The 121,896-nt window shown below is 45.4% G+C and overlaps 1 protein-coding gene, 1 long non-coding RNA gene and 1 other non-coding gene across 4 annotated transcripts; 2 read left to right on the top strand and 1 right to left on the bottom strand.

Moving 5' to 3' along the window:
* Positions 1 to 464: 464 nt before the first annotated feature.
* GRHL2 (grainyhead like transcription factor 2) lies at positions 465 to 65,627 on the bottom strand. The gene is made up of 16 exons (XM_066990628.1): positions 65,362 to 65,627; positions 53,407 to 53,596; positions 50,368 to 50,435; positions 48,456 to 48,840; positions 44,529 to 44,581; positions 41,465 to 41,618; positions 38,766 to 38,877; positions 33,297 to 33,391; positions 24,642 to 24,800; positions 18,980 to 19,067; positions 18,754 to 18,893; positions 16,389 to 16,420; positions 14,901 to 14,995; positions 10,241 to 10,326; positions 4,806 to 4,870; positions 465 to 4,035 (listed from the first exon to the last, which is right to left on the bottom strand). Exons 1-16 carry the CDS (start codon positions 65,379 to 65,381, stop codon positions 3,921 to 3,923), a joined length of 1,857 nt encoding a protein of 618 aa, XP_066846729.1. The 5' UTR covers positions 65,382 to 65,627; the 3' UTR covers positions 465 to 3,920.
* Positions 65,628 to 77,378: 11,751 nt separating this feature from the next.
* Positions 77,379 to 81,597, top strand: LOC106035245 (uncharacterized). 2 transcript variants are annotated; one of them, XR_001206652.3, is made up of 4 exons: positions 77,379 to 77,460; positions 77,948 to 78,083; positions 78,401 to 78,618; positions 79,085 to 81,597. It is a non-coding gene; the product is annotated as an uncharacterized lncRNA (long non-coding RNA). The 2 variants fall into 2 exon arrangements; XR_007165203.2 differs by lacking the exon at positions 77,379 to 77,460 and having other exon boundaries at positions 77,467 to 78,083.
* A 23,006-nt stretch (positions 81,598 to 104,603) lies between these two features.
* TRNAM-CAU (transfer RNA methionine (anticodon CAU)) lies at positions 104,604 to 104,675 on the top strand. The gene has a single exon. It is a non-coding gene; the product is annotated as a tRNA-Met (tRNA).
* The last annotated feature ends 17,221 nt before the right edge of the window (positions 104,676 to 121,896 follow it).

Here is a 121,896-nt window from a genome sequence, read left to right as displayed (position 1 = left end):
AAAAGAAAAGAAAAGAAAAGAAAAAAGAAAAAAGAAAAGAAAAAAAAAAGCTATTTTCTTTGTAGTTAGCATTTGGTAAAATCCTCCAAAATATCTTGATGAGGGTATCACCATACACCAACAAAGCTTCACTGAAAGGATGCACTTTATTTTGGATATATAAGCACCTGACTGTGTAGAAGGCAACTAAAGGTTGAGGTTTGGGTTTGCATAATAAACCATCAAATGGACAGTCATAGTGCCAAATCTGTGGCAGGAACAGAAATTAAACCTTAGAAGACTGCTCTGCCTTTTGCATCTCTCTGTCAGCGTCTTTCAAAACTAACACGTGCAGACATGGTGTGGCTCTCACTCTTCATATGGACAAAGAGCTGAGCAGCAAGCCACCCTTGAGGTTACACTAACTAAGGTTCAAGACTGCTGTCTTGAAGAAGGAAAGGAAATGAGAGTTTTGTTCCTTTGAAAAAAAAAAAAAACAACCATCGCAGAGCCACAAAGAGACAAAAGGAGGACACAGATACTTCTGTCCCCTGCTGAACAATAGCCAAATCTTACTTCCATTTAACTCATAATATTTAGAAGATACAGTGCTAATCAATCTTTTTCATGAAACAAAAGCAACACGTACATTTAAACAATATATATGTAAGAACTTTGTACTCCTCATGACCTTTGAATCAAGCAGGGCATAAAGCAGGCCCCTGCTTCAGAAGTTTGCATTACTAATACTGCCCTTCCCCATCGCCTCGACATCCTGACTTTGACCAACCAGCCCTCAGAGGTGGTGAACCCCAAGAGCTTGCAGCTTGCTGTGACCAGCACCCAGGGTTCAGTGCTCCTCCAGCAGCTGATGCTGTAGCTACAAGCGAGCGGGTGCCGGGTGACGTGCTCTTTGTAATGTCTTTGGTGCTCGTGATGCATCTAGTAGTTGTTTTAAAATACTCTATCAGGGTAAGTCTTACTCTTCTTCCTCAGCCCTGCTACCTTGAGTGAGACTGCAAGATGAAAATAAAGGCAGGAGGATCAGCTCTCTTGCTACTGACCAGCAATTTGTACACTTACAGATATATTTAGAAAAGCTTTCAGTTAATCTTGGAAACAACTTTCCTTCCCTGGACAGTGCCTGACCTAAAGCTCCTAAAATGGCATTGGAAAGGCAGCTCAGCTCCTTAAGCCCCAGTATTTCCTGGAGCGTTGCAGCTCTTGCTGATCCTTTACTGTTCCTCAGTGCAAGATGCTGCAGCAACCGGCGGGTCCTAGCTCAGCTTACAAAAGAAGAAAGATCCACCTCTGTGTAAGACAAGAATGAAATATTAACCTGAGTGCTGGTGCTGCCAGGACAGCCCTGCCCTGCTCTGTGAACCCCAAACTCTCGTAACGCAGCACACCACAACCCAGCCCAGTCCCAGGTGCCACAGGCATGCCTGTAAGTGAGACTTTTTGGATGGCAGCTTCGTTAGGGGCAGAGCCAGGGCTCAAATCCTACAGACATTTACTCCTCTGTTTAGCTTGCAGCTTCTGCTGGGACATCATGACCAGCTGAGAGATCCGAGTTAAACTCCTTAGGATCCCAACACCACCAGGTAACAGAGCAATACAAGAACCAACAGCACTGCTCACAAGCCCTGTGTGCCGGCCCCAGTTCACAATGCCACCTGCTAAAACTGTCCTAATTTTCTTTAGGAAGAAAATCTTATCTGGGCTAAGTCAGCAAAGAGTTTTTTATCTGAGCCTGAGGCAAGAAGAAACAAACCAAATCTCCCTAAAATCCCTTGTATTCCCAGGATGTCTGCTCTTAAGCAAGGTAGCGAGAGCATCTTTGCTGGAGTATGTATTCGTAAAAAGACAATGGAATTACTACACAGCTTGGCACAATGAGGAAGAAAATCACAAACCAAATGAACAGAGAAGGCGAGAGGAAGACTGAACAGGCTTTGCTTTGCAGACGTACCTGGATTCTGGTTATGCTAACTCTGACACTAACAGCCCGGAACTTCCACAGGTTCTGGTCCCACAGAACCTTTTACGGGTACCAGACATTTCCATTTGAAGAACGGATTTTAGTGGGATGCTATTGCTAATGAAGTTAAGAAACTGTGCTAGAGCTTGCAGGACAATTCATGCAAAAATGTGACCAAAAGAGACTGGTCAGCTATTCCAGCTCCTCTGCTTGGATGTAATAGCTCCACACAACTCAAACCACCACAGAATGAGCTCTGCTAAACTAGGCAGTGTTTCTTTACATCATTAACCAGCTAATGAAAAAGAAAAAAAACTGCGACTAAATGAAAAACAGATTTTAGAAGGAAAAAAGTAAGGAAACAAAGACTACATATAGGCAAGGCCCCACATTTCTGTCGGTCTCATGGGATCCTTGTACAGTGCATGGGGAATGAAATGCTTGCAATTGAAACCCCCAGGACTGTATGCTGTGTGAGGAGCTCTCTGAGACAGTCAAAGGAGCTGGAAAGGAGAGAGACAGGTGCCAGGTTTGGATGCGCTGGGGACATTCAGGCCTTGGATCCCTTTTCTGATATGATCAGCCTGCAGCCTTTCTCTCTCACACAATTCCTGAGGCAGAGGCGGAATTTGATGGCATGACCTTGTAGCTCAGCCTGGGCTCAGATCCAGCCTTTGTGAGAGAGATCTATCTCCACACCTCAGCTGTGGGCCACTCTCGGTCTCCACCGGCAAAATTGTTCCAGTTTCCATAAAAAGCCCAGGTTTCTACCTCATCCAGCTGTCCTAGGAATCAAAACAGAATTATTCAATGGAGATACAAGAGCAAGTTCCTTTAAGAAGATTTTGAAGTCCTGTTTCTTACAGTCTAGAGGAATGCTTTAAGGAGCAGGCTGTCGGGGAAAGCACCTTTCCCTCCACAGGTTTGAGATGGGCCCATTCTGAGAGCCCCCACTTCACCAGCAGAACAAGCAGAAGTCCCTTCTGTACCTCTAGGCACGCCAGGCAGCAGACACATGGGTACCTCTAGGATTTTGTGGCAGCTGGATGGGGCCCTCAGTTACCTACAACCTGGGCACCTAAATTGGGCCCCACCGTGACAGAGCACTCCAAACACTGCAGCGCCGTTTGCTCCAATATTTCAGTATAAAACTGGGTGGGCAGGGGTGGAGTGCTTGAATGCAGACACAGTCATCAACTTCTCAGCACACACTCCTTAACAGATCGCAGACATCTAATCTTCTAGGAAAGATTCTGTTAAACCCTAAACCCAATACATACAAAAACATAGTGGCAGTAAACGTGCCCACATACGGTAGTTAAAATATATTATTGCATATTATAAACATTATATACAAGGTTAAAATGGTTTCTTTACCATTTACTTACAAGTGACATTTGTAGCTGAATGCCTTACTTACAAGTCCTCATTGCTACGTGCTGAGAACTACCAGAGGTATTTGGCAAGACTATACACTAGAGAGAGATATGGATCAGTCTGAGCAAGTGAACTCTTGTCAGCCACTTTCCCCATCTTTAGCACTTAACCTTTTTTTTTTAGCAATGGTGGAGTGAACTCTGTTAAAGTGATTTATCCCAGTTTTCTGAAACTGGACCAGCATGGTTCCTTAACGCGTTTTAGAATGAGTTTATCCACATTAAAGCGTGGATTAAAATGCTGCATTTCACATTTGCAGTGGATCACCTGGTTACAAATCTGGGGGCTGGTAACTGCTTGTGCACTGGAGAATGGGGAACAATAAATAAGGGACCAGGTTAACGAGTGGCCTTGTGCTTGACAAACCCAAGTCTATATGCAGTGGGTGTGCAGAATGGACAATGTTTGCAAACCAGTCTTGTAACAGTTTCTCTGATCAATGTCTGTCAAGTTCCTGGGGAATCTTCTGCTTTCCAAGGAGAATGAAATGCTGTGGTTCCTTACAAAAGGGCTCTGCCTGAGGCTAGATCTCAGTCAGCGTGATCTTGAAGCCTTCAACCATGCTCTCCATGTGCAGGATGAACGTGTCCTCATTGGAGTAGTGCTCGATAATGTTGTCATCCATGTTTACCAGGATACTGGTGGCAAAGGCAAAAATCAGTACTTTTACATACCAGAAGAGCAAAAGGGAAAGCCATGCCCTCCACCCCATGCACGTGCTTCGCTAACCTCACAGTGATGCAGGAAGAGCCTCCAGAACATGCCAGTACAGGGACAAGAGTGAGAATCAGCTCTGAGACCCGCCCCACAGCCCCTTATAGCCTTTTGATTAGAGGCTGCCACTTGTGGAAGTAGTTACAAGGTAGATGTAAGAAAGTTAAAATGGAGAGATTCAGATTTATGATAAGGAGCAGCAGCCTAGCTATTCTAAAACCACAGCTGTGATGCTCATGACTAAATTTACTCATCTGAAACCCCTGCAGCAAGCGCAGCTCTCCCTTGTGCTTGCCTGCCTGTCAGACTGGGGCAGTGCCTCACTTCGTCCCAGTGCTGCAAAGAAACTGCACGCTGCATTCACAGCAAAGGTTGTGCCTTTCCCACACTACTCCCCACAATGTTATTAAGTGTATTGCCTACAAAACAGATCCAAGATGTATTCAACTACATTTTCCAAACATAAATTCTGCTCCTTCACGGTAAGCCTATGAATTCTGGTCAGACACAGGCTGGATGTTTCCTCCTCTGACACCCCTTGCTGTCTCCATAAACAGTAAGATTTTAGGGTTGTAGGCATGTATCCTAAAAGTGTTCATACTGTCCAGCATAATGATACCCCAAGCATGGCTGGGATCCCTGAATACTTCTAAAGAATCCTGCCATAGTTCCTAGTTAGTGTTAGTTTACTTACCCCTTTTTGCTCTTCTTATAAAGTTTTGCAATCTTTTCAACTGGCAGCCCGTATTTCTCAGAGATCTGAAATCAGAACAAAAGAAATATCATTACAGACTAATGAGGAATAGGATGTCATCACCTCTCTCTTTACATAAGGCATTAAAACACTATCTCTGCAAACTTCAACAGGATAGCTATACAGAAAGGTCTCTCACAACCACACTATAGCTTCATTTAAGGACGATTTGGGGAGGAATAATCCTAAAAATCTTGATTAAAAAAATACTACCTTTCCATCCAGAAACTTGGAGACTGTAATTTCCATAGGTGTGAGTCATCAAAACTGCTTCAGCATCTCCTACTGCTCCACTTGAGGAGTCAACACTCTTCCCAGGTTTGGATTCTACCCAGGAATTTCAATCTGATCAGCATCCTTTCTGCCTCTTCTTGTTCTGATTTTTTAGACTCATGAAAGCAAAGGATCCTTACCCCAGGTAGAAGACAGATGAGTACCAACACAACAGGACCCGATGGACTGACGGTTCAACAGAAAAACTGCACAATTCTATTTCTCAATGGCATTTCAATATCTGTTAAGCTAACAAGATCCTTCATCTGCTAAACTAACAGGACCCTTCATGGTACTTCTTTTGTCTGAAAAGTATCTTCAAGTTACCTTTTCCTATGAGAGGGCTACAGGCATGCTACACACAGGATTAGGAAGCTTCTGTATTCATGGGGAGATCAGCTTAGTCACCAGGGTAGTAAAATGAAGACAATACTTGGCTCACGTCTGAATATACAGATAACAAGACGAGATGCCTCAGACAAGCCTGTTAACAAGGTAAAGGACTTCTAAAATCAATCCCTTGACATCCACTCAAATGATAAAGCAGAAAATAGAGGAAAACTTTTGAAGGGAGAGCTTATCTGACAAACTACCAGCACCAACAAGCACTTCACTGGAATGCTTTGGTATTGACTTCTTTGGTATTTGGTATTGACTTATTTGGATGTCCGTTCTGCAACAAACCCGTGGTGTGCTCATGGAGCTCATGTCCCTTAGCCCTCAGTCTGAGACAAGTTTCTTTTCCAAATTATGACTCTTCTTTTAAGGAACGGGTCTCACCACTCATACTTTAGAAGAGGATTTTCTCAAGAGGCAAAATAATTATGGAAAAAAAGATTATTTCTTTTTGTCAGTGATTAATGTGCTGTGGTAATCTACTGCTAAACAAAGTAAACTTCCTGCTCTTCCCAAGTGAAATGAGGTTGCAGCTAAATAGCTGACTCTTATCTTCTGCATTAGAGAAGTGAAATACACAATTAAAAATCCTTAAAGACTGCCAAACATCAGTCACTGTAAAATCCTTTCTTTGTGTTTGTGCTCAAAGTGCTCAGACTTCTGTTGAGAAAAAGTCATATTTTAGAAAAGTAAATTAAAGCAGTCATGATGAAACAGAAAATGAAAAGCAAGTGATGGATAAAACTCAGCACCAAGGACAGATTCAAATAGCCACAGGTTGAACCTCAAACATGGCTTCCATCCAGAGAGCTAAGGAGCTCTGTGCACAGGGTGGAAGTGCATCCTCCAAGGAAGTTCCAATGACATACTCCAGAGTTCAAACAAGGCAGAACAAGGGTGACTGGACCCCAGGATTTGCCTTGTCATTGTGTAGGACACCCTAAATTATTCCAGCTATTCTTTAGCACAGATGGGACCAGCTGCCCCCCAGCCTTCACGAACAACTACCGCAGTCTATGCACCTAAATCCGAGGGTGGATCTATGGGAAGGATCCCCATTAGAAGAAACCACCTACCTCTGGCCAGAAGCACCGTGTAGGTACCCACACCTTGCCCCTCAGCCTGCACTTCTCTCCCAGATGCTACCACGTCCCCAAGTCTCCTTTCCTCCAGTGCCTCATCCTGTGCTGCCCACGAAGGGCAGCTGCCCGACCTGAGGCCAGTGACTCCTCTGGGGCAGGCAGGTGCTAGAGTATTCAGCAAATCTTTTCCGTCTTAGAGAGGTTTCGGCAGAAACTGCCATGTTTTCCTTTTCTTTCTTACCTTCTAGCTTTGCTTACCAAAGTCCGAGTAGAACGATATCAGGTATGCAAACTGGTACTGGATTTTTGTATCTGTGGCTTTGTTGTACACCTAATTTTAAGCTTTCATGTAAAGCAGTAATAAAAATGGCTCCTTCATGCTGTTGAAGAAAATCCTTTGTAACAGTATCAGGAAAACTGCAACCTGAAAGTGCTGAAAACATCACAACTACTGTGTGAACATGAGGAAATGCTGCAGCTCCTTCTCTGGGGTGTTACCTCTGAAGCCTAGTGATCCTGTAAAGATGAGTGCTGAAGACACTTTTCGCTGACTCTCCACAAATAAACAAGCACGGAGAAACAGTCCTGTGCCAAGGAGGTTTAACAGCAGCTAATATACAGCGTTCTGCACATTCCAGCATAAAACTTTCCTAAGATATTTGGGATACCTAACACTCACACACAGCAAATGTTGCTCAAAGTGGTTTGGGACTCTGGGACACCACTTCCTACACAAGCTATGGGAGGTAGAGCTGAGAAAGTCCTGCTTGTCACACTGCCTATAACAGGTGTGGGGTTTATATAACATGTAGGGATTAGTGAGGTTTGGGAAAGACTTCCAGCTGACTGAATAAGCACATTTCTCAGGAACCCCTAAGGATTCAACCAATTATACTAAATGGTGAGCTGTGGAAGCAAGGCTCCAAGTGGGGGTATTGGCGAGCCTCCTACTCACAGGCTCAGAAAACGAGTCTCCAGTGCAAATGTGCTAAGTCCTGCTGCAGAATCTGAGAAAGCAGACAGCTGGCATCTGCTAGGGCATCTCACTTAACACCCTCCTCTGAAACAGCTTTGATGCCAACTCAGGGGGAAAAACGCTGCTGGCCAGCCTCCATACAAAACAGGATTTCTCACCTGATCCCAAGCATGATATAATACAGTAATGAAAGATATCTTTATTTAAAGTATTTTCCTTTTGTCATATCCATTTTCCAGTTCCCTGAGTAAAGAATTCTCTTCTTCCCTTAGGATGCCTGAGCCCATGAGACAGCAGCCTTCAGAGTGGCACTGCACCCCCCGGCATGACAGGCCTGTCTGTAGCACAGCACATCTGATTGCACAAGCCACCAGAAACGCTTTCCCTGCTGGAGTCAGGAAGACAGAAAGGGCTGGTCGAAGCATGTATAAAAACACCTCTGCCAACTTACTTCTATGGAGTGGTCTGGTATATTGCCTACCTTGGTTTAAAGGACACATAGACATGTATAAACTTAATAAACTGTGGTCTAAGTAAGTTCTGTTGAACTCAAGTTTTTAGTTATAGAAAGACATCGGGAGATGCTTGAGTTTCCCAGATTAGATCACAGTTTCAATAAATATTTGATTCTGCACAGTGTAAGACTGTGGCACCTTCTGAGATGCACAGAGTTAACCTCACTTTAGGTAAGTCTGGGAGCAGGATTTGGAGCTGGTCAGTCACCACGTGTGATGTTTTGTGATGGGCAATTGTTTCACAGTTTTAACTTGATCGAGATGAACTACTGCAGGATGCAAATATCTTTTAAAAAAAAAAGCACACACATTTGCATCACTTTCTGAGCTCTAACAAACCTCTGCAACCTGGGCCTCCAGAGATATAGCAGAAGAAAGAAATCAGAGAAGGAATCTGATTGTTCTTATGGAAAGTGGGTATATGAGACAATAAAATAAACATAGTATCTGAGAAAACAGTGTCATTAACCATGGAAAACTAGGAGAAAGATATAGACCAGGAAAAGTGATAAACAAACAAACAAACAAACAAAAATTATGTTTAATATGCAAATAGAGAAGAAGGGTATGATTCAGGATCATTGGTGTTGCCTTTCAGAACTGGGGATCTATAAAATTCAGAGCCTTGGTTTCTAGGATCTTTGTACTGAGCTTAGAACTGAGCATTTAGGATGTGTGCAATTTCCAAATTATATTATTTGCTGTAAAGACTGTAGAGAGAGTATTTAAAAGTATGCAGTTTGACAGCTTTTTGGCATTCACTTATCCATTATATCCTACCAAAGAGAATTAAAATTTTCTGAATGTGTTCCTTTCAGTGATCTGGGACATTTTACAACAGATCAGATTTCTCTGATGCTGAAAACACGCCACTGAGTCAGCAGCTGTGCTGAGAGAGGTATGCAGAAACCTGTGCTGAAGGAGTTATGCAGAAAACTTCTGGACCAGCTTTATTTTTATGTTACGCAGTAGCTGGAGAACAGGCATGGAGAGGCACTGAACACTGAAAATAAAATATTAATGTTAGCTTGAAGGGTTATGGAAGGATTATAACTGACTTTTAACTTCACACAAAGCCAAGATAAAATTATGTTTATCATGAATCAGATTGCAGCCTCTTCAAGTGAAGCCTAGCTTTTATTGTACGTAAGTGTTCTGCCTAACAACTGGCCTGCAGTCACAGCTAACTTTACTTTCTGCTTCTGGCCAAATAGCTCTTTGCTGCATTCTAAGTGTTTGATACGTACAACAAGCCATTGATAACTTTATGAGAGCATGGCTACGTATACTTCTAGCACTCAGATGAGCTCTCTGGAGACACTTTGATCCTTTCCCATCTCCTCTCCTACATGTGGCCAAGGCTGGAAATCAGCTCAGTGTCCTACAGATCAGTCTCATGCTAGTGCCCTCCACCTAAGTAATGAGACACACGTTTGCTTCTTCACTCTTCACTCACTAAATTTCACATATCTACTAGCCATCAGCTCATATGAATAGGATTAAATGTGAAAATATCCGCTTACAGTTACAGATAATAGGTAACAAGTGAAAACTCAAGTCAAAGAAGCAGCAAAGAGGCAGGCCTGAGTAGGTCACTCTGGAGTGAGGGCTGGAGAAAGCATTTGAGACGGGAGGTATGAATGAGCTGCCTGCATTGCCTCGTGAACTGCCCCACGTATGCTGAGAAAGCAATTGCACAAAAGCCATATGAAATTCACATGGAAACACTGCATCCTTGGGCCTCGTCTTTAAAAGCTGCCTGTGAACACGTCAATGAGCATTGTAGGAAAAGATTCAACAGGCTCTGAACCATCGGTTCAGATAGAAGTGTTTCAGAAAGTGGGTCCTTTATCTCGCTGCTTCCTTGGCACGGGTTAATTACTGCCATTCCTCAAGGGTCAGGTCTCCAGTAAGTCAGCTCTGGAAGTCTATTTTATCTCAGCAACCTGCTGACAGCACTCAGTTCAGAACACGCCAACATTTCAGAGGTGTGCTCCAGAAAGCCCTTATGAAATACTTTAAATATATTTGAGAGTAACTTCGTCTCTGTATTATATATCTCAGCAATACGTTTCAAGTCTCAAGATTTTCTTACCAAAGAAGATAAATAATGTGAGAACATTGGATACTTACCGCTTCCATTAGCCCCTTTACTGTGGGTGATTTCAGCATCAAAGCATCAAACACCTCATCCGTCTCCTTCCTCACATACAAAAGCACTGAAACAGAAAAAAAGTCAAGCTTGGAGCAGGTCCAGTCAATCGAACAGATGAAACACCCCACGCTGAGTAGAAAAACAAATATTAATCCATGACAGATAAAACGGAGCGCTGAAGCTGGTTTTCACTTAAAAAAAAAATCTCATATCAGCAGTGATGGAAGACACACCATGGTTGCTTTGAAAGTACACAAAGAAAATCCAGTCAATTTAATTTAATGTGAGCAATCTATATCTTAAGGAATTTAAACCTCCATTTACTTAAATAAGAGAAGCTCCATGAAAAAAAAAATATATACATAGCTGGGGTTCTATACCTGGGTCTTGGCTTGCACCTCTCCAGACTTCATCCCAAAGACTGGGAAAGACATTCAGAAAAGGCAAAATTACATGGCAAGAGCAAAGCAGGCAGGTACAAAAAGGGTTACTTGTAGCTAAGCCTCTGAGACAAAAGGCAACAAAAAGGATAAGAAATGGTAATCTCTGACAGAGAGTTACTGATTACAGGGCAAAAGCAAAGCAGACTCACGCAAAGTGAATAAACATGCATACTGGAGAAGTGGTTTAGGTGTAATTTCACATTACTCAGGTAAAGTAGCAGGTTAAATAAGCTGCTGTGAAATTGATTTTTCCTGAATAAACTGCCTTTTCAACTAGCAGTACTGCATGTTAGGTACACGTGCACTGTTAGATACGTCTGTGTGACAAACTGCACTGGTAATCATTTGATGCCACGGTGGAAAAAGGTAATTTTGAAACTGATCGTCCTTAGAGTCCAAAGGAGATCTTCACTGGGTGATTTAATTTCACAGTAGGTGACTTGTGGATGGAATTTTTCATAAAGAAGCAATTGTTTGGAAGCTAATTCTCAGTTTAAGACTGTAACAGGCCCATTGCACTGAATTGTAGCTTCTTTGCCCATGTTTTCAAATGACTGAAAAAAGGTTTAAAACTTGGCTGGCCAGATCAGTCTCCTGTCTTGGTCTACAAAACCAGGCATCGGGGACAATGGTGGGGTTTTTGGGCCTTTAATTTAGAAGTACTGACCACAAAATTGGCTCTGCATGCCTGTGGTGACATCCTTTTCCCTACATTTTGGCAAATCTTTGGAAACTGCCTGGAAGCGTCCTTCTTAAGGTAACAACAGACTTAAAAGCTGAGATAACAGTCAGAATATAAAGGAACAAAAAACCCACAGCAGTAGTTAAAACTTGATTGGTTTTGATATGCTTCCTTGCATCAGCAAGCACTCACTCAAGGTGCTAATTTTACCTGTACTGACATTTTTATTGATTCAATAATTCTTTTCTTGCAGCTAGAAGGCTGTCCTGTAACTCCCAGCTTTCCAAACACTGGAGCCATCTGCCAGCCTTAATAATTACAAAAGTATCTGAAAGGAGGAGAAGTCCCTGGGTCTGAGGTTAAAGCTGCGGACGTTACACAATCCGAGTGCGGAGCTTTAAATCTCTCTGTTGTGTTTGGCATGTCAGGCAATGCTATGTTGAATGGAGGATCCATTACAAGGATAACGGGCAACTTGAATCACTGGTACACGCACAGAGAGCCAGGATTAGTAAGCATGTAAGGGTTGCTGTTTTTTTCTTTCCCCGTGACAGGTGTGAAAATCCCAGCTTTGATTCACTAGGGCGCTTCTCCAGAAATGCCTCCTGGTGACAGCGACGCCTTCAGAAGTCCCTGTCCCATCCCTGCCCTTGTGCTCTGTTATTCTGGCCTGGTGTGAATCCTCCTGCAGGCAAAGTATCTCGAAGAGCAGGTGCAAGTGAAAAAATAACCCTTGTTTTCTGAGTTCTTCAGACTAACCAGGTCCATGCTCCAGGTGCTAAGGCAGCCCACAGACCTTTGTGCTGGCACAAGAGCAGGGAGAAGGTGTGCAGCGAGGGCTCGACCTGGCTCAGCAGTGCTGCCACCGAACCTCAAGCCCAAGGAAAGCAGAGCTGGAAGCTGTGACCAAGCTTTCCTTTTCTACATTTGGACTTTTCACTGATGGCCCAGGCACAAATTCTTCAGCTAACAGAGCCACAGGGTGAACTCTGTGCTCCACGGGGATGGTTCACAAAACTCTAGTTCTTATAAATCCAAAATTCTTGAGAATTGTTTAACCTAACTCTCCGAAGAGATAAAAGCTAGAGCAAAACATTATTTTCTTCAGGCTGAGAACTACAGGACTGGAAATCTCCCTGATCTGTAACAGGGTTGCTGGATTTATAATTCATGGAAAACTCCCACTGAAGTCTGAGAGGTGAAGTGACTTGAAAACTGTTAGTGAGAACACAGAAAAAGGCCACGAGCCCAGCCGAGTGACTAGCCACGCAGCACAGCTGGTGCAGATTAACATACTTCACATTTCTGTGTTGGGCACTTGTGCCTCCCTTAGAGGCCAAGGAGATGAAAGACAAATTCAGAAAGATGCAGCTACCTGTGTGAGAATATGAACCTCGTTTGACTGGTGATTTGCAAACCCTTTCAGATCCCTACTCTTGTGAAGGGAGATTATTCTTCCCCCAGTACTTCTGTTTCCACTGGAGAGTATTACAATTAGCTCCAGCAGGCGGAGGTGAAACTACACGCTGTCACTTCAGCTCTTTGGCTGGGCTTGGACCCCTCACTGGGTGCTACTTACCTGCACTGCTCTGATAATGAGCCACCTTGGGACTACGTTGCCTTATATGCGTATTTCTTCATATAAGACCTGCTCTTTCTCAAATCTTACAGCCCCATCTATACCTGCTCTCAAGTTATTGATTCTGATGTACCAAATAAATCTGGGAGAAAAAAATCTAGTACAGCTAAGCCTGGGAAAAACAGCAGAAGATTTTAATACCCAGTGACTCCTGTGGCAAAGACAGGATTGTCAAGTGCGTAGGTTCAAATGGAGCTGTGCTCCATCAGCACAATCCCAGATGTAGGGTTCCTGATGGCAGGAAGTTCACCAGAGCAAAGGCGACGCTGGAAGAGGCTTGGCCTCCAGCCAACACAGCCCAAGTTGCGAGAAACACTGAGCAGGAAGAGAGCGTCCTCCAGCTTCTCCGACTCCGCGCCTCTCCTGGATTTAATTATTTAACATAGTTTTGTCACCAGTTGAAAAACATTTTTTTCTTTCAAATCTTCCCCTCGAAATGGTTGAAATTCCTGGATGATATTAAAACAACTAACCACAGTAAAGGACAGGAATAATCAAAGCAAATCAGTATCTCCCTGCAGGAAACTCTCCAGGCTTCCAGCTGGGAAACCCAGGTGAAACTGCAGCAAAAGACAGATCTTTATGTAGCTCTTGTGGCTGTCCACTTCTGCTTGATGGATTGATAATGTGAATTTGGTCAAGTCCTTGAGTCAAACAGATACTATCCTGTGGTCAGTGCTGACCTCAACATTACTAACTGAAGACTTAATTAAAGGCAGAATACGTTTACATTTATTCTACAGAGATACCAATCTCCATCCCGTAGTCTTGTATGCTTCCCCTGGTTCAAGCACACCATCCTCACCCACAGAGAAAATTCAGGTTTATGGAAAGTGTTCTTAACAAGCTCAAATGAGTCTGACATAGTGGCATAGATAAGAACAGCTGAGCTCACTTCTACACATTGTTGCCTTGTTGGCTCACAAACTAATGGGGGACCCTCAAAACGTGTGAGTTTGAGTTGCATGGCTTGGTCCAACCCCTGGTTTCTCCAATAAGCTTACAGGACAGAACTCAGGAGACTGAAGGAACGGCAAATATTCTGCAGAGTGCCCAACTGTGGCAGTGTGGTGCGTTATCACATATATAGCTCTGCATTGTGACTGTACACAAAGCGTATTTTGTGGACAAAACCACCATATGCTCATCCTTACCTTCATGCAAATTTGACAGCTCTGCCTAAACCACTGCTTGAATGTTACTCAAGTTAACCTGCACTGAACTGGAAAATAGGAGCTGGACTTCTGTTTCAGCGCATATGAAATGCGACTGTGGCAGTACTCTCTAAAGGCAGTAAAAAAACAATTAAAGGAAATAAACAATTCAGCTGGGTCAGCTGGAGGATGTCTCTCCATGAGTTAATTTTCTAATTGGGTAGGAAAGTTCTGAGGTTTTTTTCAGGCTAATCTCACTCTGCAGTGAGTACAAGCATGAGCTTGCCTATGTAATGTCTCTGTATTTGACCCAGTGCATCTTGCATATTTGTTTGTAATCCCAGCCAGAACAGAAAATAGGAGCAGAAGTTAAAAATAAACAACCACAGCCTCGCTACTAGAACATTTATGAACTATGCAGCTTGGCCAAGGACCAAGAAACTTTCTAGCTTTTTTGCATTTTATACACACTTGTGTCCTAACTCTTTCTTGAGACAGTACCCAGTTCTTCCTCATTTTTATTTTCTGCTTTTATTATTATTACTAGCATTTGCTAAAATGCCTCCTTATATACCGGCAGGTGTGATGGTATCTTCTCCCATCTGCCCCATATTTGCACCAGCATCAAACAACTGACTTGGTCTGAGCCAAACAAGTTCTTCTCTGCTTGAGGGCAGAAGTCTCAGAGCATTAGTAGTAACCAGCTACTAGAACTGTTACCTCTTTTCAGGCCTTCTTCTTTCATTTGTTTCAGAGGGGATGGACCAAACTCCTCCTCCACGGGCCGGAACATCCTCTTGACCAGGACACTGCTACTAGAAAACACACAACAGGGGCCACGTCACGGTAAAAAATGTGCTCCCAACAGAGAAAGGACAACAGCAGCAGTTATGACTCACTTTGTACTCTGGCAAAAACTCCGCTAGCCACTCAAGTAACGACCAGAAACTGCACAGATTTAGCTTTTGATGCTTATCTGAATTCTCCAAGCCTCTCAAGTTGCCTGGACTGACTGGCTGGGACAGGTGACAGGAAAATATACTCTGATGTTGCATACTACTTGGAAAACACCAAAGGCTCTTAACTGCTTAAATATTTAGGCAAGGGAAGTTGGGGGAAAGAAGCAACTAAGAAAGGAGGTGAAGCCGTATTTACACATTGGTTCACCTCCTCTTCTGGGTCAACGAGACAGCCTCAGAAAACACTGAACACGTTTCTAAAATCCAAGGTCACACAACCCAGAGAGTTTCAAAAGGACTAACATGTGGGGCCAGATCCAGCCCAAAGCTGAGAGGTTCTACACAACGGCCCTGAGTAACTGAGTGTCTCCTTCTAGTCTTGGAGGAGAGAGCTGAGGCCAACGTGGTTGGTGCAACTCCACCGTGAGCCTTATGAAGAACACCAGCTTCATAAAAGTAACAAAAAATGTCTCATGTTTTGAAGTCGATGTTAGCTGCCGGTGCTCAGCCACCGCCTACCACAGGCCACCTTTTGCAGGCGTACATGAGCTCAGTTTGTGGGTGGTCACTTGGGATTCAAACACCTTACAAAAGTATAGAGGTTGCACGTATCACAATTAATACTGGCTGAACTTCAGCCAACCACTCTAAAGCCCTTATTTCGTGACCTCTCTTAACTATTCTAGGGACTTTCTGCAATTCTCCAGTGCCTCCAAAGCCAGACAGTGGCTGCTCCCATTTCCAGCCTTCCCCTCTTCCCAAGATCTCCCATTCTCTCCCTATCTCCTAAGGTACTGGGGCATTTTCTCTGCATTTCCTGTATTTGTTACATGCACACGTGTGCTGTGAAACAGCCTCCAGGAACAGGGCAAATTTCAGTGCTTCGTTAAAGAATTCATTTTTTTTTAAGATGATTTGAAAACTCTTATATAAAATACACTTTATTATCAAGTATATTGTCCTGACCCTGTGTTGAACCTTATGGCTCTTCAAACCATTTTACTTGAAAATGAAATAAAAGAAAGAAGTATAAAAAGAAGCCAGTTCACATGAAGGAAAAGAAAGATACCATAAAATAAAACCTTCCTGCTACCAGTTCCACATATTATTCACCTACCATTAGTGATGGGAGAACATAAGGGAAAGGAGAGAGAGGGGACCAGTTTTATCTGATTTCAAGTCTTTATGCCTGTTTTCTATGAGATCGAACTGCTAACCACAAAAAATTGTGAAACAATGTATGTCTTACCCTTCTCTCTCATCATCTGTATTATAGTAAACCTAAAATGAAAGAAAAACAGAATTATTCCCAAAACTCAGACACCTGCTTAACAGAATAACTTCAAATGGGAGAAAAGACAAGTGGTTTGCAGTTTTTAATCTGTTAAAAATCCTTCTCCTTCTATAAAACACAAACATCTCTACTTCTAATTTTGATCTGGATAAAGTGCAGCTTGGAAAAACTGCTGTTGAGTATCATCTAGTGGAAATATATCAAAGTATTCTGACAGACATTGTCCTCTCCTCTGTTTTGTATCATTTTCCAATTATTTTACAATTCTCTAAATCAGATCACTCCTACCTAAATTATCCTTAATACAATTTAAGCCACAACACTCGCAGGAGTTTTGTAGGTATTTAATACTGCCTGAAAATCTAATTAAACAATGAGGACCAATATTAAACCACAGGCCTAATGGAAAAGCAATTGCTGATGGTACAGATGATATTTCTTGCACAGGCTGCAGGCAGGAGCAGAAGCCCAGATCATTGCTTTGTGTAAATCAGTTTAGCTCACATTCACTGGGACCAGACCTACAACAGCAGGAAATGTGGCTAACGGCAGCAGCAGAGGTATAAAATCACAGTCCATTGCCAATGGCTTTACACAACAGGCAGCCAAATTCCTTTACGAGATGCCTGCACTGCGGTTCCAGACCAACAAGTGCACCAAGACTTCAGCTGCTGAGTGTGCACGGGGTGAAGGCACGGCACTGGAGTCTGCTGGGGTAGAGGGAGGGACCCCAGACAGGTTCCCAGTGCTCACTCTGGCAAGATGCAGCACACATCCAGCTGGCACTGGGAGCTTTGACTTCTGAACTTTACAATTAATATAGCTCAGAGGTGTGTGTATAGTTGAATTCTACAGTATCTGAAATTGATTTTTAGTCCAGGAGCTGAAAGTGGCTACAAAACACCATCATAATAAACCATTCTTATATCAATTGATACACACCATAATTTAAAAAGTTCCGGATAGCAAAAATGCTGATACTGCAACTTGGGCAGCAGTAGAAGAGAGGGCTGAACACTGCCTAAGAACTAGAAAAACCGGGGTATCTTCAGTTAGTTTAGAAAATTATTTACAGGGTTACATGTACTGAGGAATGCTTCCACCTTCTCCTGTTTTGAGACAAATCCTCATTCTGATTTGAAAGCCATGAGGACAGAAGGTACCCAGCACTGATATGTGAGTGGGCGTCATTCCAATTTTGGAGAGTAAGTCAGTGACAGCTGTGATTGCAATGTCTGCACTCTTTGTGCTTTGCTCTACTACAATCCCCACGGCTTTAAAATAAATGACGATTCCAACTCAGTGTAATTTCATCTTCATTACTTTAATATTTTGCAGCAAGATGCATGTAAAATTTCATCATCTACAATTCGTCTTTATAAACACACGCAGAAAGGTCTCATTCCAGTCCCTGAGAGCCTAATAAATAACAGGCTCATATTCAAAAAATTGTCAGAGCTGACCCTATAGTTCAAGTTTGCAATTTACCACCATGCAATAAGTAGGTCTTTAAAAAGTCAGCTCAGCAGAGACTTCCTCATACTTATGGTGATAATGAGTCCATGACTTCAACACTAAGCCAATACTGAACATTAGCATGACAGATTTTTACTTCCTATACTATCTTGTAGAGCGCAAATATTTTCTTCTAAAGAATTACCAGGTCTCTAGGTAGTGCCTACAGAAAACGGGCAATGGTATTAGAGGTCTTTAAAAGACGTTTAGATGTAGCCCTTAGTGATATGGTTTAGTGTAGGACTTGTTAGTGTTAGGGCTGAGGTTGGACTAGATGATCTTGGAGGTCTCTTCCAACCTAGATGATTCTGTGATTCTGTGATTCTGTATTTGGTGAGCCTGCTCTTGACTTCTTTATACAAGGAGCTTGGTCTTTGTTTTCAGCCATCGCAGTGAGGGAGATCTCTTTTACCACAAGGTGGCACTTCACCTCATCAAGCCACATAGCACATTCAAAAAAAAAAACAACAACCACAGACTCAAGTCACAAAACAACCTATTTCAAAATTCCTGACTGCTTGTTCCACTCTTTCTTACTAGCAAAAGAATGACAAAACCACAACAAACACAAAATAGTCTGTTACGAATGAAGTATAAACTCCCCCTTTTTGCACCCAGAAATCAGAAAGGCATTTGTCTCTTGCAAGCTCTTTGCTAAGTGACTCACCAAGAACTGCATTTACCAAAAATGAGAGCTGAAACAAGCAGCCACCAGTAACAGTGCTTTGTTTTTGTAAAACCTGCCTCAGAGCACGTGCAGCTGGACAGCAGGTGGGCACCTGCTCGTCTCATTATCATTTCCTACCTGTCCAGTTCTTTGTAGGTTTCCAAAATGAACATCTGGTATGAAGAGAACTGGCTGGGAATCCAGGTCAGTCATTGTTTTGAAGAAGGTGATATCACTCTTCTTTTGCAGAGGGAGTGCACTCAGCTTCCCTTCGGCTGCTAGGAGGATCACAAAGCAATGTGGTTATGAGAGGGGACACATTAAGGGTGACTTAGTCCAAACCAGGGAGGGCCATCTTACTCACAGTTATTACACGAGGTTTGGGATGCCTGGCCTTTGCCTTTCTTCCTGTTCTGCTTCCTCTCTTCATCTCGGATTTTCCTTTCTGCTCCCTGATGTAAAAAAAAGACAACCACAGATATTAGCCTAAGAGGAATCACTGCAAGCATCATCGCCTGCAATGTAGCTGAAACTACAGCTACAGGCACATCAGAAATGCCAAAACAGAGACCGGTTATCCCATCACAGCTGAATTCCACCAGGTTGTTGGGGAATGTGCAAGGCCAGCCAGCTCCGTATCAAGCATCTGTCTCCCAAACTTGTGCTGGCACACCCAGCAGCCCCCAGGGCTTGTGCCAGTAAGAGGAATAAACCCGTGTGCGTCACTGCAGCTGGCTTGGAGATGGGTCTGGTGGCTTGGGCACCGTGTGGGTCTAGAGCTGGCCTGTCGCTGTCACACCCAGCACAAAGGGCATCCTGAACCCAGCACCTCAGTAAACGACGGAGGGCTCTGTCCAAATACTGTGCGTGTGTACTGACGTAAAGCACCTGCAGGATTGCTGTCATCTTAGATCACGTCTATGTTAAGCTCTTCCCTAAACTCTCAACCACCCACCTTGTTCAGGGGCAGGGTAGCTCCACTCCGGATAGCTTTGTAAAGGCCTTTGAGGTGTGCCAGTGGAAGAACTCTACTCCAACAGCTTGTTTGCAGTGCAAAGGCTCATACAGAAACATGCAGGCATTTCAAACAGGGAAAAAAGCCCTGGAGAAACTGGAAGGCAGTGCAGCACTACCCTATTAGGCCCTAGGAACTCCTGGGAAGTTGCAGGCTTCTGTTATGTAAATACACTCTCAATAAGTTTAGAAAATAAAAGTTGTTATTGACATAAAAAGCAGCAACACCTCCTTTGAAGTACTCCTAATTTACTTTATAAATATGAATACAGTCATCCTGTGAAGTGTATTAAAGATCCATATGCTCCCAGACAGTCAGCATGCAAAATTAGAGAACTTTTGCAAATTAAAATTAGAAGTTTCTGTAAAAGAAAGTGGAGGGAGGGGAAAGGGGGGAGCCAAAAATATTCACTCAGGAAGGAAAAATTCACACAAGAGCCAATGAACAAAGCTTGAAAAGAAGGCAAGAAAAGATTTGCTCATGGCTGTGATCTATCAATGGCTTTCCAGAGGCTGGAGGAGGTGGAGTAAGAAACATCTTTTAAAAAAATATGAGGATATCTACCAGAAACATTGCCTTCAGGTCCAGGCTCCAGCCAGTGCTCACGGACCTCAGCCACAAGTGTTTCATCAACTCCAAGAGATTCAGAGCTGTGCCCTTAACAATATTGTTTTTAAGGGTTCCTGTTCTTTAACAAAGGGAAAACCATGCCCTACTGCCCGTGTCCTGAGGAAGGCTGACCACAGCCCTACCTTTCGGTTTTGCAGCTCTGACTGCTCACAGGGGCAGTTGTGCACATGGTAGCAAGTGGGAGTTTCCTCTCAGAAGAGCAGAAGCTGAGGAGGCTTTAGGTTTTAACACACAATAAGGAATATATGCTTTGTAGATTTTCTTTGATTGTCTCTGTAACTACGACCCCAAGGAAGCTTGACAGCTTCGTCACTAGTCCCCTGGGACAGGGGCAGTGTGAGCGGGGCAGCTGTTCCCACCTGCCGGCACTCGGCTGTGCCACAGCCACTTCAGAAAGGCAGTGTCAGAAACACCAATAATTTGAAGCAGGTTGTAGATGAAGCCCATTAACACAAATGAAAGGTTCTCATTAAAAATGACGCAGTGCAGGGGCCACCCAAGCCTGCGTGACGTATCTCATTGCTGTAGGTATGGAGACAAGGGACCACACCAGGATTTTTGCATACCAGCATTTCTGCTGGACCATTTTCACAGCTGAGTCATATCTAATAAACCAGAGTTTGCATAACAGGACAGAAGAAATAATCCTCTTTTAGGGCACTATAAATTAGGCTCTGACCAGTCAAATAACAAAATGAGTTTTTCATTTTTCACCGATATCTGGACTCCGTATGAATTCAGATAGTACCTCCACTGCCAACCAATAGCAAAACCCCTCTTACGAATTTCATCTGATTCAAAAGATATTTTTTTCCTAGTCTTCAACTCATTTAAGACTATGTCTTGCACGATGTTAAGCGCTCTGGCTCCAGCCCAGTGAAGTCCTTCCCATCACAAGAACCACTCCCATCACCACTATGAAGCTCATGTGTGCACCTCCTTCTAGATTAAGGCCAAAGTGTTCCCCGTCGGGTAGGACAGGCCCACAGACTTCAGCTGTCTTCTCTCTATAGCTGAAGACTTACAGGTAATTAGAATTGCACTGTGCCCTTTAACAATCCATTTACTCTACCGCTATCCAAACTGGAGACAAGATGGCAGGCACTGCATGTACTCAGAACAACATGTACTTCGGAGTAAGGAAAACAGGATTGATTTATTTTATTTTGGAACAGTATTACGGTATTTGGCCAGACAAATGCTTCTGCTTCTTTTTAGCAAGGCTAATCACATAGAGAAAATCAGAATGTCTCTGAATTCCTGGTTCCTTCATACACGGTGGCTACAGCATCTTGCAATATATAAATATAAATAGGCCTGGTGGCAAGTTTCCCTGACAACCTACCTAAAGAATAAAAATTATATTCCCTTATCATAATGTAGCATAAGAGATCTGCACACGACAAAAAGATAGCGAGAGCAGAGAGAATTGGCACTGAGAAAACAAGATGTGCACTCTAACAGCTGCTTTGAAGACTGTCTACTGGAAAATAAACATGGGCAAAAGATTGGAGAATGAATGGGGAGCAAACAAATGATTACAACCTTCGCAGCCCTTATCTCCATACATTTATGTTACATAAAGCACACATTGGATCCGAGTCTGTGTTGCTCCCTAGTTTATATGTAACAGAATACTAAAATTCAGTAAGTGCCCAAGTAAATACTAAGATATTTGTAATATGTGCCACTTAGCTAAATGCAGCTTTATTTCTTCAGAGATACTCCTTCCACAACAAGCATGCTGTGTTTCAGCTGAAGGACATAATTTATCAGCAAATGTTTTTCTTAAAAACTAGACACGTTTACCTGTGATTTAACTAGGTTAATGTATAAACACATCTACTGGTCCTAAAGAGGCACCATGGCTGCAGACAGACCATTTATAAGAACACTATCAGGAACAGAAACATTTTCTCTTCCACGTTTCAAACTAAGATGCATTTCAGCACTTAGGTGGGAGGAATTTACTGTGTAGCTCCCCTAATCCAGATAATTGTAATAAATTAGGCAGTTTTCTCATCAGCTTCTCTTTATGGTTGTCAGATGGGGGCATAACGATGCAATTCATCCTTCTAAAATGTATAAAACGATTATATGTTTGCTGCTTTTTAAAATGGCCCCATAATACTTTTTTTTTTTTAATTAATCATGACAAAGAGTTGGGTAAAAATTGTCTTGGCTTCGTTGCCTTTAGCAAACAGGCAGTAAATCCTGCCATTGTCACTAGAGGGCGAGGAACAGTCTTGGAGGAGAAACAGAACCAGGGACCCACCATTACCAGCACCGCATCAACCAGTGCCAGGATTTATTTTGGTGTCTTGGAAAAGATGACCATGTCCAGGCCCACCACCTACCTCCTGCCGAGTGCAATGTGGGGATGATTTCTGCACGGTTCCTGTGCAGAAAGAAACACAACTGCCATGCTGAGCTGGCAATCAAGCTTTGATTCTCCAATCGTTTATTTACTTACAAAAGCACAGTGACTACCTGATGTCAGTACAGGTACACCAGCACCAAGTGAGGGCTGAATCAACTCTCCAAGTGCCAATGAGCACAAATTGTCAGTGAATTGACCTAGATACTTTTCACTCATTTTCATTCGTTTAATTCATCTTCAGCCCTGCATTAAGTTAAAAAGCTGTGTGTGTGTATGCATGTATACGTTTATATTATACAGATATATAACCCATTATCAATACCCTGGAGCCCTCCAGTTCCCGCTCTCAATATAGTTTTGATATGCATAACACTTTGACTACCCCTGTGATCTCTTCTTCTACTTTGAGACAGTTTTGATTAAAAGTCTTAACATCCATTTCCTGCTTCCTCGTCTGGATGTTTGAAGTACCAATTAAGCCAACAGATGCAATGAACATGTATTATTCAAAATCTCCACCAGTTGTGGCTACAGGTCACCCTTGATGAGTTTGTGTTCTGAATTTCCTTCCTTTTTTTTTTCTTTTAATAATTCAAATTTTTCTAATTGCTTTTCAAAAACAGGTAGATGAAAATGACTTGTTACTTTGATATTTATGGAGCTTTTAACATCCACCTGTAGCCTCAAATCTCTAAATATTTGACATTCAAAGTTACAATTAGAAGCATAACACTTTGACTGCAAGAAGACCTTGGTGCATACATTTACATTCATTACTTTCAAAGTTTTTGCTCCAGCAATACAACTGACTGATTAGCCCTCAAGATCTTGTTGTCAAGACAGCAACAAGGGAACTAACTGAAAAAGGGGAAGGAGCAACAGCACAGAGACCAGGAACAGCTGAACTCTTGCCCTTTCCATTAAAAAGTTAATGCTACGTCTTGCCTGGGGCATGGCCTTTTGCCTTTCTGTTCCCATCTGTAAGATGGGAAGACTAATTCAAATAAATTTCCAAGTCACTTAAATAGATGCAGGCTCCTGAATCCCTGAACCTTGACTAGAATCCAGGCACCAACCCTCCCTGGAAGATCTTTCCCAGCAGGGATAAAGTCCATTGGCTGCCAGGTGTTAAACACAAATGAAGCATGGTTATGCTACACATCTAAGAATCATCACAGAGATAACATTTCTGAGCAACTGTTTCTACCTGGTGATCTATACAGCTGACCATGACATTGTCAGCCTCATTTAAGCAGGATCTACGCTTTGATGATGAAAATTACAGCCCAATCTCATTGATTCCCACAAAGGAGTGAGGAAAACCATTGCAAATAATAAAATTATGCAGAAGAAGTGAGCAAAAATCAAAAGTTACTGAATCACAAAATGGGACTGGTTAACATATTTTTGCAGTTGCCTTTTAATAAGAAAGCCCCAGCAACAGGTTAAGTTTCACTGAAGCTCCAAATAACTGTAATCAAACAGAAAATAAACCATTAGCTGTATCATTGGGACTCATTTTTTTTTCTAGTGTATAGTAACAGACAGATTAGCAGACTTTTAAGGAAAGGTGCCTTTTGCCATCAGAGACCTCTCCACAAAGTTTGTGTGTTACCTATCCTGGCTGTTAGAGACAGAAGGGATAAAACCATCAGACTGGCACTCGCAGGAACCTATGGTCAGTACTTTCCAAGCAGAGATCTTTACCTTCGTGCACTCTGCGACTATTTTGATGTTCCTGTGCCGTGACCTACAACATGCTGTCTTTACACAGTCCAACTATATTGCTCACAAGCCAAGGAATAAAGGCCAAAGAGGCTGCAAAGCAGTAAAATAATTGGGTGATAACCTGCCAGATTCACAACAGAGCTGGATCAAATTCTACCATGAAACATATAAATTGTTTGGGAAAAAAAAGTAAGTAGGTCTAAATACAGCAATAATAATAAACGGTCAACCAAGGTGTCTCCTCTACCCAGGATAATCGTGCTTTCCACTTACCTTATCACAAAAAACCTTGATCTGGCAGTAGGCTCGGTGGATGGGTTTATTGCTGCGGTTGTTGTAGCTGTACGTATCTATCTGAATCATCAAAGGAAGCCCCTTTACTCCTTTTTGCGAGGAGAAGTCTGTGCTCAAGCAATTCACGGTGATGAAAATCTATGTGACAGAGAGATTACTTTAAAAATGTGGTGCAAACAACTATTAAACTTCTGGAAACTCATGACAACAAATGGGGAAATAAAAGCAGATATCTCCCCAAAATATTTTAATTCAGTTAGTTATCTCCATTCTGACAATTCACACATTTATTCTCCACTTCTCTCCTAAGTCCAGCAAAGATGCTTCCACCTTGGGAAGGAGGACAGACTTTTAAGATGTGTATCAATGCACTACCTTGGATCAGGAGATCGCATTTGAGGTGAATCACCTGATTATCCCAACTTACCATGCTGTGGTTCACACCAGAGAGCCAGAATGCATAAGCTGGATTCTTTCTGGAAGAGTCAGAGCAGATGTGTCCCAGGAGCACACCTCACATGCTCCAGCTGCTAACAGTTGCTCAGTCCGTGGGAACTGACTAAAGATAATCTCAGATAAAACCTCCAAAACGTGTCTCACGTGGATGTAAGGTCTTTAGCCCTGACTTGTTCCACCCTACAAACCTGCTCCGTATGTTTGTACTATTTGTTAATACAGACATGGCCAGATAACCTTGCGTTGTCCTTTCCAGCCATCTTTTGGTCTGGCTTGTTCTTCTGACATCCCATTACTCAAATTCAGTGTGGCCAAGCCAAAGTCCTTCCCCTTTTTTCACATATTCTCTTTGCACTGTCATCAGCAGCACTCCATCCTCCAACCGATCAACAGATATCCCTGACCTCACTCTAAGGGTCCTTCCCAGTCTCTCTTCATTTTCCAACGTGCATCTCACCCTGTCTGTCAAACAGGAAAGAAATTTCTCAAATATTTCTGAAGCTTCTGCCCACCTTTGCCATGCCCTCGGTTCCTGGCAACCCCTGCTCATCTTTTCTTCAGAAACCTGTCTCATGCTTTCCTTCTACACACACGAATGCCTGCAGAAAACCAGCAGTCACCTCCTGTTTTCTACCCACCATCCACACTATGGGGCGAGGACGTGTTCGTACAGCACCTGGCAGAAGGGTCTCCCACCACCAAGTCTATTTCGGTGCAAAGCAAGCTGTTACCATGATCTGAATTACCACTAGGATCTTTTCAGTCAGGACAGTGTGCATGGAACATGAGATAATGCTGTATTAAAAATGCAATTCTTTTTTGCAGCGAGGATACGTGCTTTACATAGGAATTTTTGCCAGTTGTGTATTAACCTGGTTCTACTTTTCACTTTTTCTTGGTTTAAAAAAAATGCACACAAAAATAAAACAAGCACTGGGAAGTAAGAAAAAGGACAGAGAAAACCGCCAGTGTGTATTTTCTGAGCCCTGCTGATGTGCAGCCTGCTCCGGCAGGATGAGCACAGTAAGGCTCAGCTCTGCGGGGGCTCCTGACCACCGCTGATGCACATCTCGCCCATGCACATCTCACAGGGCAGATCTGAGGCCATCAGGCCCCTGGGATCTGGGAAGATTCAGGAATGAAGAAAGCCCTCCCCCTCAATCCACAAACAGGGCTAAAACCCAATACAAATGAATAGAGCGCAAACACCCCTAAGAGAAAGGCGAGCTCAGAAGAAAGGTCTCTGGTGCAGCTAGTAGGGGGATACTTTACCCTAATGGCAGAAGTTACATTGCAGTCAGTTTTTTTTACGACGGAGCCAGAGCAGCTTATTTGCCTGACCGAGCTAATGGCACCTCCGCATTTCTGCTCCTGATTGTATCGCAGAGCTGCATTTACAAATGAAATGGTTGAACTTTAACTGCGGGGAGAGGAGGAAGGCGGGGAAGGGCCCTAGGTGAAACTCTGATTTTGAAACTGATAGTGTTATTTCTGTTTCAAATTACAACTTGGTCTCCTCCAGATCCAAAGGTAAGTGTGGATACGGGTGCACATGCCTTTGAAATATGATGGCCTGAATTTTCGTTTGCCTTAAGACTCCTTTACAGTGTCAGCGCAGTGCTTTAAAGTATGTGTGGCAGTGCTTTAAAGTATGTGTGAACACAGAGCAGTGGAATGAAGTCTGGCACAAAACAACCCGGTCTCGCTGTGCTTTAGCTCATCCTTCTGCATAGGGATTTTCCAGCTGTATGTTAAAACATGAGAGGGGATGTCTAGGCTCTGCATCGCCCCAGTGGTCTGTGCACCCACCACCCCTGCTGCACACTTGGACAAAAAGTTAAAAAAAAAGACTTTGTCCCACCTTCATCGACCACATCCTCTCTCTATCATCTCTTCCACTGCCTCCAGACACATGGAGCACAGTAGGAGCAACTGGGGAAGACAGACTTTATGGTTTCAAGAGTCCCCATACAGTAATAACAGATTACTCAGCATGAATAATAGATTGATGCTGTGAGATTCAATATCCTAGTCCTGACACCGTAATACATCAGGATCTCTCTGAGGAGCAATGACTGTACTTTCATGCGTATGAAGTGTACGATCCTTTCTGTCATATCATTTGTGCCTCACAGAGAGACAGATGGATTCAAATTAACACACATCATTTTTTTGGGAAGAATTTTCTCCCTCCGCTGTCTTCTACTAGCTCTCCTTCGAAGCACAACACTGACTGGATTTGGAGAAGGTGGGGGGGGGGGGGGCAGGGTGCAGAGGGAAGGGGAGGAGGGCTTAAGTTGTGTTACTTGAGTTGACTTTCAGGTTTTTTACCGAAGATTTGCACCGGGGACCCGGGGGGACCATTGTCTCTGCCCCTGCCCTGCCCAGAAGCAGCCACCATGCCAGCTGCCTGCCCAGCGCGGCCTACGCTGCCCTCCCCTCCCCAGCGCAGGCCCTCGGTGCCACAGGCAGCAAAGCAGCCTCACAGGCACCTGGGGAAACATAAATCCCACACGGCCTCGCTGGGAAGACACACGGGTTTAAGAGCCTTCTTCCTCTGGCCTCTTGCACGGCAGGGCTACGTGGCTAAAAAACATAGAGTTAAGTAAAACTGACAGTAGCAGAAGTAGAAATCACCGTGTTTTTTTTCCCCAGGGCCCCATCTACACTTGACTTAGAACTATTTTAATGGATGTGACTACGGCTGTACCTGAATTCATTTACACACTTTTTTTTTTTTTCCTGCACAAACTGGATTTTAGCAATGTTTTGCTATCAGGAACAAGTTCGGGTTGTCGTTATAGTGATGCCTTTTTTTACAATGTCAGCATATCTCAGATTAGAGCAATTAATGATAGAGCTCCACCCATCTAGTCTCTAGCTCGGGCATGCCATTGGCAATGAAAAACTCATTTGGAGAAACATTTGGTGCCTGAGAAAGTTTCAGCAGTGGCCTAAGATAACGACAACGTTTCTGGTTGTTACAGAGCATGTCTAAAAGAAGCACCCTCTCTTTCGGGGAAGGCGCTCCTCTACGGTGTAGCTGTTATTATGTGGATAGCTGGCTGTTTGTTAAACACTGCACCATAATCAGCGACCTACAAGACACAAGCACAGTAACCTGCCTAAAGAGAGAGCAAGGCTCCAAAATGCATTTCCCCTTTTACCATTTAATCCAGCCAACACGACTCCTGCTGTGGTCTCCCAGCTTATGCACTTTAAAGGTCTACAGTTATGAAACCTCTAATGTAAGCCTTTTATTACTATTTACATTTCTGGCTCCCATCAACTCAGAAAGAGCCATGGGCAGAAGGGAGGGAAGAGTGTGTTATAACGCAGAATCAGAAACTTAAGGCAATTTTTCTACTGAATGCTGGCAATACACAGAAACTGTGCCTGGGTGACTGGTCTTTCCAAAATCCTAATGCCCCTGTTTTAAAAGGGTTCATCCCTCCAGACTGTAACAACAAAGAGTTAAATGACTCGTCTCTTTAATAACTCACATCAGTCCCATCATTCCTCCCATGCACAGAAAGTGTGGTTTTATAGTTTCTCCTGCCAGCCGTTACCTTATAAATCCCATACAAAGGTAAGACCTTTGTTTTATTTCAATACAAATGTCTCTAGCAAATGTTTACACTACTCTTTTGAAGCTTCCTCAACCCACACCACACCCCGGCAACTACATAAAAATGCCATTTGCCTTGAATCCCAGATGCATACTTACTGAACCATTTGTATACACTGAAATTTCAACATTATTTGCTATCACAGCTTAACTCTTCTTTAATATATAGAGATGTTTGCATGTGTGCATATATATATATATAAAAGATACATATGCACGTATACACACAGATATGGCTTATTAAAGCAGCTGCCAAGTATAATACTACATAATTGCTGGCACTAATTCCCCAAAATAAAGTACTTTTCCTCCAACCTTTAAATTTTGAGAGTAGAGAAAATATTAATTTCCTCCCTAATGAAATGAAATTTGATGTAACTAAAGAAGGAAATGAATAATTAAGAACAAAATAAAGCTTATACTATTCAAAACTCATCCTACATATCCCTATCAATGTTAAAGAAATACGGATTATCACAATTAAAATCACTGCTAGAGACTGTGCTGTTTAATCAGCTTCATTTTACAACTGTGCCCACTGGAATCACAGCTCACTTTGGCCCACGATGTCTAAGAACCTAATCCTGCAAATCACTCACTCATTGAAAACACAGCTTATTACTGTATGCTCTATGCCAAAACTCATTAAATAACTGGAAAGGTTCCCAGGGGCTTCAGCATGCTTTGGATTAAAGATCTACATTTCAGTTAAATATAGTAGGACAATGATTGCACGCAAGTATACACAACAACTGCACGGCACACAACTACTGTACACACCAAAAAGCATGTGCCAGCACCCACATGAATAGCATATCTGCCAACATGCCTCTTTGCTGCATGTCCAAGTTGCATGGCTTTGCAGAAATCAGTAATTCCTTGCTATCACTGAAATTTATGTCTGCCCGCTTCGAGGTGACAGTTTTCTTCACCGAATGGTTCACTGAAGTCACAACTTAGAATTAAGGTCGAAAAGCGCTGCCCATAAAAATATACAAATAAGCCTTGTTTCCTTGTAACCTTGTTTCAAAGGTTACATCATCCTAGCCATTTTAAATTAGCAAAGTATTAATCATAGAGAAGGCATATCTCAAAGAGGTGGTATGATTTATTACAAAAATATCCTCATTTCACCAGGAGTTATTCTGCTTCTTAATTACCTTCCTTGCAAACTAAATTCTGCCAGCAACAAGACTGCAAGCAAGCAGAGGTATGTCTATCAAAAAAAAAAAAAAAAGAAGCTGAGCTCTCTGTTCAAAAGCCTCCACTAAAACTTTGTCAGGCAGCCAGATACTGCAGCAAAATCTTCAGTAGGGCAGCAGCAAGGCAACCAACTTCCATTTAGCATATCATAAAAAGACTTTTAAAAGATGGTTAAAAAGTCAGCCAGTTCTTGTTAATTGTTATTTGTTTCCTCACCTTCCTTTAAAGCATTCTTTTAAAAATACCAAACGTGGTATGCAGGTTCAACCAAAGGGAACCAACAAATCACCATGCCCATAAATGCTGCGTATTTATACATAGAAGTAAATACGGGAGTGAAATGAAGATGGACCATACAAAAGGTGTTCTGCACTTCCTACCACTGCTTCCTTATTGCTCAGTATTTTTGTTCAAGGAAGAGTTTGACGTGGCTGCAGACCCTTCCCTTCCCAGTACCCCAGATCTGAACCACAAGCCCCAGGGTAACCTCTAGGCCACGGCCCCAGCAGACAACCATGTCATCCTAGAAAAAGGTCTCTGCTCCCCCAAAAGGGCCCAAATCTGCTCTCCTGGAAGACAAAGGGAACTGTTGTCACCCACTTCTGGTACACCTGAGGAAACATTAATGGAGTGACTTGTGTGCTGTTTCCCCTAGTCCCCGAACAGCAATGGAGGTATTATTTCACAATTCAACAAGTGCCGTAAAAGATCTCTTTCCTTCCAGCTCCTTTCAGAAGACAAGGGCACAAGGAGCTGGAGGCAACACCCTAGTTCCCTCCGTGGTCCTGAGGCGACAGAGACACCTCTGTCTGTATGCTTTGAACGCTCATTTCTTTCACACAAGACCCAGCTGGGATGCTGCCTTACAAAACTTCAGCAGAATGACTGCTAACGGGCGGCTTCTGGGTGTCGCACTCGGGCTGTCGTACCCCATCCTGCAGGGCTCCCAGGAGGAAGGTATGGCTCAGCTCGAGTGTGGGAGGAGAAAAAATCTGGATTCGAATCAAGTGCCCTCCAGGTGGAGTACGCAAGTGAGAAATCCGATGCTGGAGATAAGTCTTCCTGGATGCAGGATTTAGTCTCCCGAGGGAGACGGGGATATTTGGTTAGGTGAGCTCTGTTTCTCCTGTTCGATTTTTAAAGATCGCTCCCCTGTGCGGTTCCAAGGCCTGGTCTGTTTTTTTTTTTTTTTTTTTTTTTTAATTTCTTCCCGGGCCAGTAGAGCGCTTCATCACATAACGTCTCAGAGGCCCTGGCAAGAACTGCTCTGTGCCGCTTTTGTCTGACTCAGAAGAGAAAGGTCTTTGTGCCTGTGAGGTTAGTTTTAATCTTGAAATTGTGGTGAAAAGGGAAAACAACACTGAGCAGAAACAATGGAGCCAGTTTAAAGATCGTCGCTCAAAATGCTTAAGAAAGGAGAGTCTGTAATTAGGGCTTGAAAATCTTCATCTCTCTCGGATGAGGTAATTGCTGGAGAAAAAGCTGCCTTCAGTGACGTGACTCGGAGTCCACAGCTTTCAAACACCGCAGGGGGATCCTATGGGAATCCCCACACTGCATGCAACTGGTTATTTTATTAAAGCCTCCAACAAGACCAAGCATGTGTGTACGTGTACACGGGGGGGGGGGGCAAAGTCTTCAGCGCAGGGTGACAAGCTTACCAGTACAACCTGATTTATGCTTGATAGCCCAATACCAAATAACGTTATGAATCCTCTTAACTTTTATCAATACATTTGCAGTCCACGGTCCTAAAAGATCAGATATCTGATAACAACCCCCCAAAATAAATAAAGATAAGCCAATACACATTTTAATCACTGCTTCCTGCAGAAATACAAGTGACTCTCTTAAATTTCACTCCTGACAATTTTTTTTTACTCCAGCAACAATAAGTCATTGTTTTAAAATCTTCCTGTGCTATATTTCTGGTGGTCGTAGTGAAAGCTGTTTCCTTAGTGTTTCAGCAGCCAAGGAGGGAGCGATGTGGATGGTGCAAGATTAGAATAAAATGGCTGACACTGTCCGCCTGGATATGACTTTCTTGCTCCTAGATCAACGTGCTGTGTGGTTAGACCTGGTGGCTGCAAATGCAAGTGGCATCCCACTGCCAGCCCGGCAATGGGATGGACGGTGGGAGGAAGATCACCAATGGGAGGAAGAGATGGCACTGCCATGCATGCCCTGGCCACGTTAGTGCTTCTGTAAAGGCCCTTGTGAAAGTCCATCATGTTGGAGATCCCAAATGAATTGCCACATCTGATAGCATAATGACCACGTGCACACAATGGTCATCTGTTGTGACTGCAGGGGACAACATACTGCTGTGTTTTGAAATGGAATCACATAGCAGGGGATATCCCATTTGAGATATCCTTAGCCTTCCTTGAATGTTGGGCATTTTGTATTCAACATGACAACAGTATCAGGAGTTTGTTCTGTTGGACGGTGTTGACTGTTATTTCCAAGTCCCTGAAAGTCCCGTGTTACCCCCACTCATTTTACACTGACTAATTTCCCTTGCTGTTTGCTTTCTGGAGGCAAACTTGTTCTTATAATTACCTGCAGCTTTTCATTTCTCCTGCACTAGGTCCACGCAGCTAAAACACTCTGCTACTCTTTTGATGCCTTTATCTATAAGGCACTTCTTAAGGTGCTCTGATGTCCTGGTTTATAGGTTCACTACAGCAGTCACAGCCCTGAATGTAAAACCCCAAGTCTGAGGGTATTTGACCATTTAAAAGTAAAATTTAAACAAAACAAAACAAAACAAGCAAACAAAAAACCACACACATCAGTTCTCAAAAATAGGCTTATTTCCCCTTGCAAGGACAGTCTGTGTAACACTATAAAAAAATGGCACAAACACAAGGAAAGACAGTCTACCTTACAGAATATTGATTACTGGAGATGTTAAAAGTGTAGAAAGGAAGATGCTAATTTAGAGAATTGGAAAATGTACCTTGTGTTTGACACTGACTTAGCAAGTAGGAAAAATAGCTTTTAATTTTTCTCAGGCTGTGAACATTTTAAATGGGCAATCACTGAGAAGCCACTAGTAAGAAACTATGCTCTGAGAGCCCCACAGGTTTTCCTCAGAACCAGACCTACGTTTATTTGACAGCAACACAGATGTGACCGTCATCCTGACACCTTTAACACACCATCTTGGATTTTCTGGATGGCCAGAATCCCTGGTGCCAGAGAAGGACCACAGATTTGAGGAGACAGAGCTCTCTCACCTCTTCCGACCCTTCTTATTATTTGGTTAATGGGAGAGAAGTGGAACAGTGACAGAGGATGGATGGTACTTATAAAGTGACACCATCTGCATGGCTTTTCCTCACCTTTGCCTCCTCATTGACATCCCAAGTAAAGGACACAGCATTGAACGCGATTTCTTCGATATTCCCAATGGTGTTAAAACTCTCCTTGTAATCAGCTGTAAGAAACAACAAACAAAGAATCTCATGAAAAAGTTTTGAACTTTCTCTTTCACATTTTGTAGTACAACTGCAGAATTGCCCTTTGCTTTTTCAGTTGGGCTTTCTAATGCATCAGAACTACCTATTGTATTGTAGATGCCAAGTTTTTAGTAAGCTTAATTGCAAAGAGTTAATACACTGCAACTTGAGTTCATGTCTAATACATTCCTACCTAATGTTCTTGCAAAATACTGCTTGCTTTCAAAAAAGGAATCACTGTGACTGTACTGGAAAAGAGCTCATTAGCTTGGCCAAGGAATGGCCAAAATTGGAAAATTAACTAAAAGCCATTTAAACGTTTAAAAAGAATGTTTAAAGCTTGACATAAATAAATGACATTACAGTAAAGCTAAAGAAGCTCTCTAACAGGCTAGCAGTTATCATTGGAGGAAATAATCAGCAGGATACATGTCTTGCCCAATGGTTTCAACTTTCCCAAGAACTACTGCACTGGGGTTGGACCTCTATTTTAAAAAATAAAAATAATTAAAACACAGAGATCCCTTCTCCAAAGTGTATACGATACTAAAATAGAAAACAAAAAATGTAAACAATTTTTAAATTGTCTGAATACAAAATCAGCACCCTCTTCTCATATACTTCTCACGTACAGTTGATGTGGTATTACCAAATAATTAAAAATACAGAAGGAATCGCAAGAGGGAGGAAGTCTGAATTTCAAAGATGATGAAAGCATTAAAACAACAACAACAACAAAAACATTAAGAGGAGAAAACCACGTAAGGAAGACAATTTGCGGCTCTTTATAATCGAAAAGCAAGGCAGGCCCACTTTTGCACTGCCTTTGCCAGCCAGATTAACACTCTTTGTTCTCTTTGATGACAGATTAAGAGAAAGACCCTGTTTATAAGGAGGTAATATCTGCTTGATTAAAGGAACTTCCATATTCTTCAAGAAAATGCGCCAGCTTTCTCTGGGCCCTACACATTTCTGTTGAGGGCTGCATTTGGACTCAGTGCCAAAGGACTGAAGATACATAATGCTGCAATCTCTATCATTTCAACTTTTGCCCAAATCTGTGCTTCAGAAACATTGTGATTCTTAGCTTTGCATTCAGTTATCGTAGCTTTGTATTCAGTTATAGAAAGAGTATGTTTTTGTATTCTAAAAATGAGAGAATCGAATGGTTTTGATATGCACTTCCTTTGCCCTTCTAAAAATAAACTATTGGTCTCTAAAAATAATTTATAGGCAATAACTGCTTTAAAAGCACGTATAACAAAAACACTCTTGCAAGAAGAATGATTTAGCATGAGAGATGTGCAGCTAGTACACTTTCTCTCATCTGAAGTGCAGGGATGGTGGCATTTCACTGAGCAAGTGAAGCCATGTTCCTGGGATACCTGAGTGACTTGGGCTACGTTAGGAATCCACCGTTCTGACCGCAGGCACGGTACAAGACATTTGGTGATGCAGCAGCTGAACACGGTGTTTGAGAGGGCTGGCGGGCTTTTCATTCCCACCATGAACTCAGATCCCCTCTCTAACTGAAGTCATTGGCTTCACTATCTAAATTCAGTGTGGGAATGCAAAGGAGAGGAATTAGAAGACACATAAGTAGTTTAATATGCATGTGCACACATCCACCCACCCCTTAAATTTATGATTCACCAGAAAGTGCCTCCTGTAACTGACTGCTGCATATGGGCGTGCTGTGTAGGTGCACTTTGGAAAGACATGAACAAGATGTCTTGTAAAGACACGTGTTTTCTTCTCATAAAAGGCTGTCAGAACCTAGCATCCCACCAACCCTTCCATTCCCTTCCCCCAAGACATGCCCCCGCTTCCTTAATTGCCGTACACAAATCTCCTGGTTTGTGTGTGTGACGTGCTGCTGGAAAGCAGGATTCCATTCCATTCCCTTCGATTTACACATTATTAAAGAGAGATCCTTTGTAGATTAAACAAGCATTTACCTCCAAGGATATTTGAAAGTTGTTAGTAGGACTATTATTTTTCCTCTTCTGCTGCTGTGAGATACCAGAAATAGAAAATTGGGGTTCTTTGGTATGCAAGAAAACAGCTCTACAGGAAATATTTCCTAGTTTGTTGGGTAAGTTCCACATTAAATAATGGCAAACTTCAACATTAGGTGCTAATCATTTTCTTGCATTACGTACCATTGTAGTAGGCTTTTTATTGGGCAGATAAATAATACAAACTTTCCTAGAAAATACATGAGTAAAACTTTGGAGCACAGATAACTCCAATCTAAAGCTTCCATACGCACTCTTTATGTTCATGTTTGAAGCTGCTCCAGTATCTGTCAATTTATGGTACTGATTCTGAAAAATCGATATTTGATGTAATCCAATATTGTATTCTTAATTCGATTTTATTTAAAAATAAAAAACTAGTGACCCAATATCACAGCACAACAGTGTGGAAAAGTCAGCAACATTTCTCATTTCTGCTGGTAAAAACAATCAAAGTGCCTCCTTCACAAAAATCTATAGCTGCAAAAAGCCGAAATTCAATAGAACATCTTTCCTTCTTGCTTAATAAGAATCAAGTCTCCATGCACAAAGGACTTACGTACATTTAAGTATATGTTTACCCTATTGGTATCAGTGCATCTTCAGATCCAGTACCAAATCTAACCCATTCAACCACCATTCCAACCAGAAAGTGCATCAGCCGGTACGCAAAACAAATTACAGCAGTGACCCCTGCACGTTCAGAGTGAGGGATTATGGCACTGTGTTTCCTCTGATCTCCAGAATATAGCTACAGAAGGCAGACAGACAGACCTGTGTCACCGAGGAAGCAACACAAGCAGTGGGGTTATTCCTATCTGAGGACTGAATAGCTGGCACTCCAGAACTACCACACCTCAAATTCATTTGATCCTTTGTCTGCTAAGAACCAAGTCATGTCCTAGAATAAAAGCGTATCCATAAAAAATTAAAAAGGATCCACAGATGTTAAACATATGCTACAAACATTAACTTAAAATAATACTAATATTGTAAAGTTTGTGGAACAGGTTGTACATGCTCATGGCTATTCACAAATAGTTTTAAGGGAGCCTAACACATACTTAACCTTCTATATACTCTTGCTAGTGGGGGTGAGATCCCAAAGAACTACCAGAAGATATTGCCAGACCACCCCCTGAAGATGGTACAGGTCTGATACACACCCCCGCACTTAGCAAGCCTCTCCCGCTGCCTGCTTAAATGGTTCCCCTGGGAGTATCCTGGCATTTGCTATCTCACCCATGGACACCCAATTCTCCCTGCTAACTGCAGGGGGTGTGGACATTCAGTCCTTCACAGGAGCTCTTCAAGCATCTTGGGCTGAATTCTTTACCTAAAGGGAAATAATGTTCATAGAATCACACAGTGATTTAGGTTGGGAGGGTCCCTGCTCAGGGCATAGCCAAATTCCAATGTGGATGAAGTTGCTCTGTTAGATCATCCTATGAGAAAACTGGAAGATTTTGCTAAACGCAGCTTGATGCTTATATGGGAAATGCAGTTGGAGCCATTCTGTCCTAATAAACCCAATATCCACAATCCAAATGAAAGGCAATGTGCTTCAAAAAAAAAAAAGTACTTGGTAAGAGCTAAGGCCATATTTCAGCTGTTCTCAAAACACTACCATTGAGCAACATCCAGGCCTTTCATCTAAAAATTCTGTGCTCTTACAACTCTTAAGTCTGACTGGGAGTGCTCTATCAGAAACTCTTACTACTCTGTACTGTGTTCATGTGTGCAGTCCAAATAAAGAATACAAGCCACAGTGCCTCAAAAGTGAGCACAGACTTGCTCCATCTCAAATTAATGGAAACAAAAAAGACAATCATGTTAACAAAGGTGAATACGCAGCTCGTGCACAGCATTTGTTTTGCAGAGCACTGCTTTACAGCACACGTTTTAAGCCGAGCTGTTGGGTAAGGGACTGACGTGTGCTGTACACCATGGGTGAGACTCTGATGCAAGGAGAGTCGGAGGGTGTTGGCACAGCAACAGAAGGAGCTCCACAGCACACACCTTTGGAGGCATGAGTACTGCAAGCTTGCAGGGACTAGAACAAAAACAGGCAGCCTTCAAAAACAGCTGTGACATGACATACTTGCTCTTTTAATGTGTCATGATAGGAGTCATTTGGGCTGGGTTTTACTGCCTTAACTACCCCGTAGAACAAACATAAATAAATAAATAAATAAATAAATAAATAAATAAACAGAAGTTGGGGAACAGACAGAACCATGATGGTAAAACAAGAGGTAGTGAGGAGATGCAGGAAGAGCTGACCCATGGCTTTGACCTAACACGCTGGATTTATGCCAACTTCAGTGCAGACTACAGCATTCAAAAGCCAAAAGGCACAGTATGAGTAGGGCCACTTTGGGATTGCTTCCCAGTGCTATCGTTCAGTCACCCCTAAATTCTTGCAGTGCTCTCCTTGGTGCTATCTCCGAGTCACCCTGATCCCACCACCACCACCCCCACCCCCCTCATCTACATTCAATGGTTTGGTTCCCTCAGGCGGTGAAAACAAGATAGACTGTCTGCTTTGGTCTAGCCGTCTCCTTTGACTGGGATCGGCTGCAGATGGCTGCTGTGTAAACTGCACGTGGGAGGGGAGAAGTGCTTGATGTCTAGACACTCCCACAGATTTCGACTGCAGGCTCCTTGGCAGCAGGTACGTGTTCTCTCCCTCTGCTCAAATCTCCCAAGCATGCGGATAGGGCAGTTGTGACTGAAATGGGCTTGTAAATACCTTAGATGGGATGACAGCAAACAGGTCTCTCAGGATAGCACACCAGAGCTCAGGGTTTCTCCCTTGCTTCTCTCCGAAACCGACAAGACTCAAAAAATGGGAGGTGAAGGAGTCCCGGGAGCTCATTTGCTGTCACCATCGTGATGGCATCTTAACTCTAAGGCTGGGCTTACACAATACTGGGGCTCTTGCAGGAACACAGCCCCAAAACACTCACATCTTCCTGGTCTGGAAGGCCTCTCTGACTAGCTAACGTAACTGTTACATGAGCTCTGACTGGGTCAAAGAACAGATCCACCTTTGAGAAGCAAAAGGAAACAGACAGTCCTGAGGAGGCACAGACATAGATTTCCCAGCAGCAGAAGAGGGAACGCTAACAAATACATGCGCACGTGGAAAATTTTCTCTGTGACTACTGAGGACCATTCCTTCTGCATGGTCTCCTTCCTGCTTCATAGACCGTATATGCAACGCATGCATGGAAGCCATGCAGACATTGCCAATGCATCCCACTGCATCCTTGTGCAAGGTACCAGAACTTTCCACTCTGCAATAGTCTCCAAAACATCTTCTCATACTCACCAATGTCAAGGACCCTCTGCTTTGCTGTGTGTTGCCGAGAGTGCCAGTATTTCCAGTATTTCAGCTGCTCATCTCTGTTTTTATCCTCACTAAAAACAACCATGACCACGCTCTAAGAAAATCAACAGCAGAAGGTGCATTAGTTAGTAGGTAATTAATAGGCAAAAACACAAAAGTTAAACTCTCCCATATGCCTCTAATGCTGATCCAATCACTGCCCTCCCACAGCACTTGGATTGTAAAAGATTGGTTTTTATTCCAACCCAATACTGCAATGCACTGGAAATTTCACGGGAGAAATGCAGTTTTAAAATAATAGTCATGTTGTTATGAAGCTCAGGCTTCGTAGGTAAAGGTAGGACATTTTCAAAGAGCAGTTCAGTTGTGCATGGGTTACTGGTGACAATGCTGTGGAGGAACAAGAACTTCAGAGGGAAGTCTCATTGGGCATCTTCGTGCTTTAGGGAGTTAAGAGGAGAAGCCAATTTGTGTGGGTAACATAAATAAAAATGTGTCCTGACAAAAAACGTAGTCGGTAAGTTGCTGCAACTGCCAAAAACTCACACATTTTTATTCCATAAAATATAAGTATTTGAGCACAATTAATGAGTGGTGGCAAAGTTTCTGCTTTTCTTTATCTTCTTCCATGAATATATAGCTTTAGCATGTAGTCCAAATACCCTTCTTAGGAACGGGGCTCTTGCATGCAGGCATTCAATGATAAATTCAGTACGAATATTTACTGAGTTTCACTGAGCTTTTCAGTTCAAGTTCTGGATTCCCCTCATTTAAACTGTGTGTTTCAAAGGAAACAGATTGAAATTTTATGCAAAACTTCACATGAGTAATGGAGGCTTTTTCACAGAAGTCCCCTGCTGTAGTCAAGCAAATAAAAAAAAAATACAAAACAATGAAAGAATGCTTGTGCTAGGTAACCTGCAAAGAAAAGAAATCATGGAGAATTAAAAAATTCACTTTTGAACATCTTTTTTGTTTCCATTCTTCCTTTAGCCCTGAGTCACCAAGCTCATAAAAAATACTAACAATCTCTTTCATAAGCAAGGAACTAGATCACAAGTGATTCAAGACCTATGTCCCTAAGCATAATCACCACTGTAACCCTTCACGTGCTCTGTGACCTTCTCTTTTGCCTACCAAATGGCATCATTGCATCTTCAATGTCCAACTACTGTGTGGGCAAAAGGTAGTACACGTCCTGGGGGAGCTGTGAGCTACGCACGTGCATACTGGCTGGCCAGCAGGTGTGTGCTAGCTGCTCAGCTCATACACTCAGCAGGACTGGCAGCTCAGATTGTAGCTTTTCCATCAAGGGCAGCATTCATTTGGGACTTTTTCCTCCAGGAAGTGTTTACATGGAACTTGTAGAGGTGTAATACCTTCAAAACCTCTTGCCCCTCTGTCAGGTCTGAATGAAATTGGCAGTAAATTCATCACTTGCTTGGGTGGGCGCCTGGCAAACACAACGCAATCGTGAAAAGTTGTGTGGGATTTCATGATTTTCTTTAAACCACACATCCACTAGAAGAAATGGTCTCATTTCTGCTTTAAAATTTCCATCTCTTCAGCTGCCACGGCTTCAAAACTCATGTGGCTATGCAGTGAATCAGACTTATGAGGACTGGTTTTCAGCCAGATCAGTGAGCTCCCGATTCCTTTTCAGCTGTACAAGTACTAGAGCTGGCACTACAAAGGGTGGTTGTCAGGTGCAGAGACTTTTCACCAGCAGGGAGGTCTTACATCAGCTTCAGCCAACAGTGAAACTCCGTCATCAACCTCATGTTCTTCGGAAACCAGGGCATAAATTAACCCCTGTTCAGGTTTACAAATCATTGCCTCTCTTTAGGAAGAGCATCTCTAAAGTTCACCTACGACAGAAGTGTATAGGCTGTCATCTGCTTCACTGCTGACATTGATTTTCATTGGTTTGTGCAACTAGATTCACAACGTTTTGAAGGTACTTCATTTATTTGGATGGAAACACTTTTGCAACCTCATACATATGCAGCCCTTTCAGCTTCAGGGTGAACTTGGCAGGGCAGCGACTCTGAGGCTCATTGTCCATTCCAAGGTTACGGGATTAGGATTTGCTTACTCCAAAACACTACCAGGGAAATCAGGAGGCCTGCTCGCCAGGCAGATGTTGCTGAGCACCCAGCTCCAGTTCTACTTTCAGAATCTAAGAAGCAAATCATCCATTTTGGTATACTAGGTGAATATCGAGTGAAATCTCACATTTACACAGTGTAACTGTTTTAAAATCAATGTCACAAAGGATGGTGTTCAGTTCTTCATATTTTATCTGAAATGCTCTGGAGAGCACCTGCTGAAGTGCACAAGATGGACTTACATAGATGTAGCAGTTTTCCTATTTTATTTTTTTTTAATCAGGGCAATGATAAGTTCACCAATATCGAGAGCAGTATCTGTGCAATTCTTATTCTGTCAAATCATAAACTAAGGCAGATACATATGTAATCGATTAACTTATAACTCATTGATTAACCCCAACATACTTGAAACCACCAGCAATATCATTCTCCCACCTTTATACCAGGCATAAGAGTAAGCTTTTTATGTCCTCTCCCACAAGAAAAAAAATAAAAATAAAAAAACAACCAACCACAACTACATTTATCTGAAGCGCTCCATTCCCATCTAGGAAAGAAGTTGGACTATACCCTGACTTTGCTGATCGGATGCCGGAAACATTTGTTGTCACCCGTCTCGCTCAGGGTAATGGCGTAGAACTGTCCTTTGTTTAAATAGGTCATGGGCCCCTCCCCTTGCTTTTGACGCAGGGATTTGGTAGCTTCTAGCGTATACTGAAAAGTGCTGTTGAAAAGACAGGGAAAGAAACACCAAGAAAATCCACATCACTTTCTCCTTTTCTCTTTGTTTCCATGCATTGCATGTTTCACACGGTACATACACATGGCATAAGGCACAGGAAGCAAATAATAAAATAAATAAAATTCCAGGAAAAGGACACACAGGTACTGAAAATGCAATTTTCTTTTTTCAAGTTCATCAGATCTGGCGATTGAGCATAACACTATCTGTACTGTGAGTCTCTTGGATCAAAGGCCACAGCTTTACTTTCTCTGAAAAGAACCACCAAAAGAACAAGGCTACATACCCCCCACAGTGAGCATCAAGTGCTAGGAAGGAACACAGCATAATTTATAGTATTACAAGGAAATCATCTACCTCCACAGACATTTAAACTTAGTAGTGCCACAGAAAAATGAACTCGGGAAGAACAGAACAAAACTTGCTGCAAAAGATGCACACGGAGCACAGAAAGTCCAGCTGCTACTCTCAGCACAGGGCAGAGAAGCAACACAAACAGGAGGGACGGGAAGTTCATTTCCTTGCAGACAACATGCAATCAAGGGTTTTACAAGTCTTCTCAAAATTATTCGGAAGAAAACAATTAGATTTAGTTGGGTTCTGCAATTACGCAACCTCCCTTGGAAAAGGATAAGAATTCGAGAAAAGGGGAGGGCTTGCCCTTGTGCTGGAAGTGAGGTTTTAGAAAAGACCCTCCTTCACAGGAGATCTTTTTGCTTTTAGGAGCTGGTCGCAAGCTGTGGAAAGTTTAAAGCCCGATTAACAAGTGAACTGTTAGCTGAACACAATTCCCACAGAGCCTCTTCCAGCCGCCTCCTCCAACGATGAGCTTGAATGATAATCCAATAAAAACCATGCCCGCAGCTCCTCACATTCTCTTAAATGGAAAATAATGTTAACCTTGCAGAATAAATCTTGTCTTCAAACTGCATTTGGCCACATCAGGAACGTGGCCAATTCTTTTTTAATGCAACAAGGCACTTGCAGGATGTCCCCACAAACTGAGGACATGGGAGAAGCATTTTCACACAGGTCCTAATTCAGCACAGTATTTAAACGGTGCTGGAGTTGAACCAAAAAGATGAATATGTTGGTCTAAAATAAGTGCAAACTTAACTTTCCAGTTCAAAAAAATACTTTGGATCATCATAACACTGCCATAGCAATATGGAAAAAAGGGAAAGATAAGACATTTTTAACTGTCCAGTGGGGGGGGGGAAAGCACTAAAATGCATGAATAATAATAATATTTTTTAAATATCCACTAGAAGAGAGGGTGGAACTGCCCTGGAAAATGCCTGGAAATTCCCTGGAAAATGGTGGAAAATGCCCTGGTCCACTCTTTCTGTCCAAAGGAAGAAGTTTCAGACAGTTTATCATTAACCTAAAATGAAGGCAATTTCTAAGAGCTTCTAAAAGCTTAATCTAATTTATAAATGGAAATGTTGTGTGCTTTTCAGAAAGACTTCACAGAACGTAAAGCCCAGACATGCACCCGGCCAGTTTTGCTGTCTCTGTGCGGTACCACTTGGGAAGTTTCTTCTTGTTCCCAGCTGGCAATTGGAGTACACACTGTAGCAGGAGGACTGCTATTACCCTTAAAACTTAGTTCAGTCACTCAGATGATTATAATGCTATTCTGAATCTCACCGTGGGTACTAAAGCCCCGTGTAGTTAAGGGATCTTATATCAGCTCTTCAATTACTTTCACATTCACCACTTGTTCTTTTTCAATCCAAACCTTTCATTTCTGTGCACTTACCACTTCCACACTACTCCCAGGAAAGACATATTTTGCTTTCCTTAGTGTAGATTTGGAGGTTACCTTCTAAAGTGGACCTGGGTCACAGCACAAAAGACTCAATGTCTGAGAACTGTTTAATAAGGCCAGTGCTTCAAAATCCAATTTTTTAAATATCCAGTGTAAGTGAGCGCTCTTTGTTAAAGACCTGCTTCATATGTACTGCCTGTATAACAACTCAGTTGTGAACTCAATGAAGTTAATGATTGTTTTAATATTGCTCAGAAAAAAAAGACCAGGCTGTAAGAAACCTCCACTACAGAAGCAGTCATATGCCTACTCCAGGAAAAAAAAATGCAGGCATGTTCCTGTTTCTACAATGAGAGTCATCTCCTGGATATAAACAACTATTCACAAGATTAAAACTAAGCATCAGCTTATAAATTTTACTGATAGCAATCTTCGGTAGTTAAATGACTATGCTTTGTTTGCCCATTCTGTGCATGCATTTTTCCGTGCTTAGCAGAGAGGATAGTGTTTCTTTCAAATTTCAGTTTTTAAATTATTTTCAAAAATCCTCAAAATCCTCATTTTTTTGCATGATTTGTAATGAATGTTTTACTTATATTGTTTTGTAGGTAAACATAAAGTATGACAAAAAGTAGTATAAAAAGACAGAGGGTTTCCCAGAAAGCCTACAAGGAGTATCTAGGAAAACCAGAAGGAAAAAAATAAAGACAGAAATTTCATAAGGTGAGTGGAGCCAGTTCAGCCATCCTGAACATCTGGGCTGTGCATCCTGCTGTCCTGAGAGATGGGAAAGATCTTCCATGACCCAGCTGTCAAAGCTCTGCCCTGTTACCTGGGGGGGCTTCTTTTAACAGTTTTAATCTCACATAACTCCAGGGGGTCAAGAGGAGTTACAACCCAAAGCAGTGCTGAAGAAACACAACAGATGAAGATACAAACCGATCAGATTTGAAAGCTAACACACAGAGGAGGATAAGGGGAGAGCGATGCTGGTCAGTGTCAAGTGAGGCCTGCAGGTGCCCTGGGGTGACAAGAGGGAGGGTGGGAAGCGGGCACAGGAGCCTCTCCTAGATCCATTCTTATGTGATGCCAGCCAAAACATTTCAAAGTTTATGCCATACCTTGTTTGTTCGTAAATATATTCCTCAGCCCCCACTGACACACTGCGATACTTCTGAAAAATAAAAACAATAATTATGTGTAGTTTGATGCAAACAAAATTAAAATACCAATAAGAGCAAAATTGTGTTTAGTTAAGGACGCTTCAGAAGAAACCATCAGCCATTTAAAACTGAAATCCCTAAAAACCGAGGAGGAGTGTCTATGGTCTATACACTGGAATTGATAGAGATAGTTCATTTATACCAAGCTTTTAGTTTTTCATAACCTAAGTGCTACAGAAACGTAGCTGAAAAACACCTCATGCCTTATTGTTCTCCCTGCCTGCACATTAACCTATTCTAAAGCAAGCCTGTGAATGCACACCCCACCTCAAAGACAAGCGGACTTTTAAAAGAAATCCCAGTTTTCCTACAGACTTCACAGTGGTTTGGTTTTGTTTTGCTTTTTTTTATTTAAAATTATGTGTGTGGACAGAGGTCCTTACAGCCTACAGTGAAATGTTGATAAAACTTACTATATGCCTACTTTGAATAGGTGTGGTGATGCTGGCTAAGGCTTTGATCAAGGGTCTGAAGCACCTCTTCTCTGAGGAGAGCTGGGACTGCTCAGCCTGGAGGAGAGGAGGCCCAGGGGATCTCATCACTGTCTGTAAATCCCTGAGGGGAGGGTGCAGGGAGGACGGAGCCAGGCTGTGTGCAGTGGTGCCCAGTGCCAGGACAGGAGGCCCTGGGCACAAACTGGCCCCCAGGAGGCTCCCCCTGAGCACCAGGAGCCCTTCTGTGCTGTGCGGGTGACGGAGCCCTGGCACAGGCTGCCCAGAGGCTGTGGGGTCTCCTCCTTGGAGCCCTTCAGAAGCCGCCTGGACGTGGTGCTGGGCACCCTGCTCTGGGTGTCCCTGCTTGGGCACGGGTGGCACCGGGTGGCTCCAGAGGGCCCTGCAGGCCTCGGGCACCCAGGGAGTCTATGAAAGTATTTCACTTTCAATATACCATTCTGTCTGAGTCAAATGCACACTTTACTATATGCACACTTTACTAGATGAAATAAGACCTAGAGTCACTCTTCACAAAGTGAAAACACACCTATCAAAGCTATCAAAAATTATATCAAGAGGTGAAATTCTCAAAAATGAAGTCATTTTGCAAGGATTTTTACTCTGCCTGCCTGAGCATACAAGCCCATTTGTACTCTATTACGTAAGCCTTGCATTTTCTTCTTTGCTTGTCTTTTGCCTGAAACACGTTTTTTAGTGATTCTCATTCACTAATGGCTCATTACATTTAATCTCCAGGGCTTCTTTTGTGATCACCACTCATCAATAAAAAGCTGTTTCATTTCCACAAGCATCAAGTCAGGTCATTTTTAAACAGTTTTTAATTTTACCTTATGAGCAACTGTGCCACAATAAATACCCAGTAAGACACTAGTGAGGTGCAAAGGTAATGTGTCCCAGTTAGGAGTATTTCCTGAAGATCAAAAGTCAAGGATTAATGCGCATCAGAACAGGTAAGCTAAGTACTGCAAGAGATCTATGGGGTCTCGTGGGAGGTATTCCTGTCCACGGCGGGGAGGTTGGAATTAGATTATCTTTACGGTCCCTTCCAACCCAAACCATTCTGTGATTCTATGGTTACAGTGAAGATGGTCCCATGTTAGCATGCAGGTCCCACTTTACATGATGGCCAGAGGCTACTGCTTTCAAAAACATTCCATTTACTTACCTATCCTTGAAAATTGTGTCCTATATTATAAAGGACTCATAAATTAATCACAGCATAATAAAAAAACAAAAGAGATTAGAAAGGTATGTTTACATTCCTAAAATTGTATCAAAAGAACACAACACAGATCGACTGAGGCATCCACTACCACAGGGATCTATAAAAACTCGGCGCTCCTTCAGTATAACAGAACTGAGTCACTCAATAAACATCTTAAAACTATTTCTAAATACTGCAGTATTTAGAAATTTATATTTATATTTAAATACTACAGTATTTAGAAATACTAAATTTCTAAATTTGCTGTAGCCAAACCCAGGGATTGTAACTAAATGAACAGGAAAACTAGTAAGAACTATATTCTTACTTTAAATAACAATTTGACATAAGTTTCTCTCTTGGTATGTCTGGACACTTTATGCTCTCCCCATGCCTGCTTCATACCACTGCCCCTTCCAACAGCACATGGCTGGAGAAGCCAACACACTATGGCTAGGCGAGAGCACATCCCAGGATTTAGGTGGTTGAGAACAAGTGAAGGGACAGGCTAAGTGTTTCTGCAGCGAGGTGGGAAAACTTCTTGCTCCCCTGGGTCATACACATGAGAACATTTTGGGCTGGGAGGCTGCTAACAGCAGTGCTCAGCTCACCTACATTTCAAGCAGCTACAGATGAGGACCTAGTTAAAGCTCAGTCTGCCTGTAACAGAGGTGAGGTGAAGACAGAGAGGAGAGAATGCCACCTGAAAATTCACTCAACACGCTTTTGCAATTAAGTTTGAACTGCCTTTTTCTCCACAGGCTGCAGAGAAAGCCTAGATGGCAAGTATCGTACTGCTTTAAAAGATAATCAACAATTTAAAAAACACTTGACAAAATATTACTGATACCACAACACAGAGTTTGGGATGCAAGGAAAGACAATAGATGTAAGTTCCCTTTTTACCCACCAGGTTACAAACTTTGCACTTTAGACAGCACTTTGAGCAGCACAGACTGTCTGTGCAGGTAACTTCCAGCAGCAGGTCCCCTAACGAACCAGCACGGTGGAACCGCTCAGCTGCAGCTCCCCAGGGAAAGCCATGTGTACATTATTAGCAGACTTCCATAGGAAGTCATTGATGAGTGTCAATGGTTAAACCACAACAATGAGTAACAATGAAAAATAGCTGAAATACTGTGATTTGATAATGCACAACTGTGTTTCTAATCCCAGGTTTGATTTTCCCGATTTTGCAATGGCAAGCTAGAATTCCCTCATTAATTAGTCATTTAGTTGACCTAGAAACATTTCTGTATCTTAAAATGGATTTCACCTTCGGACGTCTTGATCTATGACGCCTGCGTGGAGACAATTTGCTTTTCTAACATACGCATATAAAAACACACAACAAATTTCTCATACATTCAGTAAGAGCAACTTATCCTTAATGTGGCTTGTCTTGTGCTTTTGCTTGTTACTTGAACAATTTCACTGAGGAGGAGGAGAAGGAGAAAATCTGAGGAGAGCTTTACCACCTAATATGTCTAATTACCTGCAGAGGTACTGTCAGCCTTAAATAATATTTACTTTTCTACAGTTCTGATTTGTTTGCATTATTTTGCTGTAGGCAAAAGCAGCCAGAGGGTACTCCTTTCCCTGCCTGTTAACTTCTCCATTCCCCTCCAGTCAATTCATTCTACTAGTTTTGCTCACTTGCCTATGTTACAGAGCAGAGCCTGGTGCAACAGACAGCTTCTGAATAAATTAGGCTTATCTAGCAGCACAGACTGACACTGCTCATTTGCACTTTCAGGAGAACATCAAGAATTTCCCAGTTACAAATGGCTGCTGTTTCTTACTGCTATGAATAGGTCTGAGGGCAGATCTAGTTAATGGACAACAGATCTTTCAGAATGGCAACTACCCTCTACTTGCTTCAATATCCCTGAAGACAAAAGATCACTATCTGTTACTGTCCGAGTTTGCAATAAACAACTTTTAAAATGCTTTCTGAAACATTTCATGATGTTCCCCTCTAAGGAGAGAACAGACAGACAGGAACATGACGAGGAGATGAGTTTGTTGAAACTAGCATTACTGTTTTTCTAATGGCTCTCATGGACAGCTCAAATCTCCTTATCTTGTTTACAAGCTCAAAGCTCCTTATCTTGTTTACAGCTTTTTATTGAGTTCTTAGATGCTAATTTGAGATGAAAAACTTACTTCTGTTCCTCCGTCCTTGAAGGTGTCACTGTACGTACTGTCAGGAGTACTGCGCTGGTCATCTTTGAGATAATTTGTGTGGGGAGCAATGTTGGACACTTCGTATGGCTCAAAGATAACCCCTCGGTGCTCCTCATTTTCTCCTCTTGCATAGTGTGCTTGTGGGGTCATAAAAACAGGGGTGAACTCCTCTGCTTTTACCACAGTCACTCCAGTCCCTGTAATTGGCGTCGAGCTGCCAGACACATTTGTGTTGTATTCCCTTTTGGACGACTCCAGCGGATCTTGGTTCAAGGAAAGGTTAACGGGCACCGTCTTCAGGACTTGCACGCGGTTCTCTCCCCCGCTCAAATTGCTCTGAGCTTCCGTGGTATTGATACAATTTCTGTGAGACAAAACCAAAAAACGTTATGGACTGTCCTGATAAAGTAAATCTCCTTCTCAGACAGCTTAATGGTCTTAGATGGCAGGGAAGGAGATTTGTGCACTTTCAACCCCGATAAGCCATTGCCATAACAAGTAGTACATTAACAAATACTAGGCACACGACATTGCGAGGCAAGCAGAGAGGTCCCAAACTCTTTAACGGCTTGGGAAAGACAATTGGTAGGACTTGTTATGATAAAATTCTGCATATCTGGGGTTATTTTTGTCTCGGCTTATAATTTGGATGCAAAGTCAATCCACCGGTGCAACAACCTTTAGGCACAAAGTAAGCATAAAGAGTAACACAAGGTATGAATCACTAACAGTAAATAATTTGCATGTGAAATAGGAGGAACAGCAAAATTCGTGTGCTGACATATGCTCTTTCAGGCTGTTGACGGGCTGCTACTGCCCCTGTAACTCTGGTACCAATGCTCCTCTGAAAGAACAAGCTCAGGAATCCCATTGTATCAGGGTAGATCAGTAACAAGATCGTGGCTGCAAGGTAACCCCCAGCAGCATTCCCACGTCTCTACCTGCGGTTCCTGTTGAAAACAATCAGATTGTTCATAGTAGCTGCGCTGACATTAAATTGTTAACCTATAAACCTTTTAGTAGGTTTCTGCTTTGTCTTCAGCCCAGGTGATCTGTTCTGACATCAGGGTTCCTCTCGCTTGGCTTTCCACCGAAAGCCAGTTTTGTCGATCACACTCAACTTTGGAATTTCTTTGGAGTTAGCAGATGTAAAGCTGGCCCTCAAAACACTTTCATATTCTGTTCTGAAACAGCGACTTTCTACCTACTACCTATTTAAACTTTCACACAACACAGCTAGTAAACACCACAGAGGGCAGTCCTGAATTAGCTACATTGAAATAAACCTCAGGTAGCTTCTCTCAACTACAATTTTTCATGAAGATAGCTTCCTAAATGCAAAAACTTTGTTCTTTCTCCTTAACTACACGCTTTCTCTGGTGCGCGAGCCTTAATGAAGGCAGGAATCTGCTTCCTCTGACTCATCAAGTAACTTTTAGACTACTGAGGGGGGCTGAAATCTGAGATGAGTAACAAAAGCTTTCCAATGGAATAATTTTAACAGTTATTTGCATATGGGTAGACATAAAGTTATGTTAAATAAAACTATATAAATCAGGCTACTGAGTCCAAGTTACTCAGACTTTGCCCTAAAAAAAAGAAAGAAAAGCAGTCAATAGCAAACTATCAATATAATCTGATTTTACTAATCTCAGCAGCAGCAGCAGAACAAAACACAAACCCTGAAACTTTCTGCTACTTTGCAAGTTGCACTTTTAATAATCCTATTTTTTAATAAATTAAAAGGGAGCAAACTTTGCTTCCTCAAACACTCTTCATTCTTTTATCTTTTGGAAGAAAACCATAAACCCTCAGGCTATCATAGCTTCTTCAGTTCCCAACCGATCAACACTGTTAGTATCTGGGTGTATGATTTTGAATAATACTGTACCTTTTATCTTGGTCTTCTTGATTATCATTCACTTTGTTAACAGACAACAGCCTTTTATCTCTGGGAACCTGAGAACAACATCAGGCATGGGGTCAGGTAAATGCAACTGTCAGGTATTTGCAACTTCAGATTGCGCTACTGTAAACAGCTAGAAAAATGTAAACGTATCAGTTTTGTCTAATTCACAGATGCCAGGAGCTCTGTTTCTATGGGAGACTGATCATGAACAGGAAGATAATTTTCAAAGGGAAAAACGTAGAGATTGTGCTTTTTCTTAGTTCTTGGGCACACAAATCGGGAGCAAAGCTCTCTTCGACATGTCTTTATCTTTGGAATATCAAGCTAGGTCTGTGTTTGACAAAATCTAAGCTTATATTCCCAAACTCTCAGACACGCACACTTCTCACTGGATAACAAACGATGAAAATAAAGACATGATCCTTTGATGAGCACTGCATGGAGACCCTTTTAGCTCAGAGGAAGCAGGGTTTTCAATTAAACCCCAAGAGCCAGCTGCACAGTCCTCCCGCTACAGAGCAGTCAGGAGGATGCAGAACTCGTACCAGGGGAAGTCTGCGGATCCTTCTCTTCACTAGCATGGGGAGAGGTCAGGGCACCCTGGTGTGTCACCAGAGAACACTGACTTCTGCTTTGCTGAGTGCACTGGCAGCCACAAGATGTAAGAATGAAGTCAAATCTGACCCCAATAGACTCAAAATTGACACCAAAAGTGACTTACAGATTTGCCTTCCCACGTACTGGCTTCCTGACGCCAGCATAGAAATGAAATCACCAAGGGCAAAGCTGCTGCCGTGACTGTGTTTTTCTTTTCTTGCTGAACCAGTAATTTTGGATCTAACACTTCTACTCTGTTTTTTTACAAGAGAAGGTATACCCACTCCATCACAGCAGCTAACTCAGGATTAAAGAGCAAGAATAGACCTAAGAACAGGCTGAAGTCTTGCCTCTTATCTTTAAATACTTTAGAAAACGATCAGGAAAGCATACAAATTTAAAGAGAAAAACAATACTACAGTTCACTACAGTAGCCAAGGTTAACATCAGCTCTATCTGCAAGACAGCAGCAGAGTCCAAGAGTGCTAGCCAGAGCCTTTCCTGCTCTTAGGGACATCCTCTCTCCTTGTTAAGTGTCCTGCTGGTTAACTAAGCTCTTTCATGTATTTTAGAAGTGGGTTCCAAGCCACAGCTCACACACGTTGAATCCCATGTTAAGATCACATATTTATCCTTGAACGAAGGTCTGTGTTTAGGTAAATATCAGTACAAGAAAAAGGAGAAGGAAAAAAAAAAAAAAGGAGTTATATTCAACTAATTCCTATCAACTGGAAAAAGCCCTTCAAAAAATTACCAGGCACATCAGAACAAATGAGCCAGATGATAAATAAGGACAATTGTGTTGGGCAAAGTGTTGTGCACTGGAAGTCCTCCTCTGTACTTCCAGAGTACAGCACAGAGCTAAAGTTAGGTTTTAACTTTCTCTTCGAGAGCATCAACAAGAATAATCCTTTTCTCCCACTAAGACAGAAGTAATTACTGAATGCTGGAAATGGCTTTGAGATTAACACAGTTTATTCCATCTGAACCCTTGAGTCCTTGCAACTGTCTGGAATGAGGAACAGATATGTTTATTGGAACACAGTTATGGGAAGGGAATGGGCTGTTCTCTGTTTTTATAAAAAAAAAATCCAGCAGATTAATGAACTGCTAGATACCAGGGTATTGCTAAGACAGAAGCCAACACTCCAGATGGTCATACACATCCCGAATTTTATGAAATTAACTTCAGACTCTGGCATTGTGGTAACTGCGAAGCAGAGAACAGGATCTCTCCTCGTTCTCATTGCGGAAAGTCCCTCTCTACTGACAGCAACACACAAAAGAATGGGACATCTCTTGAAATATTATCAGTAGAGAAGTAAAACAATATTTAATCATAAGGTTGGTGTATGGCATCTTGCCTACAAACCCTTTTTCCTGAACACTCATTTAGTGATTGTAGCAGAGACTAGGAAGAGAAGCCCATTCTCTAAAAGCATTTATACTAATAAATGCCAGCAGCAGAGGTTTTTCATTTTTAACTTCCATTTCCACCTCCTTATGAATTAAGAGGGGAGCTGGCATTGTTCTACCGGCTTTCAAAGATCATCTTTCCAATTCAAGCTGAGGTGGCTTCAGGAGCACTGAGGTAGTTTAAGTAAAATGAACAATTTCATATTTTAGTGTTTGGTAGGCAACACAGATTCTGTTTCCAGAGTACAAAGAGGTGAGCCTAGGTTTCAGGGTGAAATTTCTGTGCCCTGTAGGGCTCTCCTCCGATTTCAGCAGAAGCCGTTTCAACTATGAAATATATGAAAAAGAAATGCGGTATCAAAATGGTAGGTAAAGCCCTGGGCATAAAACTAGATACAAACTGAAACTGCATGTCAGTGCCTCCCCTGTAAATTGAATTAGATCTGTGTCCAGCTCCATTTCTGTCCTCCACCTTTTGATTATACTGCAAACTTCCAGTGCAAGGGCTAGACCTCACTGTGAGTCTGTACACAGCCTACTGCAATCTTTGTACAAATAAAAATAACATGGGAAATTGTCAGATGAGAGATACTGCAGCCAAAGACAAACTAAAACATGTGGAATGAAGCAAAATGTAGACAAACCTACAGATGGACAAGGTCTCCCCTTTTCCACTTATTAAGGAACATTGCAAGTAGAGGAGCACAAATAAAAAGGGGGCTTATTCATCCAAGGTTCTCCCTAGGTAAGAGGAAGAATGCCATGCTGAAAAAGAAATAATGCTTGCACATTGATATGAGAATTTTGATTTTGTTCTTTTGTTTTCCTTCCAGAACTAAATACATCAAAACAGACGCAGATAGGCTTCCTAAAACAGAAAGGATGCTTGATGCAAGTACCAGAGAGAAAACAAGACATAGTCACTCCTGTCTTTGAAAAATGGCTCTTTGGATGCCTGATTGGGCCCCTGCCAGTGCAGCAGGGTGGAATAATGATGCAGTTACCTACTTTATAATAGTCATACAACAGGCCAAGAGCAGCAGCACTGTCCTCATCACCATTTATGCTCATCATAGCCTTGGTAGCTGCTGTTAGGGGATTCTCCAAATACGACTTCCAGGCTTCATCCTCGCTGGTGTACGCTCGTCTGGTGTTGAATGAAGTGTCATTTGGCACTAAGGCCACAAGTCGCTTGTTACTGCATAGACAGGAAGAATAAAATTGTGATCCAGCAGGGATTATTTTATTTGTAATTCACAAGGCATGTTAAAGAACATCACATAGCTATATGAAAGTCATATGATTACATCAAGCATCTCTGTAATAAAGTTTGTGACATATTTATCAGTATTAGACATCTTCAGAACTTAACCAAAAAATTGTGTGTAGATCTTATAATTCAAATGTATTTTTACTAATACAGTTAGATCTATTAAAATATTTTTAAAATATTTGTAAAAAAAAATGAAGCAACAATACAAGAACAACTTTGCACCAACATTTTTGCCAGATGTACACTTGATTGGGGAAAAATACATTTATCTAAGGTCAGTTACAATAAGAAGACATGAATGGAAAAAAAAATGCAATGCTAGTCTAGTGTTCACCTAAACTGAGTCTAGTTCTGTATTTAGTAACTGGGTACATCCTATAATTGACCTATTCTCTGCTTTTGGAATGCAATTTGTCAGCAACTTCAGACAGGCTGTGAATAGCAAAGATATGAGCAATGGGTCCAGCGCATGGAGCACAAGAAGTTAACATATTTGGGCTCAGTTCCCACTTTATCACTGACCACATGTAGTTAGAGCCATGGCAAATATACACAAGACCATTAGTAGGTGGGATTTGCAGTGGAGCGGTTTCCTCCAGCCCAGAAGTGGTACAAACTGACCAGTGCCAGTGGATATCACGAGAGGTTACTTGCCACAGACGTGGCTGAAATTTCCAGTATAATGGAAACATAGATCAAGATAGTAGTACCTGCTTTTGTAAAATGTTTAATAATCGCAAGGATAAAAGAGCTAGGGAAAGAAAAAAAAAAACAAAGTAGCATTCCTATTACACAAGATAGCAGGAAAACAGAGTAGGCAGGGAAACAGTTGGAGAGAGGTGTTGTGCTTACTGCACGTTGCAAGAACACTGGCAAGATTTACGGCTCAGGTTACAAGGATCCTGGTGAAACTTTTAACACGTTACGCCGTACAAATCCCAAAGCTGCAAAGACTACAGAGTGACTGAACACGCTGCCTTCACTGGGGAGACTAGCCACACTATTCGTCGTGACTTTTGCAAGACATTTCGTGCTATCTTCCACGTAGAAACTGTCTGTTTTTCAGTCTCCTCTTTATGCTCTTCCGTCCTACAGGGCCAGCACGACAAACTTGGGCTGTTGCAAGGAATTGTCATCCTAAAACCACACAGCCGAGGTGCCTGCTCGGTAAGGGCCCAGCTGAATCCACGGCCTGGACTGTGCATGTCCTCTCGGCCAGGGGATGGGAATGTCTGTAGGATTGAGCCCGCAGCATACGGACTTCACACTGAAGCCAAATGCTTTCTCTGGCCTTTGAGGAAGAGGAGGGGGTGGTTGAGATTATCATCTCTTTGGTACAAGAGCACTGTTTACAGGTTTCTTTATTTAATGAAAAACAAAATCATCTACGTGGAACATGGAGTACAAGTTTTGTGAACTCTGTGGGGGAAGAGAGCATTTCGTAGCTTCACAAAACACACCCAACAATTTCAGTTCAGGTTATGTCTTCCTTTCATCTAAAATACTTGGATTTTCGGAAGTTTCCCTTCTTTCCTGAGGGCCTTTCTTTCTGCCTGGCCTTTGCTGCCTCTTCCAAAGATTTTTGCCACCTCTTCCAAGGATTTCTGCCCTCTTTGTATTCACATTTGTGTTGTTGCAGGTTTGTTAGAACAAACAAAAGCTGAAGCACAAATTAGGAACCCGGGGAAAGACAGAGAGAACTGCTAGGCCTGCTCTCCTTTTCAATACTTTATTGTTAGCGACTCAAATCAGATTTGCAGCGGCCCCATTGTTTGTGCCAGGGGTGGCTGAGGGCCTGTTCCCGTCCTGGAGTAGCCAATCCTCTCTGGCTCGGAGCTCATTTTCCATGCAAGGATTCTCCTTTCCTCAACAAAGCTCCCCTTCAGCTACACCGCCGGCATTTCAGGGCGGGCAGCAGCCCGGTGTGGCGCACAAAACTCCTCGCCTTCCTGCAGCAATCTTAGCTTACTGTCGAGAGCTGTCCTTTGTTAGGCCGCGCTCTCACATCCATGTGAGAGTCATAACTGAGTTATGAGGGCTACAGGCAGACAGCGAGATGCCCTTTAAAAACACCTCTCACTAGACGTGCTGTGCTCGTCTGCAGAAATGCTGGAGAGGAGGAGCCCGCCCGGCCTACCCTAACGGGGAAGGCAGTCCTAAAGTGATAAAAAGGTAGTGCTGGCCCTCAGAGGTGTCGTGTGTGATCGTGCTGGGAAGAGTTAAGGTAAAGGAGAAACGCTTCCAGCACAACCAGGCCGCAAGTGAACAGTGGGGATGGCTGGGAAGCCACAGGTGCATGGACCCAGAGCCCCCCCAACATCTCCTCAGAGCGTGTTTGCACTAAAACCCCAGTTTTCATGTTTAAAAATTAAATTATCTCCTCTAGCCAGAGACGGTCTGCAGCATAATCAACCGCCACACTCGTTGTGTTTACTCTGCAAACAGCCCGAAACAATAGCACTAAGAAAAATAAAAAACTTCCTCTTCCCCCCCCCCCCCCCCCCCCGCCCTGTAATCAGCTCTGTGGGAGGTTAATGGTCAGGCCTAATTATCATGATTTAACATAGTCAATCATTTCAAAGATTATACCCAAAGCAGTCAGCCAAAACAACTGTGCTGGCTTTAAGAAAACTCCTCTATTAATTAAGGTCGTTTGGGTGGGACAGAGGGTGTCCCTTGGGAACTGAGGCCGCTGTGGGCACACGCGTCCCCTCTCCTTGTCCTGAACCTCAACGTCAGGGAAATGTGACAGGGGGGCAGTGGCTCCAGAAAGATCAAGCCCACCCTAAGCAAAGGAGACAAATGTTTCACATTTTTTAATATCTCCTTCAATGGGGATAGCAAGGCCAGCAATAGCAGCAGATACCCCATCTAGACCCAGGTGCATCTTCTAAAAGAGCCCAAAGCTTCAGCACAAGCCAGGTGGTGGAGAACAGGCCCAACCCTGACTGTGCCCGCTGCTGATGGGGCTAGCCCACTGCTCATCCTCATCTTCCTCCTCCTCCTTGCCGCATTTGGGACGTGCACTAACCTTCAAAGCCAGGAGAGGCATGCCTACACACGCCGAGATCACGCCACTGCTGTACGGTGTAGATACAGCTTAACAAGTGGGGATACTCGACAGGGAAAAGCTGCAGGTTTCCTTTCAAGCTATCCGATGAGCTCCTAATGAATGCCAAATATTTTTCTCTTGTTTTACGTTAAACAGTAGTAGGTGGTTATGTGTCTTAGTTTATAGGTGTGTTTATAGGTGTGTAAGGATGAAGGCATCTTCTGAGGCATGGTCTAGCTTAGGGGCTAGATTCCCTGACACCTGAATGTTTATATCAAGACCAGACTTCACATGGCCTTTATTTTACAAAATCTTTTTTCCCCGAACTATTTAGTAGAGATTTTCTTGTTTGTACCAGCCTTGCACAATTTGTGTGCTTTGCTCCTAAGAGGAGTATCTACGATTTCCAGATTGATACCGGTGATTTCTGCGTCTGGTAAACTGATGCTGTTGAATTTAAGAAAAAGTATTACTGAATTTTATAAAACCAGATACTACAAAGGTAGTGTATAAATAGAGATGTCCACAACTGTACTCACTGTTTCATTTTAGTTCCTGTAGTAAAGCATCACAGGTTGGACAGGCAGGTTGGACAGGACTCAACCATCTTAATGTCAATAAGTGAAGTGAATGGAAAGGGCTGGCCTTTCGAGTCCTTCAGATCTGAGATAATGAACTTTCACCAGCCAGCACTTCGGGCTACAAAATCCTACTGTGGACAAATTCTCATGCAACTTGATGCAATTTGTGAACTAACTTGCACAGAACCATAAATGTCCATTAAGGCATTCAAGAAAAGTGACGAAAGAAGGAAGCTTTGGGATCAGAGTTTGCTTTTCATTGAGAAAAGATTTCCTGCCTTTGAGTCTCTCTGTCCATTGAGGTGTTCATGAGATTTCCACTGGATTTGAGAAGTTCATGCAGCCTCTTAAATTTGTGACTGAATTCAAAGTATGCAGATGCAGCTGTGCTGCACCGGGTACAACCCGCTGATTCAACATGAACCATAAAATACCCTGAAACACCCAAAAATAGAAACCCCATTGATCCTGGCTGGAATAAGAACAGGTTTGATGTATCCCTCTCTCCATTCCCACTACTAACTGCTGGTGCAAGAAGAGCCGGGGGTGTGGAGACAAAAATACCTTTAACTCGAGTGCATGGATGGACCCAGACACAATATGCCTGGAGGAACTGCGCAAGCAGTCACCCTGCTCTCCTCTACCATATGCTCAGCATTGCATGCTGTTCCAGCTGGTGTTTGTGGGGAACAAAGTCTATTCCTGTATGCCCCCAACTTTTGCCTTGCCCAGGAAGTTCACCCCAGAAACACAAAGCAGACTTGCCAAGCTGGGCACCCAGCCCAGCCATTTCCGGGGGTCTGACTGCTTGTTAAGACATTGCATTTGTTCTTTTAACAAATTTTAAAGGAAAAATAATAATAAAGCAAGAATTGAAGTGCTCCATTGCATGTCCTTACAGGCTTCTTCATCCCCTGGGTAAGACATGAGGGCATCCCCCCTCCCTGTGCAGGCGAGGTGCTGGACAGGAGCTCACCAGGTATAACGTGCAGGGCAGTGAGGGAGTGGGAGGAAGCCCAGTTTGCAGGTTTTGGCCCAGGCCTGAGCCTGCCTGGTTCTTACACCTGTGAGACCAGAGCAGCAGGCACACATGTGCAGCACCTCTTCAAACGGTTGTGAGACCAGAGCAGAAACACGAGGCTATGGTCCACACAACTGTTAAAAAGCACACACATTTTAGCGCCAATCAAGTAACTGGAAAAGGCAAGACAGACTCACGTCGTGCTGGCTCCCAGCCCAGCACGTCAAGGCCATGGGATATTTATCACAAACTCACTTTTTGTTGGCTGATAAGAAAGCGCACGGGGCAACTGTCTCCAATCCAGAAACCCTGGGAGAAATGCTAGTTCTACGAGACACTAGCCAAAGGGATTCTGCTTGCATCCTGGGTTTCCAATCCCTTCAATGTCCAGCTCAGAGCCCTGGCTGCAGGATGCTGTGACCCAGGGTGCTACAGGAGGAAAAGCTGCCTGCTTAGCTTTCCTCCCGTGCAAAGAAGTGGACAACTTCAACAGCGCCTGTGTTTCGTTGGCTATGACAAAAGGGACAGGAACACGCTCCAGCCACAGCCGAGTGCTGGAAAAGGCTCCCACTTCAGTTGTGACACAGCTAAGGAGGGCAGAGTGTGATCAGTCCCTGGTAGGTGTTTCAATAGCTCTAAAGCCCTTTGTAAGTTTAGTTTACACTTGCACAACTCTCCGGGCAGCTATGAGGCTGCTATAAAGCAGATTTACAACAGATGTTCATACAATCTGTCTTACAACTGATGTACATGCATATGAATCCACGGGCATAGATTTTGGATTTAAGTACCATTTAAAAATCAGCTAAAGGACAGATCCCATAGAAGCTGGATAAGTTAAACTTCAGATCACAGACCATAAATTTCTCTTTGTGCTCGTTTTATAAAGAAGTGTAAATCCTAGCCCTAATTCTCCTAGTGCTGGAAAGTGAGATCCAATGGTTAGCCACAATTTACTACCCTCAGCGTACTGCTCTTCCTAGACATGAAGTTAAAAAAAAAAAAAAATACACCGTTGTCTCACTGCAAGTTTTATTTAGTTTTTTTAAAAAAAGTTTTGACTCCTCAGGATTTATTGCCAAAGTTATAATTAAAAAGTCAGCAACAATTTTTGTTTCAATTAAGACAGTTGTGTTCTGTTAAAACTCCAAAGGAACGTGAATGCTTAACGAACAGGAAAATTATGGCCCATGCATCTTGGTATTTTTATCTTTCACAGCCGACAATCACATCTTCCCCAGAAGCATGAACAGGTCTCCAAAATGCACTTAGCCCAATCCGGTGGGCATATAAATACACAAATGACTTGGGAGTGAAGGAAAAATCAAAGCATTTAGACCACCAGGAAAGCAGAAGACATGATGTCCTCTGGCCCAGCCAGCTGCCCATACCAAGGAAAAAATTCCCATTAAAGAAGCCGAGTAATTTTGCCTACTAATGAATGCAGGTTTGGGACTCTCGCAATTTTGGGGCAATTACGCTTTTTGAGTGCAAGACAAATCCAAACAAGATCAAACACGTTAAATGATTAAAAGAAATTATTCTACCTTTACAAAACACTCCGAGAGGAAGTAAAATACATTGAGAGCACAAACGGAATGGCAAAACAGACTACTTCAACAATTACATGTGTACTAGAAGTTTTATTTGTTTTTACTCAGACCCAAAATAACTTAACCATGTAATAGTGATTAACAAGATTAAAATAAATTGGTGATTCATTAACATTGACAAAAATATTATTAAGCATGTCAAAGTGGAGGTACAAAAAAAGAGCTCTGCAACAAAGACTAGTAAGTGCCTACTGAGGACTCTCACAAGCAGGCAATTACTCATCTCCAGACAGACTTTATACCTGTGATTTCAGAGACTGTTTTGTTTGACTCTTACTTAAATATTATTTCTACCAGACAATCATTTTTATTACTGCACTAAGCCTGTTGCCTTTTTTTTTTTTTTTAAAGCCAAGCAGAGAACACAAAAAAAAAAAAGGCAGGTTTCAGCATATTGGTAGAAGAAACAGTGATATCTCAAAAAACGAAGACTCTCTGGAGCTCACGACCTTACAGCTAACGGAGTTGCTCCAACCTAGCAGTTACTGAGCAGCTTCAGATCAGGCCATGCTCTGGTTTGCTCAAAACTGTACTTTCCAGCACGCACAGCACCCAAAGTTGTTTTAGCTGCCTTGAAGCGGCAGCAGTAGGCTTTAAAATTAAAAACAGGTCATGACAAAGCTTCCTCGGCCTGCCGCAGGTTAACCTGCCCGCTGACCCCGCAGCCCTGGCTCATTCATTACTCCCGTGCGGGTTAATGGGAATGGAATCGGTGCTGCACTAATAGCAGATTGCTGGGTTTTCAGAATACAAAATGTTTTACACGGGCAGAAGGAAAGCATGTATTCCAGGACTGAGCAATCCTGGGAGTCCAGATTACCCACAATATCAAAGACAAAAAAAAAAAGCATAAAATCAAAAGCATACTTTACAGATCAACTGAAATGTAGAAATATGAAAAATGCCATTATCTCAAACTATTAGGAAAATTAACAAATCCATGGATATGCATAATCTTCAAGGTTGAAGACGTTTTTAACTTACAGGTATGTTGCAATATTTGACTTCTTCACAGTTCATATGCACTTAATGTGGTTTCATTGGTTACTATTTCATAAGCAACAGCTCTCTTCTTTACAAAGTTAGTGCTATTAAAGAACAGGACAGTATCCCCATATACTAGGGCATCTGAACTAATTAGTCCTTTTCTTTCAATTAGCTACTACTGTCCCAATCACTGATTAGAAAGCTAATGAAGATTCATCCCATGATGAATTCCTAATCAGCATTTAAAAATGCTACTTTGTGTGCATGTGTGAAATTACAAAAAAAAAAAAAAGGCAACTTAATGGGCTGCTCCATAATCAAAGAAGAAAGTACTTATGGTAACTATCATGGTCTGCACTGGATTAATACTTGTGAAACTTTTTGACAAAAAAAAAATGTCAGTCAGTATAATAATATCGTTTCCCCTTCATGTGTCCCTGCAAAACAAGCGTGATGTCTTTACTGTTCCTTCACAAGGAGGAGGTTACGTGATCACTGCAAGCAGGTAAGTGACCTGGGAAAAAACCCTCCCTCCTGCTCTGCTTTGATCTTCGGTCTGGCCTCACCACTAGAGACACACCGGTGTTACAGCAAGACGTAACCATTTCATACCCTTACTCCACTCAGTTAAGCTTGCTGTTGCAAGTTCTGTGAGGTTCTGCAAGTTGACTTTCCACTTTCCTTGTACAGAGATGGACATTTTCTGGGGAATATGGACATTTTTTCTGGAGAAAGTTTGACATCTGAAAAGTGCAAGCACTGAACACCTCTAATTCCCGTTGCTCCATTCATTCCTGGATGTGTAACACTGGAAAACTCATCTCAATGGACTGTCTATCCAGACCCTCAGCAGTGGAAAAATAAATAAATAAATAGCAGAGCAGTCTGCAACCTAATTGCCATTCCCCATCAGTTGGTGGGAACAGGTTTGGCCCTCAAAGAAAGAATTAAGTATAATTCACAGAATCACACTGTAAACCATAAATGCCCTTTTGCTGTTACTGTACTGGACGCTTAAGCTAAATCTTATGAAGGCAGCAACTACACGTACACATTCAGGAAGAAATGCGAAACCAGGGCCAAATTACCCCGTGAAGAGTCCAAGATGGACTTCAGCCACAAGCAAGCTGGATGGGAACATGCCTCCGCTGACACACAGGAGCAGGTCTGAACCCATTCCCACATCCAGGCTTGCTCTCCCCTCAGTTATTTACCCACACGGACATGCTGGGTGCCCTCCTTAATGTGGTCAGCCTGAGCATGCCCCGGCCCCGTCTGCCCGGTGTCCTCAGCCGCTCTCGTGCGTACAGAGGTGGCTGGAGCCTGCCCGGCCGAGCCGGAGCTCCCCGTCACGCTGCTGGCCGGCCAGAGCCACGGGGATCAGCTCGGGCCTGCCACCGGGCCCATTCCTCGCACAACTTCAGCCCCAGCCCGTGTGGGACTCGTGACTTACACAACAGCGGGAGTGTGGGGACAGTTGTGTCACGTCCCAGGAGGCAGGCCGCGGTGGTGGTACAGTTGCTGCTCCTCCTTCATGGGGCTGGTGGCAACCTCTACCGCCTCGTTAAGACTCACAAGTATTGAGGTCACCAATTAGCTTTACTAGCCACGAATCTGGAGTTGTGCGGTGATAAATTATTTCTATAGACTACAGTAAGAGCAGCTTTCCGGCCTACGTCTTTGGATGGCGTGATGAACCCAGACTGAGGAAAAATGGATGCCAAAAATAACCTCCAAGGGGAGGCCAGGCTACGCTCAGCCCCACACTCCTCTTACCCAGTTCTCCAAACAGCTCTATTGACACAACCGAGGGGGTGGAAGGGAGGCAGGAACAAGTGGCCACGGCCTGCTGAGGTCGGTACTACCTCTGAAAAATGCATGTGAAATCATGTCTTATCTCTTCTGGCTGATAGGAGCTCGGGGAAGAAAGCAGGCAAGACCCAACTTAAGCATAAAAACTAAAGGCAAAGACAGGGAGATATGCACAGTGTCTTAGGGATAATCTCCCCTTCCAAGCTCCTCACTTAGCATAAGAATCAAAGGACTTGATCTTTAGCATTTTCACCTCACCGGCCACCTTCCTCGCTTAAAGGTGATGGTGCAGGTAGCACCCAAAGCAGCCCCTCCGTGCTTCCAACACCCCCCCTGCTGCTTACTTGTCTGCATCAGCACTTTGCTAGCACAAGTCCCTCAAAAACATGTCCAATGACACTGACAAATTAACTGACCTCGAAAATAATGAGCTTCCCTACCCAGTCCTGCCTGTAGGGAAGGTTTGTTTTTAAGTAAAAGGAAGACCACGTGGGGGAGAATAATTTTGTACTCCTCAGATTAGGTTTTCATTGGATATAATTAGAGCCTTAAAAAAAAAAAAAGCCTTCCCATGCAACCCCCTCGTCTAATTTCTCATTCCATCTTTTCTGAAAACAAATGTATTTGTCTTCTCACATTACACTTGTGTATACAGAGCCCAGGGGATTTACTCTTGACTTCCTTTTCAAACTCTTACCTACCCCCTCTGGATTTTCTAAACACCTCCGACCAGAAGTGGATCACAGGCGTACCTGCAGCAGGGGAATTACTACTACTTGAGGGCACTACGTGCTCTGCAGTGCTCTCTTCTCCCTCGGTGGTAACACCAGCAGCACCACACAGAGCAGGGACAAAGGGCATCAATTCCCCGGTCTCTGCAGCTTACCCCTATGCCAAACGGTGAAAGGAAGGATGGTCCCGTGGCTTAGAAGCATCCAAAACCCAGAGGAGAAGAACTTTTGCCCAAGTTCTTATAGTCTTACGTAGACGATAGGTTTCCAGCTGCGCTATTTTTCTACTTCAAAGCTGGCCGCGGTACAAAGTTGCTCGCTTCCCCCCCAAATTCCCCTCTTGCTCCCAGTAACTGTGCTTGGTGTGCCGTGGCCCTTATGAGCCATGGGGCAGGCACGCCTGGCCGGGGAGCACCTCACGGGCCCCTTTCTCCTTCTGGCATAGCTTTTGGATGCGCTTATTGAGGGCTGCTTGCCCCTCGGGTCTTTCAGAGTTAACCTGGCTCCCCTCCCAGCTCAGTGACCGCTCTTTCGGCTGCTCCTCCCCGCCTCGCCAGCATCCCTCGGGGCTCTCTCCTCATTCCCTTCCTCGCACTTAAATCACGGGCCGATGGCGCTTATCGGGCCTCCTGAGGCACTGGTGCCCATTCCCACAGAGATGGGAACAAAGCGAGGGCTGGGAGCTCAGCTCCTGCCACAATCGCCTTAATTTCACGGACGGCACTTATCGGGCCTCCCGTGGCACTGGTTCCTGTTCCCATTGCCACGAAGATGGGAACAAAGTGAGGGTTGGGAGCTCAACTCCTACCACAATCACTTTTATTTCACATTAGTAGCTACCACTGTCGGATGAGGTTTGGGAAGGCCAGGAGTCATATTTATTTTTTTAAATCTTTCTCCTCCAAAAGATTCTCCTCCCTTCGTGGAGAATCTTCACGGAGTGCCCCTACCAGGACACTCGACCCTGGCGTTTTCTCTTGCCAGATAACCTCCTTCTTGACAGGCGGGTTGTCACCAAGCCTCTCTGTCCTTCTCCCAGGTCACCATCCCAGGCGGCAGGGCAGGCTCCTCCTCTCCACCTCCTTCTCCACAAAGGCCCTTGGGGAGCACACGGGAGCCGGCTCCCGGCCCGGCGGAGGGGGGAGGCCGCCTCCCCGGCTCGGGGGGCTGCACGGAGCGGCCATCCCCGCCGTCCCCCCGCAGCCTGCCCTCCCGCAGCCCGCCCTCCATCTTCCTCGCCCCGCTGCCGCCCCGCAGCCCGGGCACCCAAAATGGCCCTGGCGGCCCCGCCGGGCGGGCTGCGGCCGCATTCCTGCGCCTGCTGCCAGGCCGCCTCCCTGGGCGCTGCCTTCCCCCCGCCACCCCAACGGGGCGTGAAAAAAAAAAAAAAAAATATATATATATATATAGGGGGAAAAAAAAGTGAATTTGGGGATTTTCCGCACCGAGCGCTGCACGAACCCGAGGGCGGCCGGGGGAAGGAGGCGGCTGCCCGTAGCTCCGTGTCGCCGTGTGCCGGGCTCGGCGCTTTTTGGTAGCCCCGACGGGAGGAAGGAGAAGAAGAGGAGGAAGAGGAGGAGGAGGAGGACGACGAGGAGGAGGAGGAGGAAGGTCGCGGCGAAGCAGGGCCGCGGGGCCTTCCCCACGCCGTCGGGGCGGCCCGGGGGGGCGCTCGCAGCTCGAGGCGGGCGGTGGGGAAGCCCAAAAAGTGGAAAAAAAAAAATACAAGAAGTAAAGGAATAAAGCCCGAAGGGCCGCCCCGGGGGGGGGGGGGGGGGGGGGGGGGGGCAGCCGGCCGCGGCTCGCTGCCGGCCCGTGCCTGCGGCGGGGCAGGAGGGCACGGGGCGGCCGCGGCGAGCGGCGGGGCGCAGCGTGCCTGCTGCCATCACTTACTTGTCCGTCTCTTGTGACATGTTTGATCCAATGAACTCGCTCCCCTTTTCCTCGGTCTCCCCGGTGGAACTGGACTTTCAGGTCTGTGCAGGTAAAGGCGTGTGCGGCGTGTGAACGCACCGGGACGGCAGAACCAGAGCTACTGGTAATTCTGCTTTTTTTTTTTTTTTCTTTTCAGGTTGCTTTGCTCCCCCCCCCTTTAGCCTGGCCCGGCTCGGCCCGGCTGGGCTGGGCTGGCAGCCGAGGCAGGACCGGAGGAGCGCGCCCCCCCCCCCCCTCCCCTCCCCTCCACCTCCGCCCCCCCCCCCCGCCCGCCGCCGCCGCCTCCCCCGCGCAGGTGGCGAGCGGCCGGGCCGGGCGCGCGCAGGTAACTTGGCCGAGCGGCGCCGGGCTGCGGGGCTAAAGGCGCGGGGCCGGGGGGGCGAGCCGCGAGCTGATTGGGCGGGGCGGCCGGGCAGGTGCGCTGCCATTGGCGGAGGCGCGCACAGGTAAAGGTGCCGCCGCGCGCCAGGTAGCGCGCCTCGCGCCGCCGGGCAGCCGCTGAGGGGAGAGGGAGGGAAGATGGCGGCGCTGAGGCGGCGGGCGGGAGGGAGGGAGGGAGGGAGGGGGAGGGAGGCCGTCGGGGGGCGAGGCGGCCGTCGAGGCTCCCTCACGAGGCAGCCGCCCCCGCCCCGCCGCCTCACGCGGCGCTGGGGCTCGCAGCGCCTCCCCGCCGTCGGGGGACGGCTCGGTGTTGGGTTTTTGTTTATTTGGTTTTCTTTTTTTTTTTTTTTTAGACGTGGAGCTTAGGTTGGGGCCGGCTGGGTTGGATGTTGGGGGGCGTGGGAGTGCGGAGGGCGCGTTGTGGAGGGGAGCGGTGCTGTGAGGATCGGAGAGCTGGGGGCGCGGGACTTGAGGGGTCTGCTTTGTCAGCCTGCAGAGAAGAGGAAAGTCAGCCTGGAGAGAAGAGGAAAGCCAGAACGAGGTGTTCCGCACAGCGGAGAAGTGGTTGGAGAGGACCTAGCCATCAAACTGACAGTCACCCACCCTCCTGTGCACCTTGCCTGGAGGGCTCGGTGCTGCCCTAGGACCAGGGTGTGCAGGCAGCAGCTTTCACCCGCTGGGGAAAGGAGAGGATGAGGGCCTCGAACCCAAGGGGTCACTTAGAGAAGAGGGAGTAGAAAGGTAGGAGAGAGACTTCCATCTGCTCTCACCTGCTCTCAGTCTCCATTCCTCCACTGGAGGAAGGTCAGGACCCTACTCATTCTTCCTGCTACCGCACTTAACCCCATTTGTTCCTTGAGACACCTTCGTATCCTAGGCATACCAACTTTATCTCTGCTGTGTATAGAGAAAGTAGACCAATATATTCACAACAAAGTTAACTTGCTGAATGATGCAAAGCCATGCGATTTATATTGTCCTAAGAGGAATATTTTCTACCTTTGATTTCACCTGATGGGAATGTACTAGGAGGGATATTCACAGCAGTGAGTATCTGTATAACCAAATCTGTAGTTCTGCATGTGTGTCTCTAACCATGCAGTATTGCATTCTAGGGCCCTGATCTTCTGTCACCTACTGCTGCAGCTGAAATCAAGCTTGACTCTCTGAAGTCTTTGATGTTACAGGATCACAATCAGGCACAAATAACTGTTACTGTATCTCCGGCCTTATCTGTATTCACAGTAAATAACCAAATTAAGCCAGTTCAGAAGAGATCAGTTTAAGTCAGCTTAAGCGTAGCTCCGTGAAGGTTTCCATCGTATTTTTAACTAAACAGAATTAGAAAAATACTTCAGCTAGATTAATGACACTTTGATTGAGCACAAGATATTAGTTAGCCTTTCTCTTCCTCCGTTCATCAGTCACCGGAAAGAAACATTATCATGCAATCTGTGGATCCAATCAAAAGTTGCTAATGTGGCCTGAATTTTGAATAGCAAATACTGGTTTTAAACTTTTCGGTCTGTAGGCCGTTATTCATAACAATGCTTGCATAAATTGCTTTGTATAACACATTTTGGGGAAGCCGTGAGGCTTCATAAAACAAAGAAGAGAAACAGAGTAATTTATTCATTACGAATAAAGCAGTTGTTCTGAATACAGAATTACTACGTAGTCTTAAAACAAGTTGAGCCTCTCAGGCACATCATTGTGAGATACTGAGAGTTGCCCTAGAGAAGCAGGGGGAATGCTGTAACAGTTTAAGTTAATGAAACCTCCCTGCTAAATGCAGAAATGATAACATTTCTTTCACAAATATTTGTTATGCTGAAAGAAGCCTGAAAAGGTTACCTATTTGAGCACTGTCAATAGGATTAACCCCAACTCAGGTATCCGCTTTCTCTTTTTTAATGTTTTAACTATGAGAAGCATTTGGAAGTGGATTATTTTTATTATTTTTTTCCTGTATGAAATGTATAGCAAAAATGGGGGGAAGATCAGTGATGAGCACTTTTGAAAATACCAACCTCCCCAGGTAGAAATGCTGCTGATGTGTGATTTTACAGGAAAGAAAACGGCATTTGATGCTATCTGCCGTCTTGGACCAAACCCAGACTGTAACTCAAACTGAAATAGAGTTTGTTGTTCTAGTACTGGGTCAACTACAAAACCGTCTTTAGCAGCCCTCCCTCAGGAGAATTTCTCGCAGAACGAGGTAGTCGGGAGGCTGAGCTCTGCTGCTCACCACCTGCAGAAGTGTTCCAAGGTCAAAGGTAGGGACAGAGTGGAAAATGCAGCAAGCAACGCTTGGCTGAGGCTGTTGGAGATGACAACTGTTATTTAGTTGGGACTTGCTTAGATGGAAAAATGGACCCTGAAAATTATTTTAACCAGGTTGCAGGCATTGGGCTCATCATTTTCTGGGCGAGCCTTGTGCTTCAGGCTGCAGACTGGAATCAAATTGTGAGCGCCGGAGTCCACCTCTAGCCGAGCAGGTCAAACAAGTCCTGCCTAATCCAGCCCGGTGCTCATTCTTCACGAGTTACAAGATTATTATAAACTAATCTGTTAGTCACTGAAAAATCATCTAATGTTATTTCTGGCCAGACCAGTCTTGCTTCCCATAGAATAAAGGCTGCGTAGAGCAAAAATAAAGCGGTCGTGCAATGCATTATTGAACATATAGGGGATCCATCTTTGGAGTGTACAGGAACAACCTAAAATAGTAGATTGCTGGTTTTCATACTGTTTGCTTCTTTGCATAGCAACTGCTAGGTTTTTTGTGGCGTTGTTCTAAGGATTCAGTGTAGAATCCAACTGTCTGCAGCTTTACCTCATGTTTACATTATTTGCTCCGTAGCATCAACGTTGTTTGGACTTGCCAGCACCGGGCAAAGGAAATGGAGTGTACAAATAAGGCTTAACTAGGCTTACTAATTGCACGAAGCAACTGAAATATCTTTCAGAAAACTATTAAAAGTCTCTGCGATAGAAGACGTTAGGGAGGTATTTATGTCAAAACAGTGCTGTAAAGTAGTTTGGTGAGAGTTGAGATGTTTGAAAACAAGGGGTTTCAGTAGCCAACGATTACCATATATTTTTATTTATATATTTCTGTGTCGCTGATGGCTGTTGATACAAAATGCACTCTGGCACAGTAAGTTCAAAGACAACCACCTACCTACGAATTCTGTGATACGTTTACTGTTAGTCCTTCCCATAGCCTTTCCTTTGTAGTCGTCTTCTGTGTGAAACTATATTTATTGGGATTTGCACAGACCTTGATCTTCAGCTGACTTCAATAAAGCCATCACATACATCAAAATAAATGGATTTTAGCCCTCCTGGACCCCAAATGGATTGCTGCTATGCTCTAATAATGAATTATGTTACGCTATTAACTTTTAAGAAAGCACTACCAAGTAACCAAGATCCTAATAACAGTTCGCTTTTAATGTTTCACAATAAAACTATGAAAGTGCTATCAGGATACTGTGATCAGTGGCGAGTACGTGCTGCCAGGAAACTGCCAGTTGTGCTCCCCGCACAGGTCAGCTGGGATCCCTGGAGCAACCTGGAGTTTCCAGATGCCTCCCTCCACATGGCGCGTGGCAGCAGCGCTTCAGCAGCACAGAGGACCGTGGAATATCAAGCATTTCCTGGCCACAAGGCAGGGCGTGGAGCTTTTTTTTTTTTTTGTGGCATTTTCTATTTGAAATGCCGATTTGCATTTCTTTCAGAGCCCTCAAAGCAACGTGGAAACCTGTAAGAAAAAAGGGTGGGGGTTATTTATTTTTGGTTTGCTCATTATGAGTGTAGAGTTCGTGATTCTGAAAGATGTCAGAGTTGTAACGTTAATATCCATTATATCTGCAGCTCCGATCTTAGGTGATGTGGTTTCAACTTAAAAGAGGAAAAATCACTTTTAGTGATGCAAATAGCTCAGAGCCTGGCAATCCTTTTGGGATTGAGACACTGAGACAGCTAAGAAGGCAGCTAAGTCTGACACTAGATTGGAATATTAGGCTCATACTTGATTAATAGATGTTAAAGTACCAATCCATTTCATAAAGATTACTCACAGTTTTGGAACCGATTCAGTAGAATTTAATACACACGGATAACTTTTCTGCAGATGCTTTGATCTCTCTGATAGTATTTTTTTAGTGATTCACCCAAGCATTTTGAAACAAGGGGAAAATACAGTTAGGTCACCTAATGACTGTAATTTTGCTTTTAGTGAAAAAGTGTAGTGTGAAAAAGAATAAGAAAGCATCTGTGAAAGACAACTTAATGTACTGTGGGATCTGGGACTCTGGAAATACCTTAATTAAACTGAAATCAAAGTTGTGTGATGTCATTACGGGCCAGAGCTGGAGAACCTAAATAACCTGATCTCTCTGTTAAGAGTGCATCTCTCCGAGGGTTTGTCCAGCATCCCCTGTTAAGCAGCAACACCTTTGCAGCATCATAGAACAAATCTGCAAATCCATGGGCACATTTTGAGTAATCCTTAAATTCAGCTATTTTGGAGTAGAGGTGAGATAATGCTAGTTCACTTAGGTTGTGAATAGAATTTCAGAAGAAATTTGTTTTAATACCTATATATCATTTTGTTTAATTACTGGGACACTCATTTGTTGCGTTTTTTGTTGTTTTTTTTGTTTGTTTGTTTTTAGTCCTCAGTAGTAGTAGTTTCTAAACCAACATATTTTTTTTTCCCCAAATTAAAGTTGTAGGGTCTGCAGTGGGCGGTGGACTGGGACTGGAGGGCTCTCACTGGGGACCGGGAATGGAAGAGAATGCCTTGGCCACTGAGGCTCCCGCTCTCAGCTCTCATCAGTCAGTTCTTGAATCATTATGATTTACCGAGCATCACTCGAAAGGAATCCGAAATAGGTTTTCACATGTTGATCACTTCCCTGGGAGCTTCATATGTCTCTGCATCAGCTGAGAGTTTTAAAAAAATGCAGAAGCTCCACAGGTCTGACAGCGCACCGAAAGAAGCAGCATTCTAAAAGCGATGAAGTCTCTTTTTGCTCTGACACCATGTCTTAAAATAGGTGCAAGTGTTCCAGCAGGCACACGGTGAAGGATGGCATATAAACAACTGATTGTTTGCTTTTCCCACACTCGAGTAAACTCAGTCCGGAGAATCCACCGAAACACTTTTCAGTCGGAGCAGTAGGAGCTGGGCAACAAAGCTTCGGATTCACGCAGAATCGATGCGTTTTCTTCCTCCAAATAAGTCAATGCTGTAATCAAATATCCCGGCACTTAAGGAATCACAGCAAATGGAAAAAAGCTGCTTTCAGGGCTTGCTGAGGAGGAGGAGGGGCTGATAGCCCCCAGGCAGTTGCTCAGTTATCCTTGTGGCTGCCCTCAGGAGCAGGCAAATGTTATTCTACTTGAAGGGCAGAGGATAAAGGGAATTGTCTGGTGGCACAAAAGGAACCAGTGTCGGAGCCAAGAGATCTCTGCTGTGCCTTGTTCTGTGGAAAGGTCACGAGACCGTGTGTCTCTGCACTTCTGTTTAAGCTTTGTCAGCCCCGTCTTAGTGCCTTTACAGGCAGGTGTAGCGGTGTCTCTTTCTAGTATTTGTTGTTGTTCCCTTTTGAAATGGAGGAGTACTTCAGAAGAAAGCATTCCAACCGACCTTGTTCATAAATATAAAGGCCGTATATAACATCACTCCATCAGCCTTTTGGGGCAATGTAGAATCAGAGCTTGCTGACATAACCCTTGGCCTTTCCTTTTGCCTGGGCTTGGCTCTTCAGTGCTCAGGAGCTTCAGGACCGCTTAGTCCGGGGCTTGGGGAAGACCCCGTTTCTAGCTCCCCTGCAACCGCGGACTCGGCCCGTCCTATCGGGCTCACCATCTCAGCGATACCGTGTTTATACAATGCACATGCCCTGCGTGCGCCTACAAGCCTGCTTTATCTCGGCTCAGTCTCTGCTGTGAAAGTAGATTTTTGCTGTTCCCCTGCCGCTGGGAGGACGTCGCTGAGAGCCCGGGACACGCGGTGACAGCCCTGCCTCGTCCTGCCACAGCCAGGCCCAGGAATCAGGCTCGCAGGGCGTCTCCGTGGCTGCTGGCTCCAAGTTCCTTTGCACCTCGTTTTCCTTCTGCAGTATCACTGTTACCCATGTGCATTATTGCACTGCCCAATCCAGTATTGATTTTTTCGGTTTTTTTTTTGTTTTTTTTTTTTTTTTAGCGCAGATCGGAGTTACGAGGTAGTCCCAGCTCCTCCAGCCGTGTCCCGTGGCTGTGGTGCGTGCTGCTTTATACCCTTACCTTTGTTTCTCTGAGCCCCTTGTTTGAGAGAAGGATCAGACAAAACATCCGTGTTTTCTCAATTCATTCAGGATGCAGAAACTTCTTGCCATGCCGTGCCCTAGGCACTGTGTGTAACCAGGAGTTGCGCTGCACATTTTGCTTCCTTTATTCCAGCACAATAAACTGATTTACAACACCTGTGGTTTTTCTTTGCATTTTCCTTTCTTTTCCCTTTTCCCAAGTCGGTGGAAATCTTAGCTCCTTCCTAAGCAAAGTGAAAGTATTCGGCAGTGAAGAAGTTTTATGTGGCTTCAGCCACAGGGATGCTGAGTATTTGCTTGCCTCTATTTGACTAGAAAACAGAGTGCCTGGCGATGGCTGTTTGTTTACACGGAGTGTTTGGGTGTGAGGGGGAAAGCAGGCACATTTACATTTACATTTCTTTACTGCGTTTTTTCTCCAGCTCCCACACATGAGCAATAGCCCTGCAGGGTAGGGTGGGGGTGAGATATGTGTGTTGCTCTTTATTTCACTGTAAACTTCGCTCTGAGTGCTAGGACTTCTCGGGGGAAGATAAACCCTCTTTTACCATCCGTAGGGGTATAAATCACTCCTAATTAACACCATGGTTAAGCTGCCTGGGGTGGGAGGCGAAGAAATCCTATAGCTTGGCTGTGCTCATTCCAGAGTGAACGAGGTGCAGGAGGACACAAAAGCTCAGGAAACTGTACAAGAGGGAAGCCAAACTGACACCCTGCAGTCCCCTAGCCCCGAGCAGAGACTGTTTTGCTACCATGAAGTTGCTCAAGCTCTCACCGCCCAGGTACCCACTGCCAGAGTCAGTTCCTGACCTGTGGAGGTTTCAGAGGAGGTGCGCAAGGCAGACACGCGGAGGTAGGTGCAGCACCTCTCCGTTTTATACGTGAGGTTTTTGAGCAACTGACTTGCCAAAGGTTATGTGGGGAATCTCCGCAGAGCCAGGAATTTATTACCCCTTGCCCAGATCTCCAGCTGCTGCCAGAAGCAGACAAGTAGTTTGCTGAATGCTTCAGCCCGACTCCTGGAAAGTACTCCTGCATTCCCACTGAAACCAGTGAGTTCCCCAGTAGAGCATACATTTATTTTTAAACTCTACAGGCAGGGGTTGCATGTTTTGACAAACTGGCACCAGATCATTGAGTGCCTTATAGATTCTTAGCCCCTGAAACACCGTCATGACTAACTGCTCTTTAAAGCTGCCACCGCACCGCAGCCGTCCGTGGGCTCCGAGGCAGTGCCCGAGTGCAAGATGCCTTTCTTGGTCTAGCCTTGCGCTATTTTAGCTTAAATCACCTGCAGAGATGACAGTAGAGTTTAAGGGGGGAGAACAATTCCGAATGAATTGTGCTCACAAAATAGACAAGCCACGTTTGTAATGTAGGATTTTAGACCCAGGTGCCTTCGTCTTGTCTTATCAGAGCCGATTGGTTTAGCTCCTGTGCAGCGTAGGTTGTAGTTAAACATTGCACTGATAACTCTAAGCTGGCATCGGTATTTACGCAGGACAACTGATGATGCAGCGTCGTAGCTGGCTTCAAGGACAGCTCTCGCCTTGGAACTCCTCGAGTGGAGTCCATCCTCACCAGCGTTTTATAACTCGTGATAAAATCTTTCTCAGTATTATTTGTCTCCTGTATGAAGTGCAGGTGGTGAGCACTGAGCTTGGCACCACAACACGGTGGAGCAGGAAGTAATCCCCTAGCGGGGATTTCCCTGATAGCCCCAAGGTCACTGCAATGAGCAGGCAGCAACTTGGGGAAAAGCAGCCTTTTTCAGGACGTCCCATCACCCTGGCTCTCCTGGGACCTTGTCTGTGAGAGGTGAGGTGTGAGAATGGCTTGATAACAGCATACTTCAACCCTTCATCTTGCAGTGAAGTTGAACAAAGCACATTTTTGTGAGGGTCCTGACAGATAAAAGCATTTGAGTCACCGTGGGTTGGCTTTGCCCACTGGAAGAATACGTGGCTGCCCAGAAGAGTTTTCCCTCCTTACTCCAGGTCATGCATTTCTGCCCTCTTGTGTCACAGCAGCAGCCTTGCTCTTTCCTCTTCCAGAAAACTGTTTTGTTTCTGGTTTTAGTAGAACTAGTTTTCAGGCAGGTGAGCAGGCTGGTTTGACCCCATTAAACTCCATTGCCAAACTGTGGGAGTGCTGGACACAACACGAGGAAGGGGATGGGGGTTGTAGGGCAGGCCCACCTCTTTTGGCAGTAAGTCAGTTTTAGTTTTGAGTTAAAGCAATTGAGAAAGTGCACGAGAAGCAGTCTTTTCTGTTTGAGATGAATAAAAGCCTTCCAGGTGTAAGCAAGGGGAATTAATTAGAGCATTTGCCCGGCCCAGTTCTTTTCCCGGAGTCTCACACGTGGCTGGCTCACGTGATAATCTCTTGGCTTCACAGAGACGGCATCACCAGCAGCTCTGCAGCGTGTTTCATGAGCCTCTCAGCGTCCTTCAGCAGCTGGAGTAGTGGTGGATGTCTGCAAGTGCAAGACAACCTCACAGCATCAGCATCACGGTAGTCACAGTGAACCTCCTGAATTCATGGAAGTCTGTTGAGAGTGCAGCTATCCAATGAAGAAGGTGTTTTCTAAGCCACAGGTGAAATGGCCAACTTTCCTTCGAGAGGTGTGCATATGGAAGGTGTTGTGTCTGGTTTTCAGACAGTACTATGAAAAATGTCAGTCATTCTAAGTTGTCCTTTGCACTGCATCACCCTTCTTTGCTTTGGAAGCGATTTCACAGCTGGCTAGCGCTCAGATTCTGTTAGCTGTAGACAGCAGATGCCTGGGGTTAAATTAGATGCTTTGGCCCTCCAAACGCAGCCTGGCAAGCTGTGGGGCAGGGAGGGGGGATTTCCCCTCTGTGCTGCTCCTGCTGGGTTCCAGAGCTTCCAGGGAGAGGGGAAGGGAGACGAAGGATATCTGAAAATCTTCAGTGTAAACAAGGCCAATTATACAGACATCAATTACCCCAGTGTAAACAACCAATCGCACTATAATGGAGAGAGCCTTTTGAGCCTGGGGAGAGAGCTTTGAAGTGCCTCTGCTCAGAGATTTCCCGTTAATGCAGGGAATTGCACCAGCAGCAGCCCTTGGCTGCGCTGAGTGCAGGTTGGTGGGCTGGGAGGTGGTGGATGTCCTCCATGCGACAAAACAGCAGTTAAAATTCCAGCAGCAATGGGCAGTAGCCGGTGGCAACCTGGCCGTGTGCTTGCCCCCATCACCCAACGCATATGGATGGTGGCGGTGTGAAGGGAAGGGATTTTGGGGTACATAAATGCGTACTCATTGCCTTTGTGTCCAGGAACTGCTTGGCCTGCACTTCACTGACTGGTCATACACCCAGTAGGTCTGTAGCCTCCTCTGACTTTAGGTCTCTCTAAGCGCCTAGTGTGATTTTCTCCCTCAAAACATACTGCTTGTTCAGGCCTGACTGTGTGGCAGACGGAGTCCTCTAAGCATCTCTTTATTTTTGGTGAGCTGTGGATCAGGCCCCCCAGGCCTGCAGATGAATCCTGCAGCCTGTGTAACGCCAAGGGCTGCAGCAGGCTCCCTGGCCCTGGTCTCCAGTTCTAGGAGAGGAGTCGAACACAAGGATTTCTTTGCAGGCTCTTCTCCCCATGCCACATGCCTGCTCCTCCCTTAAAATTCCCCTAAGATTTGCTGTGTACAGCCCCCGTCCAGCCTGAGATCGAGGTGCAGGCCTTGCCCCCCTATCCATGCAGTCTCCTCCTGCTAGACATCACATACCAGGACAGGAGTTTCTCATGTTTCCCCTACATGTGCCGAAGTGAATTCCAGTTTTGTAGCAGTGCCTGCCTGATTCTTGCATTTTCCGTGGAAGAATACCAGTAAAGTCATACCCAGGTTAACATTAAATGCGTCTGACTCTCAGCTGGGAAGAGGATTATGGCAATTTAGGCTAATAGCTGCCAAATAATAGACAGGCAGATACTCTTAAATTGGTTTAATTTATGTTGGCTGGCCCTGACAATTGGAAGAGAAGATAAATATACACAAAGCTCGGGGTGTTATGATGCTAATTGAAAAGTCACCAAAGGAAGCCTTCATGGTGTGTGGGAACCTTGGTGCACGGGATTAGTGGCTAATTAGCGGCTAGGAGCTTGCGTGCATGCCTCCCAGCTGTCTCACACCGAGCACCTTGGCCCATGCAGTCGATTCTTGCCCTTGATACAAGCATTAAAGCCAGGGCTGTGGGCAGCAGGCAGCGTGGAGATGGAAAGATACAAATCGTGTCAGCACCGTAGCAGGCTCTCCTAACACACACAGAAGCATTTGCTGCGTCCTGAGCCACAGCAAACATACAGGCATTTGAGACCTGAGCTCGTTTTTTTTTTTTTTTTGTTTTTTCTCTTTTTAACAAGTGCACAAACCCTGTTATCTTACTTTCTGCCTCTTTCATGTCAGGTTTGCAGCAGATGACAGAACACGCTCCAGAGGCCCTAAGCCTCAAACCCTGCTCCAGACTCCAAAGTGAATGCACACAGGCAGCGGCAGCCCCTTCTTTGCATTGTGTTGTAGAACCACGACATTTAAAAAATATTTCATCTGTCTGTCAGTGCCTCAGTATTTCTTTCTCAAGCTTTTCGCTGGTATAAGAATCAGAGATTTTTTAATTAATACCCTCGTGTTATATGAATCCAAGAGCTTGGCATCTGGAAAACAGAGAGACATACAAAATGGTAGGAACTGGTGTCATTGATGCATCACTGACACCACTGAACTAATCAGGGCTTGTTTAATTAGGAGCACATCTATTTTGCCCAATTGTTTTCCATTCATATGTGGGAATCCCTCATATATTTTTTCATTTTAGAAGGCTGTTTTGTAACTCTGAAGAGTTACATGTTTTCTTCGTGTCCCCATGTTTAGTTTTTCAAACCTGAAACAAGTGCAAACACAGCTTTAAACTGTTACACACCCTCTCAATTAAATTAACCAATATTAAACCTCACAAAGGCATCAAGTAGCAATACCAGCAAGTTTCCATTGCGATCATTAGAGAAGCTCCAAAGCTTTCTTTCCATGTTACCAGCTCTCTGAGTAATGCAGTTTTGCGCAAGCTGGAGCCAGAAGTGGGATAAAATAAGGAGCCTGTGCTCATGGGCAGTGTCCTGTGGTGGGTGAGCTGGTGGTTGTGGAGTCAGCTTTTTGGGCAATCAGCAGGTGGGCATTTGTCATCTGGTTTCCTCAACCCTCCAGACAACCAACCCTCTTCTCCAGCTGCTGAGAAAAAGCTGAATCACCCATGATATCCCCAGTAAGAGCTGATTACAAAGAGGACGTCCTTCTTATAGCAGCTATGTTGTTGTAAAAGTGATGATACGGGAAGAGGTAAGGTTTGCAGGCAGAGCTAGTAGCTTATTTGATCGCTTACGTGGTTGGGAAAAGTTAACAGACTTTCAGGTGTAGTTCTTCAACAGGCCTGAAAGAGAAACCTCGAACTTTGAGCTATTCTGGCCCCCCCTCAAAAATCCTGTCGGGAGAATATACACCACAGCCCCAGACAGCCAGCTCTGCCGGGGATAAAACCAGCTGCCAGGGCGGCTCCAGGAACCCAGGTGCTACAGGAATCTTAACAGCCTATGTGGAGCAACAGATTCCTGAAACCTTCAGTAAATGTTTGTCAAAATGGGAATGAGAGAGACATGGAAAATCAACATTTTCTGGCCACATTATTTCCAACTGGTTTTAAGAGGGTATTAGTAATACAGCTTTTCACACAATCGCTTTTAAACAGGCGTGCTTCGTATCAGCCATCTTTTAAAATACCTTCCCTTTTAAGCAAAGTACCCATGGGTACCATTAGTGATGGTTTCAGGTGCTACTGGACAGCAGTACTGAGACACCGAGTGGAAGCTGGTCGGTGCGGTGACTGATGCAGAGTGGGAAGTCGGTGACAGCACTGCGGGCTGAAAGATGCTCCAGGCTGGAGCCTGGCAAGGAGCTAGGAGCATGTGAGTCCTCTGTTTAATCTCACTGAGTCAAAAAGACAGGGGAATCCCAAATCAATCAGCTGAACAGAGCTCGCAAAGGGGCCTCCATTTGTTTGAGCAGCATTTGGGGGAAGTCTTAAGAGGATTCTCCCCCAGGGCAGGGACTTCTCTTTTGTGTTTGTCCCTCCTATAAAGAAACTTAGTGAACTCTTCCACCACCTGCCACTCACGGTCCTCAACAGGCAGGTCTGGAAAGGCCTGGCAACCTCCTGGAGACCATTGCTTCTTTCATCGCCTTGCAGGACATCCTATCTCTTACACTGTTTTCTTTACAACAGAGAGAAGAAAAAGAAGGAAGGAACTGCAGAGAAGAAAGTGCAGAAGAGTTTCTAATTCCTGTAGGAATCTGTGCCTGACACATTGGGTCTGCAGGAGCCCAAAGCTCTGCTCAGCCCCATGAAACCTGGTTGCTTAAGTGCCAGGATCCCTTCTGAGTGAATCCCTCACCATTTAGAGAAGGTGCTGGACTGAGTTGTGCAAGTACATCTGTTCTCAGGTCAGTCAAAAAAAAAAAAAATATATATATATATGTAATATATGTATAAGTTTAAAGCATTAGCCTGTTCCAAAAAAAAATATGCGAAACCTCAGTCTGAAGCTTCTGTTGAACTGAAAAATAGATATTTAAATGCTTTTTCAAATAAGGTTTTTTTGATATAGCTTTATAAATGGGAGTTATAAATAAAGCCCAATTAATTTTCCAGTGGTCTAACAACTGCTTTCACTGGGTCACTTCCAAAATAAAATTCACCTGTAGTCTGAGGTGACACCTGGGACATCCACAGAAGTCTGGTTTAACTGGGGTAAAGCCGAGGTGAGAGGCGGGTCAAAATCAGGCTCACCATGGAAGCTATCCACAGCCCTTGTGGAGAGAGATTACCATCGTGCTGGGGAGATCACGTTTCTGTTATGACCAAAAACAACTGGTTTGTGCCATTCACTCTCCCCTCTTTGTTTATTAGGGTGTCTCTGACAGCTGGGGGACTCGTCGTGACACAGGGTGAGCCGTGGTGAGACTGAATCGTGGTACTGAAGGAGAAGTGTCATCAGGTCGTGCCACGCGCCGTGAGGATGTGTGGGGACCATGGCTCAGGGCACAGAGAGCTTACAGCCCAACCTTGTAGGATGGAGGGTCACAGAAAAGTTGGGACTTAATTTTTAATGTGATTTATAGCTGTATTTTTGGGGCGGAATTCACTTTTTATGTTTGCATTTTGATGTAGAAGCATACAAAATATTTCAGATGTTACCGTAAGAGCAAGCAGCCTTTCTGTGAGTGCTTCTGCAGGGGAAAGTCTGTTCTGTGAAATTAGCCAGGGGGACAGAGCTTTGTGGTGGTGGAGCAGCTTGGTCTGAGCCTTTTTTCCCCAGGGAAAACTGATGAAGTTAAATCCTGCCATCTTTACAGGCTCTCTGGGCGACAGCAACAGGCTGCTGCCTCTGCCTGTGTGCAGAGAGCCTCCCGCTACGCAAGCTGATCCTGCCACGCTCGGCGGAGCAAGTCTGAACTGCGCGAAATGAGCAGGAAATGCCAGTTTCCAGCCCTCCCACATGGCCCCGGGCTACTTTGCACGCTAACTTTTCCAGCCTCCGGAGTTTTTACAGATTAATCCCTCACCGTCCCCACACCGATTTTGGATCGGCGCAGCGCTGCTGCAGTGTTGGGAAGCTCGTGTGATTTTGGAGACGTTTGCTGTACCGTGTTTATTGGTCTGCCTGCTCCTCTCTCCCCTTTTTGGTAATCCTCCGCTCTCCTGCAGGTATCAACACGTACAGGAAAGCTTCGTCACAACAAATAATAGCCAAACACGCCACTTTTTTTTTTTTCCATCCGTCGAAAATACCATCGTGCTTTCAGATCAGTCCCGGCGAAAACCGTCGGTGGGGCTGCAAAGAGGTGAAAGGTTTGCGAGTGTAGGATTTTGTGGAAATATATACTTGTTTGGACTTGGCCCAAGAGCTTCGTTTACCCGCTTGACAGGTAACAATTAGCGAGCAATAGCTCTGCTGGCTGGAATGCAGCTGCAAGGGCCAGCAGGCGCTGGGTTACCGGGTGGGCAGGTGTGGGTGCAGCGCCCAGATAGGTATGTGCATGCACAGCATTCCTGGGAATCAGCTTTCCCCTAAAGATGCAGCGATGACTGCAGGGCACAAAAGGGCTGGGCTTAGCCCGGGCTCAAAGACGGTGAGCTGTTTGCAAGGTAAAGGAGTAAAGTAAACAGCGGGAGAGAAGACAAGCTGAGGAAAAGGCTGAGAAGCAGCTGCTCCCCCCCTCCCCCCTTTTATTTTTCCATCGAGAGGAGAGTTTTGATTCTTTCTCAAAAAATGAGAATGTCATGGGAGATAAAAAAGGAGGGAAAAGATGAGATAGGGTAGAGTTGATTTGAGGAAAAGTGCATGCCTGTCTAAAAGTTACACGACCAGGTGGCCAGCATGGCTCAGGTGCTGCCGAAGGATTGGTCTGCAGGGGTTTTGTGCACTGCTCCCCAGCACTGGCACAATGGCTTATAGCAGACCTGAGAAGTTCACTTGGCATGGTATAAATGTGAAATGGGGAAACCATACATCAGTTGGCTTAGAAACATTTAAACAACTTGTGTGCTCAGCCCTCAGCTCTGCCCTTAGCATGAATCCAGGCGCTGATGAGTTTATCGAATAAAAGCACTTTGTGAAAAACAGCCCCGTCCCCACCTCCTGCCAGCACCCTGCATCAGCCCCTCCGATAGTCCAGTCCCCAGAGGGAACCCGTGGGATAACTTATGTGGACTGTCAGGGAATTTGCAGGTGTTTTTAAAATGTTTGATATTTCTTCCTCACGGCAAGTAACCTTCTGTTTTAGGAACAAAATCAGTTGCTGATTCTTTTCATATTTTGTTTTCATATTTTTGTTCCCCTTTGTGAACAGGCTTTTTTGCATTTGTGCATTTTCACTTGCATGTTTCATGCTTGACAAGCAAGCTATTGTGTGGCTGGAGAAGCCACATCCTCTTTCCTGCTCTCTGTAGTTTCACCTGTAGACTTAGAATAGTGCGTCCCATCTTCTTAACCACAAGAGACAGATAAGTACTGCTAGTTATGTACACATATGTCATTATAAATCTCTATTTATTCATAAATCTCTATTTGTTCATATCACACTGTAATTCACTGTAACCTTATTTCACTAAAATGACAAAGTATTTTTTTTTTATTTTTAATAAAAATAATGTATTTTTTATTTATAAGTGTCTTCCCTGGCTGAAAGGACTTGATTCTTGGTCTACTGATTGATGTCATTCGAGGAAGAAGAAGTCCAAGCACAATTAGAGGCAATTTTCCTTGATCTTAAAGGACTCAGCATTACTTTGAGCCATAAAACACTATTTGTACACTGTTATTTACTCTGATCTTCATTAAGAGGGACTCTCTTTGCTCAACAGTGTATGGGCTAATATGTGGTCATTAAGCCTGATGACTAGCTGACCCTATAGCAAGGTCTGTACTGCTCCTCACAAGCTCCAAGCAGGCTACAAGCAGCCACCATAGGAGCATGGAGACATCTGTGCTCTGTGGACCAACGCTGCTGTCCTATGGCCAGTTCCCTCGCCCTTGCCACCACCCCGGTGGTGGGGCTGGATGGAGAAGCTGCAGGGACCTGCCAGTGGGCAGAGCTGGTGGCATCCCCGCTCTGCTCCCAGCCCCTGAAATCCCCTCCCTGGGCAGAGATGGGAAGGGGGCAATGTCAAAAGAGGAGTATGGAGTAAAGACCATCCAACCACGTACGCACATAGCAATAACGTAAGTGAAGAGTTTGAACTCCACCGTTTGAACTCCTGTACACTTTTGACCTCCACGATGTTATGTTTTTTTGTTTGTTTGTTTTTAAAATAGAACAGAAGTTGGGAGGGACCTACCAAAGACCATCAAGTCCAACTGCCTGACCACTTCAGGCCTAACCAAAAGTTAAAGCATGTTATTAAGGGCACCATCCAAACGCCTCTTGAACACTGGCAGGCACGGGGCATCAACCACTTCCCTAGGAGGTCTGTCCCAGTGTTTGACCACCCCCACGGTAAAGAAACTTCTCCTAATGTCCAGTCTCAACCTCCCCTGCTCTCTCGTCACTTCCCAGGGAGCAGAGGCCGGCACCTCGCTCTGTGCTTCCCCTCCTCAGGAGGCTGCAGAGAGCTGTGAGGTCGCCTCTCGGCCTCCTCATCTCCAGACCAGACAGCCCAGTGTCTGTTTCAACCTCGTAAGGTTTCCCATCACCTCCCCATCAGATAGGAGGACAGGACCTGCATGCAGTGTTGGAGCCCCGGGGCTCTCCAGACCAGTTACACCAGCGGTGTAACAGTGCTCTCTGCTTCTTACATTCCTGGCATTGCTTTTGCCCGGCCGCACGCAGGAGCAACACTTTCATCATGGTCTTCATGGTGGTGATCACGCTGCCTCGTCATGGCAGAAGAGGAGTGAAAAGCTCTACCAGCAGCAGCCTTCTGAGAGAGTTTTCCTTCACCCTCCACTTCTGTAAACGCTTTCTGTGAGCATGAGGGATTTAATCTTTCCATTCGGTTGCTGCTGCTTTCTGCTATATCAGCACAGCCGCCAGAGCCGTTGTAAACATTTCGAGTGGCGTCAATGAAAGGTGACTCAGGAACAAACGTGATATGAGGAATTTGGAAAGGCTGGAAGACTAGCCAGTGTACCAAACGCTTTTCTAAATGGACACTGAAGGGATGAAGCTATGGAAGGGATGGTTTGGGAGACACCTTCCCACTGCAGCTGTGCAGTCACAGTGAGTAAATGTGCCTTTGGGAGTGCACAGTGTTTTGAAAGGGCATCGTGCCACCAGTGAACGAAGCTTACAGTGACTGACCACTGCTAATTAAAAAGCAGGATGACTCCACCTGCTATTCGGGTTCTGCACAGAAGGCTGGCACCACTTTGGGGTGAATATGGGGACTCCGGAGTAGATGACGAGGGCTCTTTTGTTCACTGGTAACTACCAATAAAGAATCCACCAAATAAAGCGAATCATAAATGGCATTTTAAATAGTCCCTCACCCCAGGAAAGCAAATTCTAGAAGAGCAGTGTGGAAAAAGGACCGACCCAAAGGAATTCACCGCCACAGGTCATTCGCCAGCAGCACCACGCTACGTCAGGAGGAACAGAAAACACATGACCCGGCTCCGTGAAGTGTTTGTGGAGCTTTTGTCACCATAGTACCGAGTCACCAAACACAGAGAGGTCCCTCCCATGGCTCGTAACCCAACACGCAGTGGCTGTCGCTGGTTTCTGCGGTCCTTCTCAGTCTGCCCGGCGTGTGACAGCTGAACGGGGCAATGCCGGGCACGTACGGGCCTCTCCCTCCCCACAGCACGCTGCCAACAGTTCAGTGCTCCCAGCAGCTCTTTAGGAGCTTTCCTGGGCGGCTGAGTAGAGCAGGTGGCTTCACACAACCATAGGTCTGACTGCCACAGGTGTCACCCCCTGCTACCCGGGTAAGGACACACAAAACTCTCCACGCCGTACACCTAGGGTTGAGCTGTCCTTCTCCAGACTTCACCTGTTTAGAAGCTTTCTGAAATATTTATTGGTCTGAGGCTTACGGATTAAGAAATTTTTAGCCAGAATGTTTCTGCTGCATGTGACAGTAAGAATAGATAAAAAATGCAATACTTTGTCCAATTCTGTCCTCATACTTACAGAGACCATGAATGCTATTTCAGATGGTAGAACTAGACATTTTGGGTGGGACAACAAGAAGCTGGAGAAGTAGAATAACTGCTGTACCGCTGCAAAAAGGCTTCTCCGGCCAGAGGAGGTGCACTGAGAGGAGAGGCTGCAAGGAGCGATTCCTCGAGGAGGTAACCAGCAGGAAGAAAACAGAACAATTAAAACCGAAGGGCAGTGTTAGCACAAGGACAATAGGGTGCAAACTGGCTTTAACATATTCTGGGTGGTAAAGAAAGGATGGCATCCTAGCAGGGGAGAAGCAAGTTACAGGGAGAGGTCCCCAGGAGGAGCAGGGCAAGGAGCGTGTTGGGGGCCCGGGGGTGCAGCTCGGTGGGGAGTCCCCTGCGGGGTTCGTGAGCCCTTCCAGACCACTTGCTGGGGCAACTTCTGTGTTGGCATCTCCTAACTTTGGAGTTATCAAGACTTCAGGGCACTTGGGGAGTACCGTACGGGGTCTTCTGCAGCATTTATTGTTCTATTTCATTGAATAGGGTGACGCTCACATAGGCTTAATTGTGTTCTTGCAGTTGTAGTAGAAAAAGAGAAACAAACAAACAAACAAAAAAAGCTATCTATATTTAACAAAACACCAGTGATTCAGTCCTGACATACAGAACTTGGCTCACCCAAGACTGGTTGGGACAAAGCAAACAGTGCATTGTTTGACTGCAGCCCAGCTATTGATGGCAAGGCTTTGTGGAAAATAAACCACAGCTCTGTGGATTCCTTCCCTGCCAGGGATAACAAAGGTTATGAAGGATGAGAAGCATCCCCTGGATAGTCACCGAAGCACAGTCTCTCCTTCAGGCTGGGGAAAGATCAACATGAGGGAGTAATGCCTTCCTGAGCAATGTGTTGTGATGGAGGAACTGAGATTGTAAAGGATTTGTTACTTCAAGTGACATGCATAATTTATTAAATCTTTTCAATTCTGAGGAATAAAGAGCAAACACGAGTCCCCACACCCATGCAAACACACAGATAGGTTCTTGTGCAACTCCACCCCCTGTGGCTGCTTTTTGCCAACTTCCGCGATGACTTAATTTAAACAAAATCCCAGGACAGACGCACTCAGGAACACTTCGGTGTAACCTCAGCCCGAGCTTCCTTTTAAAGCGGCAGGTCCCTGGGTCTTTTGAAGGCATGTGTGCTCGTTAGCATCACACCTCGTCAAACAGAAGCCAATGAGACCCATCTCATTTTGAAACGTGCCTAAATCTTGATAACAGCTGTGCTACTTGGGACTGCTGTTGGTGCTACCTTGCAAGAGTAAAGCGAAGGTTTTGGGAATTAGCACTGTCCCCAGTACTCTTTTTGGCAAACAGCGCTGGATGGGAGCTACGAGGAAAAAAACCTTCCTCCCATCAGGAGACTTTGTTGTTCTCATAAAACAATGGGCTAAGTCATTTTCCTCCTATTACTTCAGCTTCTGACTTTATAAAGAGAGGACAATTACAACCATTTGCTACATAAAAAGACGTACAGGGAAGTTTAATACAGAACTGTCTTTGAGAGCAAACACCAGATGCTACAGACTTTCAGAAGTACAGATTTGTTAATGAAAAGGCTCCCTTCATCCTTGTCACAAAGGAAAAAATAAATCGTGTATGTATTTTTTAGACAATCTCACCACTCCACTCTTGGAATATCATACTGAAATACAACCTAAGACTATGCTTCAAATATTAAGCTAAAAGACTCAAATATATTAATGTAAAAGATGCAAAGGTGGAGCTGACCCAGGAACTAGGGATATGGGCTTGGTCTATTCCTAGGCTACTGAAGCTGTGATTGCTGAAGAAACAGCACAGTTCAGCGCAACTCAGCTTGAGCTGGCAGCCGGAGAGCTACGTGACCCTGTCCAGAAGTCTGTTTGTCCCTGTCCCAGCCCATCCTTAGAGCTGGGAGAGGAGCAATAGGGCAGCGTGGTGTGAAGGAAGGCTCTCGGGACATTAAGGTGGATTGTAGTGAGCCACTAGCAGCATAGCGGTGTCCCTGTCAGGAAGGAGGGGTGAACTTCTTGCTGCTTTGCTATTGGAGCCAGCAGGAAAAAAGAAATCACTAAGTGCTTCGGGTAATATTCAGTGCTTCTGTCAACACCACCCAAATTACCAGAGTACTTACCAGAGAGACAAACCTTGGGAAATCACGTCAAATGTGTAGCAACCAGTGATCTCATGGTTTTTCTTATTTGAGCAGCGCAGGATGAAAGCCTCCTACAAAGCCTGAGCAGACACCTGACGTGTCCCAGCCTGTTTCCTTCAATGGCTAAACGAAGTCGTGGCAGACATTGAAACAAAATCTCGCTCTCTGTGTGCAATTGCATCTGAAACTACAGCAGGGCATGGCCGGCTCTATGGGCAGCCTGCACAAGCAGAGGCGATATTTGAGGTCGCCTGCAGCTCTTTGGGGAGAAGTTTAATCTGGTCTCGGAGTATCTCATTGCAATCACTTGAAGGAGGACACTTGCCCAGGACCTCTGGTATTTGAGGATGAGTGGTTTTGCACAGGTTAGCTTTCTCAGGAGATGGCAAATACTTTGAGGAGGAAAATCTGTGGTTCTTTACAGAACCTTGTTCTCGAAATCCTCCCGAGCCTCCTCTGTCACACACCAACTCCAATGCCTACAGCCAGACGGGCTGCAGAGGACAGTTATGTGAGGAGGAGCACTGGGAAGCACACCAGGAGCATCCGCTGTCACCAGGCACCCACTCAACACGCGGTACAGGACCATCAGGTTTGCTTTCCACTCCGAAGCCGACGGTAACATGATGCTGGTTAACATCTCCGTAGTCCACTCCTCCCCTTCCTCTGGTGCTGCTGTGTAAATCAAGCCTCAGGACCTATAAACTAATGAACATGCTAACCTATCTCAACTGCATCTGTCCCTAATATCCCATTAAAAGTCTCGTGGTCTTCATAAATGCACTCTGCGAAAGGCAGAATGAAGCAGAGTCAAACGGAAATTTACCTTTCCCCTTTCCGATAAATGTCCCGCTGAGAGATAAAATAAGCTACAAAGGACACTTCCAAAATATTTTATCTTTCCCTGCCCCCCTCCCCCCCCCAATCACAGGCTGGATTTTTTTTTAAGGAATGTTTTTATTTCAGTATGAAAAAAAAATCCCATTAGGTTTTAATTCACATTCTCATGATTCAAACATCCTTAGTAAAATGTTGACTCTTTTCAGACAGGTTTTGTAAATAATTTGGAACTAAATCTTTCCAACCTGTCTTTCCTTTCCCCCAGGAGCCCAGCCTGAACACCAGGGCACCCCGGAGGAAAGGACTTCTGTGTAGCAAGTTGCAATTTTATGATGGTGTAAAACAACAACAAAAAAGCCCTAAACAATTAATGTTATACCTGACACTTATTTACGAGTGCACAGAAGCAATCTGAAAGCTGTAAAATCTGTCAGCAGCCTCGTTTAATCTCTCGCTGTGAAAGACATTGGTACTTGTCACTTTTATTACCGGCAGCGCAGCGACTGCGTACTTTAGAGCTTGTTAAGTCAGTTGGGTCGGATCCACAGGCGGTGTAAATCAAACTCCTGTCCTTGCTCCAACATATCTGTGGTCAGGGATTGCTCTGCGGAGCCATTGCACAACCGGTGCCGCCCCAGGGGGCTCTTACATCAGGTGCAGCCTCCGTGAGCTGCAGAAAGGCCGGGATCCGGCCCCACGGCCCTTTCAGCTGGCCTTTTGGCTCTGCTTGCGGCTGGGCCCCAGCCCCACCTCGCTCTCCTGGAGCCTCTGCTGAAGCCCCTTGGTCCAGCCCCATCCCCTCACAGCCCCGGTGCCACGTTCAGGAGCGTGGAAATGGCAGCTCTGAACAGATTCATTTTTGGGGGAACGTCAGGGTGAGACCAAGGGCTGGGACGCTTTTCTCCCCACTGGGGAGGGGAGGAGGAGCCGGTTTTTGGCAGCGGGCTGCGTTAGCACAACACTTCGGGATGAGTAAATAGCTCAAGGTAAAAGGGTGGTGAAGATCTGAGCAGAGTTGCTGTCAACCGAGAAAAAGCACTCGTCGCAGACTTCTCCCACAGCCGTGGAGGGAGCCTGCATCCCAGCTCCGTCCAGCTCCCGGCCCCGTGACGTGGGACTGACGAGGACGCCGGGCTCGAGCCTTATCTCCCACAGAGCAATAAAAGCCGCCTGGTGAGACGTTATGAAAAGCACCTCTCGGCTCTTTCCCAGGTTTTAGTCTCTCTGCCCGTATCATCCTCGCCCTGGAAGGGCTTTCTGCCGCTGGGGTCGCACCGCTCGGAGCTGCCTCTCAGCAGGTCCCAGCCTGGGCTGAGCTTGCTGGTGGTGCCGCAGGGAGAGCTTGGAGTTGAGGTGGGTCTCACCCACCCACACACCAACGGGGAACACCCGGGGCCTTAAATCTGCTGCCAGGTGATGCTGGGGTACCCTAGGAGATGCCCTGCACTACTGCCCGCACTGGCCATCACCCTTGAGATGCCCGTCCCTGGCTTGGCAGCAGCTACATTTACCCTTTGGCCTGGGCTGTGCCCATGGGCCCCCACTGTAAGCACGTTTCACAGAGTGGTTGAGGCTGGAAGGGACCTCTGCAGGTCACCTGGTCCCAAATGGTGTCCTCCGTATATCCATCGCAGTTCTCCTGTGCGATGTGCCTCCCGCCGAGCTTCTTGCTTCATCTGTCTCCGCAAATCTGCAAATCCCCGGTGAGGGAACCTCGGCTTGCAGCAGGCCGAGCAGGCTTGTTTTCAGCTTTCTCTTGAACAGCAACGCCACAGGTGGCAGCTCCTGCTGTGGCGGTGCCATCTCATCACGAAGTCGGAGCAGTATCTGACTCTGCATCTTCCCTCACGGCTTTTATCGTTCGGGTCTCACTTTCCCAGCAGCTGAGGGATGAGTGGCACCAGCAGCTACATGCCTGAGCTTCGGGTCGTCGTTCTGCGGCCGGTTATCAGCCGTGAGGCATCAAATAGCTGTGCCTGATTAATGCAGACGCTGTACACAAGGCCTCCTCTTCAGCTGCAGTGCTCTTCAGCCGTGCTGAACGTGTGAATTCGTGAGTGATGCTTGTGTGAATAATCACCAAGATCAGCTAGATCTTTTTTCCAGCTGGCTCGCCCACATCTGCCTCTGCCTTCGCTCCAGGAGCCTCTGTTCCCCCTGTTCCCAACCTGAGCTCCACCACTTGGCTTCCCTGTACTTTAAGTGCGTATTTCAAGCCACTGCCTTCTCCAGTGCTCCTGTACGAGGCTTGTGAGAAATGCCACTGGCATTTACCTCACAGTTTTCAGTCCTGAAGTTACTTTCACGTGTCCTTTTTTTTACATACTTTTCCTCCCTTTCACACACTCCTACCTGGTCCTGATGGCCCAGAGCACACTGACTTTCCGTGTTGGATTTGCTTGGAAATACACCAACGTAGTGCTGGCCTTGGCCATCTGGAGGCTCCTTCCCCAGCCTCTTCCACGTCCTCTGTGCCCGAGGTTCAGACAAGGCGCCGGTTGTTAGCGGTGTGCAGGGAGGGCTGGCCTCTGTTTGCACAGCTCCTTTTGGCAAGGGGACAGGGAGCTTACAGCCGCTGCCAGATAGCGCAGGCCTCCAACAATAAAAGCGCGCTGCTTTTGTCACCTCTGGACTCTGCACCGAAGAAGATGGCTTTGGCTGCAGCACACGACGTGGTGGCTACCAAACTGCTGCGGGATCCATCCAGGCCCCGGGCCGGAGCTGCAGCCCGTGGAGAGGAGCCCACGCAGGAGCAGGGGGTCTGGGGGGAGCTGCCGCCCGTGGGGGACCCGTGCTGGAGCAGTTTGCTCCTGGGGGATGGACCCCGTGGGACGGAGCCGTGTGGGAGCAGTTCTTGAAGAGCTGCTGCCTGTGGGCAGCCCCCGCAGGCTCAGATCGGGAAGGACGGCATCCGTGGGAGGGACCCCACGGGGAGCAGGGGCAGAGAGCAGTGGAGACAAAGCATTGGGGACTGACCACAGCCCCCATTCCCCGTTCCCCTGCACCCGTTGAGAGGGAGGAGGTGGAAGAGGGTGGATGGGGGGAAGGTGGTTTTGGTTTGCTTTTAGTTCTCACTGCTCTAGTCTCTTACTAGTAGGCAATAAATTTCACGAATCTCCCTATGCTGAGTCTGTTTTGCCCATGACAGTAATTGCTGCGTGATCTCCCTGTCCTTATCTCAATCCATGACCTTTTATTTTTCCACCATTTTCTCCCTCTGTCCTTTTGAGGACAGAGAGCAAGAGAGCGACATGATGGAGCAGAGATACCCACGGGTGTGAAATCACAACGTCCTGGTGTGCAGAGTGTGAGGCCTCCGTGGGTGCCTGCAATGCCACAGGTGATGGAGCAGCCTCTGGTGGGTGCTGCAGGCGGGCATTGCTGCTCCCCTCTCCCCACAGCCCTGGCTTCTCAGCCTCTTTCTCTCTGCACCACAGGCTCTGCGCCACAGGCCGTGCTTTCCTAGGAAGCAGCCCCGCAGCATGGAGTGTGTCAGAGCTTCTCAGGAAATCCTTCTGCATTGCTCCATGCCCCTGTGATTGCTCAGGCCCCCTCCCTCCGCTGCTCACAGGCGTTTTCGCTTCTGCCCCATCCCGCTTGCCAATTTCCTCCCCTGTTATGCAGAGTGGGATCTCACGTGCTGCAGCACGGCTCCCGCTCCCTCTCACCCCTCAGGAGATCTCTGCCGTTCCTCAGCTCCCCTGCAAGCAGCAGCGGACCCGCAGGAGCCACAGCTTCCCACACCTCTGCCCCACCGCTCCCTGCTGGGCATCTCCCCCCCTGCCTGCTCTGCTATTGCCACGGCCGTGGCAGCCCCACTCTCGCTCCTGTTTGCCTCCATAGCACGCGGTCTTCTTGTTTCCCCCCCTGATATCTTGCACCAAAGGACTTCAGTTTGGTACAAGACCCTGGGGCAGCGACTCCTGCTCAGGCCCTCTCACACCCCCCGCTCTCACCCACATCTGCTGATAATTTCTCCCAGGCTTCCACTGTTTTAAGCTGAAACTGGGAGTCTGCCTCAAATATTAATTCTAGGCATTGCCAACGCTGATGGAGAGGTTCAGCCACATCCAAGAGGAGGCGAGGGATGGGTGCTGAAGTGCCTGTGAGGACCTTGAGGACCTCTCACGTGGCTGCTGCAGGTGGCACCAGACATGTCCCTTTCCTGGGAAAATCCACCAAAACACAGCCAGTTTACAAACCTTCTAAAAGCATCCCCCATCTGCACAGCAAACCTGATCTCCTATGGGGTTTGTGGTGTTGAGGACTGATTTAGCTTCCAGGAACAAATAAGTGCCAGCTGGAGGCTTTTTTTTTATTTTGTGGCAGGGACATTTGAAAACCACTGCCCCACGTATGTCCCTCTGGTGAGTGATAAATTGCAAGCTCCTGTGGCCACTTTTCCCATAGTTTGGGAATTTATTGCATCTCTTTCCTCTCTCTGCTCCCTTATTTTTGTGAAATGAACAGGGAATTAATTATAAGTGTGGCACCTGAAGGAGGCAGCCAGTGGCCTCCAGGCACACACACATCCTCATACATGTGTGCACACTTGTGCATGACTGCAGAAGCCTTTTCTCTTTTAGAAAACAAGACTTCTGAGGAGCGGCTGAGGAACCTAACCTCTGGTTGTTTAGTCTGGAGGAGACGAGGCTGAAGGTAGACCTCATCGCTTTCTACAACCACCTGAAAGGAGGATGCAGCAAAGTATCAGAATCTTTTCTGTGGCAAGTGATAAGATGCAAGGAAACAGTCTCAAGTTGCATGGGGGAGGTTGATTGGATATTAGTAAGAATTTCTTCACAGAGAGGGTGGTCAAGGATTGGAACGGGCTGCCCAGGAAAGTGGTGGAGTCCCCATTGCTGGTGATAGTTAAGAGACTAAAGGGGACCTACAAAAAAGCTGGGGAGGGGCTGTTTGCCAGGCAGTATAGTGATAGGGCAAGGGGGAATGGCTTTAAACTAAAAAAAAAAAAAAAAAAAAAAAAAGGTAGATTGAAATTAGGTATAAGGAAGAAATGCCATTGGACACAGCACTAAGGGACATGGGTTAGTGATGGGACTTGGTAGGTCAGGTTGATGGTTTGACTTGATGACCTCGAAGGTCTTCCCCAACCTAGATGATTCTATGATTCTTAGAAATCTGGATTCACAGCAGGGATAGCCTCTGGTTTTGGCCAGCATCAGACGTTTGTCTGAGGAGCCAAACCCTGAGATGCTTGGACAGGGTGGCAGGACATCACCCAAGGAAAACAGAGATGGTTTTAACATCTACCTTAAAATAAATAAATAAAATAAAATAAAATAAAATATTATTCTTCAAAGACTACAAAGTACATACTCAGAAGTAAGGCCATGGGGAAGAGATCTGGCTCATTGTGGCAGGCTGTGGTGGCAGAGGCATCTTCGCCGGGCCCCATCTCAGACCAAGTTCAGAGCAGGGCCTAAGTAGGGAGTTACAAATCAAGCACGGGGCTGCAGAAAGGGAACAGGGGAGTTATCCGATGGCCGTGTGCAGGCATCCTCTGCTCTTCCACTGGCTGCAGCTAGGGGATATGGAGTCATCACTGAAAAGGGACCCTTCGTGCCTGTGAGAGAAGCAGGGGAAGCTCACCTCCACTGCCACCTAAATTTGGGCAGCAGGTGAGACACTAATGAGGGAAATCCTTTTTCCTCCCATGCTGATAGTCTCATGCATAGCAGAAAAGGTCCTGCTGCCTGCAGAGGCTGTGCTTCCCAACGAGCCTTCACCCAGCCCTGGTGCAAAGAAGACAGCTTTCATCTCTTTCAGAACAGCAATGCCGCGGAGGCCAGCCAAAGCAGCCTCTGCAGCACGAAGCTGCTGCTCAGCAGCAGTCGGATTCAGATGTATTTTGATCATTGAGCTCCTGCAGGACCCGTTACAAAGAATAATCATGGTTTGGCACCCAAGGGAGTGCACAGTTGGGGGCACAAGCTGCAGTTTGCTGGTACAAGAGGAGATGGCTTTGTCCTCAGCTGTTGCCTGCTGCCTGTTCGGGGTTCATGGCTATGCCCTGTAGGGCCTGCTCCAGAATTCCAGGTTTCTTAGCCCAGAAAAACAAAACGTCTGGCAAAAGCAAGGAGAAAAGCAAAGGCTGGCAAAGCGTTTTCAAGGATGTCTTGGTTACTTCAGTCTCACAAGTGCTATGCAGAAGAACCTCAGTGGGCTTTGTGCATGTCTAACCACACCAACGTGCTGCTCTCACTGAGCCTCTGCGGCTGCCAGGGCTGGAGCAGGTGCCTGTGTCAACTGCTTTCCTGCTTAAAACAACAATAATTTTGGTCCAGAGGGGGAAAGGACCAGTCACTGTCAGCAGCTGATAGGTCTCCAAGACCTGGAACCGAGATACGCCAGGAAATGATCATGCAAATCTCATTAAAATGTGTCCATCCTCTTTCTGCGTGAGTTAAAAAGCCCCGGTGCTCCCTGCCAGAGCAACAAGTGTCAAAGCTGACTGCGCTGGGCTAAACCAGGAGCAGATCTCAACACAGCCCGTTGAGAAACAGGGCCAAACACTTCGGGATTTTCTCTCGGCCAACCTCTAATTGCAGGGTCTAGCAATCGTCAGCAGCTGAGAGCTGAGGTGTGGATTAAGCAACAGCTTAAGCAAGTGAGCATTGCAAAACAAAACAAAAACAAAAAACCCAACAGCAACAGAATCACAAAGGGGCGTTATTTTTCTGAAGAACGAATCCAAGCTTCTTACTGCGCAACAGGGCCAGGCGCTTGGAGAGGTGGCCTTGCAGGTGCTCGCTCTCCGCAGAGGGCGTTGCTCGGACGTAGCAAGACGCACAAGGCTTTCAGTCTGAGCCAAGATCACTTCTGGAGCCTGGCCTCTGCGTCTGGTTTGTGTTTAGCTGTTGCTGCCTTCATTCAAGGGTGCAAGCACAGGGAACTTGGGCAAGCAGCGCCCGCTAATGCGCTTCACCTTCAGAAGGCAGCGGAGCAATAACGTGCTTGAGTCACAGCTGAACACACTCGATGGGGCAGACGCTGATGCACTTCACTAAATTTAGATCAGCCTGGATCATCTGAAAAAGAAAGCAGAAAAAAAAAAAAAAAAAGGAAGGAGGACAGAGAAGGCATTTTCTTTCATCAAGATGTTAAAGAGTAATCAGAGAGAAATGATAAGGGCAAAGAAAATATTAACACTTTGCATCTCTGGCTGCAAGAGAACAGATATTTCCTTAACCAATAATCTGATTACTGAGAGCAGATGATGAAGAATTAAGAAACCAGGAGATAAGATCAGGAATAGTTAATATATAGCTTGGGATCCATAAAAGCAGTAAAACCGAAAGACCACATGCAGGCATGCTGAAGGAAATGGGCAAAGAAATTAGAGACGCTTTAGCAAACCTTTTCAGAAGTTCAAGAGAAATCTCTTAGGATGGAAAACATAACAAAAAGCAATTGCTGAGGGAAAGCAGCCTGAGGGCAAGTCAAGGCTATGTCTAGTCAGCTTGAAATCCTTTGCTGGAAAGTCTAAAAGCTCTCTAAAAGATCAGTTTGGAGAAATGCATAGAAGAGCACGGCCTTCCCAGGCACCCTCCCTAATTTGCTTGAATTCACAGAGACTGCTGCTGGCAGAGCACAACAAAGCAGTGGCACACGGCAGGAATTTCTCAAACAATGCCTGCCTTGAAAATAATTTTTAAAAAGAGAAACTGGAAGAGGTATGTGACTAAAAACCAAATGACCTACACAGGAAGAGGAAAAACACACTGAGATGTATTTGTCATGATTGTCCTTGCTGTTTCAATCACAGAACCACAGAATGGTTTGGGTTGGAAGGGACCTTAAAGCCCACCCAGTCCCACCCCCCTGCCATGGGCAGGGACACCTCCCACCACACCAGGCTGCCCAAACCTCCAGCCCCGAGGCTTCTCCAGTCCCTGGACAAGTTACATGGCAAATCCAAGTGTCATCACGGGGGTTCTGTAAAGCAGTTTTAAGTTACGTTAAACATTATAACAATGCATATGATATTACAAAGACGCACATCCAGCCCTTTGTCATATGCAAAAGCATTACACTGGCTCTGCTTGTTGGATTTAGCTAAATGTGGAAACAAACTTGCATGGTCTTTGCCTGGATGACAGGAGGGTTGGCACAACGGGGATGGCAAGAGTCGTGCAGCTGCAGTATCATTAAAGAAAATGAAGCAATAAGTTTGCATTGTTTGAATTAAGTAGATGTGATTTATTAACTAATGAAAATAAATTCAGAAGATTCTGGTCACATAAATATATACAAATAAAGATAAAGGTAACCTAGAAATCAAAGCCTGAGATACAAATTTTAAAAAACATTTTAATTTGGTAAAATATTTAGCTAGGTGATATTGGTTCAGCATTTTGGTCTCAGCTCCCCCACCAGGATCAGTACGCAAGAAATGACATAAAGTTGATATATCTTTAATTTCTACTGTTTTATTTCCTATGCTCTGTGTAATGGTTATTCTATTTAGCTTTAGCTCCCTTAAAATAAAGTGCTGCAACTCATATTCTTGGTATTGCTATAATGCTTTGTAACTTCTGCCTGTGCTAGCATTTCAAAAGTAGCTAACCAGAGGGGAAAAAACTTCATGTAAATGTTGTAATTCCATCCATTTCATTAGACACCAGCATCTTATGAAACAGAGAGCACAATGACCTCATTTACATGTCCTGCTAATGATGCTGTTGCACTGCAATGTCCAGAGAGCTGCTGTGCTTGCGGCTGGCCAGGCAGCTCTGCAGTTTGCTCGTGCAGGCTCCTGCTTTAAATATTAACTCTGACATGAAAGCTTTTGCTGGGACAGGTGAGAAAAGAAGACCATGAAGAGGAGGTATCAGCAGGTCCCACAAAATCACAGAGTCCTGGAGTGGCTGAGGCCGGCAGGGCCCTCTGGAGCCACCCGGTGCCACCCGTGCCCAAGCAGGGACACCCAGAGCAGGGTGCCCAGCACCACGTCCAGGCGGCTTCTGAAGGGCTCCAAGGAGGAGACCCCACAGCCTCTGGGCAGCCTGTGCCAGGGCTCCGTCACCTGCACAGCACAGAAGGGCTCCGAAGAGTGCCGAGAACACCATCAGCCTTCTTAGCAGCCAGGGCACATCGCTGGCTCATGTTCAACGTGGTGCTCACCAGGACCCCCAGGTCCTTTTCTGCAGAGCTGTTTCCCAGCCGGGTGGCAGCCTGGACATGAGCCCAGTAAATCTGTGGGCACCTCACCGTTGTAGGAACACCAGGAGGAGCTGCAGTGGGAGACAGGACCCAAAGCTGCCATCTCAGGAGCCTCAGGGTGGCTGAGGAGTCTTCAAGGGATTTCACACTCCTGCTGCAACAGAGAGTGTTCAGAGTTCAGCACCGCATAAAATAATGTAATGGCCTAGCAGCAGCATGTCACACAAGGCTTGGAGCAGTCCAAGCTTTGTAATTGTAGCACAGAGATACTGGGACATGGGGCAGGAAATGAGGGAACCCATAAAATGCTCCACCTCAAACCCTGAAGTCAGAGGTGAAAAACTGCAGAGAGCCTCAGTCACATAAGTGCAATGTTTACGAAGCTGGGTTGAACGATTTCCAGTATGAGGAACTGCTGTGAGTTTTGCATGCAAGTAAGTTGGTGAGTAAAGGGAATCTTGATGATGCCCATACTTACGCCTACATCTACATCATCTATCATGTACTGACTATGCAGGAAGAAGGATTGACTTCTCAAAAGAAGCCAAAAAAAATAAAAAAGCAAACATCTAAATTATTCAAGGACACCATTGGAAAAGCCCTTTACAGTTTTGTTACTTGCACAGCACACACTAGGACAAAACACAGCAAGCAAGCACTTCAGCATTGGCATCCTCTTATATTCCTCTTATATTCCTCTCTGCATGTACAGAAGCTGGGGACAGACTTGCAACCATCTCTTGCCATAGGGACCATGGAAACACCGAGGCTGTGGCTCTGGAGGCCTTATGGGACAGAATAAGAGAGTGAGCATTGCTGAGGCTGGTGGGCACCTCTGGGGACCATCCAGTCCCACCCCTGCTCAAGCAGGCTCAGCCAGAGCAGACTGCTGAGGACTGTGTCCAGCCAGGGCTTGAATATCTCCAAGGCTGGAGACTGCACAAACTGTCTGGGCACACTGTGCTTGTGTTGAACCACCCATGCAGTAAAAAATGATTTTTCTCATTTGCAAACAAAATTTCCTTTATTTCAGTCTGTGCTCATTGTGTCTCATTTTTGTGCCACTCTAGCAGGAAACACAGAGCAAATATTTTGTAGAACATTTTGCCCATTTTGTTTGGCGTCTGTCATGAGCAGAGTACCAAGAGAAGACTTTATATCTAAGGCGCACCTATGAAGAGACTGAAAATGCAGTGGGTCTTGCCGTCTTTCAGTCCTGCTGGTCTGAATCCAAAGCAAGTCCAGCATCTCTGGGCAGGCGCTGCAGAGGAGCAGGTTTCTGAAATGCAGCTGGTTCCTGGCATAAGCCAGCTTTCCCTGTAGGGCCATGCCACAAGTGGCCAGCACCGCTGCCAAGAGGCTCTGCAAAGCAGGATGCGTAGGGCAAGGGTTACTTTAGGTGCCAGCATCAGGCAGGAATGCTTCCCATGAAGAGGGAAGTGGTATGCCAACGTTTGTACTGCTGTTGTCAGAAACCACAGGAGCATTTTGTCGGTCCCAGCAGTGCATGGACTGGATTGTCACAAAAAAAGTTCTTAAATCCTACTCATGGACTTGATGTCTGTGCAACAATCTCAGGTAAGCAGGTGATTTCCTTAGGTATAAACCCTAGGCAGATAAAGTGATTGCGGGAAAAGGATGTCTCATGCCAGTCTGGCTTATTTGTCCTCCAGTGTGTAAAAGGTTTGTAGCAGATAAGCAGAACTTCATACTGCTAATTACATCTGCAAGCTTTGCATTATTTTATCTGTATCACAGCATACAGCCAAGTGGGAGAACTTTGCTGTATAAATCCAGAATTACCTTCTATACACTGTGCAACTGAGAAAGCAGCTTCTTTGCGTGGCTTTTTGCTTCCCTGCAGCCAGGTTTCTTACCTAAACCTGAGGCATCCTGCAGAGAGAAGCCAGGTAGAGGATATCAACATCGAGCCAACAGACGACAATGAAGAGGTGGTCTGTCAACTGCATTTGCGTGTGTCCAGTTTTTTCACGACTGGAAATCTCCTACATCTGGCAAAATATCAGAAGCCTCACAGGATGCGTGTAGTTCCAGCCTGGCCTGTCTCTGTTAGAAGAACGTGTTGAAATAATGTCTAGAGGTCTGGCTGGGGGGCATTCTGAGGAGGTACGTGTTACATCCTTATTGCTTTCTAGGTAAAAAGGGAGTGATCAAAGGCCTGGATTGGAACAGGCTCTTTTATAGAGAAATACAGATGCCAATCCCAATTTTGAAGTTTGCCGAAGGGGATCTGGAAAGAGATTTCTGAAAGGAGCAAGTCAACGTTTTATGGACATCATCCACCTTCAAGACTGCTGAATCCTCCCTCCCACCTCTTAATCCAGAAGCAAGATGGCAAAGACAGGAAAAGATATTTATTCAGAAACGATGCAGAGACGTGGGGGTGCAGCACCTCCAGCATCACTCTCGTGACTGGGGCTACAACAACACCTCGGGGGAAAGGCCACGCTCTGTGCCCACCTCAGCCCTCCTCCTTGGGCTACGGAAAACCACCAGTGATGGTGAGAGCCCTGCTCCATGCCAGAGCATCAGCACTTGCCCCACATCCCTGCTTGCCAGCCTCTCAGGGAGGCTCAGCATGGTCCCCAGGGCCGTGGGGAGGCCCAGCTGCCAACGCAGGTCTCTGTGTGTGCTCCTCCCATAGTTCTGTTTTGCTGAAAGCACTCCTTAGTCTTCAATTTCAACTGTAAAGTAAGGGGTTCACAGCCTCAGGGTTTCTCTCCCGTGCTCTGAGCTTCTCCTCTCCTCCTCTCCCCTTTCCCTCCCCATCATGCCTCCCAGCCCCATTCCCCCAGGGTGCAGCCTTTCCCCAAAACCCCTACATTCAAGCCCTGCAAATGGTGCTGGCATCCCTGCATTTCTCCCCAAGCTGTCTCCAGTGCCCAGGCACCTAGGAAGGAGCCCTTTCTGCTAGATCCTCATCCAGCTGGGGCTTTACAGAGCAAAACTACAAACAGCAACTCTCAGACAGACCGTGGAGCCTGTAACTGCAGAAACAGTACAAGATATACGTGTTAATTTGTGGTTAAGGCCTATTTATCTGGAACGGCACTGGAGGGTGGCTTGGCCTTTCCTGTAGCGTAGCAGTTAGAACTGCCAGAAGTAAAAGGCATTAAAAGTTAATAAAAAAGTCTGAAACACACTCATTAAAATACTTGGAAAACTTCACAGTTTGGCTTCATACCACAGAGAGAGTATGCAACAACTTGACTGGGCTTGCCTGCCTCCCTAGCAGACTGTCTTGACTTAATACTTAAAAAAAAAATTACCTGGCGCCCAGTGCAGTGCTAAAAAGCCCCTGCCATGTCAGATGCTGTTGTAATTTGCCCTGGAAATGCATCTGAAGCAAAGGAATGTGTGAGCACAAGTCCAGAGCCCGAACAAGGGGAAATACTGATTGTTATACAGATCGGTGGATAAAGATGGTATTTTATTCACTTTAACTCCCAGCCCCAAGTTCCAGGGGCTGACAGCTCTCCCACCCCGCTCCTGCTCGCCACGGACTGGTGTTGTGGCTGCTCTCCCAGAGCAGCTCTTTGGGCACCACGGCATCGAGCGGCCTCTCTGGAGCCATTTCAAGGAAAATCCAGCCCTGTGTTTGACCTCATTCCTCTATTTACTCACCACACTAATTAGGCCAGGCGGAGGGAAGGCCAACAAGACAGGTAGGATGGACTATTTGCATAGCTGCGAGCGGTTTCTATCTGATGGAGTGGAGTGGATTGAACCCTGGGTGGATCGTGGGTCAAGAGGTTGTTTGAGTTTCACATTCGTGGACGCGCTCTCCACAGCCGGCGTGCTTGTTACACCGCCCCGCAGCGCTCGGTGTCGGCTGCAGGGTCACGAACTGAGGCCCGAACACCGAGCTGTCGGGGCAGCTCTGAAGATCGGGGGTCAGGATTGCCGTGGTTATGCACCCGCGCGGTGGCACCCCAAGGACAGGCCCTACGGTCGCGCAGTGAAGGCCGCCCACTGTCCGTCCACGCAGTACGGGCTGCCGGAAAGCGTGAGCTTCGGTGGTGCCAGAGCCTCTGATTTGTCAACAGCTGAAGCCCTCTTGGATCCTTTGTTTAGTTCTAGGGTGAAAATTAAGAGAGATATGAAGTGCCAGGTTAGGATTCTTGCCTAATCCCTGCTCCTCCTACCCCACCCCGCTTACCCGGGACACAGAGCCTTTGGCTAATATTCCACTATTGCTATCACATTTGGGATCATCCTGCAGAAAATCACATTTCTCCTGCTTCATTCAATACACAGTGATTACCTGAGGACCAGGACATAGCAAATCATGAATTTTGCACTTACTACAGCTTCTGTTAGTGCAAGGTTGCCTTTGGCTTGGGGGCCTGTTTCCTCCTGTGATATCACTGAGATAAAGTCAGAGCCTCTCATTGCTCCTCCCCTTCTCTCATTGCTTATTCCTCCAGCAGTCCTGCAGCAGAACTAGCACATCTCCTCAGATTAAGGCAGATCCCAAACTCCAAGTATGTCTATTCATTTTCAACATACATGTTTCTTACTTGCTCTAAATCCAGGTAAATCTCATCACTGAATCAAGTTACATTACTCTATCTGTGGCAGGCCCTCCTAAACTGAGACCTATTTTTAATTTCACAAATCTCTCTCAAAACTTATTTGCTGTTTTTGAAACAACACAGATGACAGAGCTTTCAGCTGAAGACAAAAGGTGAATGATCCTAGATTTGGATCATCTGTAGTTTATAGCCAGAACAGTGTGTGCTAAGCAGTTCTCTGAAATATGTAAAACTGAAATACTTAGTGAGTTGTTGTACTAAAGCGTTTACTCATTATTTATTTCGAATTCACCCTTGGAGTTGACTTTACGGACACATTTCCACAGTGCTCTTGCCCCCTCCAGTACTTGTCCTGTGAGGTGCTGAGTTCTCTATCAGCTTCTCTTCCCTACGTGAGCGCTCAGAGTCAGGTGTAATATACGGAGCCTTATGGCTTTTTTTTTTTTTTAATAGGGCCTATTTTACTGAGGAAGGCAACCAGATAGCATTTTTCCTTTTGTCTAGGCCATATTATGGGTCTACGTTCACATACCAGCTCTTTAGCAGCGGGTTGATGTTCCCAGCCATTTTTCCTTCAGGATCCTGCTGCAGAAGATTTGAGCTACATGTCCTACATGTTCCCCACCTTGGCAAATCCCAAAGCAGGGCTGTGAGGACATGCAGAGCAAGTTCAGAGCAGGCAGGCGGTGCAGGGATCGCTGGGATCCACACACCACTACATGTAAGGAAGACAAGATTTCCAGCCTCCCCACCCATGTTTCCTCACCAGAATGCCTTCAGCTTGAACGGTGCTGAGCTGCCAGCACCTTGCTTAGTTTGGGGGACTGAACGAAACCCAAATGCCCTGTGGAGGAAGAATCTCTCAGCTTCCCTGGGTAGGAATGACTGCTTTTAGGGAGGAGAAATTGCTGACAAAACCAAGAACAGCACTCAGCTCCTCCAGACCACCTTGGCCTATCTCCTTTCTTCACAGGAAGCTCACTGAAAGACGTCTTGGTCGGTAAGGGCCACTGTTGAAGGGGTGGAAAGGAGCCCACACAGTGGAAGGTATGCACATGCCTTCCTTCTACAACTTCTCTATTATCAGTAAAGAACAAAGAAATCACAGATGTGTACCTGATGTGTTTACATGAAAGCTGCATTATTTACTGATGCTTTTAAGGTCATATTTTGCTTCAGTCAAGCAATGAAAAAAATGTGGAGAATATCTTGCAGCTAGTTAGCTAAACACATCTTTCTGCCTTCGGATTGGGCAAGACAGATACTCACAATAAACTTTATCTGGGGGACAGTTCAAGGCAATTGGCAAGAGAGTCCAAAATCCAGTAACTCAAGGTCACCCATCCACTCAGGGGGTTCGGGCTGGCTGAACAGTGACCATAAATCATTACGTTTGACACTGACTCGGTGTCCTGTGTAAAGTGTGCGTGAGTCTGCACGCAGTTCCAGTGGGAGGAGATCGTATCACAGCAGCCATGCTCAGAAGCAATAACCGGTTGCTTCTATCAAGAGGCACAGACTCCACTGGGTATAGAAAAATAATTTTCCACTTAATCACTGGGAGTTTTAGTTGAAGCGTGTATATTCATAGGAGTGTATGTCGCCTAAGCCCATTTTGATGGATCTATAAATCCAAGAAATCGCTGTCTGCAGACACAATCAGCAAACAGCCCTGGTGCTCCTGCCCATCACACCACGTCCTAGGAGGGGGCATAACATGGTGGCATTTCCTCTTGGCATCCTAATAACTTTCTGCAAGCTATTGGGGCACCGTCATGATGGTATCCAAACACACCCCAGTGACCTACCAAGACAAGGAATTTTACAATTGGGAAAGTGAAAGATGGGAAAATTGAATTGCCAAGGGCTTTTTGGCGATCTATGGTTCAGAAAAAGATATTGGGTCTCTTGAACAGAAGTTTAATGTCTTACACACTGAAGCACCCTTCCTACTAAACACACTCATAGGTGTAGTAGTTCAAGACCTCCACTTGCTTATTGAGGTGCCAAGAAATTACTTGTACGGTCAATTTTTCCCCACAATCAGCTCTGAAGTGTGTGGCCCTGGTGAGTGTGAGAGGTAGGGTACTACTTAAATGGACCTTTTTGATCCAGTGGTTGTCAAATACTGCTACTTGAGGCCCCTGGGGAAAAGTCAAGAGAAAAACCAGACAGTTCCTTTTAGTCCTTGAGAATGGGAAGTTCAAAGTCATTTTGCATTGTCGTATCACCTGTTATGCTTCGAGAATGTCCATAACATTAAACCTATGATGTAGCTTGAGCTAGAGCAAAGCCTATTGGCCACAACTTAAATAGCTCCCAAAATAGAAACCTCCTACAATAAATAAAACGAGAGCTGTTCATGCACCAAGACACGTGTGAGAGAGACTGCTTGTAAATATTCTCTGCAGTCTGCGTAGGAGTTGTGTGGAGGCAGCCTGAGGACCTCCAGCAGCAGAGAAAGGAGATACATGGACATTTATTCCACTGAGCTTCTGGGGAAAGGGGTTTTAATATGTGCTGGAAGAAACTGGGGATTTAAGCTATCAACAGGACAAAGTTCACCAGGACAATGTAAGTGCACATCTAAGGATAAAGGCCTAAGATCTGCACTACTGCCTTGTACACTTCCTACCCCACCAGAAGAGTTTTAGTGATAAGGCGTCTCTCATCATACCTTTTCGCTCTTCACCTGGCATCTTAAAGCATTTCAGCTAAAATCTGGGAGGAAGGAATCACAAATTTACTGTCTGTAGCAAATTTCCACTGGATGGAAATCTCTTTCCCAGTCGAGAGGCTCCATAAAGTACCGGAAAAATAATTAAGCCACGCAAACAACATCTTTGCCCAACCTGGGCAAATCCCAGCCTCGGCCAGGTAGCTGTTCTTACAGGGGCACGAGCGAGCTGTGCTGCACGTGCACGCAGGTGGGCACATGTGCACACCCAGATGCACGGGGGTGATAAGCGGCGCTGGTAGCACCTCCTGGTTACAGCCTGCTCCTCGTTTCCCCCAGCACAGCTCTCGCACAGCCCCACACACATCCGCCTCTCGGGGCCGAAATGTTTCTGCGCTGCCTCGGGCTGTTTCACGTGCTTTGCTACTTACCCGTGTTTTATATTGTTGGCCAAAAAAGTTCAAGCATTACCTATAAAGACAGTAGGAGGGGAAAAATGTTAGTTTACTCTATTTTTTCCAAAATTTGATAAAACGTGGGCAGATATTTTTTATGTGATTTATGGAAACACAACTTCTCCCCTTTCTTCTTTCTCCTTCCCACCAATACCCAACTCTGGCGTTTCCACTACTTTCCCAGAGACAGAAAACATGCACTTTTCTCTATTTTTTTTTTTTCCTTTTAATAGTTCAATAATTCCGTTTAACATTTTTTTCCCTAAGTCATACTAACGCCAATATCTAGGATAAAACATTTCAAATTAAAACCTGGATATTTGACAAGGGGTAACTTAACCAAAAATAGCATTAGACTTTTCTCACAAAATGATTTAGTGACCAATACAAGGCCTATCTGTATTAGAAGCGGGATTGAAAATATGTAAGCAAACAGTTCAAATCTACTACACCAGTTTATTTTGTGTCCTCGTGGACTTGTGCCCACGATGCTAACTTCAAAGCAGACCTTCCAGGGTGGCAGCTCTGTTAGGAATGCAGAAAAGGGTACGAACTGGGACCTTTCTCATCAAAAGTTTCCAACGATGACCCGGCAGGTCTGCGACTAACAAAAGTCTCCAGGGAAACACAGGAGTGGCTGCAATCTGATTGCAATTCTGGGGAAAGCCCGGGTCTGCCAGCAGTAGAATAACCCACCCTGTGAAGTTCCTTCTCATTTCCATCTCCCCCAGGTCAATCACTGCAGCTCTGTTTTTCCAAGCTGCATATGAACTTCAAGAAGAAACCCCAGTCATGCTTAGTTTGGCAGCAGGCAGGATTTCCCCTATCACAACAGCTCCTCCTACCCTCGTCTTATGATGCTGATTTCCATCACTTTCCTGCATCAACAGTACCCTGCTAGGAGCAAGCAGAGTGGCGCAGCGGAAGCGTGCTGGGCCCATAACCCAGAGGTCGATGGATCGAAACCATCCTCTGCTATAGGCTTTGGTTTTCCTGGCTCCTGCTGTGAGTTTTAGGGCTGAGAGAGCTGGGAAGGCTCCGGGGGGAGACCTTATCGCAGCCTTTCGATACTTAAAAGGGGCTTATAAAAAGGGTGGAGAGGGATTCTTTACTCAGGCAGATAATGATAGGAAAAGGGGGAATGGTCTTAAACTAAAAGAGGGGAGATTTAGATAAAACATTTGGAAGAAATTCTTCTCTCAGTGAGTGGTGAGGCCCTGGCACAGGCTGCCCAGAGAAGCTGTGGATGCCCCATCCCTGGAGGTGCTCAAGGCCAGGCTGGATGGGGCTTTGGGCAGCCTGGGCTGGTGGGAGGTGTCCCTGCCCATGGCAGGGGGGTGGGACTGGGTGGGCTTTAAGGTCCCTTCCAACCCAACCCATTCGGTGGTTCTGTGATGCTATGATTTGTCTCTGGGGTGAACTGGAACTATGGGCCATTTTAGTAACACAAATTGCACTAATGTCCACAATTTAACTACAAAAATAACTTCACAGTGTTGTCTCCAGAAGATTATCCTTGAAACTATGATGTCCTGTAGCACAGACACGTAAAATTAGTGTATCTATATTTGAAATTAGGCATCTTCTTCCCCACTCCCCGTTTTGGATATCTATACTTACATATACATGTGTGTACACTGGTCAAAATGTGACTTTATAAGCACTGCTGTGAACATGTGTAAGTATTGGTATGGAAAAATACATGGCACGTTCCTTCTATTTCTTCAATGCCCATTTTGCTGCTGGTATGGCATCCCAGTGAGTGCTGGGCCATTCTCGGTCTTGCATGTAGACACAGGTACGTATGTGTATGTAACCAGGAAATAGCACTGCCTGAAGACTGGGTAGGATTTATGAATCAATGGCCACACAGCTCCCCCAGTGACTTTACAGTGGGAGACGCATCATTTCCTCCTTGCCACTGTGACGTTCCCAGTGACTTGGGTATTTCAGGAAGAGAGGAATATTTCTCAAATTTACTTGGGGTCAGCCATGAGATTTGTTTGTTTGAAATCTCAAATGCTCAGTGACACACCTGATCGGAAATGCTAGCAACTTACAAAGAGACAGAGGATGTGTGGCAGGAAGGGACCTTTGTCTAAGCCCCGTCTTCAACTGCAAACATGTAATACAAACTCACGTGAACAAATCAAGCTTCACTTGAAACATGTCAGGTTGCTTGCCCCCACACTTCTGTTAGAAAGCGATCTTATGGGGCTCCACACCTGATAACTTCCAGCCTTGATTTATCTGTGGCCAGCTCTGCCCTTTACTCTCAGTCTTACTTCACCTCTGTCCAGACTGCCAAATGCCCAGCCCCTTTGGTGGGCAGCAATCCTATTCCCCTGCTAGCTGAAACAAGCCTGACACTTTTGCATCCCCTCCTATAACACAGGCTTTTCCAGCCCCTGCTCATTCATGATTTCTTCTCTGCATCTTGAACAAACCCTTTGTGAATGCGGGTGGTCACAGCCTTCCGGATGGCACTTAGACGGGTGCTAACCCTGCCCTCTCCCTGTCGTTCGCTCTTTCTCGCCGCGCATGCTACAAACGCTTCCCGTGTGCTGGTGGCTCACAGTCACGCTGCGACTGACTAATGCAGCATGATGCAGCTTGTGCGCCAGATCCGGAGCAGCACACTCCCAGCCACCCAGACGTCTTCTCCCCACGGGAAACAGACTTTTTGGTAGCAAACAGTGCCCAGGAACTGAACATCTTCCCCCTGGCACCAGCCAGCTCAGAGCCCGTAGCCCCATCCCTGGGCATTGGAGAAGGAGCTGGCAGAAGGCAGTATCTCCTTGCTGTGCCTGGCTAGGGTTTCTGCCTCATTTCTGGGAGGGGAAGGAGCAAACAGCAGAAGCTGGGGATGTTCATGTTCAGCTGTGGGGAAGAGGAGTGCTCTCAGGGCAACCCGTCCTCGTGCAAGGGGTGATGGTGTGGTCAGCAAAGGCCTGAGCCACAGCTATTACTGTCACAACCTATTACTGTCACAACCTGTGATGAGAGGGGAGGGACAAAGGTGTCCCAAATCTTGGTTGCAGCTGAGTTTGAGCTGCCCTGGACAAGCAGGGCAAACCTTTCCCCTGGCAAACTTCTATTTCTAGCTGAGGAGCACCTAGCTCATGGCAGAACCTACTAGTTCTCAGATCAAGTCCTGTTCTCTGCCCTACTACATTTCACCTCATTTCTTTTACCTACCACTGCTGTTTGCTCAAGCCAACAAGCTTTCTGTGGGTAGCATCTCACGGGCCCCACTACTGGCAATACCCAACACTGTGTCATCAGTTACTGCCACAGGCTCCTTCTGACGTCTTGTGCCACAGCTGGGAGCAAAACATTAAACAAGGTCCATTCCAAGTCCAGACCCAGAGGAATTCCACCAGTAATTGCTTCTGGCATGTTTGTTCTCATTCCATCGTAATCCGTCACGATCTTCCTGTTTGTGCTTTCCTCACTTCAAAATACCCATTTCTTATACATCTTCACTTTTCTGGTTTTATTTTAACCTCTTGGTGAAGAATGACTGCATTTGCCTTGTTGGCAAGGTTGGTTATCTTATAAAGGAAAGGCACTTTGTTAATTTGGCATTATCTACCTTGAGCAAGTTCCTGTTGCATTTCATCCCGTTTCCAGTTATCTCCTGTCTCTTTCCTCCAGCATGGTTTTTATGTCCAACTGATCCCCATGCCTAATGCATGAGCTGGAGGGGAAAAACGAGAAGAGCTGGTGCTCAGTTCCCCTCGGGACTTCACCGTGTGCCTGTGATGCTGCAGCCCCTGAAGCAGAAGCAGGCAGCCTACAGCAGAAGGCACAAAACAAGGAGTCAAACCCCGAGCTCCCCCATGGAGCTCTCCCATGGAGCAGGGACCGTGCATCCTTCCTGACAGAACCTGTTGCCTCTTGAAACTCAGAGCCCTTAGGGCTTAGTCAAATATCTTAGATAGAGATGAAACGCTAACAATTATTAAAAGACAATTAAAAGGATTATCTTTCCTCATGCTCCACAAGCCGTTCTCTATCTGGGCTCGGAGGACACGAACTTCTAGGCTGGAGAGCTCTTGATTAGGTGCACAACACAAAATTAACAACTTCCTCCGTACTGTTTGGCTGCCGTCCCAGAGAAGATATCGCTGCAGAAGAAGCGTTTATCTCCTCCACCAGAGCCCTCCTCCAGAGCCGTGTCTCCGTTACAACCCTCGCAGCAGATCCCCGTTGCGGAGACGCCGTTCCTGGGGAGGGCAGGGCCGTGTGGATCCAGTTTGCTTTCCACACACGGCGTTTGGAAGAAGACAGCGTGGGAAAGTTCCTGTGCAAACCCCATGCCAAGCAAGAGCGTGCCTGCATGGCACGAGTGCTGGGTTTGGTGAGCGAGCGGGCTCTGCGTCGACTTGTTGGTGCTAAAAGCGAGGATGGTGCCTATTGATTAGGGCATGTAGGCAGATGAACAGCAGACAAGGAGCGGAGCCGAAGGACCCGTAACTTGCTGGGAGTGGCTCGCTTGTGAGAAAGCACCTGGTGGACGTACCAGCACGTAGCCAGCTCCGCACAGCAGCACAGCACCAGCGCAGCACGTATCCTTGCTCTGCCCCTCAGGCCGCTGGGCACGTGTGATGCTCGAACTGCCAAGCCAGCAGGCGCCGGTGGTTAGCACACCGCCAGCTCCCCAGCGCTGCAGGAGCCCGGGGCTGGGCGCTTCCAGCAGGGGTACAGCCCATTCCACCAAACCCAGCGTGCCCCACAACAGGGCAGTGGTGTGGGGGATATTCATCGTCATAAAATGTGCTGAACTGCTGCCCCGGTCTGCTCTGGCCTCTCCTCTCAGCCCCAGCCTGCCCACAAGTCTTGGCTGCCAGCCTGTTCCCCTCTCCGGCAGCAGGAGAGGGAGCAGGAGCTGCAGCAGGGAGGCTGTGGGGAGGTCTCAGGGCACAGTGCGAGGTCTTTTATATCACGGACACATGAATGACTCTTTGGCTGTGTCTTCTTTACTTCAGGGAGCAGGCCTTGGTGTCCTGTATTAAGGATTTTGGTGAGCTGAAGATTCAGATCTTCACCCAAACCTTTGGGTCCTGTTGCTCTGCACCCAGTTTGCCCCCTCTGAAAATGTGAGGGAGGCAGTAAAACCCTCAGTGTAAGGAGTCTTTTCTCACCTCTCCCCATCCCACTCCAAATCTCTACCAACATTAAAGAAGAGACAGCTATGCTACAAGAGGCAAAGAGGCTCTTACTGGAGAAAGAGGCTCTCAGAAAGAATTTAATAGACTGAAATGTGATATAAGAGAGATAAGTGGGCATCACAGCTTCCCAGCAACTGGAACAGAAATGCAGAGGACTGTGAAAGAGGAACGAGGGAGAAAAAAAAAAATACTGTTTTGCCAAGGACATCGTACCCCAGCCTCCTTTGCGCTGCACACCACCGCACGCAGGTGCCTGGGGAAGCACTGCTGGTGCAAAGCTTCCTGAGCAAATGGCCAAGGCGCCGAGCGCTGCCTCAGGCATCTGCACCTCGTGGCGTAACGTGGTCTGTGCCAGCTTCTCTGCCAGATTTTGTACGCTCCTAGCTCTCCCACCAGCTGTTGACAAAGGGATTTGGAGAAAAAAAAAATGACGAGCATGCTTTCAAGCACCTCCTGGCTGCAGGTGGAGTCAGGTCCCCTCCATAAAACAGCCCCCTGGGAAGGGTGGCATCACATCCTTTCACCCCTCATGTTGTATGTTTCTTAGTCTCAAGCTGCTGCACATTGTGCAGATGGCAATGACCTTCCCCAGGGGCACATGGTGGAACAGCATGGGTAAGTCAAGACTGGTTAGCCCTTCAAAACAACTCCGCATGTATTTATCTGGCCGATGTTTCCTAAATTGACAGGACTTTCTATTAGTGCAAACCCTCTAACATTGGGTGAATTTCAACAATAACAAAAAGAAATTAAAAGAACACATCTTTTTATGAGCTTGAATTTTACAAGTAGCGCAAAACAGAATAGAATCTTTGAGCACTTCTGATATTGGGTAATCTATAAACCTTTTATTTAGACAATCTAAAACATGTTGAGAAGAGAACATTTTCCTTCCTTGCTGTGAAATTAATGTACCGTCTCCCTCACAGCCAAGTGGTAAAGAAATATAAAAGTTATTTTGCCTAAATGCTGGTTTCTCTGTTGCACTTCGTTAAGTAAAGCCAATGCATCGCTCATGGTGTTCTCTTCAGATAATGTCAAACAATAATGAGGCAGAACATGCAGACTTCAAAGAAGGCAGGACAGTAATACTAGGAGAGCTCATAATAAACCAATTGTCTCTGGGTTTCTTTAACAACATTTATCTTTAAACAACAGCATTAAAATACATCTCAGTTTACCAGCTTTTAAATGAAACGGCTGAACAAACAGTCCCACAACTGTTGACATTTTGCCTATGACTTTTAGCAAAAGGACATAAAAATGCACTCATCTCCATGAAGATTCATCCCAAATATCTTGAAAGCTCCCTCAGTTCTTTTCAATTTGTTCTAGTCCCTTGGCAATCAGGACTTAGTCGTTCCATAAAACCATGACTCCTAGATGCTAGATTGTTAAGATCTTGCCCCAGCAGATACCGCGTGCAGTAGCAGGGGACAGTCCTGTTCTTCTCAACCTTTTCACAGCTTGGCATTTCAGAGACAAAAAAGCTAGTTAAACAGCTAGTTAATATGCTGGGAATGACCTTGCAAAGAGAAAAGAGCATGAGAATAAAGTTCTCATAAAACTCATATTTATGTATGTCAGCTTGGGTAGACTGAAAAAGGATGGAAAACAGCATAGAGCGTCCAAACTTCCAATTCAACTGCCTCTGGCTTTCTTGGCTCCCAGGCAGGCTGTCAAGCTGACTTCTAGTATAAGAAACCATTTTATGGCCAGATCTTACTCAGCTCTGTAGTTTCCAAGAAGGCTGGTGTCTTGTGTTGGCCATACTGGATGCCAGACTCCAATCTACGGCCTTCATCTCAGTGCTGATCCCCAGTCTCTGCTGACCACAAAAATAGGAATTTCTCCCAACACAGGATTTGGTGGCAATGAAAAAAAAAATGTCTTAAGTTAAAAAGACAGAAAAATGGAATCTAGCATGTGGAAAACAAAGCCTGTGGAGAAGAAAACATGGCTGTGGACTGAGGCACATCACTGGACTCCTATCATTATTTGAGTACAGAACATGCCCTTCCCATGATATATCCCATCCCTGAGAACTTAATGCAGATGAAAACCTCAGAGACCAGATTCTCAGCTGGCATAAATTGGCAGAATTCATTAATTGAACCAGCTAGACCAGGAGCTGATTGAAAATCTCATCTGTGGTTGCTGCAAATTGCACCTGCAATACTTCTTTTCCTACACCTTGCTGGATGAACTAGAATCCGTCTGACTGTCATTATGTAAAGAACATAACGGTGTTTTTTGTTTATTTGTTTGTTTCCCTAGACATGTTTTTCTATCTGACCAAAGGGCCATAGAAGAGAGAGGCAACAGGAGCCTCAGGAAATCAGCTAGTCCATCATCTTCGCCACAGCAGGATTAGCTGTACTTATACTGTAGACCTATTCCATACCTTCAGAGCCCACAGACTGTGAATATTCCCAGGAGGCTTTTTTTTTAATAACTGGGCAATTTTGTCCATAGAGCAAGACAAAAATCAGGGGGAATTTGAACCCCTGCAAGTGCACGACTGCTTTTGAAAGAGCTCCTTGCCAAGATCCTACCAGGACACTAGAGTGAGACTGGGCTGGGGAATAGCAAGGAGCCGAAACTGCAAAGACAGGGATGCACCAGCAGCACATTTGTATGTGTGTAAACAAGGGGAGTGCAGCCTCTGCCTGCTGGCATCAGTGATACTCTGGAAGCCTCAAAGAAGTGGAAGTTATCCTGTGTGATCAGGGCAAAGGATTACTTGGGTTCAGCTGATGACCATGGCCTAAAGACTGTACAGGCCTCTGAAGCTGCAGGCCCCTGTACCCTCCGCATGGGAGTTTAAAAACCTTTCTCTATTCCTGTGCATGCTGTAAGTTGTCTGTTACTCCAGCTATCACATATCCATCTCTTAGCTCTCTCCAGACCTTTTCTTTAAATGTGGCAATATGCTCCTGATGGATTCATTCAATGATTTATCAGGCATGAACTAGTAGGAAGAGTAAGACCGAGATTTGTGAAAGATCATTTCTCCAAGCAAAGCCCATGAAACTGAATGCAAAGAGTCCTCCAGGGAGAGTGTTTCTGTACAAAAGAAAGTAATTGTCATTTTTCATTTGTTCTACAGACTTTTTTCCCTCAGGCTCAGATACAGTTTGCATGCCTACGCCAACACAGAGACACCAAACCAAGCATCCTGACCATCCTACAGCACCCTCTCAGTAACACACCTACGGCTGAAAAACAGAATCCACTATGCTGACTGCACTGGTGACAGAGAAACAGTGACAAAAAAAAGTTCTTGCCATTAGAATCATCAGCCATATGCTTATTAATTTACTTTAAGTTCAGCAAATCGCCCTTCAATAACTCCTGGCTTAATCTAATCTTGTTTGCCTTTCAACACCCTATTAAAAGGATGCATACCACAATAACCATAATAAATCAACCAACTTGCAGCGGTACCAAACACATAAACACATCCACAGACCTGAATGGGAAATAACACCTGACAAGTTCTCAAGAAGGTGATATTATCTGTCATTTCTGGTGGAGCCTCCTTATAACTTAAATTGGGGTAGAGCATGCATGGACTTGGGCATTGTCCCAACATATACAAGGGAACAAGTCACAACCAAAAGATTTCTTTTTTTTTTTTTTTCTGGAGCAGCCACAGGGAGAAAGCATTGTTTGTCCATCACTGTTGTAAGGGCTTGGCAGATATTTCAGTGGGATTGTTGTCCTTCAGCATGTCCTCAGCCCAAAGCCTGACACAGCTGGTGAGGTGCAGCCTACTGAGGACCTGCATCTGGGTGTTTATGTGGGCATGCACACACTTGTGTGCAGAAGGGGAAGACAAATAGAGTCAGAAAACAACATAATGTCCATAGACATTCATTATTTTTTCCAGCAATTATGTGAAGTCTACACGTTTAATTACAATTAAATGAAACTAGCTCTACACCTTTGCCCCATGTCAGAAAAGAGAGTCAACGGCTGCCTTCATGGGATAGTATCAGAGCAGACAAGGGCTTTCTGTTCTCCAAGGGCTCAGTTGGAAGCTGAAGATCTCAGCTGGGCCACCACCGTGTTCTACTTGGAAGGCACCATATTCCCTTTTTGGTGCTACAGAAATATAATGAACATTACCATATCAGATCATAAAAAGCTTCAGGGCACAGCTAGAGTGCTAGGCTCTTGCCCCTGCTGTGTGGCATTAATGCTGCTAGGGAGGCCCTGGCTCTGTACGATGGCCTTCATGAGAAGTCTGCATGACAGGGTGTGGGCATGGGACCACCTAGAGAAGCCACCTTTGAACATCCACCACATGAAAGTACATCCCCTAAAACGTGGGCACTGTAATGCCCACAGCCATTACAGTGACTGACAGCATCAGAATTAGGTGGTCAGGCCCCTGGCAGGGTCCGCAGGTGGGTTGGGGTGTCTACAGAGGTGAGACAGTGCTCCTGTGCACTGAACAAGGACCACAAGGCACAGCCTGAGCTCCTAACCCTCTCTTTCCTGTACTTCTTCACCCTCCTGAAGTTCAAAGAGCCTTCTAAGGGAGATGTTTTACTGAGCTGAGTACTACTTTCACCTGAACAGCTAAAGGAAAAGGCAGAGATAACCATCCCCCTTTTACCTGATAATTTAGTGACTGGAGCACTCGCCCCCAAAATGGGAGACCACCTCTCAATTCCTCCTCAGCGTGATCATAATCCAGGCTTTCCTCCACCCACCCACACATACCCTCAGGCTTTCTCTCTTCCTGCCTTCCTGTCTAAGCCCAGCTCTCCTCTTGACAGCCCTAGTCTTGGTGGTTAGAGAATATAAATGCTAATGAGAACTGTGGGTTTGAATGCCCTCGGGCTGAGCAGAGCGTTGGATCCAGGTGCTTCCCAATGCTAAACGAGAATGCCAACCATCCTGCTCGCTTCCAGTGGCAAGCAGAAGTGTCACCCTTACGGGTCACATTCCCATGGCAGCAGCTGCAGTGCCTTGTGGAGAACTCAGAGCTAGTCATATGGGTAAAAACAGGGTGAAACCTGGTGGATTTTAGGGCTTTTTATGCTAGAAGTCTAGACTGTGAGGGAGTTTACATGTGCCTACTTTCTCAGTGCATTCCCTTCATTTCATAGGCAATATAGGTACTTTAGATTTTGGCTGTGCTGAAGAGAAGGTATTTTGGGTTGCTTTCTGGATCTAAGGCAGCTACATTTAACCAAAATCCAGTTTCAAGCACTCTGACTCTCGCTGAAAGTTGCTCGTAAAACAGACACCCAAAAGCTTTATGTCACAATAGCAATAAAGTGTCTTGGTTTATTGGAATAGGAATTAGAAATGGAATTAAATGGAATTAAATGGAATTTTAAATGAACCCAAACTAAACATGGGAAGACAAATATTGTAATTCTTCCACTGTGCTTCAAATTGTGTTTTCATGCCCAGTTTTAAGCCTTGGAGCTTAGCTGTTATCCACTGCCCCAGGACAGTTCAACAAATCCCTTTTTCTAAAGGTGGTTCATATAACAAGGCAAATTTAGCCCTGGTATAATTCAGCTGCTTTCAATCCTAAGAGTTTATTTTGCTTGCTGTGTGTTCCCAGACTGGGAAAAGACTGAGGAAACTATATTTAAAAAGTCTGTCTATGTGAAGGGAAGGGACAGCACCAGCACCTCTATGTTAAAGCCCAGGCATATCCACAAGCTCTGTGGGATATTTAGTGTATTGTGTCCTAAGGAACTGTGTCTCTCAAAGAATCTCCCAAGATTAAGGCTCAAAGCATACTGTGTGACCTTGGGAAAAGCACTTTCTCTGGCTATGTCTATAAGCATAAATGAAACCCTGCCAGGGGATGTTCCAGGGCACTGGAATTCAATCCTTTATAAACTGTTGACATAATCCTCGGTATTGGTTTCACTGAAGCCAACTGGCAGCGTTGCTCAGGAGTTAGCACAACCCCAGGCCATTCCCAATAGACATGTAGACGGCAGCCACTCTGCTTTGGAGGGAAACACATGAACACAGGCTGCTCCATGCCAACAGAGGGCCTGGGCATGTTTTGTTGACTAGTATAAACCCATCCAATGCACCTAAAATGGGGATAATGCATCATTTCCCTTTTAAAGCGCTTTGTGACTTAAGGATGCAACTACCGTTATAAACCTTGCGGACACAATGACCACAATGACTACAATGACTACACGTATTGTAAAGTACGTGTAAGGATAGATGTCTTTCACATCTCAAAGTACAGAGTAACCAAATAGCTGCCAGAAAACACATCCTACAGGAAGCTCAAGCTCACACCTACAGGTAATGCTTGCCAACAAAAAAAAAAAGTAGAAAAAGAAAAGGGAAAGTAGCAATGGGTCCCACAGGGGCAAGATTTATAATTTCTTGCTTTCTTCAAGTGCATGTGAAAAGATGTTCGTGCATTGATGGGCTTGCAGTAGCAGAACTTACTCCATTCTCTCTTTCTCTTTTGATGGCAATATAGAAGTAAAAAACTACCCTACAAAAGGGCAGCTCTTGCACTAGCTATGTACAAAAAAAAAAAAATAGAGCAGATGCCTTGATGCATCATTGCTTTCAGTAATTATTAAATTAAATGGATTATTAGCTAGTAGGCTACATTTTTAAAGGTATTGTTTTGGCCAAGTGCCCCTGAAGACTCTTATGAATTGTCCAGCTCCAAACCCCTCTTCTGCTCAGTATTCCCAATGCTGCAACTGTTCTACAGCTTTTACAGACAGCTGTACTTTTCAGAAAAGCAGAAATACTCTGAAATTTAGCTACATGTTTGGTTACATCTGTCTCAGATGTTCACAGGACTCCAGACACACCTTCCTCACTTCTCAAATAGCATTGCTTTTTACTCACAGAGCTTGAATCTACACCCCGACTCAGCTCTTTTCATAGCTAAAGCTCTGCATCGGTTCATAAAATGCATGGCCAGTTGGCACTAGCTCCTTCCTACAGTATATGATACTGACCCTTCAGATTTCCCAAAGCAGAGTAACTTCTGCTTCATGCTATTCAAGGCCTGTTTTGTTCTGTTTTTAATCCTGCATCCAGCCACAGGCTTATTTCAGACCTGAAATAATGTGAGCAGGAATGATGCCACTTGGTACCATTCACGAGAGATTCAGCACCTGCAGGCTCAAGCTATGAGTCAAGAAAGGCAATTATGGAAAAGTAATTTATGCACAGAGCAAGAAGAGTAAGTGGTAGTATGTTGGAGTAATGTGATTATCTTACTCAGAGAAGTGCCAGAAAGGTGAGGGTAGCAGCATTGTTCACTAGATACATGAGCAGGAGACAATGTAGGTATGCAAGCTAAAAACAACACAATTTTTATCCTTTTAAAATATCATGGGGAAGAAAAATGTACCTTGTTTTTTCATGGAAGGAGACAAGTGGTTCAAGTCACACTGCCTTCACAAACCATGAAGATTAAACTGTATCACTTGCGTTTAATAGACGAAACAATTTCAACCAGCAGAAGGGGGTGGCCTGGGGCAGCTGGACTCGAGGTGGCTTGCTCACTGCCGTGCTGGGGAAGGCAGCCCAAGAGGAGCAGCTCCCACACACCTTCCTCCCTTCAGGACTGGCTTCAGCAACACACCACGGCCAGCTGGGCCTAGTGGCCTCGGTGGCTGCTGCTTTTAACTTGCTGAAGTAAGGACATAAGGCGTGAGGGGGAAGACTGACGAGGAGGAGGAAAGTGGCTTGCTGCAGGCAAGGGAGAAATATAAACAGGTATCAAGACTTCCAGCTCTGTGTAGGAGGCTTCCAGCTCTGTGTAGGACACCGTGGGCCGTGCTGCCCAGGGACATAAAGGACAACACGGGCCGCAAACACGCTGCCCACCGCCATGAGGCCAGAGCCAGCCGCCGGCGGGCAGCGCACGGCCGCCATCTCGCGGCTGCCAGCGCCGCACCGGCCCCGCCGCCGGCAAAATGGCCCCCGCGGCCTGCCGCCGGTACCTGCCCCGCGGGGGGCCCTGAAGTAAATAACGGGTAAAGAACCGAGCTGGTGAGGAGCTGCGGCTTAGGGTGGCCAGGGGCTGAGCAAAGGCAGGCAGAAAAGGCAGCTGGGGCAATGGAGTGAGAGAAGACGCAAAGATAAAGGGCGCAAAAGTGCTTCACGAGTAGCTGTGCCACCCGCTTCCAGGGTGGGCTGAGAGCTGCGTGGTGGGTTTCCTTCACTGGAGGCAGACAAATGTTTTTTGGTTGTTTTTACAGATTGATATCTTCCTGGAAAGTTTAGCAAGGGGCTTGAACCGAATATATATATATATATGAGGGAAAATTTCAAAAATATTCAGGAAACAATACATTTCATGAAGAAAGGTGAAAAACTTTCTCCGTTGGTTTCATAAGAGGCAGGTATATTCTGATGTTACTTCAAAGCTCGTCAGGGTGTAGCGAAAGGGCTGCTCCACCCCATATCCATGTGTGTGCCAAACTTCATTTCTTTGAGATTTCACATATCATTTGCCTGCCTCAGGTTGAATTTCATCTTGAAAAAAAAAAATCCTAAAAAAATTCAGTCAGGACCAGAAACAGTGATAAAACACTTGTTCTTGCCCACGTGCAAATCACGTACAGTCATTTTGCACAAGCAAGAACACACAAATTTGTGCAACCTAGAGTGCCTCCACGCACTGAGGCATGAGTTTGGCGTGGAGCCAGGGATGTAACTGTACCCCAAGCTATTAAAACATTAAAATCTGTAGCTAATGTTCTCAGACTCTTTAGAACTTGGCAGCTAAACTCCTTGAAGATACATTAAATTCCAGCATAGGACCACCATGGATTGAGGAGCTACTTTTGACTGCTACAGGCTGCTGTATTGTTGAACATCGGACCTGGTGTCAGAGCCACCTTGGCAGCCTACAATCAGTGCAGGGGACAGTGGGGTCACTGGCAGCACTAACAAGGTGCAGGAAAAGCCACAGCAAAGATGGTTTGGAGAGGCTGAGGGTGGAAGAGAAGGTCTAGCTTTAGCAACATAACTTACAGGATGCTCAGTCTGTCTGGAAAGGGGCAGGGAACAGCAGCTGCAAGATTTTCATAGATGAAACTTTGGAAGATCTGTACCCACTTTCCTCCTGAGCTTCGAGTGTGAGCCAAAGCCACTTGCATCTCTCCATGTGGTTTATGTGCTTAACTCCCTTCAGTGATGGCTCTGAGAGCATGGCAACTCAGTGCCAATGTCTTAGAACTGTTACATGCTCTGCTAAAACAAAGAGCTGGGTATCATCAAGTAGATGATCCAGACCCATTCGTGACCCATACAGATGTAGATATGAGGCCATGTGGTAGGTTTCTTTCCCATTTGTTCTTTGAAAACCTCAACAGTTAAACAGCCACAGAAGTTAGTCTTAAGGTCACAAAGCCAATAAACCACTCCAGAACACAGAAGATGACTGTGCAACTATCATTCCAACACCTCTTGTACATGTGCATTAAAATCCATATATATCTGCAGCTTTCATTTGGGTGTGGAGGTTGGGTGGGGATTTTTGTAAAGGAGGAGGCTGCAGTACTCATAGCAGCATGCTGTGAAAGGCCAGGAGAGGCAGAAGGGCAGCATCTTGTGTCATGCTAGCTTGGACAACTGGCTTTTGTTCCTGGCTTTACAACACAGCTATGTCACCTACAGGAGAATGTTTTGCTGCCAGCCTTCATTTTGGCGGTTTCTGATTTGGGGTGGACTTGGATTTTGCAGCCTGAACTGTATTCTGTTAATACTGCAACTCCCAGGGCAAAGGTCCAGCCCCAGGAGTGGGTCAGCAGAACTAATAGCAGTGTCATGACTTCAGTCACTGATAATAGCAGGAATGTTTAGGCTTTGTGCTGCGCTGTTCCAGAGTCCCTTCTGCCCCTCTGCCGTAAGCTTTCTGTGTCCTACTGCATTACACTTACAAGCATGAATCCAGTGAAGCCAATACTCCAAATTACAAGTATGTTCACAGTCAGTCAGAAGAAAACAGTGCTTAACCCTGTGCAAAGGATCCAGTCCGTGTTGGCAACTTTGTAATGTGCCAGACTGTGCATCCTGTTAAAAGCTTCCATGGTTGGTTCTCTGTGGTACATTCTGTATCGTGATGACAGAAGTCCTGGGCATATGAAGGTCAGTGCTGTAGCAGTCAAAATGAAACCAGAGTGACAGAGCCAGGGAGTTTAGTATTGTTTGGTGATTGAGTATCAGGAACTCTGCACGCAGCCAGACCACGGTCCTGCCTTTCAATAGCTGGGCATGATGCTTTTTTTCACTGGCTTGGGAAGCTGGTATTCTCAGTGTACACGCACAGGGCAGATAGGTTTGCCATCTGAGCTTTCAGATGTTTGCAGACCTAGGGTGTACATTAAGAATCCATCATTTTCTGCTGTTAAATGCTTCTGCAAAATTAAAAACAACAACCAAAAACAAACACACACAAAAACCCACCACGGTAATCCATGCAAAATTGGCTTTTATTTTGTTTGCAATGAGCTCTGCTACTGAGACATCTGTGTTTTGTCCTCCAGGACACTTGACTTCTATCAGGGAAGTCAACTTTCACCCACCGCAAGCACACAGCAATATAAGTCTTAGAAATGGGGGGAAATCCATCCTGCTTCTTTTCCACCGAGAAATAAATCGGGCACCTGCAGGGATTTCCCTTTCTCGGTAGCAGAGCCTGCTTCTGCTGGAGCTGCAGCAGCTGAAGAACTTCCTCGCCTGCGCTGTCAGAGACCACCACCTGCTGGGGGGCTCGGCTCACTTCTGCCAGCGCTGCTGCTGCAGCCGCAGGCCCTCGCTTCCAGCCTTCCTCTTCTCAGGCTCACTGCATTTGTATCCTAATCACACGGTTTCTGCCTGTCTGCACAGCGAGCAATTCTCTGGGGCTAACAAGTATTCGGGTTATAGTTGACAGCACACTGCTTTCCTACGCCCAGTCGTGTTCTGCTGTCTCTAGCAAGAAGCAAGGAGACCGTAGCTGTTGCATCCATTTTTCCTTACTCCTCAAGCCATTAGTTTTGAGGACTTTTGACTAAACTTATATCAAAGGAATTCTTCCCTCACATTTTTTTTCCCCCTAGGTATTTCTGCTGCAGTTTTGGAGTTCCCTGGAGGTGTATGGGTATCTGACAGGATTACTGTATCTCTGGCAGGCAAACAGCTTATCTGGAAGGTCAGGAAAATGACTACTTCTAAATTCTCTGGTTTGTTTCAGTGTGTGCAGGGGGGAATACCAAGGCAACGAAATCGAGCTGCCTTTTGTCGCTGGAAATCTTACAGGTTTGGGAAGTGAATAAGCTGTGTATTTCTGAGAGGCTGCCTTGTGCAGAGGGTTTTCAGTTAGTGTGAAGCTAGAGATGGGCAAACTGAAAACGATAGCAGAGCTCTGGAAAACCACTGGAGTGGGTTCTCTGTGAGGGCCAGCAGGGTGGAGAGAAGACATAGCAGACAGTGGAAACATTTGCTTGTATAACCAGGTTTGGCTTCTGGGAGTGATTTTCATTTGAACACAGCTCTGCTTCCAGCCTAGAGAGACAGCCCCCAAACCCAAGTTTTTAGTAAGCTGCAGGTTCTCCTTTACGTACAACCATGATGCACATGAAAGCACTACTCGGGGTTCAAGAACAGAGTGTTGGCCATGAGAAGGTAGTCCAAATACACTTCATGGGGCATGGAATTAAAAGCTTATTAATCCTATATCTAGAACAAATTAACGACTGAGAAAATGCTGTCAATTGACCAGTTTCCTTTCAAACAAGTCCATATGATCAAGTTACCATGGAGTTCTCACACCAAATCAGTAACGTGCTGTGAAGAGAACTCCCGAGAGTTCACATCTTCTCTATTCAATAGCAGAAGAAATCTCTCTGGGAGCGTCTGATGGGGAGACCATTTGCAATGTAGCCTGAGATTGGCTAGGAAATAGGGCTTGCAGGAGAAACTGCTGCTCCAGGAGGTCCCATAGGTCAGCTGTTCAAGCAGAGCGAGGCTTTCTCCTTTACTTGCTGTCTGCAATGAGATTCAGCAATGCTCATGTGTCAGCCAAAGCTTACAGAAAGGAAGGCCTGCAAGGATTTGACTGTCAGTTTGTGCTGATTTTGTGCTGATATTTTCTTGAACCCACAGGATTATAGTTTCTAATCAGCTGTCGCTTTTCCTGCATGCCAGCACAACTAGTGTTGGCTTTCTGCATCTCTGAGACCCACAGGTTATACGTTCTGGCAAAATAAACAACTTGTTACTCTTCTTTTTACAAAATGAATCAATAAATGACTGATGCTCCAGTGTCAGGCATTGCTATGCAGTGCCTAGAAGACTGAATTGGTGGTAGTGAGGAAATTCCACCCCTAGAACTCATTTCACCTTCTTATGTTGCCACCTTTGACTCTTCTGAGTGCAATATCTCTGGGGCAGGAGCTGACTTTTGCCTTGAATTCATCCCACATCCGCAGCAAAGGGATCCCACTCCCCAGGCTTATACAAAAGGACTTCTGATTCCTGAACACACTTGAATAACTCCACAGGAACCTTTGAGCCTAGCTGGGGCAAGAGTGCCACATTACCAAACAGCTTCTGATTTGCTGGTGTGGCAAAATTCATCTTTTTTTGGTAAAATTTCAGCCTCAGCTGACAGCCTAAACCAAAATAAGGCCAAAGCAGACCAGAAATTGTGACTGGAAATAAATGTTGGCAACTCCGAAATAAGTACTAATTCTGACCTCTGATTCTTAATAAAAGCAAAACGTTGAATTCTGCTTCACTTCCCACCAGGACAGCTAGCAAGAATCAAAATGGTCCAAAACTCAGACTGGGGATGCGTGTGCGTAGATGGGAACCAGGTGATGAGCGAGGTTCAGCTTATATCCCAGTGGGATGGAAGCGAGCCTTCAGACGGGGCTTCAGGGTACTGCTGCAATGTAAATCAGAACTAATTATATTCTGTCTTCACGTCAAGTGATAAGCCATGGAAGCAATAAGTTTGAATTATGTCATTCTTGAGCACTGTGTGCTCCCTTTACTGCCCTGAGATT

This window comes from Anser cygnoides, chromosome 2 (genome assembly GCF_040182565.1).
Source record: "Anser cygnoides isolate HZ-2024a breed goose chromosome 2, Taihu_goose_T2T_genome, whole genome shotgun sequence".
In the NCBI taxonomy this organism is placed as follows: domain Eukaryota; kingdom Metazoa; phylum Chordata; class Aves; order Anseriformes; family Anatidae; genus Anser; species Anser cygnoides.
Note: the sequence above shows the minus strand (reverse complement) of the source record. Positions and strands in the feature narration are given on the sequence as shown.

Excerpts from the sequence above, each read along its gene's own strand:
- GRHL2 (XM_066990628.1), bottom strand. The coding sequence starts at position 65,381 with ATGTCACAAGAGACGGACAA. Across the intron at positions 10,327-14,900 it reads AGAAGAAGGCCTGAAAAGAG|TGCTTTTGTATGTGAGGAAG; the intron begins GTAACAGTTCTA and ends TTTCTGTTTCAG. Across the intron at positions 4,036-4,805 it reads TATAAGAAGAGCAAAAAGGG|TATCCTGGTAAACATGGATG; the intron begins GTAAGTAAACTA and ends CTTTGCCACCAG.